Source organism: Dermacentor andersoni, chromosome 5, assembly GCF_023375885.2.
Source record: "Dermacentor andersoni chromosome 5, qqDerAnde1_hic_scaffold, whole genome shotgun sequence".
In the NCBI taxonomy this organism is placed as follows: Eukaryota; Metazoa; Arthropoda; class Arachnida; order Ixodida; family Ixodidae; genus Dermacentor; species Dermacentor andersoni.
Window position 1 is genome coordinate 30,851,660 of NC_092818.1, and position 144,179 is coordinate 30,995,838.

At 45.6% G+C, this 144,179-nt stretch overlaps 2 protein-coding genes, 1 long non-coding RNA gene and 1 pseudogene across 3 annotated transcripts in view; 2 read left to right on the top strand and 2 right to left on the bottom strand.

Annotated features, from left to right (window-relative positions):
- The window catches only part of LOC140218523 (ubiquitin carboxyl-terminal hydrolase 2-like), a 27,723-nt gene extending 24,226 nt beyond the window's left edge, over positions 1 to 3,497 (top strand). The window contains exon 8 of the mRNA XM_072288296.1: positions 3,065 to 3,497. Within this exon, the coding sequence (XP_072144397.1) occupies positions 3,065 to 3,133 (69 nt within the window). The 3' untranslated portion in view covers positions 3,134 to 3,497. The remainder of the gene's footprint in view (positions 1 to 3,064) is intronic.
- A 14,191-nt stretch (positions 3,498 to 17,688) lies between these two features.
- On the top strand, positions 17,689 to 114,649 carry Zwilch (zwilch kinetochore protein). Its single transcript, XM_050177475.3, has 16 exons — positions 17,689 to 17,931; positions 18,013 to 18,058; positions 18,156 to 18,248; positions 18,605 to 18,828; positions 25,405 to 25,568; positions 36,142 to 36,227; positions 47,354 to 47,506; positions 51,254 to 51,325; positions 67,063 to 67,156; positions 72,080 to 72,232; positions 79,037 to 79,116; positions 86,241 to 86,397; positions 92,970 to 93,135; positions 95,315 to 95,413; positions 95,784 to 95,905; positions 105,257 to 114,649. Exons 1-16 carry the CDS (start codon positions 17,888 to 17,890, stop codon positions 105,331 to 105,333), a joined length of 1,830 nt encoding a protein of 609 aa, XP_050033432.2. The 5' UTR covers positions 17,689 to 17,887; the 3' UTR covers positions 105,334 to 114,649.
- On the bottom strand, positions 84,531 to 84,710 carry LOC126530160 (U2 spliceosomal RNA; annotated as a pseudogene).
- Positions 114,650 to 128,351: 13,702 nt separating the features above from the next.
- LOC129384553 (uncharacterized) lies at positions 128,352 to 130,773 on the bottom strand. Its single transcript, XR_008612261.2, has 2 exons — positions 130,599 to 130,773; positions 128,352 to 128,572 (listed from the first exon to the last, which is right to left on the bottom strand). It is a non-coding gene; the product is annotated as an uncharacterized lncRNA (long non-coding RNA).
- Between the last annotated feature and the right edge of the window lie 13,406 nt (positions 130,774 to 144,179).

Genomic DNA, 144,179 nt, shown 5'->3' on the forward strand with positions numbered 1-144,179 from the left:
GTCTCATTAAGTAAACTAGTTTCATTGCAGCCGAGGTGAATGGCTAGAAGTTGACTTGGGCACGTCAGTGCTCTCTCATACAGCGGCAGCTCCTTTGTTGCCACAGGTTGCATGTGTGGGTCGTGAAGAAGTGTAACATTCTTGCCGTTACTGTGCCGTGCAAACTTTTCTCTGTTTGTGCACTTCCTCTCAACTGAGCCTAAGGAAGCAAGCAAAATGTGTTGTGCTAGCTCAGCGCATAGCCAACATCATGACAAGCACTGTCTGCCAGTCATTGTCATAGGCATCAGCTATAGCGGGGTCTTGAAAAAATAACATTAACCCCTGCCTGCTCCATAAATACACGGTGCAAATTTTTAAGTCCTATGGAATTTTTTGAAATAGCCTGTTGCAGATAACATACTTATAGTCCTTGAGCTGGATTATTTGGAGAGGCGGACATTACCTACGTGGGAAATCGAAACATATTCAACTAGTTAATAAAGATCCAGTAATTATTTTTTGAGTTAATTACTTTACAGCACATATTGCAATTTACAAATTGTAGCCGGTGAGTTTGCAGAGCATATCCACTTGTAACGAATTTCCAGAATGATGCCAGTGTGGAGATATATGCGTCATCGAACTTGCCCTAAAAATGCAGTCTTGTTCCACTTACCTTTTTTGACAAAATGCTTTTTTATGCAATGAACCTTAAAGGTAACTGGAGTGCCCATGTATTTCATTCCACTCTTTGGGAAATAATGTCTCGAAACTGGTGTCATCCTGGAAATTAATTGCAAGTGCAGATACATCTTGCGAGCTCACCGGCTAGAATTCGTAAATGTCAATGTGTGCCGTAATTTACTTGAGTAGTTCATTAATAAAGTTTTGTTAATTATTTGAATATGAGTTTAGATTTCTCGTGCTGGTAATGGCTGCCTCGTTGAATAATAAAGCTAGCTAGAGGACTAGAATTATACTATCTGCCACAGGCGATTTAATAAATTCGGTAATACTACTTAGAAATGATCCCCCTGTATAACAGGCTTATTGTCATAGGCAGGTGGACACAGTCGACATGAAGGATATGAACTTTTACTATTCTTTCATATTATCCATCTAACTTGGTGCTTTCTTTGGTGCTCCACCACCAGAGGAAGCTTCGTGTTCGCAATAGCAGCAATGCTCTGTCATACGGCATACTATTGCTTGTAGCTACAGAAGTTTCCTGCAAGAGTGAGCCACAGGCACACATTATGAAAAAAGAAATTTATGTTGGTTATGTCACTGTTAAAGACAAAGCAGTCACTGCTTTCTGTGGAGTTAAAACTTTTCAAAAATGAAAACAAAATGCGTCATTGTCTGTTACATGATGCGTAATAGTGTTCCACGCCGGTGGTGACGACAGGTGCAGTCCGTCAACAGCAACCACATTAAGTGCACTTCCTGTGTGTTTTCACTGCTGAGTTCCATAAATGTGCAAGTTCAGCTGTGCTCATGCACTCCTGTGGCAAAATTTGGATTTCCTTACTCCTGCATGTCACCTTGAATATCCACTCAGATCACAAGAGTGCCTGCGGATCAACTGGTTCTTTCGCTGTAATGCTAGAGCATTCTCAGTTACTTTTTTGATGCTATACGACTCGCTAGCACCACGCCTCAGCGTTGCCTTGACCTCAGCCATTTGGCCACAACCTTTATGACACCCTTGATGGACTTTGTACCAGTTGCAACTGGAGTCGGTGAAATTTTAGTGTGTGGCAGTTTACTACATCCACCCATTCCATTCCATTGTGAGACAGCATGCACTGTTGTTCTGTGACCCGTGCATCATTTAACCCTATGAGGGTTTTTGCCATACATGTACAGCGGCAGTCTTATGTTTGATACCTTATGCATATTCAACACCACTGCTCATTGAGAGGTGCTGCCATCTCTATGGAGTCACCCAAAGACATTTGAAATTGTGTTTGCACTCACTGGAGCGCACAACTCGACTCATTTACTTCCGAGCACTCACTCGCATAATCACGTGCACGTCATCTGCTACTTTCAAGGCGTGCGTGGAGGAGATGCTGTCATTTTCTCACGGCCACTGCTACTGTGTTTACGATAGCTTAGATATAGCCCTGCATGGCTGAAGTTCAGAGCTACTAATAAGTTTTCTTTTGCCTTCGGTTATGGTTCCTCTTTTGGTTGGGATTCGCATAATCCCGTATGCTGGAGCGCACGCATTTGTGATTTCGGTACGGCTGTGGGACTTGTCTCTACTTTCGGTGACTGCTCAATCGTTTCTTCTTGCTTGTTTCTGGTGCGTTTCTTTTTCTTCTGATGAAAGGTGTTTTTGGGACAACAAATTGATAGTCATAAATATTGCTATATATTTTTCTCAATCTCTTACTGTATAGCATATTTGTGTGTTTACTCTACATGCAAGTAAAGCACTTGTGAGATAAAATATTGCTTGCCATATATTTTTGCTGTATTCATTAATGTTCAGTCATTTTCTACTACTGTAAACTCCTATAGTCCTACAGGAGCACGGTTCTTGTAAAAAAATAACTAACCCTCAATGGGTTACCTCGCATAGAACATGAATGCCACATGCAGCATTTTGCCACGACAGGACTTACAAACTCGAAATGGGGTTTGTGTCGTCCATTCCTTTCTGCCATGGCATGTGTCATTGTCATTACCTTGCCATCATCATGATGCCATCATTATCAGTGCTGTCACATGTACCCACATGTCACATGTACCCTTGCACCCAGTTGAAGGAGTCCCCAAGCACCTCCAATTCTAGAGCTGTCTGGAAATAATTTCTGTCTCATTGAGTTCAGCGCTGAAGGAATAGCTGGAGTTTGCTGTTTTTTATCAGCTGAGCAAATTCTTCACAATGATGTAGCTTGTACAACGCATGACAGTTGTGCATAATCACAGTAACATGGTACAAATAGCAAGTGTCACCGACCACTGACTCAGGATGCTGAAGTGTCTTCAACAGCATTCTGTTTCTGATTAAAGTAGCTTTTTGCATTACTTATCACGTGCTCATTTCTCTCTATTCTTTTCTATTTTTCAGAAAAGGAACGCATACATACTTTTCTACACGTCTGTGGATATGCGACATCAGTTCACCTCCCATTCCTAAGGCTTGGCCCTGGCGAGATTAGCATATTGATTAGAATATACGAGAAGTGATATTTGTTGGCAGTACAACAATAAATTTATTTTACGTATAGTATTCTATTTAGGCTATAACGCCACAGAAACAGGTATGCGGAAGTCTTATAAGGCCATTACGACGTAATTAGATGTATATAATGCAGAATTTGTTTTCAGTGTCGCTCCTTGATGCTTCTGTGAGATGTGGCATGCCTTGCTGTACAGAATTAGTTTGTAAAACTGCAAAAGGCGCAGGGTGATCTTGTGTAGATATATAAATAATGTATAATGTTGCTACCGACACAAGCAAACCAACCGTATGTGTAGTAAATAAATACATTTTTAACTTTTCTCCATCTACGCTTCAGTCTCCTGTTTTGCTCTGTGCTAAGTGACTGAGTTCCTTGTGCAAACTAAACTATATTGCTTAAAGCAACATTAAAGGGAAATCAATAGTTAAACTGTATAGTCTAAGCTCAATATAATCAAAATAGATAAACAAATTATAATGTATGCTTCTGTGAAGGCTTTAAGTAACTTTTAAAGATCATCTGTGGCAGATAGCACAATTATAATCCTTGAGCTAGATTGCCCAAACAAGTGGGCATTATTGGGACGAGAAGTCAAAATGCATGATCGACTAATTAACAAAAATTCACTGCTAAAGTGGTTAACTAATACTTTACAACACATATTGCAATTTACAAATTTTATCCTTGGAGTTCACGAGGTAGATAGAATTGGAACGAATTCTCAGGATGATGCCAGTTTCGAGATATGAATTCCTGAAATTTGTGAAGAAATAAATTGGCATTCTAGTTACTTTTGTGGTTGAATGCATAAAATTATGTTTTGTTAAGAAAGTAACTGGAATAAGAGTGCACTTTTTCAGCAAGTTTGATGATCCATATCTCAAAAATTATGTCATCCACAGAATTATGTTCAAGTGGATATGCCTTACACTCTGAGGAGCTACAATTTGTAAATTGTAATGTGGATTGTGCTGATTAGTTGAAAAACTTAATAAGTGATTTTTTGCAAATTAGTAGATTGTGCATTTCAATTTCTGGTACAAGCAATGTCCGCCTCTTTCAGGAAACCAGCCCGAGGACTAAAATTGCGCTGAATGCCACAGGCAGTTTTAATGTCTTCGCAGAAACAGCTGGTATATATATGAAAAAAGGTAAATAGAAAATTTTTACTGATGATATCGGCATGTAATCTGCTTACAACAAATGTCGGATCTTAAGAAGGTATGTCTGTGTCTCATGTGACTTCACTATATAATGAGGCTTGAATCGTTTAGTAATTAGGCTTCTGAAACAGCAAGATGGCCGCTCTTATCACGAGTGCAAGCTTGATAAGCAAAAAAAGATGCAATAACAGAATGCGGGTGGTGACGCTGCCTCGGAAGTTTTCGCACCAGCTTGCTGTGACATCACACGAGCTTTGGAAGCATGTGCTCAGGTCTAGTTCGATGTTTATCAGTAAAGGAGGACTACACTGAATTCCTTAAGGAACAATAGTAGCAGGTTTGTGGAACTTGTCCTGCACTAAAAACATTGCAGACTGATTAAGATGTATTTAAATTCTTCATGTCACCTTGACATGCTGCTTCATTTTGGCAAGTAATTTTACACATAGAAGGGTGTGCCTTCATTTTTTTAGCATAAAATCAGCATTTTGCTGCCAAATAAATTAAAACTGAGGTTTGAAGAAATGCTTTGCCAGCCTGAACTGACTGACTTAAGGTTGCTATTTGAGAAAAGGCAGCAGCCCGGAAAAGACACAGACGAAGACGAGACGACAAGGATCTAGGACTAGCATTGTGTTGACAAGGATCAACGCTCGTCCTAGATCCTTGTCGTCTCGTCTTCGTCTGTGTCTTTTCCGGGCTGCCGCCTTTTCTCAAATAGCAACCTTAAGCGTTGATCCTTGTCAATTCAACGCTCGTCCTCGTCTTTTTTGCACTGCCCACCTTGTCTATACCAACACACCCACTTCACCACATTGCTCTTTGGGGTTTTTCCTAGTAGTGTCACAGCACATATAAACACAAGAAAAACAAGGAGGGACAGGACTGGGTGCTGACCACAGCTCAGAAGTTGCCTAATGTCCTTGGGGAGTGACTCCACCTAGCAAGTGGACGTGGTTTCCTTGAGTGGCGACCTTTCTTGGGAGGTGCTGTCAAGCATTGGAAGTCTCTGCTGCCACAGAGATCCCGTCGTCTGGTTGATGGTTCTTGCAAACGGGTGCCTCTGGCTTGATCCATTCCAAGGCATTGGCTGAAAATGCAGGAGCAGCCACAGCTAGTCCTTATACAAACGGTTTGCTATAGCCATTGTGATAGAACTATTATATATGTTCTGATACCATAACCAAGGAATGTTCGAATGTCTCCGAACAAGGCTGTTCCTGCATCAGGAGGCAACACGTTTTCTAGGGACCCGGAGTGCTTACATCCTGTCCGTGCAAACACTTTAGTGGCAGCAGACACTTCCAGCTCTTCAAAAGCGCATCCCGAAAAAGGCTGCCACTCAAGGAAGCTGTCCACACGCGGGGTGGTGTGTCGCTCCCTGAGGGCATCGCACAACTCCCGAGTTGTGGTCAGCACTCTGTCGTGTTCCTTCTTGGCTTTTCCTGTGTTTAGATGTACTGTGACACTACTATGAAAAATGCATTACCAACAAGCCCACCAGCAAAGATTCTTGGAGTTCTTCGAGGTCCCCTTAAATTGACTAAAGAAAAGAGACACTAAACCAGTTTAGAAGTTTAGACTGATCAAGTGTTCTTTCTTCCAGAACTCTGTCTTCAGTCATTCCAAGGCAAGAGCTTGATTACTACGTCAGGAAATTAACGCCAAGCTGCTATTTTTATCTTCATGCAGAAGCTTCAGTGCTGGTATATCATTCAAAGTATTTTGTTTATTTGGTCTTGTTACGTTTCGCCTACAACGCGCGGTATAGCCGGCGCGGATGCAACGGACGCCGGAGCTTCGTTAAAAGCGGCGGACATTTTGGCCCGTTCGGAGCTCCCGCAGTCTCCCCGCCAAGCGCGTCCAGGCGTGTTTCAGTGCCACGTGTCTTCGTGTGTGCGTGTGTGTGTGTGTGCCCACGCTTGTCAAAGCGCGGCAGCCGGGGAGAGGAGCTCCCCAAGTGTGAAGCGAGGAGGTCTGTCCGGCGCCCGGCCGGCGGTTGAGTCACTACACTCGTCTCAACATGTATCTCAGCTCGTCCGTGCCCGCCGTCACGTGGTCTCCCCCGTGACCTTCCTTCTTGCCCGCGACGCCGAGACTATAAGAGCAGCTGCCCCCGGACGCTAAGAGAGAGGCTCCGATTTCTTCTGTTGAGTTACGTGCTCTCCCGTCTCTCCACTTCGGTCGACCTGACCGCGCGCTCTTTTGCGATGTTAGAATAAACCAGTTGTTCTGTTACCAGTCGACTCATGCTTTGCCGGGACCTTCGGATGCTTCGAGTGCCCCAGGCCGCCAGGCCAACGCTACCCTTGGGGCTTGCGACCCGTTTGCAATAACGGGCGTCAGCACGGAGGTTCCAACAACTCGTGCCAGCGGTACGGATTCCAACAGCTGGTTGGCAGCGGTGAGATCGCGACAACGGAGGCCAGCAGCGAAGAGATGCGGTTGACTGTATGCTGAGCAGCACAACGACCATCCGGGAGCAGTGCAACGAGCCCTGTGTGATGACTGGTTGCCTGCAGCGGAACGACTGCGCTGAATTCTTGGCTGCGAGGTTTGGTGAGTGCGGGACTTTCTTCTTCTGAGTTTTGCCAGGCTTTTGTTAGTGTCAGAAACAGAGCTGGTAATTGTGGTTGTCGTTGCTGCCGGGTTAGTTTGCGGCAAGACAATAGTAGGCAGTAGAGAAAGCAGCATTCGGAGCAGCCATGGATTTGAAGTCGTTGCGCAAACCGAAATTGCTGGAGCTTGCAAGAGAGTTGGGTCTGGATGTCTCAGACAAACTCAGAAAACCAGAACTGCTAAGGGCTATTCTTGAGTTAGAAGCTGAGGATGACGAGCTGTCGGAATGCCTTGAGACCATTGAGGAGAGGGAGACGGCAAAAAGACAGGAGCGCGAACTTAAAGAACAGAAAGAAAGACAGGAGCGCGAACTTAAAGAACAGAAAGAGAGACAGGAGCGTGAACTTAAAGAACAGAAAGAAAAAGAAGAGCGTGACCGTCAACACGCTTTGGAAATGAAGCGTCTCGAGGTAGAGATGGAACGCGCTCGTAATGGAAGTCAGGCACACGGTGCAGGAGAACGAGTATCGTTCAAAATGACTGATTTGATGCGGCCGTTTAAGCTTGGAGAGGACATTGGTTTGTTCCTGGTTAACTTTGAGCGAACGTGCGAGAAGCAGGGGTTCTCTCGGGAAACGTGGCCACAGCGCTTGCTCACTTTGTTACCCGGCGAGGCGGCCGACGTAGTCGCTCGCTTGAATAGAGAGGAGGCAGAGGATTTCGACAAAGTGAAATCGAGTCTGCTGAAAAAGTACAGGCTGTCAGCGGAGGCGTTCCGTCGGAAGTTCCGGGAAAATGAGAAAGGCAGAAGTGAGTCGTATACAGAGTTTGCCTACAGGCTAATGTCAAACATGCAGGAGTGGCTCAAAGAAGAGAAAGCGTTTGGTGACCACGAGAAAGTTCTGCAGTGTTTCGGGCTGGAACAGTTTTATAGTCGGTTACCTGAGAACGTGCGGTACTGGGTCTTGGATAGGCCAGACGTTAGTACGGTGGCTAGAGCCGCTGAGCTAGCCGAAGAGTTTGTGACGCGTCGGGCTCGTGGAGCTAAGGACGGTCAAAAGGGTGAATTTGGCTCCAAGTTTGAGAGGCCGAAGTTCACACCCATGAGAGCAAAGGGGGACACACGTAGTTCGGATGCGAGTGAAAGCAGTCCGACCGAACGTAAAGAGACGGCGGCAGCCGAAGCCGAACGCAGAAAACGGTTCGAGGCGAGGCAAGCGCGCGTTTGTTATACGTGCCAGAAGCCGGGTCACTTTTCGGCGCAGTGTCCAGATACAAAAACAAAAGTCGTGTTTTTGTCATTATGCAGCACTGACGAGAACATGAAGCTTCTCGAGCCTTACATGCGAGACCTCCTCGTGAACGGGAAAGAGTGCCGAGTGCTTCGCGATTCCGCAGCTACAATGGATGTAGTTCACCCCTCCTACGTGGAACCCTATATGTTCACGGGCGAGTGCGCATGGATCAAGCAAGCCGTGGAAGCTCATAGCGTGTGTCTGCCCGTAGCAAAAGTGCTTATTGAAGGACCTTTCGGAGCGCTTGAGACGGAGGCCGCAGTGTCATCTATGCTGCCCCCCCAGTACCCGTACCTATTTTCGAACAGGTCCGATCACCTCCTGCGCGAGAAGGGGCTTTTGTTTGGTGAGGCTAGCGTTCAGGCCTTAACCAGATCGAAGGTTCGGGAGCTCGCTGCAAAGGCGGTAGTTGCGGGACCGACGTTGTCAAACAATGAGAAAGGGTCAGAGGTGCAGCAAGCTGATATTCAGAGCACGCCCGAACTGAATAAAATTGCGCCTGTAGCGTTAAAGGCAGCAGATACTGGAGAGGAAATTCCCGACACGGGAAAGTTAGAAGAGCTATCTGCCGATTTGCTCATCGCGCCTACGTCGGATGGACTTAACAGGTTGCTAAAAGTCAGCCGGTCGGCTTTGATAGCCGAGCAAAAGAAGGATGGCAGCCTAGAAAACATACGCTGCATTGTCAAGGAAGGTATCGCGAAGAAAAATGCTCGCTTTGTGGAAAGAGGTGGGGTCCTGTACCGGAAGTATCTAGACCGCAGAGGAGTGGAGTTCGATCAGCTGATCGTGCCTCAGTGCTACCGTCAGGATCTGTTGCGCTTGTCGCATGGGGGTTCGTGGTCCGGACACCTAGGAGTTAAGAAAACTAAGGACCGTCTCTTGCAGGAGTACTATTGGCCAGGGTGTTTTCGGGACGCAGACCACTTTGTGAAGACATGCGACACCTGTCAGCGGGTGGGCAAACCAGGGGACAAATCGAGGGCGCCGTTGAAGTTGGTACCTATCATTACGGAGCCTTTCAGACGGCTCGTTATTGATACAGTGGGACCTCTGCCGGTAACAGCCACGGGGTACAGACACATTTTGACTGTGATCTGCCCAGCGACAAAGTTCCCTGAAGCAGTGCCGCTTAAAGAACTCAGCTCTGTTGAGATAGTCAATGCACTACTGTCCATATTTGCGCGAGTTGGTTTTCCCGCGGAAATCCGATCAGATCAGGACACAGTGTTTGCTAGCCCTTTGATGACAGCCTTTCTCGAAAGGTGTGGGGTAAAGCTGTTAGACAGCTCAGTGTACCACCCACAGTCGAATTCCGTTGAGAAGCTCCACTCAGTCATTAAGCGCGTGTTGAGAGCATTGTGGTTTGAACAACAAACTGACTGGGAGCTGTGTCTGCCTGGGGTGATGTTTGCATTGAGGACAGAGCCGCATGCGGCTACGGGGTTTTCGCCAGCTGAGCTAGTGTACGGTCGCTCGCTGCGATCTCCGCTTCGCATGCTTCGAGACGGATCACTGCCCTCTCCAAAGGCTGCAGACTATCTCTTCCACAAATGGCCGCCTCCTGCGCTGGAGCCTCGCTTTGCAACAATATTCCTTTGAGGTGCGTTACAAAAAGGGGAGTCTCAACGGTAACGCCGATGGCTTAAGTCGAAGCCCCTAACGTGGGAATCAGCCTCAAAATTGTTTGTTACTGATGTTTTTCTTCCTGAGGCAGGATTTTTAACATATTGCTTTTGTGTAGTGTTTCAAAGTGATGATGTGCTTTCTCGTGCAATTTTCCAATTTGTGGACGTGTTCTGAGTGCTGCTAAACTACTGTAAGGAACTAGGCAGTAGTATAAAAGGGGAAAGAGCCTGGCAGGGCTTAGTGAGGGTTGTGCCGTGCTTGCTGACTGAGCGGTTGACTTTCGGCGTAGTTCTAACGCATGCCGGGAACGAGAACAAAAATGTCAACTCTCCCGAAGTCACTTTGCAGTGTCCTGTGTGAACCTGAACGAGAGAACGAGGCCTTCTCCGTGCGCTGCGCTCAAGAAACGCCGACGGACGCCCGACTTCGGTTATGTGCATCATCGAGCGACATCCCTCCGGACAGCGGATGCAGTCCCCTGACCATCGGGATCTCCTTCCCCCGGCGGGGCGGTCTGTTACGTTTCGCCTACAACGCGCGGTATAGCCGGCGCGGATGCAACGGACGCCGGAGCTTCGTTAAAAGCGGCGGACATTTTGGCCCGTTCGGAGCTCCCGCAGTCTCCCCGCCAAGCGCGTCCAGGCGTGTTTCAGTGCCACGTGTCTTCGTGTGTGCGTGTGTGTGTGTGTGCCCACGCTTGTCAAAGCGCGGCAGCCGGGGAGAGGAGCTCCCGAAGTGTGAAGCGAGGAGGTCTGTCCGGCGCCCGGCCGGCGGTTGAGTCACTACACTCGTCTCAACATGTATCTCAGCTCGTCCGTGCCCGCCGTCACGTGGTCTCCCCCGTGACCTTCCTTCTTGCCCGCGACGCCGAGACTATAAGAGCAGCTGCCCCCGGACGCTAAGAGAGAGGCTCCGATTTCTTCTGTTGAGTTACGTGCTCTCCCGTCTCTCACTTCGGTCGACCTGACCGCGCGCTCTTTTGCGATGTTAGAATAAACCAGTTGTTCTGTTACCAGTCGACTCATGCTTTGCCGGGACCTTCGGATGCTTCCAGTGCCCCAGGCCGCCAGGCCAACGCTACCCTTGGGGCTTGCGACCCGTTTGCAATAACGGGCGTCAGCACGGAGGTTCCAACAACTCGTGCCAGCGGTGCGATGCCAAACAGTCTGTTGTGGTCCAGTAAGAGCTGTCGAAACTAGCTCACTTCAGACATTGGCATCTTTACTATGAGATACAGCCCATCTTTACCAATAAAAAATGAACTAAGCCCAAGCTCAGGATATCTAAATGCCCGGCGTTGCAGCAAGCTGGTGCAGGAACTCCAGGCGGAACTGCTACTCGTCTTCTGCTGTTGCACTTTTTCTGACTCGGCAAGCCTCGTCTTATAGTAATAATGGCTTCTTTTGATTGGTATTGGAGAAAGGTGAATTACTAACATGCAGCTAAACCTATTTTACTCTTTTGTGTTGCTTGAAGTTTGCTTTTCAGCATGGTAGCTGAAACATACAACATATCTACGAACACTTTTCTTTTCCAATACAGGTTGAACGAGTGGCCTAATCAAACTTGTGGCTTTTAATTGATAAAATTTATTTTTTCTGTTTCTGTTAGAAAAATGCAATCCATGTTACTGCAAAAAAGAATCTGGTGATTGACAAAGTCAAGGAGGCCACCATGACATTGCTTTTAAAAATTAAGTAATTTCTGCACAAACTTTCATGGTGGAGGTAGATTCATGAAATGGAAAAGTGACATTCTGCTCCTACACCATAAGGCTACACTTTTAATTTCAATGTCTTAAAAGCATTATTGTTGCATTTTATTACTGCTCTTAATTGGCTTCCATGTTATCCTTCATTTTTCTCGTAGGAAAGAGAACTCACTGGCTGCAATTCGTAAATTGCAATATTATGCTGTACAGTAAATTAAATAGTTAGTGATTTTTGTTAATTAGTTGTTTATGAATTCAAATTTTTCATGCAAGCAATGAACGCCTCTGAGTAATCCAGCTCAAAGACTAGAATTATGCTATCTGCCACAGACGATTTTTAAAAATTCTTTCAGCGTAAAAAAAATGCTCGGTACATCACATTTGCTGCTGCAAGATGTGAAAGCGCAGGCCAAAGAAACAAATATTGCTTAACAAAGCTGCCCTTACAGCTACTGACAATAATGCAGAAAGGGCCATGAAAAATAATTTCCTTATTTCCAGTGGATGAGCATTGATAGATTTTGGAGCAAACAGAAAGGTAAAAGCAAAGGAAAGACAGAACTTTTAACCAGAGGGGCAAGCTTTGCAAAGTTTGCAGGATCTATGCCATATTGTTCTTTTTATGGTGGTAACATAAAGAATAAAAAAAAAGAAACTTGCGTGTTGCTGAAGAAATAAAAGCACACCCCATTAGCTTCAATTGCATATACCCTGATGCTAGAACTGTGTGATTTCATTCATCCATATACACCCTTGCCTCATATGTATGCTGCTGTACGTACTGTTTTCAATTTTTCACTTTACCAATGAAGGCATGCAGCTAACATTCTGATCATTTGCACGCTCCAGAGTTTACTGAATTGTGTTCCTAAAGGCAGATATATATTGAACATTTTACACAATTATCATAAGAAGACAGCATAGAGAGCAAGCAGCTCATAAATATGCTTCATTTGCCAATATGCAAGTATGTAACAAATGTACCTGTACGTAACAAAGAATAAACTGGACATGCGTGCTGTCGTGCCAAACGTTCCAGGGTGGTGTCATGCAGGAGCAGAAAAAAAAAAAAAAGCATTGCAATTATATATATATATATATATATATATATATATATATATATATATATATATATATATATATATATATATATATATATATAAAAATCATGACAATGGCCGGGCCTCCGGCCGAAAAGTCAGTAAGAACAAGAACATATGCCTTAACATTCCTCTCTTTTTTGAATATTATACCTTTGGCTCTGGCGCAAAACCCTTCATCTTGTATGCATATATATATATATATATATATATATATATATATGTGTGTGTATATATATTGCACTTGAACAAACTTCGTGTGACCTCGAAGAATTGAGCACTGAAGTGACGGCATTATATGAGTACAGTATATACAAGACCTCCTAGTAGGAGACAGTTCAATTTCACAGCCCGAGTACTCTCGGCGGTGTAATCTTCTTTTGTGTAATTATTGCATACTTGGCTATCACTAATACTGCTTCGCCTTTCGGGCGAAACTGCAGCCTCTCTTTCTTTCTTTTTTTTTCTATTTCTGTGAGTCCGAGTATAAGTGATGTTGCGCATGACTGCTGTTCATTCTGATTTTGAGTGAATCCAGCTTGGCCTCATTTCGGTTACTGAGTGAATTATACAGTGTTCCCCAACTATCATACACCAAGACTTAAAAAAAGAGCAGTTACATTACTCGTAGAAAACCTAGTGCGTATTGTTTCCAGTACAGTGGAGTAGCCGGCAGTAACTCTTTCGTTACTGAGATTTATTTATTTATTATTTATTTACTTATTTATTTACAGAATACCTGCATCGCCTCGAAGGCATTGTCGCAGGGGGGGACAGTTAGAGAAAGATGTATTAAATCGTTCACTAAGTAAAGAATGTATAAATTAAGGTAACATCAAGGTGGGAGCACACAATAAGTGAACATTTTCAAGCACAACAGAAAATTAAAACAAAATTAAGACAGTAATGCATTGTCACAAACACAGATGGGAATAAAAATTGTGATTATCAGATATTGAAGCACATTCCTCCAGTAACAAGTTCCAGTCTGTCACAGGTTGTGGAAAAAAGGATTTGGCAAAGGTATTACAGCTCTACTCTCGCACCTTCTTTGAGATTTAATTCGGTAACTGCAATTAATTATCTAACTCGAAAAGTACTGTCCTAATTATTAAAGTGTCAATGAGGCATTTGTAGGCACCCCAAATGACACCTAACTGAGGTGTTTTGAGCGACGTACTAATTGCGTACAATTTTTTCCGTTTGGCAAAGAAATCTCACGAAATATGAAAAATACCACGTGACTGGCGCTCCCTCCCAACACATAATAAAGCAGCGCCTTTAAATAACCTGATTAAAAGCAACTGCATTGCCTGTAGCAAACCCGAATAAACAGCCCATCAGCTTGATAATTGCACGGAAGGAGCACCAATAGCAAGTTTCGCTCCTTTGCAGCTATTCCTTCCTCTCATTTCTACGTCAGACTTATAATCCATCTCTCAAGGCCAATCGATCACATTGATAACGAAAGCCCCTTGACACCATGACCTAAGTGCCGCTCTGATCACGCACGAAGCGCAAAAAGCAATGGAATAGGCAAAGAATGTTTCAAAATCCTGGCTTTGCTCGCATCTCATCGACAGGGTGAGCGCGAAGCTATATTTCCCTCCAGAAATTTGCTTTGGACCAAAGTCAAATTGATGTGACCGTTTTATTTTTCATGAAAGTGTATACGTGCTGGAAAAATAGGTTCGTGTCAAAAAAATAAAAGCGAAGTGAACGGACCAGGAAGCGACCAACGTGTAGAGAAAAGGCGAAACCGGCGCTTTCAAAAAAGTAACTAAATGAGCCGAATTGGCAATCACGATGTGTGCACAAAGAAAAAACAAAAAAAAAAACATCAGATTTCAGCATGCCCTTATTATCTTTGAATTTGTAAGCTCTGTTGAACACCAGCTGGTGCCTAGAGGACTTGTTCAAATAGGTCTCCTTTTGCAGATACGCAGTACTGTGTCCGTTCTTATCACATCTTCAGTGGCTTTCTTGATGACCGACACTGGAATTATACGGCAGACATCCGTTATCTATGCCTTGAACTAATCTGACGTCTGTCTCGATCATGTACACATGATCTTTCACATAACCTCAAAGAAAGAAATCAAATAGAGAGAGGACAGGTGACTTAGCCGGCCAATTTACAGGCCTGTCCCTTCCAATCTACTCTGCATGAAAAGTCGCATCCAGCCAGTTTCGTGCTCGGCTGCTGTGGTGTGCTGGCGCCCCATCTTGCTGATACCACATAAGTGGAAGACGTGACAGTGGGACTTCGCTGAGAAACTCATCCACTGCTTCGAGTATTTCGTCCACGTAACTTTATCCAGTCACTGTGTAATTCAAGAAGATGGGACCGATTATAGCACTGGCGAAAATTTCGCACCCACATTGAACCACTGGTACTGTTGCCGAGTCTACATTACCCAGTGTGGATTGGAGTCACTCCAATGGTGTGCATTGTGTTTAATTTACCTGGCCGTTTCTGCAAAAATTGGCTTCATCTGTGCACACGATGTTGCTCAAGAAGTCCGGTGACTCATCAGCTTTTGTGAGGAGCCAATTTGAGAAATCTAGACGATTTTACAGGTCCCTATTTTTCAAGCACTGGTGCTGGTTAACATGGTACGGGTGAAAGCATGTCCTTTAGAATCCTCCAAACTGATGACTTGAAAATTGATGCCTGGGCAGCCACGTCCCGCAAGCTAGCATGAGGGTTTGAGGCCATAAATGCTTTGAACATCCGTGCGTAGGCTAGGACTCAAAGATGGAGTACTCCACCGCTGTTTCTTGAAGCTGCCGGCTTGTCTCAGGTTTTCATAATTTCTTATGATAGTCGATGCATTTGGTCTACCGCCACACTTCCATGACTGATATATATATTTGCGGCCTTCCTCTTGTTGCCATTTGCAGATACGAAGCAAAGGATCATGTTTACCTTCTGCTCATTAGAGAAAGACATGGCGACTGGGACAAAGCAAAACACGCCTTCAAACCTTTGCACTGACGTTGATTCGCTTTTGTGGTGATATGTTTGTGGCAAAAATAAAAAATAAAACATCCGTGCACTTTATCTATGCTAAGACAACAGCTATCGCAGCTTGTTTCCAACTAACACCAAACGCAACATATTACTTCGGCTGTGGTGCGGCACGTAAGGCACTAGCCCTAAAGCCCCTCAATTAGCTCGATCACGATGCTTTTCTTTATTTCCTTTATTTCGTTCTGGATAACTCAGAGGGAGCCTGTTCGAGGGCGCTGCTTTATGATCGGGGTGGGAGCGCAGTCACGTGGTATTCTCCATATTTCTCGGGGTTTACTTATCAGTCGGTAAAAAATGTTCACGCAATTAGTACGTCGCTGAAAATACCACAATTAAATGTCCCTTGGCTGTGCCTTCAAATGCGCCTCATTGGCACTTTGATAATCAGGATAGTATGTCTCGAATTAGATAATTAATTACAATCACCTAATTAAATCTCAGTGACGAAAAATTACTAGCAGCTACCCCACCGTACTGTAAACAATATGCACTAGGTTTTCTTTGAGTAACACATTGTTATTTCTTTTTAATCTTGGTGCACGACAGTTAATTGGGACACCCTATATATATTTATCTCGTTTGCATGCAAGTGACAATGTTTCCATCCATAATAAATATTGTGAATTATTAGAAATGGCTTTTCTTTTTCATGAGTCGTTAGCATTGCTTATTGGAAAGAGAAGCGCTACTGAGACACACAACATTCACTTGCGTTTCACAAGCCATTAATAAGAGTCTGCTGAAAGGGTCACTGAAATAGGTTTCTTCTTTCATGGTCGCAAAAGCATGCCAAGCAATTTGAAGCGTGGTGAACATACAGCAACATAATCATTCTCTTGGCATAGGATCCATACGTTTAGAAAATGCTTTTATTGGCTACCTCCATCTCTTTCAAAAATATAATCAACTTTCTCCTGTATGTACATTTATATATATTGTGTATGTGCATGCATGGCGTTTACAGTGTAAATTTAAAACAAAAATTTGAAATCGCAAAATACGGATGAGGCAGCCGCCGCTAGTACTTCTAATGCGCGTGTCCTCCTATCGTCAGGATTTACAGAAATAAAGCGAAAGTATGAATTAAAAGCCGCGCACGTTTGGGCCAACAATGATGCAGTAAGCCATTAGCCCCGGTAAAATTTCAAGTGAAAAAGTCGAGGAAAGTCAATAGAAACCACAAATGATGTGGGTGACAAAGATATGGTAATGATACTTTAGGTGTTGGGGGAGGGGCTTCGGCATCGCCCGGTGGGGGCTCAGCCCCCCCTTCCTCCCCCCCCCCCCTGAAAACTCCGGAGGGGGCTCGGGCCTGTATGGAAACAAAGCGCGCTGCTCACAGCCTGCTCTACAGCTACATAATCTAATAGAAACCTACATAATCATAATAGAAAATATTGACACTCGAAATGAAAATAAGCTAGAGATATGCGCTCAAATTTCGCATTAGGGACTATCGTAATCGTCGGCGAATTCTTGTCAAGGTGATCACTCAGACCTTCGAATAAAAAAAAACAAGGTGCCAATTTCATTCCGTCGACGCTGTACCTGCATGTGCACGTAGCTTGCTAAATATATTAGGCATCAGACAAGGCTAGCTTCTCTGCACTATGGCGCGTTGTGAAAAAGCCCGCTTTCCCGGACATCCGGACATGGATACATGCAAACTCGTAACCTTGCATATACGAGGACAGTAAGCAAGCCAACTGTACCACTAATACGATTTCTGTAAGTGGGTATTTTAGTTTAGGTTTTTATAAAAAATGCTAGCCAATGTTGGACTACCTAATCCACTTCAAAGCACGCTCCTTCGAGCAAGTTCCGAAACCGAAACTCAAAATGGCACGCTGACATTTGAGCGCATGATTTAAATCGATGCACAAGCATTTGCGTGAAAATACGTTAAAGTACTAACGTACACATTTTAGTCCAAGTGATCTAAGCAGGTCGATTTCATCGTGCTCTACAGCCTAGTCAAGCGCCCACGGCTAACGGCACTAAAATCGGAGCTGTCTTTCGCGCCGTTGACAACGTTGGATCGATTCAAATATGGCTGTTGCGGCTCTCCGCTTCTGCTCGTGATTCCTGCCAATGTCCTTCCCCGCTTGTGTTGTTCCGTGTGCTGTGTCAAAAGTGTCGTGTTGCTTCGCCTAGGTGTTTTTTTTAAAGAAGTCGCCGAAATCAGCGCGTAGGTATTTAGGCTTTTTAAACTTTAGTATGGCTGGAAACAGAGACTACTGCGATAAGGAGGTCCTGAAGAGGTGAGCTCGGTTGTCAAGTCGCCCCTGATTAAACGCATGCCGTCCTGATGCAAAATTTGTTGTGATTGTTACCTTCTTCAGGGTGCTAAACGGATCGTGGGATGGAAGCGCCGTGCAGTTCTTGCAGGTAACGTTAACCGGTCTCTGTGAGGCCGCGTGTTCGCGCCAGCAATGCTGGTGTGCTGAATAGTAGAGAAGTTATAATATATGTTTCTCACTTTCAGAAGTACGAAATTGAACGAACGGCCATGTCAAACCCACTGATACGAAGGCTAGAGATTTCAGACAAGTCCGTCATTCTGGTCCAACGCTATCAGGTGGCGATCAACTCTTCTTATTTTGCCAAACTTTTGTCAACTGTTCGTGCAGGTTAGCGCAAGCTTGTGTGCTGGAAAGGCTACTACCTCTAAGGCATTGCAGCTTAAGTCTGCTTTACTGTGCAGTTGATACTTTATTTCTTTGAAGATTGTCATAATTTTGCCTCTTTGCAATCGACCTAAAACCTAGACATAAGTGTATAGCTACTTTCCAAGACATATCCCAACCAATCTACGGAGCACTAGAAGACAAAAGTATTTGTCAATACATACCTTTGTTGCGGTGACATAGTCTCCATTTTATGATTAGCAAAGGAATCGTTGTGGTTAATTCGTTTGTTAACTTTTATTTGCAGCAATCGCGGAAGATGTCCCGATCCAAGTCGACCTCCTCATCCTTGTTCATCGATGACACATCAGATTCAGAGTGTGAACTGGAACTCACCGGATGTCCTTTAGAGTGGCCGATGGAACCGAAGAGCTTTTCAATGCTTGAATCTCCGTCATACGAAGATTCGAGCAAGAATTCAGGATCCCCATGCAAAAACAAGCTGAGGGCTCTGCCCGCGGATGAAGGAAGGTGAGCGTTTTGTGAACTCAAGGTCAGACCATTTCATTTGCAATGATTTCTGAGGGACTGAGAGGGAGCCAAACCGTTCGGTGCTCGTGGCATCAACATCAGTTAATTTTATGTCCACTGCAGGACGAATGCCTCTTGCAGTGATCTTCAGTTGCTTGTGTCTTGCGTTAGCTGACACCATCTGATGAAGATATGTTTCCTAATCTAATTTCACCACTGCATTTCTTTTCCTTTACCTTAGTACCGATCTTGTAACTCTAATAGACCAGCAGTTATCTACCCTATATGGCGCATTCAACTCCATTTCTTCCTGTATATCAGAATTTATATAGGAAATGATATTCTTCCAGAATATCAGCTACTCCCATTTGCTCTCCAGTCTACACCATTGCCTTCCTGTCCCTTGACGTTACACCCATGATTTCTTTCTTCTGTCGCGCCACACTAAATGTGCAGTAATAGTGCAAATGTGACACAAGACACAGTCTGCTTTCTGTTGTTAAGTTGTGTTATGTGGTTGCATGTTATGAGGCATGCAGGATGTAAATATTGGTTAGAAAACAAACGGGTATAGCTGGTACTCCTGTTGATATTAAAGGGACCCTCACTAGGCCCCATAGCAAATTTTGGTTATACGCTAGAAGTTGTTACGTGTCCTCTAGGGAGCGTTCTGCCGAAAAAAGTTTGCAAGTCGGCTGATTAATAGCCGAGGTAGGAATATTTCAGTGCCGTGAACCCATGATTTCAGCAGGCGGGCTCCACTGCCAAGCAAGACGCTCTCTTTATTCGCCCGGTCTAGCCTACGCAAGCGAAATTCCTTCCCTGCGTTCTCCCACACCGGACCTCGAGGATCGTGCAACGCATACATCACAGGCCCCACCTTAATTTTTTTTTGCTCCTCGCTTTTTTTTTTTTCAGCGCTATGCATTCCTGCCGATGGTGTCGCGTTCGAGCTGTTGTCTTGTTTGCGCACTGCACTATTTTGCGCGCTGTGCACTAGGAAACATGACTAGCGGTATAATTCAGTCCTACATGAGTACTGAGGCAGAAGAAACGGATCGTAGAGCGTGATCACACGCTGGAACATTGTCGAAAATAGCATAGTTTTGGTACCTGCGCACGTGACTGCACGACCATGGGAACAAGCAGACAAAGCGGAAGTACATATTTTTTTGCTTTGGTGCGAAGTAAAACAAAAAACACGCAGACATTCCGTTTGTGTCTTTTATTATTTCTCTAAACTTCAATTCGTCAATTCAAGCAACAGATCGCACATATAACAGATGTTATCTTGAATAATTCCCAAAGTCACATGTCACCATGAGCGATGTCACATTGTGGACACGATTACGTAGGCGCAGGGGCACGATTACGTCACCGTCCGGCTTGGAGCGCGGCGGCCTCAAGTGAAGAGGGAAACGGCGTTCAGATTGAAATTTCAGATCTTTCCGCGGCGTGTAGCGATGTAATACTCTGCAGACACGATTGTTATCACGCAATGTATGCTCTGCGCTTGTCAGCTCAAAATGGCCAGACCTGGTGAGGGGCCCTTTAAGAGATTCAGCATATGCTCATTCATGTCGACGATTGACAGCGCTTGTGTGATGGACTGTGACTGGCGACCAAGGAGTGACCCATGTCAACCGATGTTCACGCCGGCAAGTGTGAGCTGCCTGTCGTCACATCGAAATCGCTTGTGATTGACGCTGTTCATTTCTCCTTATACCACTTCATTACCTAAAATAAGCGTTAGCAGATACAAACTGTAAGGCATATCCACTTGAAAGGAATTGTGTGGATGACACCATTTACAAAACATGCAGCATCAAACTTGTGTAACGATGCACTGTTGTTCCACTTGCTTTTTTAACAAAATGTCGTTTTATGCATTGAAGCACTTAAGTAACGAGAATTCCAATGCATTTCTCCACAAAGTTCGGGAATGACTATCTCAGAACTTGTATCATCCTGAAAATTGGTTCCAAGTGGATCCACCTTGCGGGCACTCCTGCTAGAATTTGTAAATTGCAATATGTGCCACAAGGTAATTAGCTAAAAACTTAATTAGTCTGTTTTTGTTAGTTAGTCAATTATGTATTTCAATCTTTTCTGCAAGTAATGTCCGCTTGTTCGAGTAGACCAGCTCATAAACTAGAAATGTGCTATCTGTCACAGGCAATTAAAAAAAAAATTGAAAGTGTTTGCTGAAACACCCTGTATAGCTGCCCATTGCTGCCACCCTCAACATAACGCAGGAGATTAATGCTAAGTTGCATTTGTAAAATATACCTTTGTGATAACAGGGACATCAGTCTTAGTTATCCAGAACAGATACAAAAAAATAAAAGCAGGCTTGAAGCCTCTGGGGCACGAGCCCTTTGTGACATCACGAGATTTCGGCAGTGTCTGATTGGTACAAGAACATCAGTGTTACATAAATATGAGTGCCATGTCTCTGTGACTCTTTTTCTTAAACTTCTCTCTGATCTACACTCAGCTTTCATGCATTTTAAAGAGATTCAGTTGAATATCACATTTGCAAGCGATGCTAGTTTTTTTTTACTTCTCTTTCTCTGCTTTTGCTTTTATATTTTGCACGGCAAAATATGGTGTTGCAGCTATCTGAAGTTCTGATAGCCGCAACAACTCACCTCTTTATGATTGTACTGCATCAATGGAATGGCTGCATGCACGGCCGCAGGATGGCACCTCCGTACACCCAATTTCTTACCCAATTTATTACCCAGAATTGCTTGCAACAACCTAATCCTGGCTGGTGAGCGAATATGCCAGATCTTTTAAATTCCAAATAGCAGTGGTCAGTATGTGCAACAAGAAAAAACTCTTGAAACAATAGCTGTGCAAAAAAAAAAGAGAAAGGAAGCATTGCTTACTAATTCATGAAAAAAAGAAAAAAGGTTCTGCAGGCAACTGGCATAGCTTTGATTTCAGCCATGCGTTTACATTTAGAGGCAAGGCTCGTGTTGGTGACGCGGTCTCGTGATATTGATCAAGTGTCGAAATGACTGCTGCTGCAGAAAGAGACGTTTAGGGTCGACCACCGCTGAGTCATGGTGCGCAGCAAAGCATCTGGTGCATTGCGCCTCTGAATAGTGGGGATGCCGTGCAAACATTAGTTGCTGTGGTGCTGGATTTCAGGCCACAGCTGTTGCATTCTGATCGAGGTGGAATCCAGAGGCACTTATGTGACCATGCTTTAGGTGCGTGTTAACCCCTTCAGGTAATTCTGTCCATTGAGAATTAACTTTAACCACATTCCTTGCACCTTCAGGATGGGGAAAAGCAAACAGCTTCGGAATAGATAGAGAATTTTAAAATTCTTTAGCGAGCTTTTTTCCAGTTTCGGAAATCTGTGCGCCATGGGGCGAGAACGGTGTACACGAATGTCAGATGTGAGAAAATCGAACTAGTAGTTCATGCCTAGCATGAATTTGAAAGAACCTGTCCAGCCAATGAAACTTTTGCCTGAGGTTAAACATTGTGAGACGCAATTAAAGGAGTGAACCTGCTACATAATGACATACTGGCACTGGGAACAAATTTAGAAAAATTGAAAAATGTGTACCCAAGAAAATCAAGCACATAGGAAAACCCAGTCCATGGGTAACTAGAAACATTATTCATTTAAAATGGTGACTGAATCGTGCATGTAGAAGGATGCCAAGGCAATGTGCAGAAATAGCCAGTCTCAGTATGCAAGTTAGAAAAGAACTAAAAGACGTGAAGGCGGCATTTTTTTCAACAACACTGGTGGATTACTTGCAAAACACGCCTCAAAAATTCTGGAATTACTTATCTGGTTCTACGTGCAACATTAATGAAATTAAGGTAAATGGAAATGTCTGCACTAAACCAGCTTTGATTGCACAGGATTTTAACAGTATGTTTAACTCTGTATTTACACCTGCCAGTAGTAGGCACCCCATAAATGTGAGCGATGATTTGTTGCTGTGTGAAGATAGAAATTACATACATTGTACTTTCTCGAGAAGGCATTCTAGCATTGTTGTTAAAACTGGATACCAAAAAATCTTGTGGCCCCGATGAGATACCCAATGAGTTTTAAGGCGTTATTGTGAATGGATATCACATTTTTTGTCTAGAATCTTTGCAATGTCATTTTGTATCGGAGGTGTGCCAGAAGATTGGCTCCTTGCATGCATCGCACCTATTTTTAAAGCGGGCAATACATTATTGGCGGAAAACTATCGGCCAATTTCCATTACATGCTCCGCGTGTAAAATGTTAGAACACATAATATCGAAACATCTGGTTGAATATATAGAAAATAACAACTTCTACAGTAAGCAGCATGGCTTTCGCCAACGTCTGTCAACAGTGACGCAGCTTTTTGAGGTGTCTCATGCTTTTGGCGTCGCAATTAACAACAACGAACAAATTGATGTTATAGCAATTGATTTTTCAAAGGCTTTTGACCGGGTGTGTCACACAAAACTTATTGAGAAATTGGAGAAATTATAAACTTGGAGTTAATACACAAATTGTGTAATGGATCCATGCGTACCTTACCAATAGAAAGCAATATGTTCAAATAGCAGGCGAAAGATCATCCTCCTTACCTGTTTTATCTGGTGTGCCACAGGGTTCGGTTTTAGGACCAATTCTGTTTCTATTATATGTCAATGACATTGCTAATGACTTGCATCCTAACATTGAACTGTGTCTATTTGCGGATGATTGCCTTATTTACTGCCGCGTTAAGAATGTCCAGGATCAAGTGTTGTTGAACGAATGCTTGCAAAGAATTTATGACTGGTGTGTTACGTGGGACATGAAAATTAATTTCGAAAAATCAGCTTACATGACTGTATCTAACAAGAAAACCCCGTTGCTTTTTTCTTACAGAATAAATAATAGCCCACTTCAACATGTTAGTAAGCTTAAGTATCTTGGGGTCACAATCACGCACAATTTGAATTGGAACGCACACATTGAAAACATTTGTGGTTCTGCTCGACACAAACTCGGTCTGTTAAGGCGAAAGTTGAAAGATGCTACACCCGAGGTAAAGCTCAAGGCGTACAAAACAGTTGTACGGCCCACACTGGAATACGCATGTATAGTCTGGGATCCGCACCAAGTGGGCTTGATAAATAAGCTGGAACGAATTCAAAAACTAGCCGCACGGTTTATCTTTAATGCTTATCAAAGGACGCAGACTGTAACTGCGTTATTATCTAGTGCCGGTTTGCCCGAACTCACAACGCGCAGAAAAATAGCCAGGTTGAAATTCTTGTACCAACTGTATAACAATAAATTCAATTTGGACTCCAGACTATACTTGCGTCCCCCTGGACGAGTGTCCCCATGTACAGGTCATCCTCATGCTGTAATGCCCTATGTGCCGTGCGTTGACGCCTTCAAATTTTCCTTTCTTGTGAAAACTATAGTCGATTGGAACAAACTTGATGCAGATGTATTTATTGAAACACACACAACTGAATCATTTGAGTGTAAACTGTCATGTATTTGCTGAATGCATTGTTTGTTTATTGCGGAACTGGTGTTACGTGTTTGTGAAAAATTAATTTTCCCCCACCCCTGTAATAGCCTGCAAGGGCTAACAGTATCGGAAATAAATAAATAAATAAATAAATTTGCAGCCATCTGCCTTCCTCGTTTTAAAAGCGTGCATTAGAAATGTAATATTCAAGCTTGCTGCACCTGTCCAATCAGAAAGGCATCAAGGTGTATGCAACATGTTTTAAACATCAATATTTTCATCGATGCTATTGCTTTGGCTGCACTATGTCAGAATTATCCTGCAGCTTCCTACTGCTAAGTTATCTTGTAGTCTGTGTGTTGCAGACCTGTCAGTTGCTCTGTTATCCACGCACGCAATTGGCTTTTGGTCTTCAAGCTCGCCAGAGTGTGGTTTAACAGGGCACTGACACTTATTTTTGAACTTGCGAAGGTTCTACCACACGTTAGATATTCATGTTGGGGTGCTAAAGATACGTTAGAAAAATACATGCACACTCACAAAAGTGCTTTGCACATCTGCACTTTTTTTATATGTCTTTTTTTGTGCCCAAAAGCAATGTTAGGCAGACTTGCCCAAGAAGAAGTCATCTACCACATGCTTGTTGCACGTATAATGATGGCACTTACTAAGTGTGAAGGTTGGGAAAGGACTAAAGACATTTTAATATGATGCTAAAGTTGGTCTTCAAAGGTAGTGCTACAGGAAGGTTGACATGTGGACGAGTTGGTACCACTTGTGGTGCGATTTCTTCTCCGTTCTTGTTTTTTCGTTCTACTCTCATTTTACCATGTTCACGAAAAGCCTGACCTAATTATTGACATTACCGTGACGTCATGACGGAGAGCAAGATTAGCAGGTGTATCTAGTGACACCAAACCGAAACATGATGACATTGCTGAAAAAAGAAAAGGAGAGAGAGTGCTGTGCTTGTTCCTCCTGGCTCAACCTTCAGAGTCTGGACCTTCATTTGGCGGAAAAAGAAATATGACTAAGGTGAAAATGTTGTGTCATTACTTCTTTAACGAAGTGGTGTCCAACTATTGTGCCAGGACACTCCTGAATGCGGTAGTGAACATGCTGAGCACCTGTGGCTACAAGACGGAGATGGACCCAGTGTGGGTGGCGTGCGACGGCACCGACCCCCAGTACACAGCCTTCCTGGGTTACCACTGCGGAGGGGGCACCTGCTCCCGAGTCATCGTCTCCTGCCGGGGTGAGTCCACGGTGCAAGCAAGGGGGGTGTGGGAGGTGTGAGTAGACGAACCATAATTGTGGCTGGAACTTGAGCCTGTCAGCACAGCTTCGCAATAGAAAAACAATGAACGGGATCAGAAAAATAGGACGCAGCAGCAACAGCACAAAGAACCATTATGCGTTACACAGCTTGCCCTCGGCTGCGCTGACCATCAGTGCTACAGGAGAAACGGGACAAGAGGGTACAGAACTGCAACTTGTCTTGTCCGCTCTGTATTGTCCCACTTCTCTCTGCTTTTGTGGTGTGAAGCCTGTGCCTACGAGCTCAGATTTGGAATTCATAAGACAGTGGCTTGTTGGGCTAGTTGGTACATGGTTATACTTGGAGAATGCCAGCAAACTCGAAGAAGGGAAAGAATACGAGACGTCGCTTTGTCCATGTCTGCTTCTCGTTTTTTTCCCTTCAAATTTGCTGGCATTCTCCTAGTATAATCAAATTTAGAAGCTTTGGAAAATGCTGTGGTTTATGTACTTGCTAGCAAAAATGGATATTTCAACCCTTTGAGGGTCGATTTTTTTCGCCATATGCGAACGCCCAGGGTTGATTTTTTTTATTGCAGATTTCAGTTCTTCTTAGGGAGTTATTTCGAAAAACATTTACGGTAATTTTTCTAGGGTGACCGTAAAGTGAGATAAAATATTTTGCGTTGGTATATATGTACTCTTCATTCATGAATAACAACAATAAAAAAGGAAATAAACTTATAAGAATTGAAAATTTCGTGCATTGTTATAGCTCGAGGCTTTGAAAATGCACCCAAGAGAATATTTCGCAAGACTCAAATGTTCCTGCTCTTACACAAATATGTACATCCATAGCGTAATCGAACTGCGTAGGGGAGCGCACTCAAGAAAACTGTGTGGTTGTGTGTCCATCAAAAAAAGCAATACGTGTGACAAACGTCTGCTACTCTTCATCTTATTGCTAACCAGAGGCAATTAGATTTCATGAGTCTCCCGCCCCCCCCCCCCTCAAAAAAAAAAAAAAAAGAAGAGGAAACGCATGCACGGCTGCACTCTTCCTGTGCTCATCCCTGTGAGCACTAAACGAGCGAGAAACAAGCGGTCGCCCTTTGAGCGATTAGTAACGAAATATCCATCAGTTTTGCAAGCGCAAGAAGCCGAAATTGCCCGCGGAACAATACCCAAGCTGCCACTCGCCCACGCGCCAATGCGCAAGCAGAACTATATAGACACGCGGGAGTGAACTAGCGCTAAAACAAACCACGCAACGGAAAGTGAGTGTGAGGGAGGCGTGCGAAAAAAATTCCCTGTATTCCCACATAGTGGCAGCACATGACAGGAAAGGAAAAGTTAGGAAATTGCCGCGCTTTTTAAGTTTTTTTGGCGCTGTAAATATACGGCATCGACCATTTTGGAGTTCGTTCGCCGCGCCATATATTTACGTCATTGACCCTCAAAGGGTTAAATAGGGTCTTTGAATTCAAATGTTTAGGCATCCTACTAACACACGATTTGTCATGGTTGGAACACATTGATGTCACCTGTAACAAGGCCCTTAAATGACTGGTGTACTTACATCATACTCTGCGTCTTGCTCCTCAAGAAAGTAAACTTCTTGCAGATAAAACCCTCATTCACCCCATTCTCAAATACGGCTGCGTTGTATAGAAGCCATACAAACACTGTGACGTCAAAAAACTAGAATGGATGCAAAAAAAAGCTGTGCGTTTTGTTAGTAGGAGATATGACAAATAATTTTTGCCGTCTAACTCTCTTTCCCTACTTGGTCTCACTCCTCTTGCAGGGCGTCGCAAACTTGAATGCCTAAAATTCCTTCACACGTTAATGAACTCTCCTCGCCTCTCCTCTCTTGATAACTACGTTACTTTTTTCAAACCCTCATGTACGAGGAGTCACCATGCAGTGTCTCAACCTTTTTTGCCCGCACTGATTCCTTTAAACACAGTTTTTTTCCATCAGCAATTGAAGTCTCAAATTCATTACCAGGCAGCATCCGTTCACTACCACTAAAATAATTCAAACAAGCTTGTTTATAAATGTTTGTATGTTTGTTGTTCATCCCACTCCTGCAATAGCCTCATTGAAGCTGCAGTATGTATGTATGTATGTACGTACGTACGTACATACATGCATACATATGTTCGTTCGTACGAACGAACAAACAAACAAATTAATGGCCAGCCAGCCAGCCAGCAGGTATGGGCCACTTCAAAAGTGCAGGCGAATATCCAAATACTGTAGCTTGTTCTCATGAGGGTATTCAACCGTGAAATTAAGTCCTAGCCCCGATTTTTTATATACTTTCTGAGCGTTGAGAACCCGGCCCCCCAGCTTTCCCCTGTCGACAAATAGCAGGTAGTCATACAGCTATTCTACCCAGGTCGTCACTAATGGCCCTGTCATCTTTTGACAAAAAGATGTTGCTGAGGGTGGGCGCTACTCTGGAGCCAATACAGACCCCCCGACTTCTGAATGAAAAGCTGTCCCCACCAGGAAATGTAGGTGGATGACAAATACAGACACAAAAGTTCCAAGAAAGCTTCCACAGCGATACCACACTGCACAATAAACAGCATCGATGTTGAGGATTTGTTTTATGCAATACCTCAACCAGAACTTATGATTGCTGCAAAGGAGTGCGTTACAGAATAGTATAACGACGAGCAGAAGTTTATTGTGCCGGTTGGAAATAGCTGTATGCAAGTAGCTGTTCACATCTTTCGCTATGTGGATGACTACCTGCTATTTGTCGGCAGGCGAGAGCTGGAGGACCGGGTTCTTGACGCTCGGAAATTATTTTAAAAATTGGGGCTATGACTTAATTTCATGGTTGAACACTCTCATGAGAACGAGCTACAGGATTTGGATATTCGCCTGTGCTTTGAAGTGGCCCATACCTGCTGGCTACTTCATCCCAGATCCGTGAAAGCACCGTTAAGTTTTTTTTCGGTCATTCAAAGACAGCAAAAAACGGCATTGTTGTGTCCAGCATTGGTGCTGCCCTGATGAAATCTTGCAGCCACATAGTGGCGGAGAGTGTTGAACATCAAGTGGTTAGTCTATATACAGCTAGTTATCCGAGTTCTGTGGTAGCAGTTGCTTGCGAAAAATTGATTAAGACAGTAAAGTGCAACGTCACAGCTTCATCTCAAGACAACAACCAGGAGCGTAAGAGACATACTGTGATCCCCTATTAACGTAAGGTGTCGCACAATTTGAAGAATGTGGCGCAACATTATGGGGTGAATGTTGTCTTTTCTGCTCCATTAAAAATAGCCCGTTTGTGTGCACAGGTCCTGATAAAGATTGAAAAGATACCTAGCCATAGCCCTTTCGTTTGCCATGTAAGCCACAGGTCACAGTTTGTTTCCTGCAGGTGCAGTGTGGTTTACGAATTCCCTTTCTCCTGCGGCAGTGTTTATGTCGGTCAGAGCTGACGCTGTATTAATATCCGTTTAAAAGAACATATTAAGAATTGTTCATCTGACGAATATTCCCACGTCGCAAAACATTGCAGGGCTTGTGAAAAAGAGAGAAAAAAGGTGTGCCTTCCGCTTCTAAAAGAAACTAAAATTTTATACTGTCATAGGGATCGTCGTACACGGGAGCCAATCGAGGTGTATGTTATGAAGAAGAAAGCACATGTATGTGTTAGTGATCCTTCCATTGTACTTGCTCATTGTGAGGTGCAATTTCTGTACGCAAGATTGTGATGGCAGCAATTTTGGATGGCCTGTTGGCACGATGACGTCATTTTGATAATTGTATATATATGTCATATCTCACCTAATAATATTCAGTTGTCAGTCTGCGCACGTCCTGTCCGCTTCTACTTCTGTTGTCTGTGTGTTTTATCATGCAGTAACCCCCTTTTTACAAGATTTTAATATCACATGTGAAGTGCCATTCAGCCTGTTTATGCAGATTATCTAAAGATGCGGACATTGCACAATAAATTGTAGTGCACATGTAGGTAATTAAAAAATTATAATTAATATTTTTAATTATTTATACATATAATATAACACGTTGAATTGCAAAACTCAGCAGCAGTGAAGCCATATTTGTAGCATGCCTTTTAACACTAGAGCTCATTTTGACACATCTGTCTACAAAATGTACAGAATGCAACAGAATTTCCGTAAACAGTTTCCCAGATGCCTCGCTATAACAGTTCAGAATTATATTAACTGCAGCACTTGTGCTTATTTTAGCAGAATTTTTGGGGCAGATATCTCAAAAGCTATGCTAGTCTCTGTATTAATGCTAAGCAGATACAGTCGCTAACCAATAATTCAGATTCAATGGGGACTGCCTAAACATCCGAATAGTTGGAACTCCTAAATACCAGATTTGCCCAAAAATGAGTGACTTTACTACACAAGTAAACGAAAAAAGGTGGGCCATATTCTGGGATCATAACTTCAATTTCACTTGACTATAGCGCAAGATGTACTGGCGCTTGGGAGGGAGCAATATCCTCTTTTACGCAGTGACAAGCGCTCTATCTAGTCTCTGTGGAAACGTCGCACGTCAACGCGTCCGGTGCTAGTCATGTGCATGAAAATGGAAGTATTTTTCCAAAGTGATCATTCATGAACACAGCTCAGGTTTGTCAACATGTTTTGCTGTGCACACATACGCTTGCCCTTGGCCTAGACATTCTGTGGCAGTCATTTTCAAGCAGGGCCTATCATTTTCACCCTTTTCGTGCTTCGTCAGTGGTCAGAGCGAAGTTCCGCACGCGTTATGAACGGGATCAGCCGGCCATGAACAGGGGTGACAAGAGTGGCACAGAATCGAGTGGAAGTTGTCGCTACTAAATCACAGCCCATATCTCAACCATCGTCATGCTGTCGCTGCAGATGGGTGAAAGTACAGTAAAGGCATGCACTGAATTCTCATTGACGGCTACTAGATCAACTAGGCTTCGCTAGTTCCAGTTTCGTGGAGCATGGCTGATGACCACGCCGGCGACTTCTCGAAATGAAAATATCGTTATTCTTGCTTGACTCAGTGGCCATATTAGCACATAATTGTGCAGTCAGAGTCCGAATTATCACACGACATGCTGTAAGGTGTCCGAAATTTTGTATGTCCTTGTGCATTAACTCTGTGGGGATAGTGGCGGTGCTACAGGGCTGTCCGAATAATTAGGAATGTCCGAATCATCAGTGTCCAAATAATCTGTCGTTGACTATACTGTGACATCACTGGTTCTTGGTTTCAATTCTGCGATTTCAGCCAGTTAATAATTTTAAAAGTATGAGTGAATTCTTTAATTAGCTTCATCAGAATTTCAATTTCTTGTGTAATGTCAGCCTGGTTGTGTAAATGCCTGATCAGGACAAATTGTATTGTCTTTCACAGATTTCAAAATGATGCATTTAAGTAAACCACATGCGCATGCTTGCAGCCACACACATACCGATCGCAGTGAAATCAGAACATTGTGTGCTGACATACATGCAGATGTACAATCAATAACTGCTAATCTATGGGATTGCTACATTGAGTTGGGAATGGATTTGGTTGAATTGGTTGGATTTGGTTACTCCTGCAACAGGAATAAATTTTATCATGGAATAAATTTATCATCATATTCTCTCAGCCATTGCAACGACTGCATACAGTGAGTGTGTGTGCATTGTATTTTGTGAAGACGCAGCATCCATAAAGTGTTTTCTGCTTTTGGTTTGACCAAGAGCATTTATTTAGCAGTGAAAAACTTCTCTCACATTGAAGGCACTTACAGAAATGTCCAGGAGGTTGCCTGCATGGTGCTGAATGAGGGTTGACATTTGCTCTTGTTGGTATATCATAGTAACAAATTTAATGGCAAAGGCTAAGAAGGAGGACACAACTCGAGCTCTAACTCACAACAGATTTTTGAAACCGATTGGCAACAGATTGGCAATGCCCATACGCTATAACACTATGCCGTGTATAGAGATACGGCCTTCTTTTTGCTTTTGATATGCACACACACACACACAAACGGAACAGCCACACTATCAAATTGCACACTAGGACACGTCCAAAAATGGTAATCCTATCTCTGACAAAGGTAGGGAAAGGAGTGCTCACACAGTCATTGCCTAAACTTGAAATTTTTGCTGCTTCTATTATCAATCCTGTCATTTCGTCTCTGTGTTTAGAGAAAGCAGCGGTCCTTTGAAAAAAAAAGACGCTTTGAACCAGCACATGCTACAATGCAATCGACCAGCCACCCATTGGATGCTTTCCCGCCATTATTGCAGTGCTCTTTTAATCTATAATTCAGGCAGCAACTCGCCTGGCGGACATACTGCTTACCTCAGGAAAGAGATATTTGGTACTGTAGGGGGTCTATGGGGTCTCACAGGAGTACCGACAACCGTGGGTTTGGGCTTAGCCATCACCTAGTGTGCATGCGCGCTCAGGCCTCAAAAGGCGCTACTGAGCGCTACGAGCGCAAGAGAGTATTGCCCCGAGTTGGCGGAAACCGTTTATTGTTTCTGGCGGCACCCAACACTGCACAAACGCCTGGTCCTGGGCTCCTGCGTCAAGGGCGAAAATAGACAGGGGCACCTATAGCACGTCAGTGTGAGAGCAAAGGCTCCCGCGACATGCCGCTGGAAAAAGACCACGTGGTATGCTGCTTGCCCTCGCGGTAACAAATTTATTCAAAATACCTTACAGGCCCGAAGAACGGGCATTAGGTAAAGGGAAAAAAAAATTTCGCGAGATTCCAGGCAGCCTCCCTCTGCTTGGGCCTCCGACAAGTGCAGCTCGGCGCACTTCAACCATGTACGAGTACTATGCACCGCTCTTCGGCTTAGCGTCCGGAAAGGATAAACGCAATGTATGCGCTCACCGTATGAGCAAAGGCACCGCACGTGACCTCAAGTCCGAGACACAAAGAGGCCAGTGGAGCAGAGGAAGGCATATATGTACTCATTGCTGCCCCAGAGGTGAAGTCCCGTACTCCCATCGCTGGCAGCTGCCAGTGGCTCCACCGCGCTGCGAGTGCCCCCACCGCAAACCATCGCGACTGGTGCACCACCTCCTGCAACTGTTGCGAATAGAAAGGGAGGGGCGTAGGGACGACAGAACAGTTTAATGCGCCGCGGCATACCTCAATCCCCACAGTACATAACTCCTGGCAGTTCACAAACCGTGTCCCATGCCATTGCGGTGAAATTGACGGCCAGCAGCCAATCTGTGAGGAGCGTGCCATGTCATACCTCATAGCATGTTGGGGTGGTGCTCCCGGAAGGTGGCACCACTGTGTATGTAGGGCTCAATAAGAAACACACATATAACAAATTAGTGGATATAATCAAGGTATTTTTGTGTTGGATATGACTTTGCCAGAAGAATGTTCAGTTGTATTCTGGAGGCCCTAAGAAATGTTTTGCCGTGCCTTATGTCTGGCAGAGGTGCTTGCCACTGTCTTCTGCCTGCATAAGGCACGTGGGGCCATTAATAATAGTAATACAGTAGAATCTCGATGATACGAATTCCTCGGGAGCACGCGAAATATTCGTATCATCCCGAATTCGTATGAGCCAAAACAAGCCAATCTCGACATGATAATGAACACAAACTTTATTGGCCACAGCTACTTCCGGCCGAAAAAGTCAGTTATGCTCGCTTGCACTTTTTTGCCCTCGAGGTCGTTGACGAGACACGCCTGAAATGCATATAATCGTGCAGCGGTTTCGTCGCTCACGTTGCCGGCACTTACGGTGCGGCGCAGAACATCGAGAGCGTTAAGGCTTTCTGACGTCGACGGCAGTTGATCGCACTCGTCGGCGTCTTCACAATCACTCTCGGTCTCGACTTCATTCACTTCGTCGACCAACTCTTCAATGGATCTTAACCCGCAGGTCGCGACGTTGTCGTCCGCGGTGACGAAGACGTGTGCGGAAGCTTCAGTTTGCAGACTCCCCCAGCCTTCAATTCGAAAGTCCTCATCGGGCTCTTCATTTTCTCCCGTCGGAGCCGCGTCCCGTCCCGTTTTAAACCCACATTTGCGAAAACAGTTCGCGATGGTGTCCGAGGTCACATTATCCCAGGACATCGCCAAAAAATGCAACGCATCGAGCAGGCTGATCCGCAAATTTTCATCTTTGCGATCAATCTTTGCCAGGAGACGCCTTACTAAGAGTCCTTTGAAATGATGCTTTACATTCCGAATTATTCCAGCGTCCAGTGGCTGCAAATGGCTGGTAGTGTTGGCAGGCAGGAACCTTACGGTGACGTTGTTGAAGGTCGTTTCCTTTGGGTGCGCCGAACACTGATCTAAGAAAAGCAAGATCTTTCGGTTTTTTGCAGCCATTTTTCGATCCAGGATCGTGAGGAACTCGCGGAAAAATTCCGCGGTCATCCACGCTTTCTTGTTGCCCTTATAAAAGCAAGGTAAACGTCCTGCCGATCGAAAGCACCTCGGCTGTTTGGACTTGCCTATGACGGTAAGCTGAATTTTCTCCGAGCCGTCGGCATTCACGCAAAAAAGCACGGTGATCCTCTCCTTACTTTTTTGGCCGCCCTGGCAAGCCTGGCCCTTCACACACAAGCTCCTCTCTGGTTGTAAATTGAAAAAGAGGCCCGCCTCGTCAGCATTAAATATGTCGCGCGGTGCATAGTCTAAAATCAGTGCAGGCAGCGTGTTCAGCCAGTCGCTGACGGCTGACTGGTCCACTTTCTTTCCTTCACCGCAAACGACTCTGTAGACAAGTCCATGCCTCTCTTTAAAACGATGCAGCCATCCCCCGGAAGCTTGGAAATTTTCGATTCCCAGGGAAAGCGCAATGTTGTCCGCCTTCTCGCGTAGCACCTTGCCGTCCACGTTGACGCCGGCCGCTGTAACTTCGCCAAACCATGTCAGCAGGACCTCTTCCAGCTTCACGTGTGTAGCCGTCTTCGCCTGTTTGACGTTCACGCCGAAGTGCTGGGCATTCTTCATCACAACGTCTCGCTGCCCAACAATGGTGCACAGCGTCGACGGTGCTATGCCTAGCTCCTTCGCCAACTCGACACGTTTCTTCTTCGGGTTGTCGTCGACCTTCTTGAGTATTTCAATTTTCTCCTTAAACGAAAGGGCCTTCCGTTTTCGCGACATGTCGAACAGCAAACCGGTCTTTCCGCGCGCACTAAACTTCCGCCCGTCAGGTTCAGGTAGTCCACGTTGCAAAACGCACAGGGCAGCAGCAGCAGCAGCGAACACTGAACAGACGCATGCAGCAGCAGCGCGCAGCTTCCTGTGATGGCGATGGCGATTCGGCTTTTCCTTTCAGATCGGGTCGCCCTGCGCGAAAGCGCGGCGTAGCGAAAAAAGAAAGAAGAAAAAGAAGCTAGCGTACGCCGATGGCTGCCAGGAAATGGGCGACGCAGAGTTGTCAGGCACGTGACTCGCCCTGGTTAGGCAGGTTTCGTGCCGAGCCATGTGCCGAGCGCACTTTAAGCCCCAACCACTGGCACGCGCTGGAAAGCTTCGGCGCGCGCCGAAGGGTCAAACTCTACGGCGGCGGCGTGGGCGGCGGCGGCGACGTGGAGGTGAAGGGAGGCGTGTGGAGAGGAGTGCCTGTGGCAGCTGCCGCTCGGCCGGCAGAGGGTGAAGGGAAGCGGGCTTGAAAAGACGTGGAGGTGAAGGGAGACCGGTGTGGAGAGGAGGGCCAGTGGCCGCTCAGCCAGCGCAGACTGGAGGTCAAGGGATGCTGGCGTGGAAAGGGCCAGCTACCGCGCATTAGCCATGGTGGCTACTCTCCCCCTCCGAGACCAGCCGCGTCGCCCCGCTCGCGTGCGCCGGTCATCGGCGCGTTCGTATCATCCGCGAAGGCTTGAGAAACTGTTCGTATAATCCCAAATCATAGCGTATTCTATATAACGTAGACCATCCAAAACACTTTTGAAATTCGTATCATCGCGAAATTCGCATCAACCGTAATCGTATCATCGAGATTCTACTGTAATAATAATAATAATAATGGAAATAATAATAATTCATTCCTTCATTGTATTTTAGCAATGACTTGTAGGGCAGCACCCAGCAACTGAGGACATCACCATTAAGCATTAATTTTATTCAAAACAGAAGTAGACAGAAAGAAAATAATGAACAAAGGCAAAAGAAATTGCAGTATAAAAAGAAGTTATGCGCACATGCTTTTACGCAAAAAGAAAAGTAACCTCTACAAGAACACAATTAAGAAATTACTCGAAGACAAGCAATATGCATTTAGCTTTTTTGCGAATGTGGCAACAAAGTGGTTCCTGCGGCACTTTGTTAAAAAACAGTAGGCACATATCATTTTCTGAAATGTTTCTCAAATCGAGTTCGCACTTCAGGCATAAAAAAGTGCTGACTTGGGTGGAGATCACATCCAAACGCATAAGGGGTGCAGTAATTTTGGAACGATCAATATCTTAAGATGGTTGTTTGTTCAAATAACATGCATGCATGTGTGAAAAAGTAAACAGCCAGAAAATTGCAGGGGCGTCAGATGTGTTACTGAGCCAACGCAAAGTGTTTGAATGTTTCACATATGTGTATGTGCTTCCAGGTCCAATTGAGAGCAAGGAAGACCTGCCAACCTTTGGCTGCATCCAGAGGAAACACTTCTGGGGATTGTCCCAGTCACACACTCATGTGAGTGCCTCTTCCCATCATGCTTCACTGCCCAGTACAAATATACAGCCTGTGCTTGATCGTTTTATTTGTTAATTTCAGTACACTCGGGGCTCGTAGGCATTACAAGAGAGGCTGGGATCAGAACTATGAGAACAAACTGTACTGCAGGAAGAACAATACAAAAGGCAGTCGAATGCCTTTATAACGACATGCTTGGGACCTCCAAAATCCTTCGTAATGCCAGTCAGTTTATTGTAAGGATTTGAGGTCGTACCACTGACTGTAGAAGAGGTGTTTTAGTCAACTGCAAGGTGGTGTGGCCGCCCCTCTTGTGTTCGCATCTTTGGCATATCATGCTTTCTGTCACAGTAAAAGTGGCAGGAAGCACAAAGTGTAATTTGCTAATGCAGCCAACTTCGATTAATTTGGCCCAGACTGGACTGGCAAAACTGATCAAATGATCCGGCGGGTTGAATTAAATAATATGCAGAAAAAACGCCATAACACACCACTGATTAATTTGGCAGTGTTTGCCATATTCTAGCATGCCCCCTGAATCAAACGCACCCACGCTTTCTATGTGTCCAAAGTATAAAAATATTGAGAAATGATATTAAAGCTCTTCAATGCAGAAATCTAATTGGCACTCGATTTTTAGCAAACAAGTGGGCAAAGGTCTAATATGTATTACACAACAGTGGCTGGTTCCCTAAAAGCAACTTCTTCGCATTGAGTTTTAAAGTGAACTTTGCCTCAATACATCCGTGTTATGCGCAAAGTATACAAATGCCGCAAAGGTGGTTTGGTATCCTGTCCGACTGGTCCACACCGGCAATGTTATTGAAAAAATAATAAGTACGTATTAAAATCGTGTAAGTGCAGGTCTGAAAATAGGCGATGCATATTCAATGCATTCACTGTCTCGCTGCCACTAAAAGGGTCTCTATTTGGGTCACCATAGGGGTCAGGCACATGCCTGCTGACTGGTCAAGTTCGAATCATTCGACGATGGTCAATTTTGGGATCGAATTACAGAAGTTTAAGGCCATAGAATTCATGGGCGCCAGTCTGGACCTTTGGCTGGGATCGAATTAACCGAAAATTTCAATTAACCAGAGTCCAATTAACAGAAGTTTACTGTGCAGTTCAACTTGCTGGAACTCTCTTGATTGTCTCTCACAGTGTGGTCTACTGATTGTACATTTTGCTGCTACTCCCATTTAATCATTCATCCATTCCCTTCTTGGCATTGCTTTTGTCAGTAGTGTCTTGAAGCTCTCTTGAAGCTAATGACAAAAAGAAGCAATGGGTGCTTGCCTCCTTCTTTGTGGGCACTTAAAGGATTGCAACGCAGGCACTTGAGGAATTACCTGCCATGATTGCTTAGTGGCTTTGGTGCTGCGCTGCTAAGCACGAGATCATAGGACCCAGTCCCGGCCACGACGGCCGCATTCTGACGGGGGCAAAATGTAAAAATACCCATGTACTTAGATGTAGGTGCATGTTAAAGAACACCACACGGTCAAAATTAGTCCAGAATCCCCCACTACGGCATGCTTCATAATCAGATCAAGGTTTTGACACGTAAAACCCCATAACATAATCTACTTGGGGAATTTTCTGGCAATGAGCACCTTCGGTTTTCATTACTTCTAGCATTATCTGCTAAAGCCTGTTCTGCCTTTGCAGACAACATTTGCTATTTATCTTTTTGTGTACCGTGAAGGTTCCTTTCGTAAATAGCCAATAGCACACTCGTACGTGCTGTCTTTGTCGTGTGTTGCTGTTTGTAGGCGCTTGTTCCTGCATGTTGCGGCGCCTTCTGGGATTACTTTTCTCTTGTAGTATCCCTTCTCATATATCTCACATTTATGCAGTGGTATCTCCTTTTTCTGCCGATAGTGAAGGCGGTCATGATCGCAGTTAGCCAGTGTTCACTTCGTCGGATGTTCGGATGGGTGAATGTTCGTCAAAACTGATGTATTCCAAGTAGGCCATCGATGTTAATGGAGCACACTGATTGAGCAATGGCCAGGCAGTCTATATGACTGTTTATACGTTCAAATATTGCTTTTGTGATCGACACTGTTTTTCATGGGAAGCTTCTCGCTTCATTGCAGACGGTTTGCGAGTGCATTTTCGTGCGCCTTGTGCAGCCTCTGCTCCTGAATTCAGTACAGGGGCCAGAACAGAGGCACCATCAGCCAAAATGAGCATTTTGGCACGAAAGTTTATATGCCTAAGGTACCCTGTGCAGATCCTACTTTTTTGTGTCTTGTCAAATGATGACAGAACGCCAACTCATCAACGGCGGTGGGCTATATGATCAGTGCAAGCAAATATCCTCAAGTGATCACATTCAGCGATACCATCACTTTCAGTGATACCATCACTTTCAGTGATACCATCACTTTCGAAAGATTTTACGTCATTGCACTGGGTGCGTTGGACAGCATTTGTCGTGCTTTGCAAAGATACTGAGCTTGGCACAACATGCATTCATCATCATCATTATCATCGTCATCATCATTTATTATTCCCTTAAGGGCCCCATGTGCAGGGGGGGGGGGGCAAAACAATAATACAAACATCGAAGGAATGGTAATGTACAAAGCAAAAAAAAAAAAAGCAACAACTGAAAAGACAATTCTTTGCCGAGTCGCACAACATCTCGCAAGAGTAATTGTATCCCCAAATGCAATTGCTTAAGAATACTGCTCCGGCTCTTCGGCATATGTTACTACATATTTCTAAGCGAGCAATGCACAAGTGGCTGTTGGTTGCGGCCATGCCAGTAGCATGATTTCTCTTATCCCGGCCGGCTGCCCATGCTTTTGATTGTGCAACCTTCAGACAGCTTTTGGTAGCCTTGGCATCTCAGCTCACGTGACCATGACGTTGTCTCCTATCAGGACTCGCACTAGCTAGGTGCAGTCTGGCTGCTGGAACTCCAAAAATTGGTAGAGGCCTAGTGGTGCTAAAGCTGCCACTCACAAGTGGGATGTTTCTCCTGTGCTGGCAGAACAGCAGAAGCAGGTGAGCACATCCAGCATATCCTGGATAACTCCTAATCCGGTAGAGCACTTCCATTAAAACAGTGTGCTCCAGCTGTGTAGGTTGCGTTCCGATCGCAGAATAGGAGGTGTTTCTGCCAGGCAGGGGTGCCCGCTTATAAAGTCGGTTGGCTGCTCTGGATCATTGGAATTCAGCATAAGCAAATTTGTTGTCTGCTACTTCTGGAACATATGCAAAGTGGTTTGCATTGCTGTTTTTGAGCATCTGTGTGTACCTTCACTGCGAAAAAGATGTGCCACCACCTGCTGTGTTTTCTTTCCCCACATAGGCGAGCCAGCGCATGACAAGAAAGCGCTCTTTTTGACACTACTGTGTCTTGCAAAATATTTGACGACATGGGGAAAGGACTGCAAGAGGTTGTGATGTTGGGTTGATCTTAGAAAGCATGGAAGCAGTGCAAGAACATGGGCACAGACAATAAAAAAAAAAAAAAAATATCAGTGTTGACTAAGATTTTCTTTGTTTATTTGTTGCACAAAAAAGGAGTTCCAGAACTAGAGTTCAGAGCACTTATAACGTAACCACATATAATGCGGGACCTGATGTAATGCAGTCTTTCCTTACTTCTGTTTAGCTTCCCATAAAACCCAATGTATTGGACTCGAGCTCCACCACTGGAAAACCTGGCGCCACCGTCGGCGTGACGTGCTAGGAGGGATCACGTGGGCATAGCAGCTACGTTGGCTGCTTCGGGAGCGCCGAAGCGAGCTGAAAACGAGTTTAAATTCCCTCGTACACTGCGGTCCTCATTTAATGGCGAAATTTTCCCGCTTCGAGTGTCTCCTTTACAACGCTTGAAAGCACTACAATAGGTAGTGGCTGCCTTTGAAGGCGCGCAACATGGTAGGCTACTGCTCGGTGCCGCAGTGCCGGACCTACGCAACGGAGCCCGGTGTCAGCCTTATTCACACGTAGCCGCAGGAGAAGAAGCTGCGTGAAGCTTCGCTCGCGAAACATAAAACCGGCAAACAGTCATCGGATATGCAGCAAGCACAGACGCGAGGAAGATTTCTGCTACGGTGCCCGGTCTGCGATGTTCTGAAAACGCGCACTGAGACGCTCGCCCGAGTCCGCTGCCCGACTAATGTCATGACGGTTTGGTCTATGAACTTGTCGATGCTATAGATACTGGCAAGTTCACTGCAATGTAAAGGTTGCGGTAAGACGCACATTAAACAAAGGCACGGCATATGGTCATGTTTCTACGTGTTATGAATTAATGCACCGGATTTCAAAAAAGAAGCAGCGGGAATCGCACGCTGAGAACACCGATAAACATAGAGCGCGACGCAAGTCGAGAAATAATATGGAAACGTCCAAGAATTTAGAAGAAAAAAAAAAGATTGAATCGTTGCGACGGCACATCACAGTCCCCGTAGGCGTCGAAGTCTCTACAATGAAATTATTTTTGAACAGCTCTGATAGCGCCCACGCAACAATGGTTGCTTGTATACTGTCAAATGCTCATATTCTGCGGCCTAAAGCTCATGGCACGGTGCAAAAACGCGCGCGCGGAGAAAGCGAAACAGTGCGCGGACAGGCATGCAGACGCGCAGTCGGTCGCTGCGAATCTGCGCGATCGCTGCTTTGAGGCTTCGCTCTATTACGCTCCATTTAGTTATACAAACACTATAAGAACATATTTAACATAGTTTGCTCACAACGTTTACCTACCTTTCACGCAAGAAGCCGGTTCGGGAGACTCCATCGCGGCGACCGCGCGCAGTGGCGTTCACTATACGTATTCGGTAAAGAGAGAGCGTCTGTAAACGATTGTGTGCTTTCAGTTTGCCCAAGATTATTATATAGACACTAAAAAACTTCTCTTGTTTCGAAAGTACTTACAGAAATGTCCGGGAGAGCTCACGCGTGGTGTTTTCAGTGAGCGCTGACAGCAAAACCTATGAGAAGCGCGCCGCGTGATCCCTCATACTACGCCAGCGAGGCGCTTCCGATAGATGGCGACTCCGTAACTCCTCGCCGCCAATATGCATACCACTTATAGTGCAGCTGCCCAAGACAAAATACCGGTTATAATGCAGTTGCAGGAAAATCCCGCAGACAAGCAAGGTGGCAAGCGCGCTTCTCAACGAGGCGTGTCAGCCGAGGGGAGAGTGACAAGGGCGATGCGGAGAAGGAGGAGGCGTGAAGCGAGTGAACAAACGTGGAACAGAGGGAAAAAAAAAAAGAAAAATGCCACGGCAGCTCGCTGGCTCCAGCACGGGGGTTGTGCGGGGGTTGCCGAGGTGACGTAGAAGCCTTTTGCTCGGGCCGCTTCTCAGCTGCGCACAGTCTGCACCGAACATGTGTGCTATGCGGCGCTTCAGTTTGCATGTGGAAAGTAAATGCAGTCATCGACTTATTTTTTTCGGGTACGTATGGCGTCGTAAAGATGTCTGCATTGTCGGGCAAGCCAGAAAAACGAATCCCAATGATAAAATCAATTTGTTGTTTTGTTTACAACTCCAGCACCTTGGAAAAATTGGTCCACGGCACGAGTGCATTTCGCATTCATCCATCACGATGCGCATTGCCGCGTAGTGCAGATATTGTGTGTGAGATTTTGACTACGCAATGCTGTCAGTTTAAATGGTGTTCCACAATTTCATCAGTTCGGAGTGTTGTCTACATGCGAGCTTTTGTCTTTGTTACTAGTACGCATGCATACAAGCTTCTGCTATACGCGTTCGTGGTAGTTACCTGCTGATGGGCCGCAAATCCTGCTTCACGGACACTGTGGTCAGTGCAGCCTTTTGCTCATCATCTTGTACCAGATCTCCGTACATTCGTTTATGGGTACGAACATATATCAAGGGCGAGCTTCCCGTGACAGCACGCCGCCCAACACTCCCGCCGGCTAGGCCTAACCAGTGCCATCTCGTTGGTAGTCCTGCTCCCACATACTGCTCCCTCGTGAAATCGAAACTGGCTGTAAAAGAAACTGTTATATCAAATTATTAGCGGCACTCTGGGGCTTGCCACAATGTTTTCTAGGTTTTAGAGGTCTCGCACTTTCACTTAACGCAAGAAATGAATAGTAAAAAATATTTCAGGAACCGTTTAAAGGGCCGCTCACCAGGCGATTTTGAAAAATTTCGGTTATATACTCGAAGTTCTTATGTGCCTTCTAGGGAGCGCTCTACCACAAGAATTTTTCTGTTTGGTTCTTTAATAACTGAGATAGAAATATTTTGCTACCGCGAACCCATGATTTCATTAGACGAGTTTCACTGCCAACAGAGACACACTCTCCACTTGCCCCATCTGCCCTCTGCAAGCAAAATTCCTTCCCTGCGTTTTCCCATACCGGAGATCAAGGATCACGGGGTGCGTATGCCAGGGGCCCCACCTTCCTTTTTTTCCGTTGCTTTTTTGCTGCACGGCGCACTTCCGCTGACGGTGTTGCGCTCAAACTGTTGTTTGTCTCATTTTGCGCAGCACACGATTTTGCACGCTCTGCAGGAGAACACCTGATTAGCGGTTGTTACGATGTGTTTCGGAAAACAGGCTTAATTCTGAGAGTCAGGGATGCCTCCGAGGGCGGCAAGGAAGGAACGGCAACAGTCATAGCACACAAACATATATTCCAACATAAAAAATGCAAATACATGGGCACAGAACATGGGGGCATGCGTGACCAAGTGTCCCTACAAAGCGTTCTGCGAAGCTGGTGTGGTGCATAGTTCGATGAACTGCACAAGCGGAGACGGCAGGCGAGCTCTCGCACGCTCTTGTTCATCGGCTGGTTGATGGGAGTGGAAAACATGTCGTTAAGAGGGCCCCTCGTGCTTTGGCGCTCGACTGGGCCCCTCCGACCGCTGTTGGCCTCCTATGTGTTGACATCCGACCCAAGCCAATTCGCCTTTTTTTGCTCCGCTTCTCGGCTCTATCTGCCTGCTGACGTGGTTGGTCTCTTCGCCTTTCATAGGCTGCTTGAGCGACGCATTACCTGCTGATTTGCTGAGCACTCTTTTGTGGTGCTTGCTTATTCGTTGATGTTCATCTTTATTTTTCTTCACTGCACGTGTGACACTGGTGACCTCGGGCTTCCATGCTCGAGCGCGTGCACAACCACGTGCAAGGTTCGCTCCCACGGGTATCTCGTGACACATGGTCCAGTTTATGGCTCCGACTTGGCAACCGGGCTAGCTATTGCATCACACTGCTTCCATCTCTTCGACGTCAATTCGTCGTCGCTTCACCACAGCAGTATAAGTCTGCCACAATCACAAGCACTGAGGTAGGTGCAAGAGGATGAAAGAGCATAATCGCGTGCTGGAATGCAGTAGAAAATGACTTAATTTCGGTGTCTGCACGTGCGAGTGCACAGCGTGGGAACAAGCAGACGAAACGGAAGTACATCTCTCTAGCTACGACGTGAAGTAAAACAGAAACACACAGACATTCGATTTGTGTGTTCTATTATTTCTCTAAGCTTTAATTGGTCTATTGAAGCCACAGATTACACAAATACAGTAAAAGCTCGTTAATTCACTACTCGATAATTCGAAATTTCGGATAATTCGAATTAGTTGCCGCGGTCCGTCCCACAATGTATTGAAAGCAATATGTAACACATCCCGCTAATTCACACTGAAATCCGCACCGCCACCGATAATTCGAACTTCGCATCATCGTGGATGGGGTGAGTGCTAGTGCGCGGGAGCACGCTGGCGTCGCCGCGCGGGTCGCGCAGCTTTGCTTTTTCGATCAGCGGCAAGGACGATAACACCCTCGCCGCGCGCCATGTTCTTTGCGTACGAGCGTGCGAGGGTGAGCCGGCGGACGCGGCTCAATCTCGCGTGCGCGAGAGGGGAAGGTGGGGCGGAGCGCGCCCTCTCTTGTCGCGCGCGAGGCAGGAGGGTGAGGCGAGGGAAGGACCGGGGGACGATCTTCGGCGGCTGAGGCGGCCGCTGCTTACGGCGCGGCCATGCGGCCGCCGCATCTTGAAAGCGATCTGCGGCGTGGCCAAAGTGCGCGCCCGCGTGGGCCTCGTCTTCAAAGCGATCTGCGACGTTTGCAGAGTGCGCGTATTGCCGGTAGCTTCATATGCGATGTGATTTCTACGTTTCGTTCGCGTTAAAGCGAGGGCTGTACGAACGTCAGTTTGCTCGCTGCTACTGCTGCGTGCCCTCACTCCAGCGTTTTTCAGCGAGTTTCCGCGGTCATCGAGCGAGATGCGTTCATGCTCACCTGAACGCGCGTGACACAGTGCTTGTTAATTTAGTTAATAAGCAAAAGCTTACAAGTTTATACGGCCGATAAAGCTATTATCCTTACTTCGTATAGCTATCTACTAATTTTCTATCGCAATCGATGCTTCGCTTTTCGCGCGAGACGGAGACTTTTTTCTCCGCCCCAGTCAGCGCGACGAACGCGCAGATGGAGCAAGAGCCATCTCGACGTCGGGCGCGTTGGGCCGCGCTGGCCGCGTCCGGTTACGTTGGCTGCGCGAGAGCTTCGAAGTATAGACGTTTTTCACGCCAACGTGACGTAGCGTGTGCGCGCGTGCTCACGCCACGTCAGACTATATACGCGCCTTGACCGAGCGATTTTTTTCTCTGACTTTCATTAGTTCGAATTTTGTATAATTCGAATTTTCATAGCATCCCCGCGGAATTCGAATTAACGAGCTTTTACTGTAACAGATGTTGCCTTGAATAATTCTCGAAGTCACATGCTACTATGACCGACGTCACAGCATCGCCATGTATGTAGGCGTACTTGTGCGTTATCCGTTGACTCTCCAGTTGGAAGCTCGGCGCCCGTGAGGAGAGGGGCAAACAGCGTTTGGTTTGAAATTTCAGCTCTTTGTGTGGTGCGTAAAAATGCAGTACTTAGCACGACATGATTGTTAGTGCGCATTGTATGCACGGTGCTTGTCAGTTTAAAATGGCCAGACCTGGTGAGGGCCCTTTAATGTTTAAAAGTCGGCAAGAGGGCTGTATAGATTAGAGAGCAAATGGATGTAGCTAATCTTATAGTTGACATTAGGAGGAAGAAATGGAGTTGTGCAGATAATGTAGTGCAAAGATGACATAACCAAATATAATGGGTGCCATGGGAAGGAGAACACATTTGGTGATGGCAAATGATAACTTGATGGTGCAGTGAAGTTAGGAACTATGGAGGCAAAGGATGGTGTCACTTGATGCAAGGCGGAGTAATTGGAGACACAGCTGAGACCCGTGATAACGAAAATGCTGTGACAACGAAATATTTTCGTATCTCCGGCGAATGCCCATAGGATTCAATGCCTTTCGTACCTCTCGACAACGAAATGCGGCTGTACTACAATGCCGCATCATCGAAATTTGCTGGAGCGTAACCCCACATATTACGTACTCGTGCAAGGCTATCAGGCTCCAAAGTGTGCTCAAATGCGATTGATTTGCTCTAAAATTGCATAAAATACTGCGACATTACGCTTGCAGAGGCGCCACCATTTTTGTTTACAAAAACAACCAAGTGGCAGAAGCGATCGCGTGCGCTGGAAACACGTCAGGACTGCCACCGTGTTTGTCAATCGCCCGTTTGAAGCGGCATGCATGTTTCTATCGAAGTGTGATGACAGTTTCTGCACACCTAGTGCAGTGCGTGATGTGTGCCTCGGTGAGAAAAATGTAGAAAGAACAAGGCAATCCACGTCCCACTGACGTGGAATCGGTTATGGCGCTTGATAAGGTGGTCACAGCATGGAGTGCCACGCGTCGGTCCTTGACTGAGTGATCGTCAGGGAATATGCATTCCTTGCTTCAAGAACGCTGGTTTTGGTGCCTCCCGACAGGCACCACGTGTGGATTCGGCGCTGAACGTAGATTTGCGCACAAGGGCCTTAATCTCGATCAGTTGCCTTTGGGCGTACGAGATACGATCGCTTTCACGCTCGGCCCCAGACCCGTTGGCGCCAGCCGACAGCGTGCACTGGAGAAATGCTGCTGCATTCATGGAGCGCTGTTACTCTGTGTCTGGTGCCGAGTTATACAATATCTCGCAAAAGTGGTCTTATCTCGGAAAGCAATTGACCATGAACACTGCTCCACGGCAGTGCGGCCACTGCTGATCGAAGCATGTAGGGCACTTTGTATTGTTGGCAGTGTGCGTCTATATCCTCGAGCAAAGCTCGCCAAAGTCGGCTAACGGTATTTTGACAGTAAAGTTTTGTTCTGTGACGCATTACCTATCTGTGCTGTCATATTTCGCAACAACAGAATTCTTACCAAAGCGAATTTTTTCGCGTCCCCCACCGATTTCGTTACTGCGAGGTTCAACTGTAAATGGGAGAGATCATTGCTCTGCAACAACTCTGTGTTGTTGCGCTACTGGTCATGGTGGCCTCATCCTGGTCTCATCCTGTTGGCCCCGTCCTGTTGTGGTCCTGGTCATGGTGATCTCATTTTGATGAGGGCGAAATGCGAAAAACACCAGTGTACTTACTGTTAGGCTCTTTTTAAAGAATCCCAGGCAGTCAAGATTCATCCGGAGCCCTCCACTATGACGTGCCTCATAATCGTACCGTAGTTTTAGCTCGTTAAACACTGGGATTCAATTTTTTTTAATTCTCTGTTGTACAGAGAAAGTGATAATTAACCCCTTTCTATCTTTGTGCATGATAGGCCCTCAATTTTTGCTTGGTAGTTTGCACGAAGGTTTTCTGTCCTCTTGTTTGCTGCTTTCTCAAATTTTTAATATCTACTTGGGCAGAATAAAGTTTTATCGACAGTCAGTGCTTTGTGCATTCCTTTCAGAACTCCGTATAACAAACCTGGATGTAATGAATTTATTTAATCTACAAAGTAAATCTGAAATGTTTCTTGATAATATCAGCACCTAGCAGATTAGTGCTTATACTAACAGATATCAAATATAACGAAAGAGCTTTTTTATGTCGAATACGACTTTGCTATAACGAGGATTGACTGCAACTGCCTTTGCTACCTGCCATGGATATGCATACTGTAGGGTTTTAAAAGGAGCACAATTGTAAACCAATTCAGCTCTTGTCGCATGTGTTCCATTAGCAGTGCTGATCTCGCCGAATCTTCACATTGGGCATGTATTCTGTGCAGACGACGATGCAGGTGAATGCGAAGTACGACATCCTGCGCCACTACGACCCCTCGCAGCAAAGCAGCCGTGAGGACATCATGGTCCTTGAATGCTCCTGGAACAAGGCTGCTGTGTTGCAGCAACCGCCATGCGCCGACGCGCTCTGCCATCTCGTACGTGTGTGCACGTCTTTCCTTCCTCACTTCGCTCACTCAAATTCTGCAGAGGAATAGTACGTCGTGGAGGTCTCAGCCGACCTTTTCTGTGCCCTGCGAAAGAATGCGTTTGGGGAAATGTTAACCGGGAGAGGAATGCGTTTCTACGCACGTATTTAGAACAGCTTTAAATTGGTGCGAGGAGAGCAAGATTTCTAGCAGATGGGAGTGATCTGCATTTGAGGTGGCTTCAACCCTCAAATTGCAGCGATATCACGCTATAGTGAGCTTCTTTGTCACCATTACTTTGTTTTAATTGTCGTCCGTCCTTACAGCCACCACTGCCTACCAACCTCTGGGTGCACCAAAACTAATGCGAGGTCCCCCCCTCCTCCTCCGGCACTGAAGCACCATTGAAGAAATTTAAGAAGAGTGCACGTGTAATGCTGGTGAATTCCCAGGGAGGCATTGGATAAGGCGGATTGTCAATCTGAGAGCTGTGTTGAAAATGAGCATGTGACGCAGCGACAGCTGGAACGGATTGCTTTTTGATTTCATGTGCTTCTTCACATTGCAAAATTAGCTCTGCAATTGTGTTGAGCCTGGGCATGTTCCTGTAAGGTTGGTATCGGACTGATGCCGGGTAGAGCTGTGATTGTGCACGTAGCATCACAGTTAATTCTGTCCAATTGTGCCAACTGTGCCAAAGTCCGCCGTTGAAATTGTGCCTGATATAAAATTCGCGGCTGCAAGACTGCATATACCAGCCGCCGAGCTACGTCAATATGAGCTCCACCGTCCAAAAACGGTACCTCCACCTAGCAGCCAAAGCCAATCACACAAACCTCAAACGGCAGCTGAAAAGGGGGACGTATGGGCTGACTCCTATAGGCAGGGTATTACATCAGCAGTTTGTGGTTGTGTAACATCGCTTGTGGCGGTGGTGCTTGTCTAATGTTGTTTAACATCAGTTGGGGTAGAGGTACTTGTCTAACGTCGATTATGCTTGTCTAGTTGCTGTGACATAGTTACTAGTGCGAACAAGACTAACAGAAAAAAGGTGGGACACAATAGAGCGCTAGATTTCAACTGACAAGCTTTATTCAGAAAAAACATGCAAAGAGGCCATTGTATGCTCATATAATTGTGCAGGCAGACGCGTAAACGAATGTGCCACGTAGGAGACAACCAAATGCGCAGCGAAGCCAATACGCGCCTACAACAAGCCTACAACAATGGCTTGTTGTAAACAGTGCACCCCAATGCACTGTTCGGGGTGCAGACAATGCAGAGCACGTGCACGACCCAGTCTGTGATACAACACAGCTGTGGTAGTGTGTAGAGGTCAGGCAGTATGTATGTAGTTGTAGAGTGTGACAGTAGCGTGCTGACTGACACGGCAGCACAGCTGGTTCTATGTACAGTAGAACCTAGTTGATACAGTCCCGTTTTGTACAATTTCTCGATGCCAACGTTCGTGATCAAGAATGCAAAAAATGACCCAATACACTTACGCTTTCTTTTTTTAATATGTTCCCGGAAAACACGATCTTTCTGTACGGACCAACGCTCAGTACATCACTGAACTGTGACAGTATGACTTGTTTTTTGGCTGTAAAATAAGCGTCAAAAGAAAAAGCAGGAGCCACGCTCGATCTAGAGCAGTAGTCACCCGCCTTGGCAGCTTTCCCGCAGTACTTGCGCCACCCGTGTAATGTGAAAATGCCAGCACGCACTCAGTTTCACCTTCTGGTAGTCTCAGGTCTCCTCGCGGGTCATTGCACGTCACATGCACAGCTATCGCCACCAACCTTATTGCAATAAGCACCTTTACCTATCAATTCCACAACATGTATGCTGTAGTGCCGAATGTACTGCACTCATTTAATGCGTTATAACCTAAACGCACAGCTGTTCCCTGCTGCAGGCTGTGCAATGTGAGCGACATGTTCCGCCCTGGGGGCAACGTATTTCGGTGTTGCCGACAAGTTCAATTTCGTTTCGGTTTCTTGCCGCCGTCTTAAAACGCTACGCAATGGGAAAACGACAGAGCGAGTCTTGAGTCGCTCGGGGCCCCACCAGCCAGACAATGCGTGGGTGCCTTGTGCTGCAACAATTTTTGTTGAGTGGGCACATCAAAACTTTTCACAAAAATGCCTCGCCCAAAGGCAGCTACTGACCCTGGGCGAATTCGAAGAAGACAATTGTAATCTTACCAAGCTGCTTGGGCCCCGCCAGCTTGGTGCATTTCATCGTCACATGCTGCAACGATTTGCGCAATGCTTCGAATTATGGAGATGTCAACTACAGTTGTACAGTTGAGTCTGCCAAATGTTTTAGTGACTTCGGATCGTGCGTTTTCCCGGCTCCTTTTTTTCGCACGTTTTTTGGGGGGGAGGGGGGGTATGTATGAACAAAGTTTTGTATTGCCTGGTGACTGATAGCTCTTGGCAGTTTCGAACTGCTGTATCAGGTGAGTTACTACCGGTGCCACACCCTGTGAGATTTCATCCTCACCAGCTTGAAATAATTGGTAAATGTTTGTTATAAGCTAAGGAAAGGATTAGTATATTCATTTGGTACAATTTTGCTTCATTAACAATGTTATAAATTTGTGAGGTTTTACGGTATTCTCACGGAGAAGTGTGATTAATGATTGCTTCATTATGTTCATTAATTTGATATACCGTATATACTCGTGTAATGGCTACACCCGTGTAAAGGTTGCACCCAGAACTTTGTAAAAGAAATTCCCCCCAAAATATATTTAACAATTACCCGTGTATAAGCCGCACCGTTGATTTTTGAGAAGGTTGGCAGTGTTATCTGTTGTGTGGTACGAGAGTTCTGAACCTTTTTTTTGTGTTTTTTGGAAGCAAAACAAAACAGCCGTGCTGAGTTTTCGGCATCTCCAGGTAGCAAAAGCACAGCCTCAGAGATTTAGTGGCTACCTCCGAGACGCTGCCATCACTGGTCTGTGGGACATCACCATTTATTCCAGCCAGCAGGTGATGTGCTGCAGGAATAGCCAAGAATAGCCAGAGCCAGTACAAGCAAGTACTGTAGTTCATTAAAGGCAAGTACGTACCACTGAAAATATTCACAAAAAGAAAGGTGTATCTTTTTCTGTGTAATGGCAACACCCCGGATTTTCACTCCAAATCTCGGAGAAAAAAAGAACAAAAACATGGCCATTACACGAGTATATATATCGTAATCTGCTTCGGTATAGTGAGGTCTGACTGTACAACATATCCTATAGTACTGGTAACTAAGATGCTGATCAATGAATTTAAGTAGCATATTTATTCATTTGTGATTTTCTCACCGATACTGTTGTGTGTCGCTGCAAATTCTGTGTTGTCCAACCCACACAAACCCATGACCTCTGGTGGGAGTTGAGCCCACGACCTGGTGTTGGGCGCACCTTGTGACAAACACCGTTGTTCACGTTGCGGTGCTCCTGCTGACATGGCCGCTCGAGTCACGTGAAAATGTGTCCGCATGTCTGCTGTGCTGTGTTTATGAATCAGATACGTGTAGTCTTTCCTGGAACGGCCGTTATGTTGGTTATCTACAGTTGCAAAATTCTTGCGCGGTATTTTGCTGCAAAAAATTTGCAAAAAAGATCATTTTTTCTGTGAATAAAGCTCAATACGTAGTAATTGGCATTTGTCCAGCAATTTAATTGCGTAGGCGGCTAATGTGATAAAAACTGATTCTGTTTGCGCTTGTACATGCTTGTAGGTTTTGTTTTTCTTTCAGAACGTCCAGACCTTACCTGGAAATGAGCGCAGTGCCGCACGAGGTGTGTACAAGGAAATGAAGTTTGCCAAGGTGGGGAAAGAAACTTTCTTCTTTTTACTTGCACATATTTTTTTTCACCTGGCTCCTGCTTCTGAGTTTGCGTAACCCATCCTTGCTGCCTTACACTTGTACTGTACACTAGGGCATTCACTGGTATAGTACTGAAGACAGGCTTGCCCCAAGTGCCAATCGTCAGACATTCTCTCTTTGCATGCACATAGTGCACTGAAATTCAAGACAAATTAGTGTAGGACAGGTGGTCTGCAGTCAAGGTTTGTTGGAAGGACAAAGTAACCGCAACACCTTGATTTGGGCGAATTGATTCAGGCTAACGGTATACTGAGTGAGGGCAACATGAGTAATGAAAACGGAAACATGCCATGTTGTGTTCACAGCTGCTCCTCTTCAGCGACAAGATATCGTGTACTTCTTCCTCGCAGGGGCGTCTGCGTCAGCAGGCGTTTGGTGTGTTGCAAAACCACGTACCCGAGCACACGAGGGTTGGACCCTCCCGCGTGTAGCCGTGTGCGGCTTAGCAGTGTCCGGGAAAAGGGGGATCCTGGGGGTTGAGCCGATGCCGGGTGTTCGGACCTTTAAGGCCCCCCGGCGGAGGCAACACACCTCTTTGGCCTCTGCTTCACGTAGACGGCACCCCCGGACTGACCCACCCGGGGGAAATCGGCAGTCGCCTTTTCCTGTCCTCCTCTCTAGTCTTCATCTTTCTCTCTCGCCTTTTTCATCTTTCCTGTCTTCTCATCACTTCTCCTCACTTCCTAGTTTCCCGGCGGCAAGGGTTAACCTTGTGTAGCTAGCCAGCCTTGGTTATGCTGTATTTGGTTATAGCAGCGATGTACGGCTGGCGTTGGCAGAGTTTCTTTAGCAAGAACTCCTGTCACGTCCCCCTGTTGGGCTCCATGGTGGGTGGTCGGCATCACGGCCGAAAACCCTACTGTACTTATGGAAAATGCTTTTCCTAAACTCCCTGATTGCCCTTACAAACGAGGGTGCACCGAAGACCTCTTTCAGTTTTTCGGACGACAAGTCCAGAACTTTCCTAGATACCATATGATTCACTCGGAAAACCCAGACAAACTAGTGCGCAACATTTCACCGTTCCTTGTTTCGAAGTCTTTAACTGAAGTTTTTGGAACAGGATATAAGGCGTCGAGAATGACAAGTGGTGATCTTCGCTTGGAGCTCCACGATCAGAAGCAGTACGAGAAACTGCCGAAACTTGTGTCATTTGGGGAGACCCAAGTAACAGTAACCCCGCACCGTACCATGAACACTACCCGCGGCGTTGTCTCGGACGATGACATGCTAGAGCTCACTGAAGCTGAACTCTTGGAGGGCTTCAGCGAACAGAATGTCATAAATGTTAAGCGAATTAAGATGAGGCGAGATGGTAAAGAGATCAAGACGAAACACCTGATACTCACTTTCGGTTCTAGTGTCCTCCCCGAGTCCATCGAGGCCGGTTATATCAAACTCCGTGTTAGGCCATACGTGCCCAATCCCCTTAGATGCTTTAAGTGCCAAAGGTTCGGCCACAGTTCACAGAACTGTCGAGGCCGGCTGACATGTGCCAAGTGCAGTGACAAAGAACATTCTTCCGAAACGTGCCAGAACACTCCACATTGTGTGAACTGTGAGGGCGAGCATGCCGCATACTCGCGGTCCTGCCCGTCCTGGAAAAGAGAAAAAGAGATTGTGACAGTCAAAGTCAAAGGAAACATATCTTTCAAAGAGGCACGTAGGCGGGTGTCATACCTGTCTAAGAGCAGCTTTGCTGATGTGGCGCGTAAGGGGGCAGCATCACAACGGCCTCCGGCGGCTGTCCGACCCACAGGCAGTGAGTCGGCAGTTACGCCATCTGCCCCCGCGGCGGTTGCAGCTAGCGCTGCTCCGTCAACACAGCAGAGGGGACCATCGACCCCGAAGGTGGGCGCAGCCGAGGCTGCCCCAACATCCCCGGCCCCTTCCAACGCTGGCAACAGCCGGCGCAGCCAAATCCCGCAGGGTGCCCCATCGACCTCCGGGCTGGTGGGCGCAGGGGTCTTGCCCTCCAAGGCGGGACCTTCCCTGGTAACTTCTCGCTCGCAAGAGCATGTGTCCGGCGCCTCACAAGAGGCAATGAACACTACACATGTCCTCAAGGCGCAACAAACGCCTAAGGAGCGGCGAGGCTCCCTCGAACGCTCCAGAAAGGGCAGAACTCCCGTTACAGGGCCTCGAAAGAGCTCTGTAACCTAAGGCATCACCTCCGTTTCCATAAACACAGCACAAATTTTTCTTTAAATATGGATACACAAATCATCCAATGGAACGTCAGAGGTCTTCTCAGGAATCTCGATGATGTGCAAGAACTCATCCATAAGCACAATCCAAAAGTGCTGTGTTTACAGGAAACACACTTAAAACCAAAACACAAGCTTTCTCCGACCGTATGTCAAGTTCCGCAAAGATCGCGATGATGCTGTCGTATCATCAGGCGGTGTTGCCATTTTTATTCATAAAAGTATCTCCTGTCAGCGTTTACAGCTACAAACGCCCCTTGAAGCAGTGGCGGTTCGAGCTGTTCCCCTAAATAAACTCATCACCATTAGCTCTCTTTACATACCCCCACATTACAAATTAACGAAACATGAATTCCAATCCTTTATAGATCAATTGCCGGAACCTTATGTTGTTCTTGGCGATTTCAATGCGCACAGCTCCCTGTGGGGAGACTCTCGCATAGATGCGCGAGGTCGTCTTATTGAACTGTTCCTTTTTTCTTCTGGTGTGTGCCTTCTGAATAAGAAGAAACCCACATATTACTGTCTTGCGAACAACTCCTTTTCTTCAATTGATCTGAGCTTAGTTTCCCCATCCATACTGCCTGAACTCGAATGGGAAGTTACGAATAATCCTTACGGAAGCGACCATTTCCCCATACTATTAAGAACACTTAAAGAAGACGAATATCCACCACAGGCTCCTAGATGGAGGATTGAGACAGCAGACTGGGAGAAATTCCGAAACTTAACTAGTATATCATGGGATGATATGTCCTCGTTAGAAATTGATGCTGCCGTGGAATATTTTACAGCCTTCATAATAGATGCCGCAACTAAATGTATATCACAAGTAAATGGATTGGCATGCAAACGGCGTGTCCTGTGGTGGAACGACGATTGTAGGATCGCTCGTAAGAAACAAAACAAAGTGTGGGGGTTGCTACGCGCCTCCCCCACTGCGGAGAATCTTATCAATTTTAAAAAAGTAAAATCCCAAGGCAGGCAAACCCGCCGACAGGCCAGAAGAGAGAGTTGGCAGAAGTTTTTATCTGGTATCAACTCCTATACAGATGAGGCCAAAGTCTGGAACAGGGTTAATAGGATAAAAGGGCGACAAACATATTCACTTCCTTTGGTTAACACACAAGGTGAAACACTGAAAGATCAGGCAGACTCACTTGGAGAACACTTTGAGAGCGTGTCGAGTTCAAACCATTATTCGCAATCCTTTTTGAAATACAAACAAATAGAAGAATGTAAGCCAATAACACGAAAATCCAGACAGAATGAACCTTATAACCGGCCGTTCAGTATTGCTGAGTTGAGAGCTGCCTTGACCACATGCAAAAGCTCTGCACCTGGACCTGATAGAGTCATGTACGAAATGATCAGAAACTTACACACTGACACCAAACTTACACTGCTCACGCTTTTCAACGCTATTTGGGCTACGGGATACCTCCCATCCACATGGAAAGATGCGATTGTGGTCCCTGTTCTTAAGCAGGGTAAAGACCCTTCCTTGGCGGCAAGTTACCGTCCGATAGCTCTTACAAATTGTCTTTGTAAGCTTTTTGAAAAAATGATTAACTGCAGACTTGTGCATTTCCTTGAACTCAACAATATCCTCGATCCCTTTCAGTGTGGCTTCAGAGAAGGGCGGTCCACAACCGATCACCTTATGCACATTGAGGGAAACATTCGCGACGCCTTTCTACATAAACAATATTTCCTATCCGTATTCCTCGATATGGAGAAGGCGTACGACACTACGTGGCGCTATGGAATCTTGAGAGACTTGTCGGGAATTGGCATCTGTGGCAATATGCTCGTCCTAATAGAAAGCTATTTGTCCAACCGTACATTCCGTGTGAAAATCGGCAATGTATTGTCGCGACCTTTTATACAGGAAACTGGCATACCTCAAGGAGGTGTACTTAGCTGCACGCTCTTCATCGTGAAAATGAACACCCTTCGTGCTTCATTACCGCCAGCCATTTTTTATTCTGTTTACTAGACAACATACAGATAGGCTTCAAATCCTGCAACCTTACTGTATGTGAGAGGCAAGTTCAACAGGGCTTGAACAAAGTGTCCAAATGGGCAGAAGAAAACGGATTTAAAGTTAACCCCAACAAAAGTTCTTGTGTGCTTTTCACAAGAAAGAGAGGGCTCATTGCAGAACCCAGTATCGAAATGTATGGTCAGCGAAGTCCTGTGAACAAAGAACACAAGTTCTTAGGCATCATACTTGATTCGAAATTAACTTTTATTCCACACATAAACTACCTCAAGGTCAAATGCTTAAAAACAATGAACTTACTCAAAGTGTTATCCCACACAACATGGGGCAGCGACAGGAAATGTTTAATGAATCTTTACAAGAGCCTCATCCGATCACGGTTGGACTACGGTGCCGTGATCTATCATTCTACAGCCCCGAGCGCGCTAAAGATGCTAGATCCGGTCCACCATCTAGGAATCCGACTGGCCACTGGAGCTTTCAGAACAAGTCCTATTGAAAGCTTATATGCAGAATCAAATGAGTGGTCACTTCATCTGCAAGGAACATACATCCGCCAAACATATTTTTGGAAAGTCCACTCTAATCCTCAGCATCCGTGTTTTAATACCATTAACGATACGGCATATGCTACACTCTTTCATAATCGTCTCTCCGTAAGACAGCCTTTCTCGCTGCGTGTGAGGGAGCTTAGTGATGAAATGCGTGTCCCAATCCTCGAGCTTCGCCCAATGCATCCAGCCAAGCTGCTACCTCCTTGGAGTGGCAGCTGATACAATGCGATATATCCTTCATGCAAGTTACAAAACACGCTCCAGAGATTGAACAGTTAGAACAAGAACAGTTACGTTCTTGGCCCCCCGTAACAAAATCACGGCGAACAGATGTCCTATTCTGTCGCCTCAGAATAGGACACACGTTTGGCACGCATAACTTTCTACTCACCGGAAATGATCCTCCAACCTGTGGTAGATGCGGGGAGAGGCTGACCGTCCTCCACGTCCTCCTGGAGTGTCGGGCAGCCGAATCTGAAAGAAGGAAACATTTTTCCCTAGCATACCGGCAGCACATCCCCCTACATCCCGTAATGCTACTCGGCCCCGAACTTTTATTTGACGCCAACGCAGTCCTAAGTTTTTTGAGAGATGTTGTCTTGCATGTTTTTAACCCCACATGTTCGTAGCGGATCCTCTCTTCAGAGGATGCCGCTGCGATAGCTCTTTAGTATAGCACATGCCTCTAGGCCCTTGTGTTTCAAGGGCTCTGACGAGGCAGCAGTGCTCCAAGTAATTTTACCATCCTATATATTTCTTATTTTGCATCATTTTCCTACGATGGATTTTAATGTTCATAGTATTCGTCATTAGTCATCACCATAATTTTACAGCACGTAGATTTTACGCACCTTACAGCGACTATTTTTAGGCCCCTTTACAGCCAAGTCACATCTTTCTTCACAGAACTCATCATTCCACTGCTAAATCACTAACACTGTCTTGGCGCTCTTTGACCATATCTGGCCCTTGCGCCACTAAACCACACACATTCATTCATTCATTCATTCATTCATTCGTGTACTTCTTAGTCAAGGTAGTGCATGCATTTCTAGATTAGTTTCACACCAAGAGCGTGAAATGAAGAAGGACAACTGCATCAACTTGATTTGGGCAAGTTGGTTGACCAAGGATAGGATAACAGAAATATACCATGCAGGGTAACGTTGGCCTATTGTCTCTACAACTGTAAAAAGGCAACTTTTGTGTCATGTTTGCCTGCAAGTTGTAGCATACTAATGCGAAAGCATCAAATCATCATCATCATCAGCCTGGTTATGCCCACTGCAGGGCAAAGGCCTCTCCCATATTTCTCCAACTACCCCGGTCATGTACTAATTGTGGCCATGTTGTCCCTGCAAACTTCTTAATCTCATCCGCCCACCTAACTTTCTGCCGCCCTCTGTTACGCTTTCCTTCCCTTGGAATCCATTACGTAACTCTTAATGACCATCGGTTATCTTCCCTCCTCATTACGTGTCCTGCCCATGTCCATTTATTTTTCTTGATTTCAACTAAGATATCATTAACTTGCGTTTGTTCCCTCACCCAATCTGCTCTTTTCTTGTCCCTTAACGTTACACCTATCATTCTTCTTTCCATAGCTCGTTGCGTCGTCCTCAATTTGAGTAGAACCCTTTTCGTAAGCCTCCAGTTTTCTGCCCCGTAGGTGAGTACTGGTAAGACGCAGCTATTATACACTTTCCTCTTGAGGGATAATGGCAACCTGCTGTTCATTATCTGAGAATGCCTGCCAATCGCACCCCAGTCCATTCTTATTCTTCTGATTATTTCCGTCTCATGATCCGGATCCGCCGTCACTACCTGCCCTAAGTAGATGTATTCCCTTACCACTTCCAGTGCCTCGCTACCTATTGTAAATTGCTGTTCTCTTCCGAGACTGTTGAACATTACTTTAGTTTTCTGCAGATTAATTTTTAAACCCCCTCTTCTGCTTTGCCTCTCCAGGTCAGTGAGCATGTATTGCAATTGGTCCCCTGAGTTACTAAGCAAGGCAATATCATCAGCGAATCGCAAGCTGCTGAGGTATTCTCCATTAACTCTTATCCCCAATTCTTCCCAATCCAGGTCTCTGAATACCTCCTGTAAACACGCTGTGAATAGCATCGGAGATATCGTATCTCCCTGCCTGACGCCTTTCTTCATTGGGATTTTGTTGCTTTTTTTATGGAGGACTACGGTGGCTGTGGAGCCGCTATAGATATTGACACGTGTACTTATATTTATCGGGCGACCACGTTTCGCCGCCTAACAAATCTTATCGCACAGCGCGGGACGCGCTTGCATGTATCCGAAGTTTCTGGAAAGTTATCGATGCTTCTATCCACAGTCTGTTGTCGACGAACCTTCTGTTATCTGATTTATTCGCCTGACTCGAATGGTGTAGAACTTTGTGGAAGGCACGCGGGTCCCAACGATTAGTCTGGAACATTCGACGATCCTGTATAAAAGCCGACGCGCTTGACCCGCTGATCAGATTTCTGACGATCGCCGACTGTGTTCGCCGCTTTCGTTGTGCTATAAGTGTAGCCTGTTTTGTGGGCACAAGTTCGCCCAATAAAAGTTAGTTTTCTCGTTCACAGTATTGCTACTGTGTTCTGCTACGTCACCACCACGTGACATCTGGTGGAGGTGCTTTGCGTTCATGTACCGGACGCCCCCACAAAGCCGTGACCCAAGCCCTCACTCGGAAGACACCAACGTCGCCAAGAACCAGCGAGGTAGCCGCAGGCTGCAAGGACTGCCCCCGGAGCACGGACTTTTGCCTGAGACGACTAGGAAGATGGCCACCACGTCAACCCCAATGGCAGCCCCAGCGTCACCCATCGTGCTGCAGCAGCCCAGGGAGCCTCCGACGTTCCGCGGTTCAACTTTCGAGGACCCGGAAAGCTGGCTCGAGACGTACGAGAGAGTCGCTACCTTTAACAACTGGAACAGCGACGACAAACTGCGATATGTCTTCTTCGCTTTGGAAGACGCGGCCAGGACGTGGTTCGAGAACCGAGAAGCCACCTTAACGACCTGGGAACTTTTCCGAAGCGGCTTCCTGCAGACGTTCGCAAGCGTCGTACGCCGAGAACGAGCCCAAGCGCTATTAGAAACCCGGGTGCAGCTACCTAATGAGACGACCGCGATCTACACGGAAGAAATGAGCCGTCTCTTCCGCCACGCCGACCCTGAAATGCCCGAGGAGAAGAAAGTCCGCCTGCTGATGCGTGGTGTGAAGGAGGAACTTTTTGCCGGAATGGTACGAAGCCCACCGAAGACCGTGGACGAGTTTCTTCGCGAGGCCACCAGCATCGAGAAGACACTCGAGATCCGAAACCGGCAATTCGACCGCCGCACAAACTCGACGAACTACGCCGGAGTTCAATCACTGGCCACCGACGACCTGCGCGAGGCTATCCGAGCGGTCGTGCGGGAGGAGCTACAAAAGCTGTTCCCACCATCACAGCCTCAAGTGGCTTCGATTGCCGACGCCGTGCGTGAAGAGCTCCAACAACAACTTGGAGTAGCCCCTGTATCGCCCCAGCCTGAGCCGCAAGCGATGACCTACGCCGCCGTCGCACGCCGTCAAGGTCCCCCTCCGCGACCGCGCCAGGGCCCTGTCACGCCGCAGTTCCGTCGTCCGCCGCCGCCAGCGCCAGCACGACCACCCGTCGCCCAGTGGACCTACGCGAGGAAGACGGACATTTGGCGCGCTCCTGACCACCGCCCGCTCTGCTACCACTGCGGAGAAGCGGGGCACATCTACCGCCGATGCCCATACCGGGAGATGGGACTGCGAGGTTTCGCCGTTAACGCGCCGCGGCCACAGATTGGCGAACGACCTCGCGATATCGCCGACTACCTCGCCGCCACTCAGTGGAGCCCTCGACGAGCTTCCCGTTCGCCGTCACCAGGCCGCTACCTGTCGCCGCAGCGCCGACCATACACTGGCCCAGCCCGGGGCCGGTCCGTCAGCCCATATCCGGAAAACTAAAAGCAGCAACCGATGGAGGTGCGGTTGCTGTTCGTCGAACTGACGAAGATCCTCCGCCGCCGACGAAGACGACGAAGAAACCATCTCGACGACTTCATGACGACACGCCACCGTCCCGAAGAAGTCGGGAAGCCAAGACTACACCGACGAAAGACGACTTGACGACGCGACGTTCCAGCTTCAGATCAACACGACGCAGCCGTGATCCGACGCCAAGACCCAACTGCAACGCCAGACAAAGAACCACCGACCTCGACGTGCTTCTCGACGGCCACGCAGTCACTGCCTTAGTCGACACAGGGGCCGATTACTCCGTAATGAGTGGACACATCGCCGTCCAGTTGAAGAAGGTTAAGACTGCATGGGAAGGCCCTCAAATTCGGACCGCTGGAGGACACCTGATTACGCCGACAGGAATGTGCACGGCAAGAATTACCATTCACGACCGGACTTACCCTGTCACCTTCGTTATCCTCCAACAGTGTTCACGAGACGTCATTCTCGGCATGGACTTCCTCAACCAACACGGCGCAGTCATCGACCTGAAGTCGAAGTCAATAACGCTGTCGGAAGATCATGCAATACCGCCGGAGAGCCCTCGTAGTCACCACGCCTTGAGTGTGCTTGAAGATCAAGTGAGCATCCCGCCTCGCTCCAGCATTGTTATTTTGGTCGGCACCGAAACACCCGCTGACGTAGAAGGCGTCATCGAAGGCGACCAACGTCTACTGCTCGACCGTGAAATTTGCGTCGCAAGAGGGATCGCTCGACTGCACGGAGGAAACACGAAAGTGTTGCTGACAAACTTCAGCAAGGAGTTCAAGCACATCAACAAGGGCACGACAATCGCATACATCGAGGAAATTGTGGAAACCAGCGATGCCTTTGTCCTCTCGGACTCTATCGCATGTACCCCGACTACCGTAGTTCCCGAGCCAGACTTCGACATAAGTCCAAGTCTCCCCGTGATTAAGCAGCAACAGCTCAGAAGTCTGCTTCGACGATACAAAGGCTGCTTTTCGACGTCATCGAGGATTCGACAAACACCAGTCGCAAAGCATCGCATAATAACCGAAGAATGCGCTCGACCACTACGCCAGAGCCCTTACCGAGTTTCGACGCGGGAACGTGAAGCTATAAGAGAACAAGTCGACGAAATGCTGCGCGACGACATCATCCAGCCGTCGAAAAGCCCGTGGGCATCCCCTGTTGTCCTGGTAAAGAAAAAGGACGGAACCCTACGTTTCTGTGTCGATTATCGTCGACTGAACAAGATCACGAAGAAGGATGTATACCCCCTCCCACGGATAGACGACGCATTAGATCGGCTCTGCAACGCTAAATACTTCTCGTCGATGGACCTAAAGTCTGGCTATTGGCAAATTGAAGTCGACGAAAGAGATCGCGAAAAGACCGCCTTCATCACCCCAGACGGCCTCTACGAGTTCAAGGTTATGTCATTTGGACTGTGCTCGGCGCCTGCAACGTTCCAGCGCGTGATGGACACGGTTTTAGCAGGATTGAAGTGGCAGACCTGTCTCGTTTACTTGGATGACGTCGTTGTCTTCGCCGAAAATTTCGACGAACACCTTAGGCGGCTCGCAACAGTACTCGAGGCCATCAAGTCATCAGGGCTCACTCTGAAGCCAGAAAAGTGCCGCTTCGCCTACGATGAGCTTCTGTTCCTAGGCCACGTCATCAGCAAGTCTGGAGTCCGCCCCGACCCGCAGAAGACAGCTGCCATCGCAAAGTTCCCGCAGCCCACCGACAAGAAGGCAGTGCGTAGATTTCTTGGCATGTGTGCCTACTACAGGCGATTTGTCAAGGACTTTTCACGCATCGCTGAGCCGCTGACACAGCTAACTAAATGTGACATCGAGTTCAAGTGGGAAACGCCGCAGGCCGACGCATTTGAAGAACTCAAACGACGCATGCAGTCGCCGCCCGTACTTGCGCACTTCGACGAGCTCGCCGATACCGAAATCCACACTGACGCCAGTAGCCTAGGCCTCGGTGCCGTCCTAGTCCAGAGAAAAGATGGACATGAACACGTGATAGGTTACGCTAGCCGGTCGTTGTCAAAAGCGGAAGGCAATTATTCCACAACAGAAAAGGAATGCCTCGCCATCGTTTGGGCTACAGCGAAATTTCGCCCCTACCTATATGGCAGGCCATTCAGAGTGGTCAGCGACCATCACGCGTTGTGTTGGCTAGCTAACTTAAAGGACCCTTCAGGACGGCTGGCACGGTGGAGCCTCAGACTACAAGAATACGACATCACTGTAACATACAAGTCCGGTCGAAAACACTCAGATGCCGATTGCCTATCACGCGCCCCCATTGACCCGCCGCCGCAAGATAACGAGGACGACGACGCCTTCCTTGGAATAATAAGCGCGGAAGACTTCGCTGATCAACAACGAGGGGACCCGGAGCTAAAAGCCCTTGTCAAGTATTTGGAAGGGCACACCGACGTTGTCCCTAGGGCATTTAAGCGTGGATTATCTTCGTTCACGCTTCAAAACAACCTACTCGTGAAGAAAAACTTTTCACCAGTCCGCGCCAACTACCTTCTTGTTGTTCCGTCGGCGCTGCGTCCAGAAGTACTGCACGCCTTACACGACGATCCCACTGCTGGGCACCTCGGATTCTCCCGGACGCTGTCGAGGATACATGAAAGGTATTACTGGCCGCGTCTTACCGCCGACGTCGCCCGTTACGTCAAGACATGCCGAGACTGTCAACGACGCAAGACACCACCGACAAGGCCAGCAGGGTTACTACAGCCGATTGAACCTCCTCGTCGACCATTCGAGCAGATTGGGATGGATTTGTTGGGGCCGTTTCCGACGTCAACATCCGGGAATAAGTGGATCGTCGTGGCGACGGACTATCTCACCCGATTCGCTGAAACAAAAGCTCTACCGAAAGGCAGCGCAGCCGAGGTGGCGAAATTTTTCGTCGAGAACATCCTGCTGCGACATGGCGCCCCAGAAGTCCTCATCACCGACAGAGGAACGGCTTTTACAGCAGAGCTCACCCAAGCCATTCTGCAATATAGCCAGACAAGCCACAGGAGGACAACTGCATACCATCCGCAAACTAATTCTCTCACGGAGCGCCTGAATAAGACCCTCGCCGACATGCTAGCGATGTACGTCGACGTTGAGCACAAGACGTGGGACGCGGTCCTGCCGTATGTAACCTTCGCTTACAACACGGCGGTGCAAGAAACAACACAGATCACGCCGTTTAAGCTGGTTTACGGCAGGAACCCGACGACGACGCTCGACGCCATGCTGCCCCACGCCATTGACGAAGAGAATGTTGACGTCGCTAGCTATCTCCAGCGCGCCGAAGAAGCCCGACAGCTCGCCCGCCTCCGGATCAAGAGCCAGCAGAGGACCGACAGCCGACACTACAACCTCCGACGACGCTTTATCGAGTACCAGCCCGGTGACCGTGTTTGGGTTTGGACCCCTATACGCCGACGAGGACTGAGCGAGAAGCTCTTGCGTCGCTATTTCGGACCGTACAAGATCATCCGACGTATTGGCGTACTGGACTATGAGGTCGTGCCAGACGGCATTTCGCTGTCACAGTGGCGTCGCTCACGACCTGAAATTGTCCACGTTGTGCGACTCAAGCCGTACCACCAGCGTTGACGAACTTTGGGACTTCGCTTAACTGACTTTTAGACTTGATTTCTTTTCGTTGTTTTGTTACTTATGTTTAATAAGTGTCCTTTTGTGTGTCGCTCTCTTATATTTGTAGCATCGGGACGATGCTTTTTAAGAGGGGGGTATTGACACGTGTACTTATATTTATCGGGCGACCACGTTTCGCCGCCTAACAAATCTTATCGCACAGCGCGGGACGCGCTTGCATGTATCCGAAGTTTCTGGAAAGTTATCGATGCTTCTATCCACAGTCTGTTGTCGACGAACCTTCTGTTATCTGATTTATTCGCCTGACTCGAATGGTGTAGAACTTTGTGGAAGGCACGCGGGTCCCAACGATTAGTCTGGAACATTCGACGATCCTGTATAAAAGCCGACGCGCTTGACCCGCTGATCAGATTTCCGACGATCGCCGACTGTGTTCGCCGCTTTCGTTGTGCTATAAGTGTAGCCTGTTTTGTGGGCACAAGTTCGCCCAATAAAAGTTAGTTTTCTCGTTCACAGTATTGCTACTGTGTTCTGCTACGTCACCACCACGTGACAATATCTTTCAGTATTTTTACATAGGGCTCGCCTACACCTTGATTCCGCAATGCCTCCATGACTGCTGAGGTTTCGATTGAATCAAACGCTTTCTCGTAATCAATGAAAGCTATATATAAAGGTTGGTTATATTCCGCACATTTTTCTATCAGCTGATTGATAGTGTGAATATGGTCTATTGTTGAGTAGCCTTTACGGAATCCTGCGTGGTCCTTGGTCCTTTGGTTGACGGAAGTCTAAGGTGTCCCTGATTCTATTTGCAATTACCTTAGTAAATACTTTGTAGGCAACGGACAGTAAACTGATCGGTCTATAATTTTTCAGGTCTTTGGCGTCCCCTTTCTTATGGATTAGGATTATGTTAGCATTTTTCCAGGATTCCGGTACGCTCGAAGTCATGAGGCATTGCGTATACAGGGTGGCCAGCTTCTCTAGAACAATCTACCCACCATCCTTCAACAAATCTGCTGTTACCTGATCCTCCCCAGCTGCCTTCCTCCTTTGCATAGCTCCCAAGGCTTTCTTTACTTCTTCCGGTATTACCTGTGGGATTTCAAATTCCTCTAGACTATTCTCTCTTCCATTATCGTCGTGGGTGCCACTGGTACTGTATACATCTCTATAGAACTCCTCAGCCACTTGAATTATCTCATCCATATTAGTAATGATATTGCCTGCTTTGTCTCTTAACGCATGCATCTGATTCTTGCCAATTCCTAGTTTCTTCTTCACTGCTTTTAGGCTTCCTCCGTTCCTGAGAGCATGTTCAATTCCATCCATATTATACTTCCTTATGTCAGCTGTCTAACGCTTGTTGAATAACTTCGAAAGTTCTGCCAGTTCTATTCTAGCTGTACGGTTAGAGGATTTCATACAGTGGTGTTTCTTGATCAGATCTTTCGTTTCCTGCGATAGGTTACTGGTATCCTGTCTAACGGGGTTACCACCGACTTCTATAGCACACTCCTTAATGATGCCCACAAGATTGTCGTTCATTGCTTCAACACTAAGGTCCTCTTCCTGAGTCAAAGCCGAATACCTGTTCTGTAGCTTGATCAGGAATTCCTTTATTTTTTCCTCTTACCGCTAACTAATTGATCGGCTTCTTATGCACCAATTTCTTCCGTTCCCTCCTCAGGTCTAGGCTAATTCGACTTCTTACCATTCTGTGGTCACTGCAGCGCACCTTACCGAGCACGTCCACATCTTGTATGATGCCAGGGTTAGCGCAGAGTATGAAGTCTATTTCATTTCTAGTCTCGCCGTTCGGGCTCCTCCACGTCCACTTTCGGCTATCTCGCTTGCGGAAGAAGGTATTCATTATCCGCGTGTTATTCTGTTCCGCAAACTCTACTAATAACTCTCCTCTGCTATTCCTGGTGCCTATGCCATATTCCCACACTGCCTCCAGCCTGCTTCTTGCCTACCTTGGCAATGAAGTCGCCCATCAGTATACTGTATTTTGTTTTGACTTTACCCATTTCCGATTCCACGTCTTCATAGAAGCTTTCGACCTCCTGGTCATCATGACTGGATGTGGGGGCGTAGACCTGTACAACCTTCATTTTGTACCTCTTATTAAGTTTAACAAGAAGACCTGCCACCCTCTCGTTAATGTTATAGAATTCCTGTATGTTACCAACTACGTTCTTATTAATCAGGAATCCGACTCCTAGTTCTCGTCTCTCCGCTAAGCCCCGGTAGCACAGGACGTGCCCGCTTTTTAGCACTGTATATGCTTCTTTTGGCCTCCTAACTTCACTGAGCCCTATTATATCCCATTTACTGCCCTCATTTACTGCATTTACTGCCCATTTACTTTCGCATACTAAGGCGAAAGCATCAAATGGAGCATGAAAAATTCAGTGTTGTCGGCGTGACCACATCATGGTACAAAAAGGCTACGAAGACGACCTTTGCTGGGAGTCGTACCCGTAACCTTTGATGGGAGTCAAACCCTCAACCTGTGGTACTAATGAATATGACTTTAATTAACACATATTTAATTAAGGTATGTTTAATTAAGGCACACAAACCCATGACCTGTGGTGGGAGTTGAACCCACGACCTTGTGTTGTGCACACCTTATGACAAACACCGTTGGTCACGTTGTGGTGCTTCTGCTGACATGACCGCTCGAGTCACGTGACTCTGCCAGTGGTTCCACCAGACGTCGCTGCGCTTCTGCTGACGTGGCCACAATTCTTTCTCGTTCATCCATGTAGGGATAACTAAGTGCCCCTTGAACTTTTTTTATTCAAGAGGGTACATGCATTCTTAGTCTAGCCTCGTAGCGACAGCAAGGAAATGCGTGAGGACCGCCTAGAATTGCATGCAACAGGCAAGCGTCGGTGACCTGATGGTTAGAGTATTGAGCTTATGTGCTTGAGGTATTATATATATACATAGTTACTATCGCCAAAAAAAGAAAGAGCAGAATAAAGCTTCACTTTCTTATGCAGTGCATCTAGCCATGATGTTTAGCGAACTAGCCCGTCACAGCATTACTGGGCAAAATGCTTGCATACTTAACATTATGTTTAGTTGCATGCTAAGGTGGTTAAAATTAATCTGGAGTGCCTCCCGTAGCGTATGCATTGCTTCGGGATCTCGAACCCGGCAATTTTTTTTTCATGGCAACAATTTCGTCATCCCCTGGCTGACTACTGTGCACTTGTGTTTCAGCAACTTGTTGAGTGCCTGACTACGGGAGCAGTTGCGTGGGCGCCGGATCTCGGTGGGCCAACTCTCATTGAGAAGGTGACGGCGCTCCTGCAAGGTCAGTGCACTGCAACTGCCACTTCTCTCTCCAACTGCAGTGTTCTTGTTTTGCCATTGCATTGGTTGCCTTCTTTTCATTGGCTGCATTTCATTGGTTGCACTTCAAGATCATATCATACATGGCTTTGGCACGTAAAACCCACCTAATTTAATTAATTTAACTTTAACCAGCCCAGGCAGCATGTCACACTCTTATGCTGTCTTTCCAACATGTGTCAGCAGTTTCTGGTGCCTAGCTCAGAACCACGAAAAAAAAAAAAAAAAAGGGGGTGACAAAAATGAACCACCTGGCGCCGTGTTCTGAAGCAATCTGCTTCGGTGATAGTATCGACATCAGGCATACCCTGATGATGGTTGAGCAAAATAGGATGACGTAGCTCATCTGATTTTGCTAAAACAGCGAATCGGTGCCCACAAATGGCGAAGGCATGGCCGAGGCGATGGTATCGCCAAAGTGGATCGTCTCAGAGTATGACCCCTGATGCGTTCCATGTTTCTCATTTCTTGTGCTCATGCGAGAGAGAACTGAAAGCAATACTTACAGTCTCACCTTATACAGTTGAATCGCGGCAGTGGGATCACGATCGGTATGAATTTTAGGGTGGTACGAATTTTGAAAACGTCACCTCTAGAATGCACTGGATGGAATACTGCATTCTATTTTAGGATGACTACTATGTTGATGATAGGATGACTACTATGGATGATGATACAAAATTCTGAGCCACTGTGAAGTCTCTGTCAGTCGGGGAGGTGTGGCTGCAGTGCACCTTTGCGATGCGGCTACAGTCTTGTCGATAAGATCCCATTACAATGAAGCCTCGTTAAACCGTAGTTGGCTGGAGCTCGGAAAAAGTACGTACTAAACGGTAGTACTGTTTAACCGAAATAGCATGAGCTTGCCCACTTACCTGTCGAAAACGGAACTCAGAGATAGTGCGATGAAAGGGGAAAAAAGATGCAGTATTTATTCACTTTGCGCGGCAAAAGTGTTACGACGACAATGGTCTCAAACTTACTGAAGATGCGTGCCAGCTTTTCAGCCAGCCCCCTCTTCTTGGCAAACACTCGCATTTCAGATCCCTCGTTAGCATTGTGTATTCTCCGTGCACACGTGCAGTAGTGCTGCAGAAATCCAGGGGCGCCTTTTTCATTGCCGGGTGCCGGAGTTCGGAATACTTTTCGTTTGGAATAGTTGCGTTATCGCGCCCCCGTTCTCGTCGCGACGATTGCATTCATGAGTCTGACGTAACGCGCAGCTTCTGCCACTGCCGGGCCTGAATCGCCTGTGCTGTCGCTTTCCGTGTTGTCCTCATCACTGTCGCTAGGTGACACTTCGGCAACAACAGAGGAAATGATGGTGAAAAGTCGAACCTCATAGCCGACATCTCTTCGCGGTCGCAGCAGCGCTGCCGAGCAACTTCTTCGCATTCCAAATGCCACACACTGTAGTCAACAGTAGACCCATGTCGCGTGCCAGTACCGACTTCTTCATGTCACATTCGATTGCATGGACAATGTCTAATTTTTCTTCTGTGCTGAGCACCCGGCGTCCTTTTTATCTGAGCTTGAGCATGACGTGAGTCCTCGCTTGCACGACGCCACAATGCTCTCTGGCACGGCGTCGAAATGATGTTGATGTTGATGTGACTTCACGCGCAAACGCACAGGGCGCTTGGAGGCCGTTGTTCTGATCTCTGAGGCTTGGTGCCCGTTGGAGACGATGCACTGCTGTATTTGCGCGACTAAAAGTCGAAACACTACGTTTTAACCAATGCATACGCAATAAGCTGGTACGGTTTATGCGGATGCAAAACACATTACGTTCAATGGCCGCTGAGTCGGGGATTTGACTTTACTACTTTTAAAACGAAACTACTGTTTAAGCGGGTGCGGTTTAACGAGGTTTTACTGTACATACGATTTCCCATTCCCAATGTTTTCATATGTTCCTGAAAAATATTCTTTCAGTAGCAATGTTCAGTACATCGGCAAACTGCGATTGTATAATAGGTTTTACAGCTGCTAGATGCCACGTAAACAATAAAATGCGGAAGGTGCGCGCGATCATGAGCAGTAGCTTCCCGTTGCTGCAGCTTTTCCACAATGCTAGCCCGCCTGTCTCGCATGAAAATGCTGGTGCGCACTCAGTTTCTTACTCCAGTACTGGCAGAGCTCCTGCCGGCTCATCGCACGCCAAATCCACAGCTGTCACCACTAACCCTATTGCGATAAGCATCCTCATCTGCCGTCTTTTAAGGCGCAAGGGGTGTGGTGCCATTGGAAGCTCACTGCACACTTTTAGCAGGCGATAATGCAAGTGCGCCACAGTTCCCTGCTGAATCTGGCGTCACCCACCAGCCTTACTTTATTTCAGTTTCCTGTTACAGTCCTAAAACACTACGCAATAGGAAATAAAAAAAACGTGCCTCGAGCCACCGGTTTGATGGGCGTTGGTGTCTCGTGTCACGATTTGCACAATGCTTCAGATTATGCAGATCTCGACTACCACTGAGTCTGTCAAATTTTTTAGTTGATCATACGTTTCCTTCATCAGTATGTCCTTTTCCCACCTCCCTTTTTTTTTTTTCGAAAACGTGTGAACATAGTTCTACTGCATGTAAAACTTTGGTCTCCCATGATCCTGGCATACACCCGTGCACTTTAAAGCAGTCACTGCAGCCTGCAGGGAATTACTGGCAACATTTTTTTAGAAATAACTGTTAAGATTTGCACATTCTGGGAATGGTTTCATTAAATAAAGGAAGAATGGTCCAGAAAGCCACCATTCATTTCAACTGGAAGCAACGATTGTAAATAAATGAGAATCACCATCCTCATCATCATCATCAGCCTGGTTACGCCCACTGCAGGGCAAAGGCCTCTCCCACACTTCTCCAACAGCCCCGGTCATGTACTAATTGTGGCCATGTCGTCCCTGCAAACTTCTTAATCTCATCCGCCCACCTAAGTTTCTGCCGCCCCCTGCTACGCTTCCCTTCCCTTGGAATCCAGTCCGTAACTCTTAGTGACCATCGGTTATCTTCCCTCCTCATTACATGTCCTGCCCATGCCCATTTCTTTTTCTTGATTTCAACTAAGATGTCATTAAGGTGCGTTTGTTCCCTCACCCAATCTGCTCTTTTCTTATCCCTTCATGTTACACCTATCATTCTTTATTCCATAGCTCGTTGCGTCGTCCGCAATTTAAGTAGAACCCTTTTCGTAAGCCTCCAGGTTTCTGCCCCGTACGTGAGTACTGGTAAGACACAGCTATTATACACTTTTCTCTTTGCTGTTCATGATCTGAGAATGCCTGCCAAACGCACCCCAGCCCATTCTTATTCTTCTGATTATTTCCGTCTCATGATCGGGATCCGCCGTCACTACCTGCCCTAAGTAGATGTATTCCCTTACCACTTCCAAAGCTTCGCTACCTATTGTAAATTGCTGTTCTCTTCCGAGACTGTTAAACATTACTTTAGTTTTCTGCAGATTAATTTTTAGACCCACTCTTCTGCTTTGCCTCTCCAGGTCAGTGAGCATGCATTGCAATTGATCCCCTGGTTTACTAAGAAAGGCAATATCATCAGCGAATCGCAAGTTACTAAGGTATTCTCCATTAACTTTTACACCAAATTCTTCCCAATCCAGGTCTCTGAATACCTCCTGTAAACACGCTGTGAATAGCATTGGAGAGATCGTATCTCCCTGCCTGACGCCTTTCTTTATTGGGATTTTGTTGCTTTCTTTATGGAGGACTACAGTGGCTGTGGAGCTGCTATAGATATCTTTCAGTATTTTTTCATACGGCTCGTCTACACCCTGATTCCGTAATGCCTCCATGACTGCTGAGGTTTCGACAGAATCAAACGCTTTCCCGTAATCAATGAAAGCTATATATAAGTGTTGGTTATATTCCACACATTTCTCTATCACCTGATTGATAGTGTGAATATGGTCTATTGTTGAGTAGCCTTTACGGAATCCTGCCTGGTCCTTTGGTTGACAGAAGTCTAAGGCGTTCCTGATTTTATTTGCGATTACCTTAGTAAATACTTCATAGGTAACGGACAGTAAGCTGATCGGTCTATAATTTTTCAAGTCTTTGGCATCCCCTTTCTTATGGATTAGGATTATGTTAGCGTTCTTCCAAGATTCCGGTACGCTCGAGGTCATGAGGCATTGTGTATACAGGGTGGCCAGTTTCTCTAGAACAAAATGCCCACCATCCTTCAACAAATCTGCTGTTACCTGATCCTCCCGAGCTGCCTTCCCCCTTTGTATATCTCCCAAGGCTTTCTTTACTTCTTCCGGCGTTACCTGTGGGATTTCGAATTCCTCTAGACTATTTTCTCTTCCATAATCGTCGTGGGTACCACTTGTACTGTATAAATCTCTATAGAACTCCTCAGCCACTTGAACTATCTCATCCATATTAGTAATGGTATTGCCGGCTTTGTCTCTTAACGCATACATTTGATTCTTGCCTATTCCTAGTCTCTTCTTCACTGTTTTTAGGCTTACTCCGTTTCTGAGAGCATGTTCAATTCTATTCATATTATACTTCATTATGTCAGCTGTCTTATGCTTGTTGATTAACTTCGAAAGTTCTGCCAGTTCTATTCTAGCTGTAGGGTTAGGGGCTTTCATACATTGGCGTGTCTTACCTGAGAATGTCTTACCTTTACTTTAGTTCTATGGTTGTGGCCTGTTAAAGCCATACAAATTTTAGCTGATATGAACACGGCATTTTCCATAATCTTAAGTAATTCGTATCGAAATTCCGCTGTACGGTTTTTTTTTTCTTTTTTTTTGTTCTTCAAGACAAGTCAGTGAAGCCCTACTGGATCTTTCTGTTATGGACTTTCATCACATGTTAACAGTGTTTGTTCTGTCTTTTTTGCATGCCACTGTGCAGGGTCCCGTAAAGGCAGTTATCGAGAAAAGTCGGGGACGCCTTTTGCAGACGTCGGCTGGAACTCAGTGGACTTTGACCTCTACGTTGAGACAGTGGTCATGAGCAAGCGGCAGCCCGTGGATTTCACTGACGAGATGTGGAACGCCATGTCAGGTATGACATCGTGCCAAGCTACTCTCAGGGTTCCAGCCAATGGTTGGCCGCAATCGACCTCTGATAGACTCTCATCCAACTTCATTTAAGTAGAATCTCGGTAATACGAACCCGGCTGATACGAATTTCGGTGTGATACGAATTCGTGAAATTCCCCCGCCCAAAAGCATTGTGTACAATGGGCCGAAATTCGGATGTTCCGAGCACATTTCCGCGTCACACCAGGTGATACGAGCTTCGGTACCGCGACCGGCTGGTTTGGGATTCCGTGGTAGCAGGGAGGCTGACGAGGCAAGTGAAGCTTTCTCTCTCTCTAGTGTTTGGGGGTGGCCTCTTCGCCTTTTTCTTTTTACTTTGTTGTTGCCCGAGGCTAGCGCCGCTGCTTATTGGTCCATTCGCCCTGCGAACCAGCCAACCCAACTGGTCAGGTGCGATTAGTCCTCTGCACATTTCTCGCGGCCCTGCATGCCCGTTCCGCTGGTCTTTCCGCTACAGCCAGCACGCAGAACGTCATGCCAGCAGCAGCTCCCGCTTCTTTGTTCCCTCGTGCGCTACGACTACGGAAGTGCAGCATGTTGTTTGCGTGTGTCGTTTTACGAGCATTGATCGCGTCAGCCCGAAAGGTACTGCAATCAGTACGATGTCGCGAAAGCGGAAGGCGCTGTGCTTGAAGGACAAACTGGATATTCTGAATAAGGTGGATGAAGAGCCCAAGAAAAGGCGCATTGACATGGCCAAGGAATTAGGCCTGCAAATTTCTACGCTGCCTACCATCGTCGGTCAGCGCGACCAAATTAGGCAGAATGTGCAGCAGTTTGGCGTAAACTCCAAAGCGAAGACTGCTCACCATGTAAATTTAGAAAAAGTTCTCCTAACATGGTTTAAAGAGGTCACCGCAGCCGGCGTCAACGTTGACGGAAAATTTCTGCGTGAGAAGGCTGCGGACATCGCACTCACGCTTGGAATTGAATATTTTGAGGCCTCTGGTGGCTCTATTCACCCATTTAAGGCACAGCTTTACCTCTCCTACAAAACCGTTTGCGGCGAAGGGAAAAAGGTTGATGCCACCGTCATTGAAAATTGGATGGCAACCAAGCTGCAGTCTTTCATCGTGGCATATGACGCTCGCGATGTTTTTAACGTTGACGAGGCAGGGCTGTTTTACAACCTTCAGCCCGAAAAGAGTCTCTGCTTCAAGGGTGAAGCCTGCCATGGAGGACAAAAAAGTAAGCAGTGTGTGACGGTTTTGTTTTGCTGCAATGCTGATGGGTCAGAAAAAATGAAACTGACCGTCATTGGAAAATACCAAAAGCCCCGATGCTTCAAGGCAGCCGGTCGTTTGCCCTGCACATATAGAGCCAATAAAAAGGTGTGGATGACCTCGGCTCTGTTCATGGAGTTCGTCACATACTTGGACCATAGGATGTCATGCAAGAACAGAAAGATTGTTTTGCTGCTGGACCAGTGTGCGGCGCATCGAAAGCACATGACGTTACAGAGCATCAAAGTGGTATTCCTGCCCCCGAACGCCACTAGTCATTTGCAGCCACTGGATGCTGGCATTATCAAAAACATAAAGCACCACTTCAAGGGTTCGTTGGTGCGCCGCCTCCTTGCGAAGATTGACCGTAAGGACCCAAATATGCAGATCAGTCATTTGGGTGCTATGCATTTTATTGCAGTGGCCTGGGAGCGCGTCTCCCCTGCAACCATCGCGATTTGTTTCGCAAAGTGTGGGATTTTTAAATCCACAGTGGCCACCACCTCGCAAGTGCCAGATCCAATTCCGGTTGATGTCTGGAACCAGCTTGGCGTTAGCAGCAGTGCCGATGATTTCATCACCGTGGACGACGATCTCGTGCCCTGTGCCCTGCGCACAGTGGAAGATATCGTGGAGGATGTATCGTCGCAGCCTGGAATTTCGACCAGTGACGATGAAGAAGACGAGTGCCAAAATGGTGATGACCAACCACCGTCGGCAGCCGAAACTATGCACGCTCTTGATATTCTGCAGCGTGCTGTGACATCCGAGACTGTGCGTGAGGACACTACAGCGCAGTTCTTTAGCTTCGAAAATTCTCTGCTGGCCGACCTCGCGGAGAAGAAGACTCTGAAGGACATACGTGACTTCTTTCCACGTAAATAAATGTTTTTTTTTTCTTTAATGCGTGTCTCATGGTTTCGGGACGGATTTCGCTAGTTTTTTGGTGATACGAAATTTCGGGTGATACAAATATTTTCGCCTCCCCTTGAAATTCGTATGACCAAGATTCTACTGTATTCATTCAGTCACTTGAATGAATGTAACTGCAACTTCAACAGTTTTCTTTCTTTCTTTATTGTTTGCTCAGACACAGTCTAAGAGGGGGCTGAGGCTAAAGGCGACAGAGCACCTGACAAGGGCCCCGGCCCCCTTGCACAATATACACACACAAAATACATCAACAAAGTTCTGTCAGACAGAGACGTCATAGGTTCAGACATTGGGCAATATTAAAAAGGGGGACTAGTCGCTGCTCGAGTATAAAGTCATCACAGCAAATAATTGGCACAAAATAATTACATATGCAACACAATGTCTGCAACTCAAACACAGAGAACAGCAATTCAGTTACCAGTCAGCTCGTTCAACACCATCATTCATAGCCATGGCACTCATCACAAAAACCACCCGCCGTGGTTGCTCAGTGGCTATGGTGTTAGGCTGCTGAGCACGAGGTCGCGGGATCGAATCTCGGCCACGGCGGCCGCATTTCGATGGGGGCGAAATGCGAAAACACCCGTGTACTTAGATTTAGGTGCATGTTAAAGAACCCCAGGTGGTCGAAATTTCCTGAGTCCTCCACTACGGCGTGCCTCATAATCAGAAAGTGGTTTTGGCACGTAAAACCCCATAATTTAATTTTTTAAATCACAAAAACCAAACACAATTTCACAGTCGTGTATCAATATTGCAGTAGCTTAGAGGAGAATGACAAGGGAGAACAAAGCGCACTTTTTGAGGTAATTTACAGTAATGAAAACATGTCACTGTTCACAAGAAACTTCCTACGGTATTTCCTAAATGTATGTACACCTTTATTGAAGTCTACTTGCGTATCTTTTCTGTTTAGAGCATTGGTTATTTGAAAAGATAATGCTTGCCTTCCATAGTTGGTTCTAACTTGCGGCATTTTTTGTTTTAGGTTTCGGGTACTGCATGAACTTGAGCTGGGTGCTACGGAAATATGTAATCTGTATTTATTGATCCATTGCAATAGCTTAAAGTAGTACACCTGGTCAACCTTCAGCATGTTATATTTGGTAAATAATGGCTGTGTTCTCAATAACTGCTTGTTGCCTTTAAAATTTTCCAGTATGCACAAAATTTGCTTTTGTAATAAATTAATTTTGTAGTGGTTACTAGCTGTTGTTGTTCCCCAAGTCACAAATCCCATAGCTCATTCTAAAGTAAACCAGTGAATAGTATAGTGCCTGCTTTAAACGTTTGGGTATTAGATGTACTTTGTAAATGCACCCAATAGTGCGAGACAGGCTTGATTTTAGTTGAATAACTTGAGTATTCCATGAGAGGTTGTGGTTAAATCAGACACCTAAAAAGTTCAGTAACCTGTTCCAGCAAGCATCCTTCAAATATAATGTTAACTGGGTAGCAGTCACGTTTATTAATTGGCTTAAAAATGACGTACTTTGTTTTATTTATATTTAGACTCAAGCGATTTCTTTCAAGCCAACGCAGATAACTGAAGGAAGTAGTCATTAACAGACGTCTCTAAACATTGCATGGTTTCTCCGGTGAAAAAAACATTAGTATCGTCTGCATACATTATTAATTGCGGGGATAAATATATTGGTATAATATCATTTATATAGATAAGAAAGAGTAGGGGTCCTAGAATAGAGCCCTGGGGAACGCCCTGTTGTACTTCGAGTTTGCTGAAGGACGTACATATTGATAATGTTTCTCTATATAACTCCGGATTAGTTTTAGTGCCACTGCTCTAATACTTCTAATTTTCTTAACAAAATATTATGTTGAACAGTGTCGAAGGCTTTGCTTAAATCTATAAATAAGCCACGAGTGAGCAATTTTTTTTCTATATTTTCAATTACCTTATCCTTTATGTCAACGAGAGCAATCTCTGCTTTGTTTGCTTGAAAGCCGTATTGAGCTTCTGTTATTACTCGGTACTTCTTAAAAAAAACGCTTAGCCTGTGATTGATGACGTATTAAAATACATTTGAAAACAGTCAGAACTGAAATGGGCCTGTAATTATGAATGTTGGTCTCACCACCTTTGTAAACAGGCGTAACTTTTGCGATCTTCAATTCATCTGGAAACTCTCCGCTAAGAAGCATCGGATTTATTAGATGCGATAATATGGGGCTTATCAAGCATACAACATGCTTAATAGGCAAAACTTTTATCCCGTCATCACCACAAGCGACTTGGTTTTTTAGATTTCCCTATTATTGTTTCAATTTCATGAGACGTTGTAGGGGCAAACATGATTGACTCCATCAAGCTATTTATACGTACGCAGTCACTGGAAGTGCCATGCCGTCCTGAATAAACACCTACTTTGACGAAGTGCCGATTCATTGCTTCTACTAAATCGTTCTCAGTTAGAAGCACATTGTCAATGCAGATTTCCTTCACACCACAGTCAGCTTGGTTTCTTGCTAATATGTTGTTTAGTAGCTCCCATGTCTTCTTGCTGTCATTTTGAACGTCCTGGAATTTAGTTCGGAAATAACTAGACTTTGCGTATTTTAGATCCGAGTTCGATTTGTTTCTCAGTTGTTTGAATTCATTCAGTACGCATGGGTCTCGGGTTTTAAGAAACTGTTGAAATTTTCGGTTTTTCTCTTTTATTCTGTACAGCTCAGTAGTAACCCATGGTTTTCTAATCCGTTTACTTTTCTGGGCACTTTCTCGGAGTGGAAAGTCCAAATCGTATCAATGCTGAAATTTCATCAAAAAGACCTGGTAAGCCAGTGTGGCGTTGCGTTGCTTGAACACATCATCCCAGTTCTCTTCCGCTATGTAGTTATGAAACGTCATCAAGGTTTCTTCAGTTATTGCTCGATATGAAATTTTTTCTTGAGGAAAAACATAATTTTTCTCAGAAGGAAAGCCCAAGCAGAACACTGGCAAATGATAGCTGATGTCATATCTGAGAACACCAGCCGTAACATTTGCATCATTTATGTTGGTGTTGTTGGTTGGCAGTGATATCAGATTAGAACAGGCATAGGAATTTAGTACGTCATGAAAGTCTCTTGCACGTGGACTACCTTATATGGTGTCTATATTGTCGTCACCAAAAAGCATAAATGATTTTGTTTGTAAAGTCTGTAAAGTGCGTAGAGCATTGTTGATGAAATCGATAAATTCCATCGATTTGCCTGCGGGTGGTCTGTAGATTGCGTCAACAGTGACGTTCGACAATTTGACAAACAGGCTTTCAATATCTTGATCGCATATAGTCAGGTCGCTCAGCACGTCATACTGTACACTCTCCTTTATAAAAATTGCTATACCACAACCCCTTCTTATATCCCTACTAAGGCTTACGCACTTGTAACCAGGAAGGTGCGGCACCGTGTCTGTGTGTGTTAGCCAAGTTTCTGTGAATACTATTGAAGAAAATTTAATGTTTAGGGACTGAAGAAGTATTTCAGGACTGTCCACTTTGTTTTTTATGCTTCGCATGTTTATATGTATAACTGAAAATTGTCTTTTGTTTGGCCTGTTTTTTTCGTTAAAAGTTTGTCAGTCGTAATACTGGCAAACATTTTGTCCTGCCATCATTTTTCTGAAGTGTGTCGAACTGGTAGGTGCACCATTATCCTTAGTTTACGTTCTCCAGGTCAGACTGTTTAGCAATTCCGATAGCATCCGAGTCCTCGTCTTCTCGAGCAAGGATTTTCCCTCCAGAGCACCACACGAACTTCCACCCTGCAGACTTTTTCTTGGAGATTGCAGTCCTCATAAGCATTTTGTTTAAAATGGTCGAATGTTCATTCACATATACCGGAGAAGCTTCTCCTCTGTAGTCAAGGTCTTTCGTAGTTATCCTTTGTTTTTTGCTTTTTTGCAGGATTGCATTTCGCTTGGTACGCTGGACAAAACGAACCACTACGTCTTTCTCCTCTGAGTTGTGTACAGGGACGCAATGACAAACGTCAGTATCTGTGTCAACGATTGGCTCACCCAAGAAGACGCCAATTTTCTTAGCGACCTCTGTAGCATCTCCTTGTGTTGGCACACCCTTGATTTCCAGATTGTTAGATCTCTGATGCTGTTCCAGCTCTTCAACTCTGTTGCTCAATTTGCATTTCTCGGCTGTAAGTTCTGCATTTCTTTTCCCTAACCCTTGAAATACTTTTCGCAGTTCCTTCAACTCTTGCTTAATACTGTTTACACCGTCACATGCGTCATTGCAGAATTTCACACTTTCAAAGACCTGAGGTCAGCTCGAAGTTTGTGCTTCAAGTCATCAAGGGCCTTAAAAAAATCTTTGGCGTCCTTAGTCATAACTATGTCGAAAGCGGACAGCTAAGACAAGTAGAGAAAGGATACAAGGACAGCGCGCAGTAGGCTCTCGTTCAAAGAGAAACTAGGTGACACTCACGTCGCACGTTGTGTCCGGCAACAGTGCAAGGATAGTAAGGATTTGCTTGAGGATAGCAAGTAGCCTCACCTGCAGTGTAACAGGAAAAGATTAAGTACGTGTTTCCTGTGCACTGGCAGAAGCTTACTTTCCATTTGTGGATTTCACCCTCTCTCCTTATGACAGGCTGTGGGACGTACCAGGAGCTCAAGGAAGGCTTCTGCATGATATTTCACGCTGTGCAAGCTGGGGAAATCAGACCATTGGTAAGTAATGGCCTCACCTTTGTTCTGTCAGAAATAGCAGGAAAACAAAAATTTTGTCTGTTTTGGTATAATGTCCATGCATAAAAATCACGTTTCCGCTCTGATAACTCTCATTGAAAAAAGAATGTTTGAAAAATTCAAAGGGAAACTGAAAGCAGACACAGAGCAATCCGATTTGTCACACCAGCCTTCTAGAAACTGCAACTTGGGATTTATGCCAAGAGATTACTCAGTTGTGGGGAAATGCCAACCAAAGGGTTGTCACATGTACGCATTTTTAGTCGCTCACAGGGAACCGACGTTCTTATGTATTAGTTGAACTAATGGCCTCAATAATCGTGCTCCATCAGGGATTTTGGAGGTTGTACTGGGCCATGGGGTTGCCGCATGATCTTGTGGTGAAAGCCTTGAGATCTCTATGTTTGAAGGTCACGTTGTGAGGTACAGAAAATCGGAGCGCTCGTGCCACTGTTTGTGCATTCGTCGTTGTCTTCTTCCACATTGCTGCCACATTGATGCCACTGATCGTGCCAAAAATGGCACAGTTAATTAAAGTAGCCTTAATTAACTCTTTCCCTACCATGGGGAAAGTGGGTGTTCTTGTAGATTACACCAGATCTTCTTTTCTGAAGGAGCTACTGCACTTTACATTTTATGTAATACATAACCAAAAATCATAATGAATGCACTTTTCACGCATAAAAGCTTTATTAACGAGATATATGTCATAAAAAAGATATAACTTGCTAGAATCAAGATTGCGGGATAACATACAACAATGTTTGTAAAGGCACGCTTGTATCTACTAAGAAAAATGTCTAACAAAAATTGTGAGATATACAAAATGTATTGCCGTCTAATAGGCACTATCTCCAAAAAAATCAAAATTTTTCGTTGAATAGGTATTTCACTACAAAAATTTAACTCCAAGCACTACAGTTAAGCATGTCAGACTGTGGCCGTCGATGTTCCGGGCTGGTCTGTGTCGTCATCGCTCCCAAATTCTAAGTCCGACAAAAAGGCAGCATCCTCAGACTAGGTGCTGCTTGATCCACCGATAAAATGAGCCGTAGATGCAGCGGAATCACGAGATATGCGATCTTTCGAAGCACGCCCGTCGCTCCCAGAGGCAGCCATTTTTGCTTCCAGCTTTGACAATCGTGAAACTTCGTAGCACGTTCAAAAATTACTGCCTATCAGGAACAAATTGACCTGCTTAGAAAACAAAAATATAGTTCTCCTCTTTCACGTTCGATGACGAGGTGTGTTCATGAGCAGCGCAGAAGGTCTCGAAAGCGGCGTTTCAAACATTTCGTAGCGGGCGGCCATTCTTGCTTTCGACTTTGACAATCGTGAAACTTCAAAGCGTGTTAAAAAATCACTGTCTGGCAGGAAAAAAACTAACTGCCTAGAAAATAAAAACATAGTTCTCCTTCACCTCCAATAGCGCAGTGTGCCCGAGAGCGGCGTGGAAGGTCTCGAAAGTGGCATTTAAAATTATCGTTAGCCGACTAACGATGCACAATGGCCGCGGTACAGAAAGAGTTAAGGCACTCGAATCCATAGCCTTTGGTTGGAGAAAACAGTGAGAAATAACGACGCATTCAAATCAGAATTTTAAGTAATTTAATGGATGCCTCTTCAGGGTGCAGGCTTTCACCTTCACCCTCTTTGGCATAAGCTAAAGTGGGTGAAATCTTTGAGTATGAGGCCCCACACATAGAGGGCGCCACGCTATCATGTAAAATGGAGAGCAAACAGCGCTTAGAGGTAGCACCAGTGAGTTCTGCTCCTGCATAATCTACTGCAATTGCGTTGACTGCATTTTATGATATGTTAAAATGAAATGGAATTAACTTTGTTATAATAGCAATGGTTGATTGCAATATTCCAGTTTTAACAGTACATGTTCACATTTGGGCGCTATTGTTTTATCTGGAAACTTCCGAAATTTTTTCATCACCCAACCGTATACATGGTGTGACATCTGAAGATGGCTTCATCTTGTAGGGCACACTTGCAGTGAACCAGATTCCATCTGCTCTACCTCTGCAGTTATGTGCCAGTGGCGACAACTGTGGTAGTAGCTGAAGCTAAAATAAAGGTTTCTCAAGGTGGTCACATATTCCAGTGAGCACATCGGTTTTTCAAAGCAGACGCTGCAATTTCATTACTTTTTGAAGACAGTGTCTGCTTTGGGGAATTGTACCACCGCTTTTGCGTGTATGTGTGTTTTTAGTGTCTGTATCTAACCTCTTTCGTGGACCAATCACGGGGATAGTGTGGTCTAATAATGTGACTGTCTGGTTACCGATGGTTACGATGATGGTGATGATGATGATGATGATGATGGTAGTTGGTGACAGAAATTTGAAAGGCGGTTCAACTGGTAGTTGCTGTCGATGGAATGCGATTGCTCCAGTGCAGCTCTCATAGTAAATCATATGGTTCATACAACCCGTTCTGAGCCCCCAACTCACCCAGGAAAACATTCTTTAGTACTGTATTTATTCAAATCTAGGCCGTTGGTTCTTTTCAAATAATCATATGCCAGACTTTAGGGTCGGCTTAGATTCGAGGATATTAAAAAATTCGCCAGGTTTTAATTTAAAATGATAAATATGGTGCATAGCTAGTGCCATCTAGAAAAGTCAGTATTGCAGCCGCTATTAACTGCACCAGTAGCCAACTGAAGTACACAAGCGACGTCGCTATTTTGACGTATTTTGTATCGGCGTGCGGCGTGGAGGCCATAGCCTGGCATTATTGTAATGGCACAAAACAGTTGATGCCACTATAGTGCCGCCTTCAACCGAAAAGTTGTGCTGGCCGCAGAGGCATCGTCAAACATTCAAGCCGGGCGGGACTTCAGCATCGATGAGAAAAACGTCCATCGTTGGAGGGGGCAACGGAGAATGCTTGTTGTGTGTGCTGCAATGAAGAGATGACAGCAATAAGGAAAATAAGCACGCAATAACAGAGAGGAGCTGTTATCGAGATCGCGCCGTGCTTCGATGCGTGCAAGCCGTGCCGTACTGTCTGCACATGCATGGGCGTGCGGACCCGAGCTTGTGCGTGTCCGCAAGCTTGCGTGTAGGCTAGCAGCGATGAGAATGTAGAGTGAGCACGGCATGTTCATATGAAATAAATGCTGTTTTCATTTTGTGAACGCTGTCCTCACTTTTTGGTCTGCCTACATTCAAGCTAAGTTTTTTCTTTTTTCTGGCTTTGGACATTCGGGGGTCGGCTCAGAATCGGGGCCGGCCTAGGTTCGAAAAAATACGGTATCGACTTCAACTAGAGGTTGAATCGCATCACGACGTTTTGCTCACATATCTGCTGTACCAATGAAATTCTGCCCAAATTTATGAGGGTAAGTACAGGTCCATACATGAGGATATGGAATATTTGTGCACCCACAATGTACCCCATACAATTATTTGCATACCACTGATGATGAGCTTGATCTTCTCACGCAGTGGTGGCAGTGCTTGCATTTGGTGCAATATTCACATTCGGTAGGAGACATTCTTGTCCGTCACTTGCACTTAATGCAACAGCCCTGCTCGTTGCAGTAACTTTGTGGCTGTGGTGTTGTGTTGCTGAGCAGGTTGCGGGTTTGGTGCCCGAACCATGATGGCTACAGCTCAATGGGAATGGATGCAAAAGTGCACGTGCCGAGCCTTGACTGTGCATTAAAGAACCTCGGGTGGTCCAAATAGATCTTACTGCAGTGTCCATCGCAGCTACCGGGCTACTCCGCCAATGAAATGAACTCAATCAGCAGCAGCCAATCACTGATTGCAAACAGTTGATTGGTTCGGCAGAGAAAGCCTTATGAGGTGATTCCACCTCACAAGAAGGGAAAAATGGAGGGAAAATGCATTCAAGTTGAATGTCAACTTTATACATGCAAGCTTTGGTCATGCCGCACATTATGTGAAACAAGACGGTCTGAGACACACGCAATGAAGAGACAGTGAGAATAGTGATGCAGTAGCAGGCACACCACAGATGAATTTTGTTTGTTGGTCAAGCCGTGTGCAGCTGCTGCTGTAAAATTGCTGGGTGAAGTTTTCAGTTCAGTGCAGTTTTGTTTCCTTCAAGGAAAGATTTCTGGACTAAAGATTGCTTATTGAGCCTGATGAAGTCCAGAAATATCATAAGGCAACGTGACATTTCCAGACGTAACATGCAGGATGCTAGATATTTGCACAGAAAAGCAATGTAGTGAAATAAGCACCCTAATATTGTAATACGAACATACAAATGCTGTATCCCTATCATCTGCTCAATAACACTGACGGCAACAATGATGATGTCGAAAGGGCAAGCAGGATCAAGCAAAAAAGATTGAGCTTAACCTGAATCTGCTCTTTGATTGAGAATGATACTGTCTCTTGTAATTAAAATGATGTAGCTATTCCTCTATCATCTTGTCATGAGTGAGAGGCGGGGCACGTGCGTGTGTTGCAAAGACCACGACGCCGATGGTTGGAAAAAAAAAGGAGCAGAAAGAAGAGAGCTGGTGTGGCGACCGGAAAGGAAAAGAAGCGAACAGAGAAGTGGCACGCGACCACAAGGATAAAGTGAAGTAGAAAATGAGAATGTACTGAGTTTAGAGGCTGATTCTTGGCCAATTCCCCATAGTGGGTGTGAGCCACTCTCCGGGGCAAGCAAGCAGACAAGCAAGCAAGTGGCAGGCCAGTGGGTGACGTGGCATTTGGCTAGTGCGGACGTATCCCCGGCCTGCCGTCCCCCTAGAGTGCCACAGGGCATTGGAGTACCTGAGCAGGTTCCCGCTGCAGCTCCAGCCCCGTCCTGTGCCACGAAGGCTCGCCCAGGCTGCAACACGTCGCCACTCGCTGAGCCCCAGCCTGTGCAACGGTGGCTTCCTACTTGATTGTCAGCCCCATGACCTGTGCCTTGGTGATTGCTCCTGGACTGACACAGTTGAGCTGGGACGTCCTAACGGTCAGGACTTTGCAGTAGGACTGTGTACTAGGGCTGTGTAAATATTAGAAAAGTTTGAATGTTATCGGATGTTATGTTTTTAATATTCGTATTCGACTCGAAAAGTAGATATTAAAAATGTTCGAATATTCGGTTGGATACGAATATTCGAATCAAGTCGAATATATTGCTGGGTGTGTGGGAACAAACACGGTTCTTAGCATTTGTTTCTGTCTAATCTAAAAATGTTGGGGCAGTCTTGTGCTGAATTTTGTGACGGTTTCGTGCTGCTAGCGAAATTTCACCTGTAAAGCACACTTATCCCGTAAACGTATAAACTGTGCGGGAAAGCCAGCCTCTCAGTAGCAAGGTGCATGGGTTTCTGGACAGCAAAGGTGCACTTTTTAGAGCGAAGCTGTTTATGGCTACGGTTCCGTGCATTTTTTGTTCTGTGCGAGCAAAAAACCTGGGCCGATCCCGAAAATAGTGCAATACCAGGCCTACCCGCGGCAGTGGTATGGCAGGCTTCAAGCACTTTGCCAACTTGCAAAAATAAGTTTAATATCTTGGGTCCAAATGCAACCCGTATCAGATATTAAGCTGATAAGGACAGATACTACACTTTGACCTGCATCGGCCATGCCTACGTTTGCACTGCCCTCTCTTTGTCAGCGTTCCAAGCGCTTACGTATCCGCTTTCCTTTCCTTCCGCTCTCCCGTAGTGGCGGTCCCACCGAAACATCATGCATGTCTAGTTTTCTCGAACTCCTCGGGGCAGCGGTTTCGTTGTCCACGCGAATGTATATGAAAATCACGGTGAATGAGTTCATACCTTTGTTCGAAATTCTGTGTCAACTCTGTGTCGGGTGCTAAACAGCTTCGCTGGGCATCCACCTTCACAGAGTAAAATGGCTCATGATTTTCCTTGACAGGAAGTGCGATTAATGACAACTGGCACAGGGTCATATGCCTATGAGTTTACGGGCATTTCATGTGTTAGGATAAGGCACAGGCTGGAAAGGACAACTAGTGGGAATTGCTGAATTTCCCAGGTTAACGTAAGCCAAATACACAATCTTTTAGTATAATGGCTCACTAGTCTAGCTTTTTTAACATTGAATTTGCAATTTGCAACATTTAATGTAGCATTAATTGCAATGTTCCAACGTAACAGATTAGTCCAACTTGCTAATGAATGCATGTACATATCATTATTCATATTCGATTCGTATTTCAAAATTTTGATATTCGCTCCCGCCTACTGTATTCATATTGTCTAGGTTTTTGTTGTTAACATTGTTGCAGTGTTTGTTTTATAGTTGCGTTGTATCATGCCTTTTCTTTAATTATGAATGTGTTTCTTGTGCATGCAACTTGTCCCTGTCTGTCTCTAGTTGGCCAGCATTTATGACATATCTCCTGTATTTATCTGCCACGGCAGTTATGTAATACATACAAGCATCTCACTTAGCACATGCCTAAGCTCATAATTCGTACCAAACATTGCACACAGTTAACATATGCTATGGAAAATAAAGGAAGCACATAATTGTTGTATACTTTACTAATAATATTCTCTTGGATGGCCCCAGGGAGGACCCATTATGTGGTATAAAAACTCACACCACAGCCGATGGGTCAGTTGGGCACTGTGTGGAACTAGTTGCGTGTGTGTAATTTTTTCAGGACCACCGACCATGCTCACCATCTCCCTTTGCAAACAGTAAAGTAAGCACACTAAAAGAAAAAAAAAGTCAGCATTTCATATGCATCACATGTTCTGAACAACAGAACCATTACATACTCAAGTTTGCAAAATATTGTAACTGATCGTTCTTTGCAAATTGTTTTGTGTAATTGTTCTTGTTCACCTAGAAGAACTTATAGCTAGGCTAGTTGGTAATCCATCTTGGCGACCACAAGAAAACACTTACTGCACCCTTAATCTTGCAAGAAATTCCCCCCCCCTCGTCCCCCTCACCTTCTCACTCAAGTGCTCATGTAACAAGCAGACATGCTTTCTTGGGTCTTTGTGTGTGTGTCAATGCATTTGCTTGCGCACTTCAGCTGTCGACAGATGCTCTTGTCCAGCTTTTGTGTGTAGAACGTCTTACGTCATGTCATGTGTGAAGAAGAGCGGTGTAACAAAGACCCCCTCCAACTGGATGCAGATTGTTCCAAAGAACGCAACCACGGTGGGCACCTACCTGCGAAACATGAGCCCTCAGTTCCGGCCGGAGGGGACCATGGGGGGGCTGATGCCGGTGCGCATGCTGGCTGAGATCGGGCTCCAGAAACTGCAGCGAGACTTTGTCAATATCTTTGTCGGTAAGTTGCTTGCTCTCTCTTTCTTTCTCGCACAGCCAGCACCACTTCTTTAACTGTTGCAGCAGATAATGTACCAGGAGCGGTAGTTTAGTTCCTAGAATGGCCTTGGGGGAAGCAAACTCTTTTCATATCTAGTGTGGGAATTGAGGAATGCACTGGCTCCATTGTGCGGGCATCCATCTTTTCTGCCGTCCCTACGCATCGCCCCTTTTCCACTCGTGGCGGTTGTCAGTGGTGCTGTTCCACTCGCGATGGTTTGCGGTGGGTGCGTTCATGTCCTAGGCAGTCACTCTCCGCTGCTCGCAGTGGGAGCTCGGCAATTCACCTCTGGGACAGCACTGGGTATGTATGTGTTTTCCTCTCATCCGCCAACACCTTTGTGTCTAGGACTTGAACGTGCGCACGGTGCCCTTGCCCAGGCAGTGAGCGCGTACTTTCTGTTGATCCTTTCTGGACGCTAAGCCGAAGAGGCATGCCTAGTGCTCGCGCGAGGTCGTACTACACCGAGGCGCACTTATGAGAGGCCCAAGCAAAAGGAGATTGCCCAAGCGCTCGTGAGTTGGCCCATTGGTTATCACGAGAGCAAGCAGCATAGCCACTAGAACTTTTCCTAGCGGCATGTCCCAGCTTAAGCCTTTGCTCTTGCAGCAACATGCTAGCAGTCTGTAGTTTTGTCCCGAGTGCGGGAGCCCTTTGATTCACGCACTGCCCACGGGACCGGATGCTTATGCAGTGTTGGATGCCGCTGGAGACAATACATGGTTTCCATAACTCGGGGCAATACTGTGTTCTCTTGCGCGCGTAGAATTCAGTAGGCCCTTGTGTCCTGAGCGTGCCCATAGCGGCATGCTAGAAGTGACGGCTGACAAAGCCCTGTGGCTCTCCCAAGCTTAAACCCATAGTGGTCGGTACTCCTGTGAGACCCTAGGGCACCACAGTAGTATTGCAGCAATTGCCATGATGTTCCTTGCTCTGTCCACTTGCGAAGCAGTAGTCAAACCCAGATGTCGGGTCCTTCAGGGCAGTATTTTGAGTTCAACTAGTTTGTCATCAAGGATAGCGAAAGCACTTGACTGCACTGAGGGCCTGGACGAAATTCCCGTGTTGTTGTATGTGTGTCGTCTGCATCTCTAGCATAGTCAAGTGCTTTCACTTCAAGGCACTAACTTATAACATAACAAGAGCACAAACCACCGTCACTGAGTGATAATTCAGACAGGCTCAATTGTGCGGACTGCTTTGCAACACAGCCACTGGCCACTTGGCCTTAATACATAAGGATGACCAAAATTTCAGACACCTTATGGCACGCTGTTCGATGATTCAGACTCCGTCTGCACGAGACGAGCAGAAATAGCAATATTTTGGCTCTGATATGTCGCCGGCATTGCCGCATCATGGTCGTTGGCCATGTTGCCGGTGCCTCCTTGAAACTGAAACTGGCAAAGCCAAGTTAGTGGAGCATTAACTGCACCCAAACCTCAGGACATGTCAAGCCTGGCAAGCATAATTGTAAAGCTGTATTGTCGTGCAAGTTCTGACTGTGTTAGTTTCGCACATGTGGCATTTGTTCATTCACATGTTACAGTGAAACCTCGTTAATTTATACTAGGGAGTAAGAAGGGATGACTAGAAGCTAAATGGCACAGTAAAACATCGTTAATTCGGAAAATTGTATCAATCGGACTCGTCCTTCGGTCCTGGAAGGTTTCCGCATTATTTAATGCAATCAAAATCTAATTAATTCAGATGTATTTGGCCACACATCGGTTAACTCGGACAACTCTATGAGCTCGGCGAGCGCCACAAATGTGCAAAGCAAAAAACAAGAACGGTGCTACTTTCTAATTGAAACGAAGTGGGGGAGTCAGCATCGCCATAGTCATCAGCGAAAATCGCATGTGAGTGATAGCAACGCGTAACACTTCGTGCCTATATGTGCACTTAAAGCCTTTAGTCTTGCGTTCACCGCCGCACATAACACCGCATTGGCTGCGTGCCTTCGTAATGGCATAGTCGCCATCCATGATCGCGTCAATATCCACCACAGTGTCGTTCACAGCGGTTGCTGCAAACAGTAATTTCAGTTTGAATCAGTGTGCACGTCGGCATGTACTTATTGAGCCAACGCGGTGGCAGCAGACTGTTTTCCTTTCTGCAAGCGATGCACCCTTGAAGCAATCCCATTCAAAGAGGTGGCTGGGAAGGGCAGTGTGTTTGGGTTATCGCCTATGAAAGGGCCGCTCAACAGGTTTGGGTATTGCAAACAAAAAAGAGCGGCACGTAGACAACGTGGTGGTGATCGTGTCTGTAAAGTATGCAACGGGTGTGTGTTGTGAAAACAGTTGAAATTTGAAACACAAGGCTACACCCCCCATTTCCTCTCGAGGAGAAAGAGAGTCAAGATCACGGTGTACAAAAAAAGGTGCTCCTGTAGTACGCCGCCACATTGGAAAGAGGATGCCAAATAAATGCTTACTTCTGCTAGGGGCTGGCACCTGTTTTCTAGTGTGGCCTGTTGCTTTGTTGGTTTTGCTGGGGGCTCAATGAGAAACAGAAGTTTGTGTGCCCATAATGAGCTATAAATTATATGTTACGAGGTTTAATCTTAACAAGTATTATTCACAAGCTTGTATGAAACATGATGCTCACGTGTGAGCATTATTTCTTGTTTGTTTCCTTTGTGGCCAGCCAATTTCTCAGTTGCGGTGGCTTGCACTGTGGGCTCAAGCAGACGGCGTGCAGTCTTCCCTTGCGAATGATTGTCGCGTAACTATTTCTAGCTTCTTAAAGCCTTCTGAATGACATTTTTGTGACATTGGCACAAAAATGCCTTGCTTAAGTGCCTTGCATGGTGGTCTGGTTTGTTATTTGCATGTTTTGTTGACATTTGCATTTTTACACCGAAGCTGTTAAGGGCTAGTTCTCCAAGGATCGTGTCCTTGTGTAGATACAAAACTCCCCATACACGGGTTGATCCTGAAGATAGTGCAATGCCGGGCCGACCCGCGGCGGAGGTGCAGCTCGCCATTATGGGCCCACATGCACAGCTTCGCTGGTCATTTTTCTTCACAGAGTGGAAGGGCACCAAGTTTTTTCTTTCCTTGTGTACCAGCACTGACTTGAATGAACATGGTGCGACTCTCTTCCCCGTGAGGGAGTGCTGTGTGAATAATTGAAGTATTGTTTCTTCCTCATTAAAAAAGTGGCAAGAACGATTGGACAGTTGTTTACTACACTCATCTAAACACATTATGTCTGAGACGACTTCGCACCAATTACCATATTTTCTTGCATATAACCCACGCAAGAATGCAAAAGGTTTAACGCTAAAGTTGAAGTGGAGGTTATATTCAAATGTCACCTTGAGCTGCGGCTTCACAGCAGTGTGCACTGCATACTGCTGTGAAGCCATGTGTCAAGGCAACATTTTCGCTATTCAAAGTTTTGGTATCTCCGAAAAAGCTCCGCCACCCTTTCCCCACCCCTGCACGTTGAAGCTCCCTTCTCCCCTCCTTCATGGTCTTCCATTCTCCTCGTCTTTGCAGGTCGGCATTTTGTGTTTAGTAGTTAGCGAATAGTTCACGTGGCGCTGGCATACTCATATCCCGGTGAACCACGAGTGTTCATAAGATGTCTATAGCATGCTAGGTTTTAGAGATTTGAGATGTCGAGTAGACATCCTGAATTCTCCCAGTAACATTCTACAAATCCATCCAAATCATAAACTTTGTATGTTACAGGGATGTTAAGGGTGGGTGTTATGTACGACTAAGAGATATCTGTCCATGACACACTGACATCCATAAAAATCTCCACAGGATATTTAAGAGCACTATTCCTGGCTCCCAAAAATTATGAAAGAGAGAAATACAAGAAAAAAATTTCATTAGGACTCAGCCAGCCCACTGGTAGTGCAGACTACCAGTAGCTCGCTGAGCTCCTATGAAATTGCTGCAGTGTGAAAGTGAGAAACCTTCAAAGTGTACATGTTGGTGTCTGACTTAACAGGAATAAAATATACACAGCAGTAATGTTCTAAACATGCTGGCATAGAAGCAGCTGCATTGTACTGCCTGCTGTGCTGAACACACAACACAGATCTAAATCTCTTTTTTTTCTTTTATTGAAGAGCCAGAGCAAAGCTATCACACATGGTAATGTGTTGAATATACGTGAAATTTATGACACATTAGGAGATCTAGTGACACTCAAGATGCCACATTATTGCACACATTGGCAACTATGCAGTTAAGTAGCATCATTGAAATTTAGCTATTGACATTCTAAGTTTAGGCTAACATAACAGGCGCTTGTCAGGACGAGGTTATATGCAGAAATAATCTGCTAACATTTTGTTGGGGAGAACGACAACAGTGGGACACTACAAAATGTTTCTTCCATGATAACCATAAAAGACAGGTCAAAACTACCTCATAACTGGCTAAATGACTAGAGGACAAAGTGTTAGTAGATATAGAAACAATGCAGTATCACAAAAAGAACAAGTACACAGACTTGAATTTGAATGCTAAGTAGACTGGATTAAATGAAAATTTTCAAAGCAATACTTGGTTAAGAACGTCAAGCTTGACTGCACCTTAACAGCTAAGTTTTAGGACTTGGTTGTAATTAAAGATTTTACGCTTACGCAAACTTGTGTTTTGCTGCGGAGGATGAGCTATAAGAACATTATAAAGCATTTCACAAATGATAACCATATGGCATGTCGCAAGTATGTTAAAACGGGCTAAATGATCAAAGGACAAAATTATTCATAATTAAACAATGCAGTATGACAAAAATGAACAAGTGCATTAGCTTGAATGCTAAGCAAGTAGACTAGAATAAACATTGAACACTCTAGACTACCAAGTAATACGTCTGCAAGCTGACAGTCCTTCCCGAATGTGGAACATTCATTCTGTATGACTTAAAAGCCTCACAACCTTTCTCACATTGCCAGCCAACTAACTACACGTTCAGTTTTCAAGAATGGGTGTCGCCACAAGAAGGTTGACAACAAGACCTTTACAAACATGCTGCCATCCCAGCTCCTGCAAAGGTAACTTCAGCACACCATGCAGCATGCATTAAGGCGAGTTGTCGAAAACAACCTGACCAATGTACACTGTACCAGTATACAATATAGAATACAATATAGAAACGATTGTTGGATGTTTTACAAAGCAAGAGAATGACATCGCAGCAGCTTCCCCGCAATGCTCGCCCGTCCGTCTTGTGTGAAATCGCTGGTGTGAACTAAGTTTCTTATCCCGATACCAGCAAATCTCCTCCCGAGTCGTCACACACCGCATTCACAGCTGTCACCGCCAGCTCTATTGCGATAAGCATCTTCACTTACCTGTTTCATGACCAGGGGGCCGTAGTGCTGTTGGAAGTGTGCCGTGCACTTTTAATAGGCGATAATGCAAACGCACCACCGTTCCCTGCTGCAGGCAGCGCTAAGGGAGTGTCACATGTTGCCCTGGTGACATTGTAGGCATCGTATTCCGCTGTTGCCCACTGGCTCGATTTCATTTATGTTTTCCGTGGAAATCTTAAAGCACCGCACAATAGGAAAACAACATTGTGTGTCCCAGGACGCTTGGGCCCTATGCATGTCCGTGTCTGTCTCGAGCTGTAATGATTCGCGCTGACTGGGCACATCAAATCTTCCCACCATAATGCCCCTCCAGCCCCTCGAGAACCTGCTGACTCAGGCTGAATTAAGGGAGTACAAAGGTGAGCTTGCACAAGCCCCCCCCCCACAAGGAACGTGCATCTCAGGCTGCTTGAGCCACACCAGCTCGGCTCACGTCAGCCTCTTGTGCTGCAACACTTCGCTTCACATTACGTAGAGGTCAGCTACAGTTGAGTCGGTTAATTTTTTAGGCACTTCCAACCGTGTTTTCTTCTCGTGTTTTTTTTTCCAAAACGTATGAACCAGGTTCTACTTCATATTTGTAGAAACAGCAGGCAGTAAACTTGTGCAGCATAGCTCGTGATGTCTAAAATTTGTAAAGTCACAGCTGCTGGCGTGTAGTGCAGCAGATGATGGAGGAAGCATTCGTTAAGTGACAGAGGAAGATGGCCCTCCCACCGGCAAACTCACCTGAATGATTCACTAGCCAAGAGGAAAAGCGTGAGGGGTTATGTTATCGTAGGATGAATGCAGGTGAAGAGGTGAAGGGGATTGGTCATCTAGGTGGCCCTGCGAGCAAGAGTCGAAGTTTTCAAAGTTAAATCATCAGTGATCAGCAATCAGGATTGGCCTTCCACCATTGCAGATGTCAGTCAATCACCCTTTGCTTGCGTCGCTTGTTCGCTCTCAACATCACTCTTCGCTGATTGTGCTTTGCTAGCTGGTTGTCACTGATTTGTAGATCTTGTTCATGTGTTGCTGAAGTCTTTTTTGACCTGTTGTTTCTGGAACAAGCCTTTTAGTTTGTCAGTCAGCACTGTGCCATGGCCTTCTGGTTTTGCAGTGCTTTTTAAAGCATGGATGCACACCAACCAGTTAAGATTTCAGTGTCAGTGTGTGCCGATGCGAGATGTGTCGTCTGCTGCAGGTCTGGAGCTGGCCAGCCAGGAGCAGCTGGTGCCCTTCCTTGTGTGCCCGACCAAAACGGAGGAGGCCCTCGGTGAGCTGTGGAAGCTGCAGACGGTCCTGGACATGATAATGCTGTGCAAGGCCTACCTGCACCTCCCTATTCACTACCTTAGCGGGTACACCAGGTATAGCACAGCATGCTTCCACCAAACCGACGGATGTGCTATTATTGTGATGGGCAGATGTCTTTGTCGGAGTGCGCCAGTGTTGCTTGCCGGTGTCTTTGTGCTGGTTCCCTTGTTCTCAGCTGCATTTGCTACGTCTTCATCGTAATAACAACTTCTCGTTTACTTTAGCAACATTCTACTGGCCACAGTAGCTGAGTCACTATGGCATTGCGCTGTTGAAGTCATGGGTTCGATTCCTGCTGGATGCAGTGGCCAAATTCTGAACAGGGGCAGAATGCAAAATACTTGTGAGACTTTGGCTGCATTTTTAGAGAAACCAAGGTGGTCAAAATTTATCTGGAGTCCTCCATTGTGGTTTTCCTTATGGCCAGCTGTGCAGTTTTGGAATGTTAATCCTCAAAATTTGTTTAGTAGTGTTCTAGCTTGAAAGCAGATAGCTTCTTGTGTCAATATCGAATTTTGATTACCTGCCAGAGGGGCTCAGTAGCTATGATATTCTGGGCATGATGTCGTGAGTTTGATTGCTTTCATGTGTTGTGCATGTGTTGCTCACTGCTTGCAACAAAAACCAGTAGGCAGTTACATCACTGAGACGTGCTAAACTGCATCAAGCTATGCAATATAAACTGGTAGGTATAACATCAACAGACGGGAAGATGGCTCTGATGAAATAGAAAATGCTGGTAGGCGATGTTCCAGTTCAGAATGTGAGCAGGAAGTGGAGTGAGGCAGGTTATGTGATGCGTACAGTGCATAATCAGTGGCCTATTAGTGAGACAGAATGGCCACTGTAGGAACAGAAACTCAAAGACAGCGGTGTAGCTAAATATCAATTGGAGCAGATATAAATAGACTAATGATGAAAAAAGAAGAAAAAAAAAGACAAGCTTCGCCCGTCAGGCTAAGCATGATTGCGATAGCAAATTATTAGGAAGCTATATGGAGTAGGATTAGTGTTGCCATCAGCTGCATAAACTGCTGTAAACATTCGCTTTCTAATTAAATTAACAAACACATTGTCACTGATGCACTGGCAAACACGAACACAGACTCTCGCTGTCGCAGCGCTGGCATGATGAAGAGCAGCAGCAGTGGCGAGCGAATTCCCTTTTGTGCTGCCTCTTGCTTCAACACGAACTGGGCACACGAGTTTGCAGCACACACAAAGCCATCAGCCATATTGAGCCACCTAGACTTCGAACCTAGCGCAGAGTGCCTCCACGATAGGATGCCTGCAGCTCCGCTCAGCCACTGCAGCTTGAGAGATAAGAGGAGATGCGCACTAACCTGACCCCTTTCCTCCTCCCCCCTGCACACGTGAGAAGATGGCGTGCACACTCCCTGCCTTGCTCCTTTGTGAGTGCATGGAGACAGCACCGCATCAAGCTGCCATACTTCTTGGCTCATTCTTGCAAGCTTTGCTCAGACCTACAGCTTATGATGCACGGCCGCAATATTATTGTACTTGGACTTTATACGGAACATCACGACAGCGCCGGCGGCGACAGAAGAAAATCGGCTAAAGTACATTTGGTTGCTATAGCAATAAAAAAAATTGTCGTCAACCCGACAGTTACAAAAAACTAAGCAAACCAATGAGGGTGTTTATGACAATGTGTGTGCAGAACGAAGATTGCTTGGCATAACGTTGAGAGACAGAAAGAGAGCGGTTTGGATCAGAGAGCAAATGGGTATAGACGGTATTCTAATTGACATCAAGAGGAAAAAATGGAGCTGGGCAGGTCATGTAATGCGCCGGTTAGATATCCGTTGGACCGTTAGGGTTACAGAATGGATACCAAGAGAAAGAAAATGCAATGAAGGACGACAACAGACTAGGTGGAACGATGAAATTAGGAAATTCATGGGCACTAGTTGGAATCGGTTGACACAGGACATGGGTAATTGGAGATCGCAAGGAGAGGCCTTCGTCCTCCAGTGGACATAAAACAGGCTGATGATGATGATGATGATTTTGTGTGCATGCAGGCATGTGAACGTGTGTGTGTTTGTGTATATGCAAATTAGGTTCAAGGGCAAGGGATGTTGGCAGGGGCAACATTAAGTTCCTGCTTCTCCGCATGATGCTAGTGAACCTTTGCTTAGTGCTTGCAACATGCACTGTAAAAACACATGCCGTGCTGAGCTGGTGGCCTTCTGTTCCATATCATTTCAGGGAAGCCCTGAAGTACTTCAGCAACTGTGAACGTGGAAAGTACATCCACAAGTTCAGGTTTCCACTGAAAGTTCCCCTTGTTCGTGTGGTGCTGGAAAAGTGAGCATGTCCTTCTGCTCTGACGCGATGAGATACAGCTCAGCTCGATCTTATTTGTTCATTGTTATTATTTATTTATTTGGTTTCTATTTTTTTTTATAAGCTTGTGAAACACCTTATCACATGCTTTAGAAAAAAGTTACGACAATTCAATCAGCGTATGATGACTTATATACATTATGTAACTTATGTGTACACGAGATCAGCTGTGTCACACATGTGCACGTCTTGTGGAGGCCATGCTGTGCCGACGTGAAAAATTAATTCAATCCAAGGAGTATGTTATGTTACTGTCATGAATTGCTCACTTTCTCAAACCTCCACAAGCTTTTCGCTGTTGCGTCACTTCCACCTTGTCATTCCCATCCAGTATCTCCCCAATGGAGTGGACTGCATCCATCAAGAGCCGACAGGGGAACTATGCTGCACACACCATTGTCCACATCAGCACCACTCCCCCTTTCGATCACCTGCTCACCGAGAAGCAGTGCAGTGAGTCCTCTGTGTCCACTTGGGCTTCTTGTGCCATCCGTCTAGTGCTCGTAACCCCTTTATCGACGAGTGTTGCCTACTGGCAACAAAAAAAAAAAAAATTATTAGTTTTGGTTTTGAGTAAGGAGTTTCTGGCTGAGCATCTCAGGCCAACACTGGATGACGGGCGGCAAGCGTAATTTGTTAGATTAGAGCAGAAACACAGGGCGAGGAAGAAAAAGTTAGGCATGCTAGTTGCTTCCCTCGGCTGCGCTGGTATCGCACGTTTAGTAAAGTAAATGTAATGGACACCAACGTTTCGGATCCCATAAGAACTATCTGTATAAGTCACCAAATGAAGCCATAGGTGGCTTCCGCAGCTCTGCCTGGTGTCGCCCTTTATTCGTAAATTATTTGTTCTTTTTGTGGAACTTGCTCATTTTTGGGGTATTTTTCACATTTCGATTAAAAATACACATTTTCTTGTTTACATTCCTCTTAAAGGACTAGTGTATTGCTATGCATGCATTACTTTATCTTTTGCCAGTGATTATTTTACTGATTCATCACTGTTATCATCATGCTATCGCCCTCGTGAAGAATGTGCCTGCTACAGTACAGACTCGTGTAAGGACCGCAATTTTTTTTCACAATTTTGACGAGATATGGCCTTCGCAAAATACCGAGCCTTTTGGTCAAAATGGCGCCAGCATAGCTGACTATTGCACACCGCGGATGTGCCATTTCATCAGAGGTCTTGCAGCTCTCGCCTTCTAATAGTGGCATGCGGAAGTACACAGCATGCGAAAATTGGCCGATGCACGCTTGGCATCACGGCACCGAATGCGATTGCATCTCCGATGTAACATTTCTTTTTAGAGATTTTGGGCTGTCGAGTTGGGGGTGCGGCCCTTACACGAGTCTGTACGGTATAGTGGAAACTTTGACAGTTAGCAATTTGACAGCAAAGCAGGCCTCTCATATAAGATTGTACACGTGACATGAATAATGAGGTACAGTCAAACCTCGTTAAACCGTACCCGCTTAAACAGTAGTTTCGTTTTAAAAGTAGTTAAGTCAAATCGCCGACTGCGCATCCATTGAAAATAATGTGTTTTGTATCTGCACAAGCCGTACCAGCTTATTGCATACGTATCAGTTAGCATGTAGTGTCCATTTTTCATCGTGCAAACATGGCGGTGCGTCGTCTCCATCGGGCGGCCCGGCAGAACAACAAACCTCGGAGATCAGAACGGCCTCTAAGCGCCCTGTGCGTTTGCGCATGAAGCCACATCAACGTCAACATCATTTCAGCACCTTGCTAGAGAGCGTTGCGGCGTCGTGCAAAGAAGGACTTGCATCATGCCGAAGCTCACATAAAAATGATGCCGAGTGCTCAGCATAGAACAAAAAATTGACGTTGCTCGTGCTATCGAACATGACACGAAGAAGTCGGCGCTGGCACGCGGCAAGGATCTACTGTTGGCTACGGTGTGTAGCATATGGAATGTGAAGAAGTTGTTCGGCAGCACTGCTGCGACCGCGAAGAGGTGTCGGCTATGAGGTGAGACTTTTTGCCATCGTTGCCTCTGTTGCCGAAGTGTCGCCTAGCGACAGTGATGAGGACGACACTGAAAGCGACAGCTCGGACGATTCAGGCTCGTCAGTGGCGGAAGCTGCACGTTACGTCAGCCTCATGAATGCAATCGCTGCGACGAGAACAGCACCCTGCAATTAAAAAGGTGCCCCGCGACTTTTGCTGCGCTACAGCCCGCATGCATGGAGAACATGCAATGCCAACAAGGAATCTGCCATGCTAATGTTTGGCGAGAAGAGGGGACTGGCTGAAAAGCTGGCTCGCAGCTTCAGTAATACTGGTGGACACTTTTGATCATGATCCAGCTCAATCCGGATCGGAATTCTCGACTGCGATTGGCTGCCTTGCGCATCTTGCGCAAATGAGCCAATCATAACCGAGCCAACAACACGCCGCTGTCGTCGCTGCTAGGCCACCACGGCATCAAACGAAAATAACACTTTTGTCGCAAATAAATACTGCATGCTTTTTTTTCTCCTCTCATCGCACTCTCTCCGAGTTCCATTTTTGACACGTAAGTGGGTGATCTCATGCTATTTTGGTTAAGCAGTACTACCGTTTAGTGCGTACTTTTCCAAGCTCTGCCCAACTATGGTTTAACGAGGTTTCACTGTACACTCTCGAATCGACATAAGCACCACTGGTTCCTTTGATATGTATGATGACACATATACAGTGAATTATCATTAAGATGAACCTGGTTAAGCCAAATTCTCGCAATAACGAACATCGGAATGTTTGTTTGGTTTTCCATAGGTTCAATGCAAAAAAAAAAAAAAGAACATTCGCTTAAGACAAACTGCCTCATACATGCTCTTCGGTTAAGACGAACATTCGGAGTGATGGCCACCGTTACCGATCCTGGAGGCTAGGATGCCTTGCCGCACAGCGCCCGGGTGCGCTCACATCAAAGCACCCTACTGGAGGCCTGCTGCACATTGCCCCTGGACAGAGGCGAAAACAAGAGGAGGAAACAAAAAGGGACAATGGTGCTTCACTTCGTGAATGCAGGCGACACGCAAGCATATGTGTGCTATAGCGCATACGAAGCTATCGGCCCTTGGTGGCCTAGACTGTCTGCGTCGCAGATCGTATTCAAGACAGGGCTCGCGCGGCTGCACCATATGCAACAGGCGCCAGAGTCGAATGCCACTTTGTAAATATTAGCTTACTAATTAAATTAACAAGCATAGTGTCTGCGTATGCAGGCAAACATGAACACATCAAACTCGATGACCGCGGATGCTTGCTGTCAAAACGCTGGCGTGAGGAATCGTGACTACAGCAGCGAGCGAAGTGACCTGCGTGCTGTCTATCACTTCAACTTAATCTGAATGGCGAGAACACAGCGCATGCAATGCTACGAGCCATCGACCCACTTAGACTGTGCTCTGAAAGCAGATTGCGTTCAAGATAAAGCCAGTGCAACTGCGTGCGGCTGAAGTCCTCCCTCCCCTCCCTGGTGCCATGCGCACAATAGAAGACTGCGTGCTCCCCCCCTTCCTCTTTTCTGCAAGCAAGATTTAGCCACCATCGTTGGCTCATCGTCGCACACTTTCACTTGCATATGCACCGTATGGTGCGTATGGTCAACCCAGCGCACCTCCTCCTACCTTCCTCCTCCGCAACGCTTCACCTCGTTTCTCCTTCCCCACTTCGCTTGTCACCTAGACTTTTCTCAAGGTTGCGTTGCTTTGCCACACGTGCAGCATGCTTCTTTGTGCTTTCGCTACCTCGAAGCCTGAACCCATGACTTGTCAGGAGACAGATGCCTGCTTTAACTCCCTAGTGAAGTTTTTGCAGCTTCACGAAGGAACAGGAGGATTTTTAAGGTCATTAGGTGAGATGACAGGTTTGTGGCTGCTCGCCGAAGATTCCTCATGGACTGCATGAAACTAAGCAAGAGTACCACTTGAAAACAGTTTTTTATTCAGTTCAGCTACACAAATGCTTTTTGTCATTTTTTGCCCCCATTTTAAGTCTACTTCATCTACAGTTTTAAGTAAGATATTTAGATGCATCTGGTTGTGTTGCCAATTATTCTTCTCATAAAACAAACTTCTGATAAGATGAACAAATTTTCATGGTCCTTTCGAGTTCATCTTAAAGGGAGTCCACTGTATAAATAGCATGCAGTGTGATCTTGTTGGCTGCTGTAGTTCTCACTCGAGTGTTGCTTTGATTTTTGGGGTAATATGATGGGGTGATCAGTTTTGGAGATACTGTCCCAAGATTTGACATGACATTTGCCAGACACAGTGGTATATACAGATTTTCTGGTACTCTGCTGCATCAGTATACTTGGTACTTTGCCAGGAATACTGTCACCTGTAGATGCCAATAGATTCTGTGCTAGTCACGTGAAATCTAGCCAATGTAGGGAATACTCAAATATTCGATGTCAAATTGAATAGGGACCACTCGAATAATTAGATTTGCAAATCGAATATGTTGTCACGTAGTAGTGATGGTGAAGAAAGCAGCAAATGTGGGAGTGACGAAACTAGCGTTTTATTGGGCGAACTTGTGCCCTAAAAAACTGGCTACACTTAAAGAGTGGTGACAGTGGCAAACACAGTCGGTGACCGTCGAAAATCTGATCTGCCGGTCGAGCGCATCGGCTTTCATACAGGAGTCATCGAAGGTTCCAGAGTAACTGGTGGTGCCTGCTTGTCTTCCCGAAAGTTCTGCACAATTCACATTGCACATAGAGTCAGATTACACAAGCTTCGGTGACAACAGAACCATCGATAACATTCCAGAAACTTCCGATACATGCGGGCATCTCCAGCGCTGCGCAATAACATTCATTAGACGGTGGAAAGCACTCACCCGTGAAGGATAAACAAGTCCATGTGTCATGTACTACACTTGAACCTCGTTATAACGAAATAATATATATAACAAAGTAAATGTCATTCCCCTTGAACTTTCCATAGAGATCCATGTATTTAAAACTAAATTTTAATGCAGTAAAATTCTGCCGCCAGTGGATATAATGAACTAGGTTCTTGTCCGAAACCGTAAGTACAGGTGAATCTCGTTAATTCGAACATGCTTAATTTGAACATTCGGTTTATTCGAACTGACGCCGTGGTCCCGTCAAAGTTATGTGTATTTAATGGGCGAAAACTCTCGGTAATTTGAACGCACAAGCATTTGTGACGGCTAATTCGAACATAGTGCGTTCAGTCAATGCTCTCAGCAGCGCACCAAATCACACGGCGGCGCCTTTGACCAGCATTCCTCTGACCCTGCCATAGAGGAAGACCTTAGGAGAGACTCCTCAACGTCGCGTGCGAAGAAAAAAAGAATGTAGCGGAAATTAGTGCGCTGGCATGTGCAGGCATGCATCACCGATTACTTCTGTTAGTAACGGGTTAGTGACTTCTGTTAGTGTTGCGGCACCGCCATGTACCCCATAGAGTTAATGTATAAGAACATGTGAAATTTCGGGCACAAGAAACCTTCGCCGTCCGATTTTTCGGATGTTTTGCCATGACCACATGTCTGAAACGGCATTAATCGAAGCCACCACCACCGCCATTTTGATTATTGCGCCGCCTTGAGCCGGTGCTCTCGCACGCAGATCCATTGGCAGCCGTAGCCACGCCACAGCAACGCTAGGCCTAGCTACTTCGACGTTAGCTACCAAGCTTCGTTCTGTTCGGTGCTGTGTTTTTCATTGGAACAATTTGCTGCCGTTAGCAATAGCACCGACTCCGCCTCTGTAATCCTCGCCAAGGGCTTTGGAGCACGGAAAGCATGGCGCGTTGCATAATGTCAATTCCTGAAAGTCAACTTCGTCCCATTACAGCAGTTTTACGTGCTGAAGCATACCAAAGTTCGAAGGGGCAGTTGTCACTGGACATGGTGTGTCTCCTTTAACTATACATGCGTTCATCTATCGTCTCCTATCACAGTACCAGCACCGATCCGCCTAAAAATGTAAATACATGTGAATAAATCTTGTGGAACTTAGTACTCATGTGTTAGCTCAGTGCACATGGGCCAATGCAGGTAAGTCCTCCATTCAATTAGCTTCCTTAAATTCGAACTTCTCTAATTTGAACAAATTTTCAGGCCCCTCCAAGTTCGAATTATCCAGATTTGACTGTACCAACTGTTGTGCAGCAAGCATATTGCTTTCTGCTAGGTTCCACTCGTTCGGCGTGGCAGTTCAAAGTTCCTGTGTCGAGTACGCTGTCGAGCAACACTTGTCTTTCTCACTGCCACGCGTAGCTGCACACATGGTAGCTGCGCACAAGCAGCACCTCTTTCTTATCTTATCGCACCTCTCTCTTGCTGTGGCACTTAGCTGGCAAAGCTAGGCCACCAGGTGCACCCTCCGAGATCGCAATTCGGAAGCCACACGTAGCTGCCCCGCGACAAGCCGAAAAACCAGATACCTCCACTTCTCTTTCTCTTACTGCGGTGTGCCGCACTGGCTGATGCAGCTAGGCATGACCGCCGAGAATGTATGAAGCCAGCACAAGCCGGCCAAGCCAAGTCGGTGTGCTCAAACAGCACATGTAACTCTGACAGCGATGCTGTGGCAGCCGTGGGGCCACAAAAGTGCGGCAGATCAGATAGTTACACTTTCATGGGCCAAATGTGTCCATCTATACAGACGACCGTGTTTTTGGAAATGTGACAAGCTCTGTCCACCATAAACTTCGACTGGTTAGGGACACCACGCGGATCTGAAACGATCTCCGAAAGTCGTGGAGCTTGCCCGAGAATACCACCCCAGCTACATAGTCGGTGCACCATGTTGTGTGTCACGTGCTGCTCGAACATGATGGACTTCATTCACATCGCAGCGTGCTAGCTGTTCCCATCAACCGCGTCGGTGTTTTAAGGGTTTCATGACAATGTGAGCAAGTCAAGTGAAAAGCCGGAGCATAAGACCACCACATTGGAACATAAGGACGCTATCTTAACGACTGTTGCATCAAGTGCTAAAACGTTATGTATTGGACACACCAGAGAACATTTTGCTGTTTTATTGAATTTTCAACACATACATGGTCACGTAGTGGTTCAGCGGGCCATGGAGCCATAGTCATCCTTGAATGTTTAAAGTTCTGTACCCTACTGAGTATACATTCCAGTATAGGGCAATAGTTGACATAACAAAGCAATATAACAAAGTGACTTTGGGTTCCCCTTCAACTTCGTTATGATGAGATTCGAGTGTATCTTTTTTTTTTTTAATATTTGGTATATTCGGTGAAAGACCCGGCCATGGTCGGTGCCTTGATGTGCGCAGCGTTCCCGTGGTGTGCAATATTTGTCAGTATAAAGTTCATCCAAATCGACGGAACCAATCGAAATGATTAATGCGACGTGGACAGAGGGAACTAGAAAAGCAGCGCGTATGGAAAGCACGAAAGCATGTCTGAAAATTGGTCCAATAAGCCACCTGAAGTCATGCAGGTCATATCAGATATGCCTCTTCGACGGCCGTCAGTCTAACCTGGCCGTACGCACAATGCCGTGGCAAACTACTGATGAGTTACCTGTAGAAATATATTAGCAACAAGCCTTCCACGATGGCTTACGGCCCGTTATCACGCCAACCAGTGGCAAATTTTTGTCACAGCCACACCATTCGCCCCATTGTCTAGCCCGTCAGGCCTAATCTGAGTGGCACGTTGTCAAGTGTCTGCAATTAGAGTTACGGTTTCATATAGAATCAATGCAGATCTATTGACGGCTGTCACACGACATTCAGAAAGCCAACAAATCGCCTGACCAATGAAAAGAGCGAGTGTATGGGATGACAGTTGTGCACAGTTCCTCATATTTGTGAAATATCGCACATCGGCCCCTCATTCCGAACGCCATTCGTAAGCGCACACCGCTCCCTTGTTTATCATATAAGCGACTATCACATTAGCCTTGGCAACCCATCACAAAACTAGCTTTGGATATACAGTAAAACCTCATTAATACGTACCAGCTTAAAAGTAATGCCGTTTCAAATATAGTCGCCAGGAATCCCCTGCCCTGTTGCCATTGAACCTTATATATTGCTGACCATTTAAGCCGTAGTTGCTTAACACATGCCAAACGGTTAGCGCATAGTATTTACTTCATTTTTCTCCACATACAAGTGTGGAATTGGTGAAATGTGCGCGCAGACCACAGACGGGCAGGTGGGGTGAAATTGCAATGCACGGAGCTTTCCCACACTGCAGTCGCCATCAATAGTGACGTCAAAACATGGTACTTAGCCATAACGTGTTTCCTGCTCACATAGCTTCTAGCGCTTCCATGTTGTCATCATGGCTGATTTCGTGAATAGTGGCCTTCTGTATCCGACACGGTTAGCGTGTTGATCATCAGGGCGTTCGCAGAGAAGTGGGGCCCAATGGATAAACTGCGTCGTGGCCTTGCTGAGTTTGAGGATGCTGTTGTCGCTACAAGGCCACTATGGCGGCAAGTCAAAATCACGTATATTTGGTGCCTGCTCACAAACAAAACTTGTCTGCGAGTGAGAATTAACAAGTTTTGTTGGCTGATAAATCTATAGCCTCTCATCTACCGTTGTTGGATAATTAACACATCGCTTATTGCATACTTGATCCACATCCCCTGGCAACTGCATATCAATGAGGTTTTACAGTATATGGCAGGCTCAAAAATGTCGTGACTACTGCACTGGCCTCCCAGCTACGGAGGCCATTTACACAGAGGTAGATGGACGTGAACAGAGGGTGGGGGGGGGGGGGGGGGGGGTGTCCCACAAATTTGCAGTGATCCTCTCAATTTGAGAACCTGTTACAGGCAGCAAACGATGCTGAACCCGAAAGTGAAAAGGCGGCCACTCTTTACCGTTGGCGCAGACCATGGTCGACCGGTGCTGTGCCGATGACCACGCGGAGCTGTGTCAAGTCACGTGATGCACAGTTTCCGCTTTTGTCTCTTGCGCAAATTGTCCTTAATGAGCTGACGATAACTTATAGAGACCACCCGCCATAAAGATGAAAATACGCTTTCATTTTCTTGAAGAAAACTGGAAATTAAGCAACTTTCTAAGCGATAGAAGATTGCCATTAAACACAGTACGATCCACTATTAAACAGAAAGCCTCACAACTTCGTTATTTATTTAGCTTCAGAGGGAAAAAAATCACTTGATTCTATTCAACCGACATTCTATCAATAAAAATATGTTTTCCTGACCTTTGCATGCGCACTGAGTTTGCATCAGTGCAGGCATGCTAATTTGATGTTCCCTTTGATAAACGTAGCCCATACTACACATCTTGATTCCTAGGTACCTAAGTTCCTAATAGCTAGCAACACTTTTGTTATGTAATATGTGTAGATTTGTGAGCATGTGCAGCACCATGTTCCTTTGGACAAAATTTCTAAGCATAAAACTGCATTAAATTTTCTAATGGTCATTATTCGATTCAATTTTTTTTTCCATTATTTGTTTCGATATTCGATTTCAAATCTGCTGTCCGGTATTCACACATTCTAAGCAAAAGTGACAGTATCCTCGAAAGTGATCAGTGGACACTGTAGAGTTTTGCTCGTGTTGTGTACTTCCTCTCGTCCTTTGTCCGAGTTGCGCTGCCCACCCATAGGAACATGAGTTTTAGTGTCTGGTACTTCAGCAAACTTAGCTGGTTTGGATGGATTGTTGGATGGGTGGGGGCGCAAACGTGAGCAGCCGGAGCAGTGCAGCCACCAGGTGGCGCAAAGCTCGCTCTGGTGAGATAGTTGCAGAAAGGCCTTATCTCTGCAACTCGTTCTCTGCAGATGTGCCCCACCACCTGCGGGACTCGGACTACTACTGCACCATCATTTCCAATACGCAAGACAAACTGAGATTGTGAGACAACTGTCGTTCGGATCATGCCCATGATCCGAACAAGTATGACGACAACAGTGACTGTGAGAAAGTTTACGGCGACGAAAGCCTCAGTGCCATGGCAGTCGCGCAGATGCTTCTCTGGAAGCTTCTGAAGCTCGTCATCGAGCATTCCAGGAACCTGGCACAGTTTTGGTAAAAGCCTCACCGTGCCACGGCTGGTGGTTGTAACAGCTGGTGCTTGCATTGTGGTGAACGGTGGACAGGACAGCGCATTCGTTTGCCTCACACACTTAAGGCTCACTTTGACTGAAGGGTACCCATGGCCTTTTTGATTCTTGATTACTTTGATATTTCTTTAGATGTGGTGCACATCTGTGCCACTGACTGTGGAGAGAGTGTGCTGTAATGTAGTTTTGAGACTGCTTGACTCGTGTCTTAATTGCTAATTCAGATTTCGTGCAATGAACTTCACCTGCCCAATGGCAGTGTAGCCAAGATTTAAGTTGGCAGCGCGCATCCAGTTTGCTTTCTGACTTGGAAAGTGTGCAACAGTGAGTATGCATTTCACACTTTATTTGCAAGGTTATCCATTGTTGCCGTTAGGTAAGCAAATTCACAATGGAGTTCTTTTGCAAATTAGGAAAAGATTTACTTGTATTTCTTTCCCAAAAAGTCATTTCAACCGCTCGCTTTAGTTCCACGATGCCATGTTTGTGTGTGCAGCCCTTAAGTTGCCTAATTCATGACACGTGCGCCAATAAAACTGCCTGTATAGTCGTCAGCATGGTTGAACCTGGCAACAGACTTTCCACCCAAACAAGCTGCCAAAACCACTTCAGCACATGTTGAATGAAACCCTGCATGCATCATGCCAGCCATGAGTGCGAAGTTTACAGATCATTTACTATTACGTTTGAAAGTGAGTTTGCTTCGTTGTGAGGGGATGATGACAGCAATTTGTAGTGGACTGCGAAAGCTGTGGGGAGATTGTTCACGTCAACGAATTTTAAGTCCCGTGTATAGCGCACCATAAAGCTGACGAAGATTCATCGTGCAGCACTGAAATTTTCGGTTTGCTACGAGATTGTGTACAGCCTCTTGAGAACATTGCAATACTGTTGCTTACGGTACCATGTCAGCATGTACCTGTGCCCGACACTCGGTATGCTCGTTGAGCATTCTGCGGCAGTTGAAAGCACTCTGAAACTTTTGCTGGCTCTGTGTGGCCTGTAGTTGCTCACCTGAAACTTGCCACTATAACTTTAGTCCATTGTGCTATGGCACACATGTAGCTACTCGTCCAAGATAAACTCGGTGTGTACTGTTCCTGCGATGCAGAGAAGAGCCGTTAAGGGACACCATGAAAGACGAAAAGAGAAATAGAGTCCCTGGAAATTGGATGGACTAATGGCAGCCAGCGTGGAGAGGTATCCATGTCACTATCGTAAAGGGTGTCAGTCTTTGCTTCAGAGCGACCTAGGGCCTTGCGAATTCTGTTTGTACAGTATTTAAACATCTTGTAAATACTCTGTAAATAAGACTCGCGCGCTATTATCGTGCAGTTTTGTGAGTGTTTAGCCCGTGTCTCCCCATTTGCCACTGCAGTATTTTTTTCTTTTTTCATCATGCATGTTGTGCTGTTGCCGGTAGGTGTCACGGTACTGCTGGAGCGACTTTCTGACATTTCACTAGTGTTAGCCATTCGGATGCAGATTACAGCTAGCTTCACACTGAAGCTTTATTTTTGCCGCTTGGCTTTTATATCAGCACGTGGCGACTCACCAGGCTTTGGCACTGCATGCAAACAAGTGTGGCGCGGATATCTCGCTGTGTAGCAATCATGTCTGCAAAGTATTGAGCGTCTGCGTAGCGCAACAAGAGCTGAAAGTTTCCTGCGCGCCCTTCCTGTCGAGAGAGTCCTGCTTCCAGCCAGATTCCAAGTCACACGGACGAACACACTGCCTGCACTGTAAAACGGCACACAACGCCTCTCTTTCAAATGCGAAGCATTTTTGTGTTACTTTCTGTGGTAGCTGGTACGTGTAAGTTCGCATCCTGGTGTTGTGAGCTTGAGCGATTGTAGTGATCACATGTCACTCGAGCATTGACTAAGGGAACGAATGCTTAATTATCTTTCAGGAGTATTATCGGCTATTTAAGTAAATGGATTTGACTGCTTAAGTTCATTTTGGAATAACTGAGAAACCATCTTGTGTTATAACAAAATGCTTTATTCATTGCACATAGGTGTGAGAATTCGCTTCCAGCATACTGTACACTGTTGCCACACAGGCCACAGCACACCGCAACAGCCATGTTATTGTATTTGTGTCGGGACATTGATCCATGTACATAAAGGTGCCCTCGCTTTTTGTGAAAGTGATCCCAAGCTTGTCTTAACGTACCGCATTTGAAAAACATAATGTCAGCTTTCTTTGTGTGTAATTGAATTGAGAAAGCACCTCGAGCTGTATCTGGAATGCTGCTCCTATTATAATGCATTATTAGAATGGTTTATTTTATTTTATTTTTGTACCTTTCTTGTGTTTCAAAGTGTGGCAAGCTCAAATGTCAGGCAACCAAGCATTGCAGTTAAGGCAGCTTCTTGATAAGCTGTTTTAGTGTTTTGTAGTGTTGCCATCCCAGCCAAATGCCAGCTTTGAACATGCAAAACAATCTGTGGAGTTGAGTTTTGCAGCTAAATATAATAATTGTCATCAACCTTGTGTGAATTTCTGTCATTAAGCTGTGTGCCCACTACTCTCCTCTCTCAAATTCTATAGAACGCTTGGATGTTTTTCATGACATTCCTGACAAGAAGGTACTGCAATCATATTGTTGAAAATGGAAAGTGCACAATCATGGGACAAAATTACACCCTGAATGCTGTAATTGTTAAAGCTGTAGAATAGCATTTCAGTGAAGTGGCAGGAGGTATATGAAAGGCATATTTAGGGGTGGGGACGAGTTTTAAAAAGTCGGCTAGCTTAATAGGAAATACCCTTTAAAGTTCATGTGGGGTGTGAATTAGCACATGCAATGCTGCTTCTTTGTAAATTCCAAATACAGCAAAAAAATTACAATTTGTAGGTTTACAATTTTTTTATGCTTTTAGAGTTTTATCTTAGTGTAACATTTATTGTTTTTAACGAGCAGCTTTTTCTGCAATGTAGGGGAGTGTGTATAGGTCTTGTGTAGCCCCAATTTTATGTGGCGTATTTTTAGCTGATATTGACAGGGTGCTCAGCTTCGCTTTTAATGGTTGAAACATTCTTAACCCTTTGAGGGTCAAATATATTTTGAAAAAAACTTTCCCAGGTGGTCAAATTACTTTATTGCGGATCTTGAATGTTCAAGATGTATAAAGTCGGGAATCAATAGTAAAAAAAAAAATTAGGAACAGTATTTTGGTGCCGGCATCACTCAGAACTGCAAAATGTTCAATAGTCTTTCAGAGTGTGGTACTCCTTGAAACACGGGTCTCCGCACAGCGCCTTATCTCAGTCTGCACACCTAAAATGCGTGTATTTTCTTCTCTTGGAGTGACGTGTTGTGTTGCCGCACACATGACATCTTCTCTGCTTGCGGCTGCCTTGGGCAGAGGTCTGAGGCACCCTCTCGCATAAGCGCGTTGCCGCAGAGAGTGAGAATACCTCGTGAGCGGCGATTATAACCAAGCTAAGAGCAGCGTCAATCAAGATATAAATCAACTTCCGTCGCCTCTACCATAGCGTGCCGACAAAGAGAAAAATCGCGTTTCGCGCGCCTCCGTTACAATCACGCGGAAGAACCAAAACCACAAAAGCGTGTTGCCGCTGAGAGCGAGAATACCTCACGAGCGGCGATTATAAACAAGCTAAGAGCAGTGCCAATCAAGATAGAAATCAACTTCCACCGTCTCTGCAAGAGAGTGCCGACAAAGAGAAAAATGACGTTTCGCGCGCCTCCGTTGCGATCACGCGGCGAAACCGAAACCGCAAAAGGGGTGTTGCCGCAGTCTGCCCGACGTGCTGAAGCTAGAAATCAGTTCTGTTTATCTGCCCAAGAAGGTAGCACAAATTTCAAGCGCTTCTTGTAAGTCCTAAGAGGTGGCAGCACCTCCCAGTGAGCACGCATCATCATTATGGCGCGAAATTTCAAACGGAGGGTCGAAACCGTACCCGTACGGCAAAGACCATGTGGGATAGAAAACCGTCGCCGTACATATACGGCAAAAACCTTCAAAGGGTTAAAGTGTTTTGGTACGTCGATGACTTTTTAGTTCTTTTAGAGGTACAAGGTGACCTTACATCTCCTGAAAGTATTTTAGATGTTTTTATACAGGTGGGGCGTGGTTTTAATTTCACTCATGTATTGCCTAGCACTGAAGATTTACAATCCCTGGATCTCAGGCTAAGGTATCGCTCAGACCACGTATGCTGGGAGTACCTCCCGCGGGTCAAGAAGGGTCTTTTGCCTTTTGACTCTGCCCATTCAAAGGTAATGAAAAGGGGCATTGAGTTTCAATGCTTCGATGCTGCGCTACGAAAGTCGTACCAGCATACAATGCAGCATAGCTTTGAAAATCGGATTGGTCGCCTGTTGGCAGCGGGATTTCTCGAGTTGCTTGTTGGTGCAGTGACCAAATTTCTCCTGTAAAAGGTAAAGAACAGAGCCGGAACAGAAAGCGCGGAGACCCAGCGACGGACGGCGAGGCCCTTAGTAATGCCTTATATGCATAAGGTCTCGCACAACCTAAAGAAGGTCGCGAACAGGCATAGTATTCCTGTGGTCTTTACGGCTCCTAATAAGCTTTCCAGGCTCTGCCCTTGGGTTTGCATTGATAGCAAGCGAGGTTGCAAAACCAGACATGCACACTCCCATGTAGGATGTGCGACAGGATTAGTATATTCAGTTCCCTTGAAGTGTGGAAAAGTGTACGTCGGCCAAACCGAACGGTGCATCAATGACCAGCTCAGGGAGCACGCGCTAAAAGTTAAGAAAAAAGAGGACAAATAAGCACATTTGATTGCCCATATCATCGCGTGTGGTTGCGAGGCACTTTTTTCTGAGACTACTATTTTAGGCAAGTCTGCAAACCACACGGCTCGAGTGGCTTTAGGAGCATTCTATATCCACAAAAATTCACCTATCTGTGCGAGCGAAGCATCTATTCTTTTGCACAGTGCTGAACTGGACTTCTTGAATTCTGCTATCTAAAGCAGGCAGCAGTATTGTTCACCGTTTTAGTTTATCACTTTCGCATGGGAAAAGGGCGTGGCACTTGTGCGTGGCTCACTTTATGATATCGGAGGGTGCGTTGATTGGAATACACAGTTGATAGTAGCGCTTCTCCGCGTCTTTCGTGTCCTCTTTATGTGTATGTATAATTCTTGTGCTGTATTTGGAATATACAATGTTAGACCAACTAGCCCAACAGAGGGTCCTTCTGAATGCTGCTTCTACTGGGCCGATCTTGCCAAGCTAAAACGCTCATAACACCCTGTAGAACATACAGACAGGCCTGCATGAGGGATAGCAGTATTGGTCTGCGAGCAGATAGTGAAAAATTAAAACAAGCTTTTGCCAAGGAAGAAATAAGCAGACAGAAAAGGACAATTCAAGTATTTTGTTTGTTTTGTACTTCTATCCTCTTTTTTTTTTGGCGAATGCTTGTTCTTATATGTTGTGTGTCTCTGTTGCCAGGCGTGTTTTCATAGAAGACTCATTTAAGCGAGTGGGCCATCACAATGAGTCAACAGTAAAAGGGTGCGTTAATTTTTGTGGTTGGCCCGATCCATTGCTATACAGTCCAACCCACTTATAACGATACAAGTGTTAACAATCTATCAGATATAACAATGAGCAGCCGATGCAGTGCCAACCTTTGTATGTGTTTCTGTGATAAAATAAAACTACTAACTACAATACTCCCATGACGGGTTATCAGTTGTAACAACTAAATCGGGCTACTGGGTGCATCTGGCAAAAGGAAAGAATGCAAAATTCTGGGGTGCGGGGAGGGAGCATCCGCTTTGTTCGTGTCCATGTCTGTGGGTCAAAATGTGGGCTGATCCCAGAGGTGGTGCCATACCGGGCCGACCCGTGGCGGAAGTGAAACAGGCTTCAAGCACTCGGCAAACCGAAGCGAAAAGTGCATACATTCTGAGAAATCATGTATACGACATACTTAACAGCATGCGTTTCAATAAAGAACAAGCATAAAACAAGTGTCTGAGCCACACAATCGATGATAAGGCACTCCTGATAACAATGCAAAGCGCGTAGCACTCCCCGCATACGTTTACCGGTAAAGATTACTATTGCACAAGCTGCTGCGGTGCAGGTGGCTTGCAATGTGGGGAGTGATGTCACTAGCCTTTCATATATAGCAGAACCGGCCTAGCAACTGAATTCATTGTTGTTGAAGCACAGCTATGGGTAGGCAATGCGTAGTTAGGACTCTCAAGGAGCAGCGTGGTTACGAGGAGCAGCAGAGGGAAAAAGAAACGTCAATATGACCAGTGGCGGTGTGCTCTCAAAATTACAATGACTCCCATTACTACCATTACTCTAAAGCAATAAAGCATTGTTTACCCCCCCCCCCCCTCTCAGCAGTTATAATGTTTTTTAACAACTTCGCTAGACATCCACTTTTGCGAAGCAGGGATGGTGAATTCTTTAGTTAGTTTTTCTTTTCCTGGATTTCACATTCCTTTTCTTTTCGGCGCAGCCACATTTAATTCTTATAGCCAACACTGCAGTGTGGTAACATTGTAGTAAGTGGTTCATCTTGCCATAGAACACATGCAGAAGTTTGCAGTGCAGCAGCTGCTCATTTTTACATCCGAGTATTGTCGAAACCGGTAATGCCATAAGTGGATTTGACTATGCCTCTTTCTCACTTATTAAAATGTTTTCTTGTTTGTCTCCTTGTGTAATCCGGTTATAACAATTATCGGTTACAACAAAGGGATTTTCTTGGCACTTGAACATCGTTATAAGTGGGTTCAACTGTACTGCTCACCTGCGCATCCTTAACTGTGCACATGCCAGCAAGTTTTGTTCAAGAAGGAGACAAATTGCGCTCTACTGCAGAGTGCTACGCTCACTTCATTTCTATTTACTGTTGTGCTAACCCCATTGCTATTGTTGGATTAGGTGACATTTATGTAAACCTAATGTACATCTTTTTCCCCTTGTAAGATATGCATCGAGTTACATGAGGGCTTGCTTTATGGTTTTTCAAATACAGTATTTTCCTGTTTTAACAACTGCTTGTGTGTAGTGTGTCCGGTGGGTGTGACACACTGATTTCTTATGTACGCTTGAAAAGCCTAAGTGTGAATCTCTCGTAGCAAAGTCGCCCCCCTGAGTGCACTTGCTCTTCGAGGCGTTTCATCACATCGTTCATATTCATGTCACACTGTGGGATGCTTTCTGGAAACGAAGTTGGAAAAGGACAGACTGGTGGGCCAGTTGGTACTGCATAACCTGAAGCATAGCGCAACAGGGCACACAGGACGACTGAGGAGACGGGCTCTGTCTTCGTCTCCTCTGTCCGCGTGCTCTGTTGAATTATACCTCAAGTTGTGCTTTCCGGGGTGTGTCGGAACCTTTTTTCTTTCTTGGTACCTTGTCGCAACTGTTTGACCAGCTTTGTTTTTTCACAGCTTCTTTAGCAGTCTTGTTTTTATGCTTTTATCACTTGCTCGTGGACACGTGAAACACAAACAAGTTATAGCTGTACATTATTTGTTTTCTGCTTGTGCCACTTGTGTAATGTCGGCATCATTTTTCCATTGTGCGATTAGTTTGGGGCCTAAGCCATCTTTGCCAACTGGACACTTAGCGGTGTGAAATTGCAGTCGTGGATTAATACTTGTAAGTACCAAGTGGTGGAGTGTGTACTCGTAAGTGGTCATACTTTCCCGTTTGTGTTTCATTTGTTTGTGAAGCTACCTACGTGTAGCAGCCCTGGCTGATGCTGGAATGTCAGCTTTCACTTATAATTTGTCTCATAGTGTCCTTTCATTGAGCCGCATTTTGTTGTATAAGACTGCCTCCTCCCTCTCATAATTTTTTGTTCTTTTACAGACGGTTGGGAAAGTATGATGGGCATGTATGGTCCTATTTTGTGAACTTTGGTTTATCAGTATTTTACCACAACTGTGCTGTACACAGGTTTTAAGCCGCATCTGATTGAATGTTGGGGCTTTTCTCGGCGTCATTTCTTTAGCATAGTGATTCTGGATGTACTATTGCGTGTTGAAACACCAAAACAACCTTTTTCTTTGTAGTGTACAGGTTGCTCATGGCACAGACGATCTCTGTGAACAATGCCCATTGTCAGTATCTTTTTTTTTTCTTTTCGACGGCTGAACAAGCACTGAACAAACTGTAAGCTTTGTGCAGTGGAAGCCGTCAGAAGATGCCTTAAGTCCACTACTATCTCCTTATCGTGTTCAGTGAAATGTTGAAGTTTTTTTCTAGGTCACTTAGCATTAGGGAAGCAGAAAGTTTTCAGGCATTGCTGAATGTTTTCTAATGTTCTATATGCACTTATCATCACCTGCACATTTCTTGCCATATCACATCTTAGTTACGTAGATGTACACTATTGAAAAGCTCATTCAATAGCTCCTAATATTTTGGAATTTCGATATTAAATTAGCCATTTATTTAAAATTTTGTTTACCATTCTTAAAGAAGTAGAACTTGCACCTAGTTTAAGCCAAGTAACTGGGGAATGCTGACATTCATTCTTGCCAAGGTTAATTTGGCAGACATGGTAAGAAATGTTTGCCATCTTGCAAACGCATTGAATTTTTGAACCAGCAGTGAAAGCTGTCGTAGTTCGTGGAATTTTGAACAAAGCATGTATTTTTGCAGCAGCCATGTTTTTTTTTTCCTGAGTACAGGACCATGCTGTGACCTGTATCATTACTTCGACAGTTTCAAATGATTATTCTGATCTTTCTGCTGTACTGTCAAGGCTCAGACATCAACCGAAGGTGCAACATTGCAGTATACTTTGTGTAATAATGTTCGTGGCATCAGTGCATTGTTAGGTGGGTAAAGTAGACAAGTCATGCATATGCAAGAGATCAGTACTCAGACAGTGAATTCATTTGAGTGAGTAGACTGTTGCCATCTGCTGTGAAGAAGACAAAATGAACAACAGTCCATTCAGCTAGTGCATGTTACTTTCCCAAGCACCTGTTTATCAGCTACTGTCGTATCTTTACTGTCGTTTCTTATTTCTTCTGCAGAAATCTAGGTGGCTGTGCGAAATGTTCTGTCGTCAAAAGATGTTGTGGAATGCTATTTCTATGCAAGATTTGAAGGCTACTAGCAAATCAGTAGACTTGAGAGTTTTTCTTCTTTTTTCAGAATTGAAGAAACAAATATACAGGCGATCATATTAGTGCTGTAACTTCATGTGCCATCCATTAACTCTTAGACACATCGTATCTATGCGTCCATCCAGTACAGGTGCTGTGAAATGCACACTATTGTGTAAGCAGAGTCTGTAGTTGTGTTTCCAGTATTGTAGCGCAATAGGCAAGCAGTCGCCGTACAGGAGGCTCACTTGAAGAGCAGGAACCTTGTTGTAGCTTGTTGCTTAAAGTCACATTTGGTACTGAACCATGTATTTCTGCATTGCGAGAGTACGATTGTGCCGTTTTCTTGACTATGCTGGAGGGTCATTCATGAAGTTTGTGCTACTGCCCTGAAAGAACACAAGTTAAGTATTGATCGTTAGGTGAAAGCTGCAGAAGGCATTTATTCTTTAATGAGTCGAGGAGTGAGACCATCCATAGAGACCACCTTCTTTCGTTGAGTGTCCAGATGCTATTTTACAGTCAAACTTGTGGTTTCGATAGAATGAAGTGATGGACGTAATGAAGTAATTTTGCCTCCTCTTCAGCATCATTATAATTAAATTTTGCTCTGTTATTCTCAAGAGCGTTCTCAGTTTAAATAAGTTCTCCTATTAACAAAAAATTTCTAGAAATAATTGACAATAATTGTGAAAACCAGTGTTAGCTTCTTCGAAATTCAGTTAAATTCCATGGAGTAGCATTGTACTTAAACCAGCTAAAGTATGAAAGCAAGGACAAGGGTACAACAGATCTGGGAAGAGAATGGTGTGGTCTGCAGTGACTCACCGCATGATCCTACGACTACAAATTACGTGTCTCCGGGATCATCCCAGTTTTGATTACACCATCTCTGGGATTAACTCGGTCAACTGCGTATTACACTGCCTCTGAAATCGGCCCACTTAACTTGGCAAAAGATTGAGTGAGCAGATGTACCAAACCACAGGGAGGATGGCAAAGAAAGCTTCACAATCCTAAATGAGGTATGTGCTTGAAGGCACATAATTTGATGCACTGAGGACATCTAGGTACCATTTGTTGTTTCTTTATGAAATTCCATAGGAAACAGAGCCGACAACCGGTGCATTTGTTGATGTAGCACAGATGACTATACAGGATGCCCCAGCTAACTTCAACCAGAGTTTAAAAATATGCAAAGGCCCAGTAGCTGGACAGCACAAAGGTAATGTTTGCCGTCACTTGGAGATACTCAATTTTTTTCACTCTGCCTAATCAGATAATCAGTCCTAATTAATTAATCAACTTGAATATTATAATTAGACGAAAGGTGTCAATGAGAAAATTGTAGAGGGACATGAAGAACTCCCGATACAGCTTTCTGTTGCTCAGTACGTGCTCCATAAAAGTGTTTTTGCTTACATGAAATAAGCTCGCAAACGCACGCACAATTGCCACACGACAGGCCGCTCGAGAAACTTTGAGCGTATTCGCGAGCTTCTTTCAAGCTCAAAAAAACTTTTATGTAGCACGTATTCAGGAACAAAAAGCTGTATCGGGAGTTTTTCATGTCGCTCTACAATTTTCTCATTGACACTTTTCATCTAATTATAATATTTGAGAAGTTCGTTAATTAATTAAGACTGATTATTAGGTGGAATGAAAAAGAATAGTTTGAGTATTACCAAGCAACGGCAAAAAGCATTACTTTTGTTCCGTCCAGCGACATGGCACATGCGTATTTTAAAACTCTGGCTAAACTTAGCTGGGATACCCTGCACAGGCTGATTCGTTATATGCGTACCACATCTCGTGTCTCAGTGTTCATAATAAGAAACTAACCTGCGACCCATTGAAGGATCGGACGGTCATAAAGATGACTACTTAATATAATTCTTGGGTCTCAGCATGTTTGTTAAATCTAGGTTGAATGGTACTGTGGAACATTCTTTGTTGCCGTTCTGGCAACTGTTTCCATACATTTATTTCCTGCAGTTAAGAGTTTCACAGAAATATCTGGCCAGGTAAAAATAACCATTTTAACAAATACAAAGGCCGTCACTGACCATTAGTTTTGTAATGCCCACTGTGTCGCTCTTTCCAACTCTTCATCATGTATGACCATATCTGCCAGGGTAGGATGGTAATACTCCCAGGCACACACACAGCATTGCCTTTCTGCTAGCCAGGACCATCTTGGCCTCATTAGGTATTGGTGATCTTGTGTGCTGCCATTCACTTCATCGTGAATTACTCTGGTTTATAGCAATGCAGTCACCCCTATTCCACAGTGGCCAAGTGGATCAGTGAAGCTGTCACTCACTCTTGAACAGCTGTAAAATTTTCTGGTTACTTAAAGGTTTTTCAACATCCCAGGAAAAAGTGTCATCCACCCAAAAGCAGCTCCAAGCTGCTAAGGAAACCCAGAGGGCTTCTTCAGAAGAAAGAATTGTTGCAGTCGATGAGAATATTGTTTTGGTTTGCGGATCTAATGTGGCACCACGATTTATCGTGAAGAGTCGGTTCCTCTAACAGCGTCACTGAACGGAAGGCTAGCATGTGATAAGATGACAATGAATTAACGACTTGAAGGGGTGCCGCAAAATTAAGTGAGCAGGTAGCCTCTGTAAATCTTATGTGTTATGTACGTATGTAGGTTCGTTAGGAGCAAGCAAGCAAGCTCTGCACTGGTGTAGTGTACAAAGCTTCCAGCATGCACAAGCTAAAGGAGCATACATTTGTGCACATGATTCTGGTCTTGGAGGGTGGTAGTATCAGCCTCATGAATGACCTCTGTAAGACTGTTCCGGTTGCTGTTAGTCTGTCCATGGTACATTACTATTACCTGATAGAAGTACTAGATGCTTGAAAAGCATTGCCAGTGTATTTCTTGGCCATACATTTCTTGTAACAACATTGTTTCATAATAATTCCTATGAGTAGCATGAATTGATAGACATGTTAGGAGACAGGATCTGCACTAGCGCTGCACAAATGACATTATCGCAAGAGATGAAGTTTTCTGCTTTCTCAGTCTTTCATGTGTTTTGAGAGAGTGCCAGTCCATTTAGCCATGGCACTTTCTCCTAGCTCCTGTGTTGCCTTTGTCTCAGTGCTTGTGCTGCAGGTCAAAGTACTCCTTCAAGTTCGCTAGCAGCCAGTTCATTGTGGGTAGCAGACTTTTGTAATGGGTCTCAGTGCTCTGATTCACAAGCACAGGCCTGCAATTAATGCAGCATCTACGTCAAAGCACGGGCCCATTATCTCGGCACAGACTGCACAACTGTCGTATCATTTAGAAGTATGGCACCAAGGGCAGCCACTTAAGTGTAGCTAGAATGGTGGATTGTGGTCCAGAAAATGTGTCTGCCTTTGCTCATCACGCAGAGAATATTCAAAGAAAACAGCGACTGAATTGGCATGTTTGTTGAAGAGAGAAAGCTGAGAAAATGGGCAGAGGTGCATGATCGGCGGTGGCGGTTTTGGAGGACGTGTTTTCTATGTGTCACCAACTTCCCTAGCTCAAAGGACTGCACAGAGAGGGCGCCATGCTACCTCCAATATCGCTGACGCAGTGGAGAGAAAGACAGTGACAGTGAGTTAATGCTCTAGGAAAAAGGCAGTAAAATTGGCAAACTGCATTTCTTTCATTACAGTGTAACTGTTGCGTCGATTGGTGATCTTATTTTCAGTGGTTGAGTACCGTACTTGCCATATTAAGTTTTCATACTAAGAGTACTAGAGAATAATTTGGTGCTAGTGTCAGTGTAAACTGCAAGAACAGCAGTACATGGACCTGTCTAAACTTATTTTTTCTTGGCTTTGAGCAACCTTGTGAAATCTTTCATGAACCTTCTTGAAGCTAATTTTTCCTCCCGAGAAAGTGGTATGAGAATAGTAATAGTCCCGGTTAGTCTTTGATCCATTTTGGCCATGTGATCATTTTTGGGACATTACAAACAAAAATAATCGTACAAAATATAAGGAAATAATTGCACATGGCAAATGTTACTAACCGAACAGCATTTAGATTTAGCGACATGGAAAATAGCATGACTCATGTATAATGTGCAGTTCCTGTATTACATGATGAAATGGGTTAGGTCTGAACTCGGGACATTAAATTTCTCGAAAAAGAAACATTGTGAGGACACCAGACAACACAATTGCACCACAAAGACGAATAAAAGGAGTAAAAATTTTTGGGCGAATTGGTTCGTTGCAGTAATTGAGGTCATAGCGCTGAATCGACGCGGACAAGAAAGCCGACAGGAAGTCCGCTATCTTTCTAGCGGCTGATTTTATTTCAAAAGAGCATGGTACTTATACCAACGAAACGAGAAGAAATCATCGCACGTCAAACCAGCATTTTCCAGATAAGCGATTTCTGGTCTGCCCAGAGTGATCGAGGGAGCGCCGATGCAGTTAGCACCCTCTTTTGCAATCAACCTTGCTTCGACAATTTCCCGTGTATCCTTATCCGTATTTCTATACATGATGGAACAATCCTTAAACAGCAGTTCACATCCACAATCGTCACAGTGCGCTGAAACATGCCTATCTTGATAACAGTTAAGTGCTCCCTCATTCTGTCATTAAGGCGTCTACTGGTCTGCCCTATGCGCACTTTGCCATAACACTATATGCACTAGGTACATTTTACACGCCTGTTAGACGGACAAATTCAGTGTCGCCCTAAGGAAGTGTCAATCTAGCGCATGTCTTGTCGTCTTTCTTGTCTACGTCAGTTCAGCACTATGACCTCAGTTACTGCAAGAATAAACGCTGCAAGATGTGCCCTCTCATCAACAAATCCGTGCAAAGAAATCGACAAATCTGAGCATTACCCACACTTCCCATTCTGAAGGACTGCAGCATGTGGTTTCTCTCTAATGATCCTAGTAATGAAAGTCTGTGCTATTTAAGAATTATTATGCAGACATAAGACATCCTGCAGAGCTAGTTCTGCATTTTCATTACAGGTGGTGCCAGTATACTTCCACATTTACATAATTATTCTCCGACTAAGGCTAATTTCCCAATAAAAATAATACTTTGGACATTTTTCATGCCCTAGTCTATCACTTTATCTCGACTTCATGTTTGCCCTTCGTGTTTGTTTCCAAGAAGGGACAGTTGGTGTATTGTACTGGTTTCATTTTCCTAGTCATTTGGCATTATTGCTGCTGCACCTGACACATCTGTAGTGCTCCTTGCTCAAGTTTCTGTAACAGCATCAGCTGCACCTCGGTACAAACAATGATGCCGGGGCTCAGTGGCATTTTTATGTGGTAGTGTTTTTACGGAGATGATAGTCTCCTCCCTAGAGCGGCAAGTGAAACATGTCTTGCATACAGACTGCTTATTCTGAGGCATTTTCTCTAGAAGTGCTTTTTCTTTTGCAAACATTTTATAAACTTGGCTAAAATATTGGCTCTTAACCGTATATTCCACTGTAACTGCCTTTTGCGCAGGCACTCTCATTTTATGTGAGGACGTCAGTGCATTAGAGCAGGTGCTACATGGGTACTGAATATTTGTTTTAATTATTCCATTCTTAAGTACTGCATTGGAGGTCTAAAACACTATCTTTATTAAAGTATGCTTCTGTAATGATTTGAGCATATGTGGGATGATGTTTGACTTCCTTTTTTGTTAGGTAGAGTACTTGTTTATGCTTACAGTAAATTTCCTTACTTCTGCTCAGTAAGTTTTGTGCATTTTGTCGCATTTTCAACAAGTTACCACTCAAGGAAATGTATTTTTTACTGTTTTATTATTATTATTTTTTTAATCATGCCATCCCAAACAAAGCCAATTCATCTCTATAGAACTAGAGTGTAAAACATGTATAGAATATGAATTGTAGTATTTCATGAACACTATTACGGTTACCAGTTATCATGTTGCAGTTTAGCCCACTATCACAGTTTGCCTGTTGGTATACCCGCATCCTAAATGTAGCTCGAGATCTCACCATTAAAGAATCACTCAGTGGCCCGAACTGCACTGGCTGTAATAGCACTGTGTTGTTGGTGTGTGTATTCTTTCTTGCTGGCAGTTCTATCACACCCTTTTTAAACGGGCAAATTCAGTGTAACCCTGAGAAAGTGTCAATCCACATTAGTGTCATTCTGAGGCTGTCACACGAGAAGTCCTCATAACACTACAGTTTCAGAATGCACTCAATAGTTGATTGCATTCAGCAAAGTCACTTCACTTGTCCACATCCTTCAAAAAGTACAATGACAACTATTTTCAGAGAAACAGAAAAAGAAAATAGAGTTTGGTATCTTTGCTCTGTTATCATTCTTACTGTGGTTGTTCCAATTGGTAAAAGAAGCTGGCTTGCAGTTTCAGTGCTCAATTTTGACGCCTCCTGCGATTGTGCCCTCACTCTGCATGCATTACAGTGAATTAGAAAATTGCCCAGGTGTCACATGTGTTGTCGAATGTTAATGCCATTTCAGACGTATGTTATATAATCAAAAACAACAACAATGACCCCTTTCAAATGTTCTACAAGTGTTGCAATTTACCAATCGTCACTGCCCTCAATCCTGGATTGCACTCTGTTTTTCTGTTTTCCTGTCTAGCACCAAGCTGCCTAACTGGCACTTGGTGAAGCAAACTGGGATACACATTGCAAGAACGACACAGGGACAAGCAGGAACACGGGACGAGGGCTCGTCCCATGTTCCTGCTTGTCCCTGTATCGTTCTTGCACTGTGTATCCCAGTTTGTATGTATCCCACCAACACGCCCAAACTTCTTCCCTGCTGAAGCAAACTGCACTTGCTCAAAGGGACACTGAATTTACCCATCTGTCTCAGGTGTATTAGGCATATGTCCTCGTGCTTGTACTTGGTGTGTGCACCTATAAGCGTTGAGTGGCAGGCACTCATACTTTAATACAATTACTTTTGGCGCAATGTGATTAGCCATGTTGGATACCATGAGTAGTGTGCTACTTCTTTAAATATGTTCTCACTCTGTGGGTGGCCCTTAATAGTGTTTCCACGAAAGATGTTTAGGTTGACCTTTTCGAAAACATTCCGTACCTGCAAGAGAACAGAAGTTGCACGATGCATTCTGATGCAATATGTGGAAATGCTGTTCTCTATGGTCCCCACAAGCTTCACTAATTTTGCTTGAAAGTCAGTAGTGCAGCTTAGAATGCAAAGCGTCTACAGTTGACTTGTTATTCACCTAATTTAGATAGTGTTACATTTTGATTCAGTGAAGCATATCCGGTAATAATGGTTCGCTCAGTTTTCAACATATTTTAGAGCCACCAAATTCTAACTGCGGCTTTTCATTTTTATAGGGCAGAGCAGCTCTGGCAAAAAAAGAGTGATGAAAAAGAAAACGTGGTTCAGGATTAATAAAATGTGTCTATGTTTGCTATTCAGACTACTTTATGTGCTAGGTGCTGCTCAAGACGGCACCACTGACCCAGTTGCTGCAAACACACCTGAGTTATATATTGTTCATATGCCATTTCTCGTTCCATATCAAATACAATGTGATTGGATGTGTATATAGTTTATATAGTAACTAATAATTATGCTTTGGACCACTTTTTAGCCATACATTAAATTTCTGTGGTACTTTGGAGTCTGAATTAACATGGGTCGACTGCATTTGACGGCACTTAAATTTAGTGGATGCTCCACTTTTTAGTCTCATTATTTGTTGTCCAGCATAATACAGAAAGAAAGCCGTAACAAAGCTGAAGCAGTCGAGAAACCTGTTATAGCTCCAAATGAATTGAACAAAAACTAAACATCCCTTTTTTTTTTTCTTTGAACAAATAGAAAGCTATATAGTCCCGCAATACCATGCTAGAATGTATATCTGTACATCCATATAAACAAAGAAGTATCTATATTCTAGAAGTGATTACGCCATGTTTTTCATACAAGAGGGGTGCTATTGTGTGAACATAAGCTGCTTCTAATCTCACTAAGTTGAGGATGTGTTACACTGACTATTTGCTGGTTAGGCATGCTCAGATGTGGATTTAAGAATTTTGATGCATGCTGTGACATTTTCTCTCAGTGTCTTGGTGACCACGCAGTGAGCGGTTGTTCTGTGCATCCTGGGCTGTGTTTTTTCTTTTGTTGAAATGTGGGTACTTTGTATTCACAACTTTGTTTGCAAACTCCTTTTTAAGATGGCAGGCTTCCACAGTGCTATGCTTTTTTTGTCTATTATCACTGTCAGGTTTGGATTGTCACAGGAAAGTTGTTGTCGCCACAAGGTTTCCTTAGTTTAGCTGCCGCATGCCATCTAGCACATTTATGTGTGGAAAAAAATCCCTGCACGTGTTGTCATTAGGGGGCATGTGGCTGCTTTGGCAAGGAATAGATGCTCATCTCTAGGCCTACCAAGAATATGGCAAATACAGCTGGCTATCTGCTGTAGCGTAATTGCTGACAGTGCAGCCTCTGAAGTTTACTGTCAAACCGTGTACTTTCTTTCTTTGAAGAGCTATGAGTTGACGCCATATCCCTATTTTGCTCAATCCTACTGGACATTCATTTCTTTGTATCATTCCGAAGCGATCGGTCAGTCAAACGTGTGTTTCCTCTATAATATGACACTCTCTAATATGCATGCTACCCATGTAGGGGTGGAATCGGGCTTTTGCATAAAAGCAAAGTTGTGAACTTTTCTTGATGTTCCTCTTTCAGCTGTGTTTCAATCAATTCAAAAGAACAGACTGGTCGGCTAGTTGGTTCGTAAAGCTAACCAGCATTCTGTAGCACGAGGTCTACTCAGCACTTGAGTAAACACTAAGGAGAGAGAACTTGTGTAGAACCAGCAGATTACACTTATAGAATGTGATAAAGCAAATCTTGTAGCAAGCCGTTGTAGGCTTGTAGGCCAGGATAGGCAAAAACATGAAAAGTACGAGACACCGCCACAGCGAAATTTCTGCACATCTAACCATGATGTCATGAACTTGGACATCATCTGCTTGGTGCTGTTATATGCTTGTAAAAAAAAAAAAGTATTCATTGCATTCAAAAGTATGTAAAAAGTCGGCATGACAACTTTGAAAAAAAATTTCTGCACAAATAGATGACTGTAGTACATACAGAGATTCACGACATCATGCTTTGGTCATGCAAGCTGGAGTCGACACCTAAAATAAAAAGAATAGAAGATGTTTACCATTATCCTGTCAACTAACGTGATGAACATTTTCAGCCTAAGGAATGTAATTGCAAATTTGAAGTATAACTATGCCAGACAAAACTGACTTAGCGTCTTTGGAGTCTAAAGCGTGTGAGATTTTGTGTGATGACACATTGGTCAAGTTATATTCCAAATGACTTGTGCTATTTTCTGTTCAACTCAACCACTGAAAACTTGGTAATTCTGCACTACATTGAGCAACATGCCAAAAGATGAAGATGGAAAAGCATAGAATGCTAACATCCATCTTTTTTCCAATTTGGCCTTTTGGCACACCTACACCTGATGCTGAGAACGTAGAGTTCAAGTTTTATTGCCCACATCTCCACAGCGTTTGCTGTATTCCATGTGCAGGTTGTACGGAAATTCTCTGTAAGCAGTTGTAAGCACTACATGTAACAGATCTTGGCGTGTTCGTGTCTGTGAATTAGTGCGAAGCTCATGACAATATGTGCTTTGGAAAAGTGTCGCCATACGCATTTGCACATTTCAGAAACCAATTACTCACTGTGAAAGTTCAGCTTGCAGGGCATCAATGGAACTTGAGAGGGTGCACAGTGGGAATTGCAGTCTCAGCGATTTTTCGGACACACTTTACTGTTCTTTTTGTTTTTTGTGACCTAGCCTTACCCACCATACAGTCTTGCAAATTTCACGGCCTTGAGTGTGGTTGCTTTCGTCGTTATAAATGTTCTTGTCACAGCCACTGGCCAATCGGGTGTTCTCTTCTTTACCGCTTGGCCTAATTCGAATCAGTGCTTCTACGTTTGCTCAGCACCAGGCAGTAACTTTTGATCACTGAGCCACCGTTTGCGATAGCAAAGCAGCTGATGAAAGAGCAACCAAACGATGCCAACTGGATAGCGAAATCGCTTGGGAGCTTGACTGACAGTATCTGGTTGTATATCTCACCGCCATGTGACATTACAAATGTTTGAGTCGTATTAATTGTTTGCGGATGTAATGAGTGATGGCGATGAAGTTGGAGGTCATAGGTTATGCTTGTGTCAAATAGTGGCACCCTATCAGGCGTGCCATGATGGCCCTGGTGGGCAACCAGCTGGAGCACCTCATCTGCGCTGAAGGCCGTTTCTTTTTTGTAGCGATCCACTCCATGCTTTATCAACACGAGTGGCTGACAACAGTGTGCTGGTGACATTGGAATCATTAGCGAAGCACGAAACTAGTGAAAAGTGAAATGACTTGTTGCAAAATACAACCCCTAGTGATGTGCTCTGACTCCATCGCGTTGAGTAGCGGACCCAGTGGTAATGCGGTGTTCGAGATGGAAACGGAGGATGAATGGAGGAAAAAGAAAGTGAGAAAGGTGAATAGTTATACGACTCCAACTTTGTGTCACTACAGGGAAAAGTCTCGCGTGTTTTGATGCTCTTGACGATCCACAGGACTACACAGTGTAAATTCAACTCTGTTGCCCGGATACACACATGCCATTTGTTACCTGGAAATACCGGGTGCACAGCGTTAAAGGAAGGAAAGGCATGCACAATTGATCTTGACTATTGTTTGGGGAAAAGATAAGCCCCAATGGATGCGAGCTTTTCTTACAGTACCTTTCCGGGGTAAGAGAGCAGAGTAAGATTTTAATCTCTAATCATTCAGATCCCTTCTATAATTTCTGCAGGCCCTTCAGTGTCCGAAGAATCGCTAGACTTGTTTGTGGCATCACTGACACACTGAAAACTAGTGCTCCTGCATTATTGTTTTACAAATTTCGCACGGCAGCACAGTTGTGCTTGCACAGTGTGTATTCCTTGCCATGTGCAGGGCTTGATAAAACCAGTAGCGTGTTGTGCATGGTGCACATGTTGGACCAGGAATGTACAGTGCCAGACCCTCATAGATGTGGCCATGATTTAATGTTTACTGGCCCAAAAACGTTCCATGTTCACCTCAAAGTATTTGTTCTGTACAGTTGTTGCCAGTTTGCGTTCGTCCAGATATATATATATGATGTCAACAGCATGGATGCGCCAATACTGCCTCTATCTTCTTTGTTAAGCATAGCAATAAAGTATGCTTGTTTGTCTATTGGCTGCTGAAGTTCTCACATTTTTCTTTGAAGCATACAATGAGCTATGCTTCAATGTGCAGATGGTATGCATTTCAACACTGGAAAGTGAACATGAGCTGTACAGGTAAAGTATGACAGCTATTTGTTTACTGTCTAACGTCCTGTTTTGACTATAGTTGCTAGAGTTGTTTTCAAGATATGACTGGTGCAGATACACATGCATACTATAGGGGGCAATGTGCCCTCGTTGCCTGCTGAAGAGCTCTAGTTTGTGTCGTAGCATCTACTCTCCCATAGAGCACTGAAATGTCAGGGAAATACAAATATTCTGGAGGTGTCGTACGCTTAGTGATTAGAACAGTGGTCACGACTGATGTCAGCGCTTAGGGCAGCTAGTGGTTTCATGCGTACTCGAGACCGTTTGAGGAATAACTACGAATAATGCGTACAGACTCCTGCTTTCTTCCCTCCAACTTACACTTCATGGCCGTTTACTTTCCCTCCCCTTGCATCTATTTACCTAGTTTTACTTGGGGTTCCTTTAATTCCAAAGTGGCTATATTAGGAGCTAGTTAGACGAATATATACCCTATATTTGCGCGTGTAACTACGGCTTATAATCTCCAAACCCAATTACAAGAGCCCGGAAAAAAAAAAAAAAACATATCCCCCTCGTATTATCCGCGGAAGGAATTGCACACAACACTGCTCAAATCTTTGTGAAAACCGTCTCCACTCGCGCATGCACGACTCGTATACGTGGTATTTTCAGCCAACGGCTCTGTTCCCCCATTTTTCGGCGGTGCTGACAAATCTGGATTCACACACCGGACATTATCGCGGACAAATCAGTCGCATATCTGACGTGAATCGGATCACTTCGCAGCTAGCACTCGCCTGACAGCAAATGACAGCGCAGACGGAGAAGCCCTCGCATCGGCGACGGAGCAAACGCGACCGAGTCGAAAATCCCAGCGGTGATTTGGCTCGCCGCTGTGTCGCGAAGCACTTCGCGCTTACTGAGGGAGCGCCGCGGGAACGGCTCGTAAGGTTTGCTGGCGCCGCTTAGGCTATTCGCGAACTACTAAACGCAAAATGGCGACCTGTAAAGTGAAGGAAAATGGGCGACTGTGAAAGGGGGGAGAAGAGAGCTTCAACACGAAGGGGTGGGTAGGAGGTGGGTTTCCCGAGGAGATAGCGAAAATTTGAATTGCGAACATTGCATGAGGTGTGGCTTCACGGCAGCGCGCGCCGCGCTGCCGTGAAGTGTACCGCGCTGCCCTCTGGTACCAGAAGTGTACCAGAGGGCAGTGGGCTTAGCCGCTTCTCTGACGCAGTTAGCGTCGCTTCCAAGAGGCAATGTTAGGAAAAGTTGTGCGTATCGTCTTAGTCGTTGGGCTCTGCGCTTGCAAGAATACTCGTTTTCCTTAGTGGACCCCACGAAACACGCAAGCAGCTATTTGATGTCTAAAAGATGTCTTGAACGGCTAATTCAAAAGCCTAGTAGCTGTCTTGATCAAGACATTTTGTAGCCATGGACGTCTAGGAGTACTTCAGTAAGCCCTGCTAACGTTACGCTAAAAGTTGGCTAATGGACAGCTTGACGAGAACAAATGAAGACTTTTATTAGACATTCCCTCAAATTTTTGCGGCAGCTGTTACAGTAGCACGACGTTTGCCCACAGTTACAATTTATTTTAAACGAGGCATGGACATCAGAAAAAAAGTTTATGTTGTCGGATAGAGTGATGCACAGGTAGTTTTTCCAGATGTGAACCATGGGAATGGTGTAGTACAGTCTCATTGGTCAATTAGTGCTTTTTAATTAGACCAATCAATTGAATGCCGCCTGTCAGAATTATTTTGCAAATAAAACAAGATCTGTATTGTATGCTGATATCATTCCGATGTTCACCCATTGACCTAAACAAGAACATCTCTGCGTGAAACACGTCATTATTGACAAAACTTCGCCCTGCTGGGTCTCCACCAAATTGAAATAGGTTCTAGCAAAGAAACATTTTGTCAGTGATGCTGCAGTTCAGGCCAAAATTACATCCTGTTTTCAGCTACAGGGGGCACAATAGCCTTACACCAGTATACGAAACAGAACACTGTGCTGCAATGAGTTAAAAAATAATGGATAGTACACATCTGGAAAAACTCTGCGAACCACTCTAACTAGCAATATAAATATATTTTTTCTGATGTCCATGCTTCATTTAAAAGTAAATTGTAACTTACTTTGTGGGTGCCTCTTGTAAGTAACGCCACATGCTTGCACAGCATCACGCAGAAATAATGGCCCGTTCTTCGGCATACCATCCATTAGTGAATTCCTTGTACATTGCATGTTACCAGAACTGAAAGATAAATCATAATATGCTGTTATTTTTTTCATAAACTGTATGATGAGCTTTTCATGCATAAAAGATGATTGCACGCGAAAATGCAGCAAGACATCAACTTCACACCATGTCACATACTCATACTTTATTACCTAATAAATTAGAAAAGATGCAGAAAGTGTAATCAACAAGAGTGACAAATAGCAGCAAAGGTGATCATGGATAAATCTTGAAGATGATTGCCGCCGCTGCCAGAGTAGGCCAGCCTTCGTAGGAGAGCACTTGCTGCCCACAAAAGCTTGCTGTCACAGGCCACGCGTGATGGTTCTTGTAGACATAGGCAAGCAATACCTGCACAGAAGAGGGGAAAAAAGGTGAGGGAGGAAATGGGAATATTGAAATCGGAACTTCAATTAGTAATATGTGCTAAGTAAGAAGTCTGGCTCACAATAAAAATAAATTTAAGCACTCATTTCTCTTGAATTACGGGTATCTTAAGGTATGTATGCGATTATGTTTAAAATGACTAGTGTATTTCCTATCATAAGAAGCCAACAAACACTGACACCAAGGACAACATAGGGGAAATTACTTGTGCTTAATAAATGAAATAAAGAAACGATAAATTAATGAAAACTAAAGTGGATGAAAAAACACCTTGCCGCAGGTGGTAACTGAACCCACAAACTTCGCATTTCGCGTGCTATGCTCTACCAATTGAGCTACAGCGGTGTCGTTTTCCCATCCACTTTCTTGGGTATTTATGTGTTCTAGTAGAACCCTGGGAATGTCAGCCAGCGCCACAACTCGGAGACCTTGTTCCTGGCATATAGTCATTAAGTTGCATAGCAGAGTCAGCCTTTAAATTATTTTATGCTGTTTTGTGGCTAAAAAGCCACTCATCAACCTGTCACACAATTCTGAGAAGCTTCCTGCAAAATATGATCAGTTTAAAACAGTAATTCACTCTGCAGGTAAATGAGATACTAACTTAATTAAAAAGTTAAATAGCGTTTTAAATTGTTGAACTAAAAGCAAGTTTGGCATTTTGCGCTGCCTAGCTGTTGCCTTTCTTTCAAACTTAAACATGACACAGTACACAGTAAGCAGGTAGCATGCAAAGGAGGACTGGTGATAAAGTATTGTTCCAAAGCAACACTCCTAGCTGGATCAATCACTTTTGTTGATATATTTTCATGTGACCCTAATTGGATTAGGGCAATACCTCACACAAATGATGCAACACCTTGGATGATGCGTCATACAAAATTGAAAGTATCTCATGATGTGATCAAACGATAACATTGCCCACTGTCTTGGAAGTGTTAACATGCTGTTTGCGCAAGAAAGTGTAAAGTTATTCATATAGGTAGCAAATTCATCAGTGCATCTATAGCCTCAGGTAATTCTGAGAATCTATGTTGACTCGCAATTGAGAAGCCACTGCACACAAAAAGGTGTATTCAAGTAATGGTCCATGCTGAATAATTTCCCACCTAGTGAAAAGGCAAATGTGGCAGGCTAATGGGCTAGGGCAAATAGATTGCTGAATTCTGATAACACCTCCAATGATATTATTGAAATAGGTGATAAAAAACAGCACAGGTAAAATTGCCGTTATGAAAAAATTTTAAAAGCACCTCAGCAAACTGCTGGAACCCTCAGCATCATGCCTGTTCTACATGCACATATGTTGCAGCGCAATCTACATCTCAGACGCAGGCGCCTCCACACATCACTTTGTGATCTCCTCACAATAAGGTTAAAACAGTCTGGCACAAGCTACCTGATGTGATTCATTTTGCAAGCGCCAGCCAAGTGCTGATGGTGGTAGAGCGAAATTGAAGTTTGTCCTTGTATGGAAGCCTCGGCCCATGTTTTATCAATTCTAGCGGCAAAGCACACCTTTTACAGCACACATAAATCTTAAATTAGACTGCTTGCTGATGCTGTACAGTAAATTCCCGTAAAGAAACTAAATCACACAGAAAACATTTAGAATACCAATCTAATCAAATACTGGCTTGAATACATTTGTGCATTAGGGAAGCAAGGTGTAATGTACACTGCTGTAGCAAATTTTTACTTATGTATGGTATACTTGTATGACACAGCAGACTTAATTTTTGAGTTCTTACATAGCAATGACTACCTACAGGTACATTTTGTAAGGCTTAGGGAAACTAATTATTACTAGAACTGCGTATGTACACTGGCACTGAGAAATTGGTTATAATAGTGGCAGTTTATAACGGACCAATGCAAAAAAAAAAAAAAATGCCCATTTGTGAGACACCAACTAGCTATTTTACCACGAAGCGCTACCTGGCCTTAACCCATATAGAAAGCACTGGGAGGACCAGAGAGGGTACAGTACATTGGCTTATCATGATGAGGTCCCGTCATCCAGCTAGCGCGAAGGTACAAGAAGGATGTCCAGCCGTCTATAGAGTGAAAGGAACAAAATAAGATAGCATCAAGTCAGTTGAAAGGCAGATTTGCAATTACAAATAAGGTGACCCAGTCACAGTCATTCATTAATAAATGCCAAGTTGTCGTGTTTTCACTCCCAGATGAAGCACCTATTAGGTTAAAGGTTTTGCTGCTTATTTAGAACCCAAGTGAAATTTGTACATCAGCAGACGATTTAATTTGGAATTGTATAGATGAAGTAAACATTGCAGTTATATTTTTGTTTTGCTATAAAGTGGGAACGCTACAAACTGCAGTCACTGACACACACGCGCGCACACGCAAGAACAAAAGGACACAAAATAGGGCGAGTTCAGTCTGGTTCAGCATTACAGCCAGCGCGTCGTCTTCGAATGCACTCCTTTCGGTTGGTTCGTGCTACGTTAACCACAAAGACTAACAAGCAGGGCAAAGTTCTGACTGGTGTTGCGAAAGTCGTGGAGCGCGGTAGTGCTGAACGGCTGAACACAAGCAGAACCCTCGTATAAAAGTAATGACGAAAACTCGCAGGGCAGTAGAGCTCATATATCAAGAATTGTCGCGGGTAACACCTAAAAATATTCACATTGTTGACAAAAAACGAAGTGCAATGTATTTCACTTACCGGAAAAAGTGTCCGAACGTGCGACGTATACAAAGACGCACCGAGACACGAAGGCGGCGAACGCAGATCACGCCATTGTGGTAGTAAGCCGTCGGCGAAAACACGCAATACAGCCGATGTCACGAAGCACTGATGCAAAACACACGGCAAGCAGAATCAGCACAGCTAAATGACTCCAATATCCAGTATAAATGTACAGAACGGCTTTGAATGACGCACAAGTGGCATAACGAACCCACGACCGAGACATTGGGGGCGGCAGTGGCCGTTTTTTCATGGATGGATGGATGGATGGATGGTGGCTATACCCTTTGTAACGGGCGGCGGCTGGCGCCACCTAGCCTTTTTCTCCCCTTCCTATTTTATTATTATTATTCTCTTTCCCCTTTCTTTATATCCTCTTTTCCTTAACCTAGTTTTCACTCCCCTCCTCCCCCCAATATAACTATCTAACACAGTAGAAGAAACATTATCTCCCCGATTTATGGTGTTATCTATCCCTTGACTTCCTCCACCAATCCTCTAGCCTCCCCTTCGTTACTGCCACTCTTTTCTCGTCTATTTGCCCTCGTTCCCCGGGAAAACCTAATGCCCCTTCCATATCTGCCACTGTTCCCTCTGCCAGGGTTGGGCGAAGGTCTGTGCATCTCAGCACTATATGCTCAGTGGTCTCCATTTCGGTTCCGCATGCTGTGCACCGAAGGTCCACGTCTTCAAATTTAGCCCTGTATGTTTTCGTTCTCAAAACCCCCGTCCTAGCTTCGAATAATAGTGAGCTGCCCCGCGAGTTATCAAATAAGAGCTCTCTCTTAATCTCCTGTTTTTGTGACCTATACATTGATAGCGCTGGCTTTCCGAGCATTCTTTCTTCCCACATTTTTCTTTCCGTCTCCTTCACCTCCTTTCCCACACTAGAACCACGTTGGACCCCCTCCCTCGGCTGTAGGTATCTATTCCTCAGCTTCCTCGTTCTGAGTGTCCACTTTGTGTTCAAACTTTTCATGTACAGATATTTGTACACTTTTCCTGCCCACCTTTTTTCCTCCAGTGCTGGGAGTCTCTGTTCAAATTTTAGTTTACTTATTGCCTCTCTACCTTCGAATGACGTCCATCCCATGTCCCCCTGCACTCCCTCATTAGGGGTGTTCCCGTGTGCTCCTAAGGCCAACCTGCCTACACTTCTCTGTCTCGTTTCCATGCATGCCTGAACTTCCGATTTCATGCACAGTACTGAATTTCCGAATGTGAGGCCAGGTACCATAACCCCTTTCCATACGCCCCTAACCACCTCGTACCTATTATAGTTCCAAAGTGCCTTATGTTTCATTACAGCTGAGTTCCTTTTCGCTTTTTCAATCATAATTTTTTCCTGTTCTTCCAAGTACTTTTTGCCCTCGTTTAGCCATATGCCCAAATACTTGTATTTTTCAACATGATCAATCTTAGTGCTTTGTATTTCCAATGGTTCCCCCCTTTCTTCATTGTATACTATTATCCCAGACTTCTCTCTACTGAATTGCAGTCTCAATTTTTCTCCCTCCTCTCCACATATGTTCATTAGTTCCTGTAGCTCTACTCGGGTGTCAGCAAGCAGTACAATATCATCTGCATACATCAGTCCGGCTAGTACTTGAGCTACCTTCTGCCCTTCCAGCATATAGCTTATGTCAGTTCCTATTGTGCTCTGTTCTAGTCTCTTTTCCATTTGGCTCATGTAAATCATAAAAAGCAGAGGCGACAATGGGCAGCCCTGCCTGAGACCTCTTCTTATTTTAGCTGGCTTTGTAGTTTCCCCCTCCCATGTTATCTCTACCTCATTATCTGTATAAACTTGTTGTAGGAACTCAATCATCTTTCTATCTAGACGATATTCCCTCAACTGGCTCCATAACTTTTCTGGGTTTACATTATCATAGGCTCCTCTAATGTCTAAAAAAGCTATCCATAGCGGTTTCTGCCTGGCTGTCGCTATCTCTATGCACTGTGTTATAACAAATAAATTATCATCTAGCCGTCTGTTCCTTCTAAATCCATTCTGCAGTTCTCCCAAGATCTCTTCACGTTCTGCCCATTCCTCCATTCTCTCTTTCACCATCTGCATTGCTACTCTGTATATGACTGATGTGATAGTTATTGGCCTGTAGGATTTAATGTTGTCCTTGCTTCCCTTACCTTTGTAAACTAATATCATTCTGCTTGATTTCCAGTCCTGTGGAACATCTCCCCCTACTACTATTTGTTCAATAAGTTGTCGTAATTTTAATTTACTTTTCTGGCCTAATATGCTTATCAATTTCATAGGTATGCCATCAGGTCCTGTCGCTGTTCCCACGGGGACCTTGTGTTCAATTTTGTCCCATTCCTTACTTGTCATCCTTCTGTACTCCTCCTCTAATTCTGTCCTGCTGTTGTCATTGTTCTCCATTTCGCTACCCACTGGCTCTGCAAATGTTGCCTCTATTGTTAACCTAATATATTCCTGAGCTTCCTCTCCCTCTACCTTTGTTCCTTCTGGTGTGGTCAGTGAGTGCTGAACCACCTCTGTCTTCTTACTCTGTTGCCTTATGTGTTCCCAAAATTTCTTAGAGGCATTTCTGTCTTTTTTCCGTATCTCTAACATCCACTGTACTCCAACTTTTGCTATCTTGGCTTGAATTAATGCCAATGCTTCTCTTTTCATTGCAAGGTAATCCTCCCATTTTGTCTCCACCTCTTCTGGTGTGGCTCCCCTTTTCTTCGCTGCTCTGTGTTTTCTGCACGCATCTTTGCATTGCTCTATGGCCTCCTTAACTTCTCGGTCCCACCAGCTTTTCGGTTTATATTTTCCCTGCTTACTTCCTAGTTTCCTAATCTGTCCCTTCTCTAGCTCTAGTTTAAAAATACCTATTAACTCGTCGTATGTCCATGCCCTTTGCGGTTGCTTGGATACCATGCTTTCAATGTTTTTCGCCACTTCTTGTAGCTGCCTGTCATTCAATTTGCTCATACCTTTCCTTTCTTTAGTTTCTACCAATGGTACTGTCCTTCCAAAACTGATTTTGATTCGTTTGTGATCACTCCCCAGGCTTTTTGTACCTTCCTCATCAATTTCCATCCATCCCATCCGTTCATACAGCTTGTGGGACATTAGGCAGTAGTCTATTGTCGAGTGGGTACTATTTCTTTCCCATGTTATTTTCCCGTCGCATTTAATTTCAGTATTAACTATCACCAAATCATGAGCCTCACAAAATTCTACTAACATCTGCCCAGTTGCATCTGTCGCCCCGTCAAAGTATTCCAAATGTGCATTCATGTCCCCTAGGATGATTATCTCCCGTTTCATAGCTAACTCCCTGATGTCCTTGGCCATACATTTGAAATGTTTTGCATTCTCCTCTTTCGACTCATTCCCCGTTTTTAGATACACAACTCCCAGGATTGTCTCAACATTCCCTACGGTGCCCTTGAGCCACATGTGCTCACTGCAGCTCTCCCTTACCCTTTCCCAGTCCTGTCCCTTCACTAGCGCCCCAAGGCCTCCTCCTCTGCGTTCTTTCCTTTTTCTATTGCACCCAACCCAGGTGTATCCCGCAATGAATGGTGGCTCTTCCTCATCTCTTAAATGGGTTTCGGCAACTCCATATACCTGAAAATTTTCCGTTTGTAACTGTTCTTCTATTTCGTCCCACTTAATGCGATTTCTTCCCCCCTGCATGTTGATGAACCCCACATTTACTGCCTTCTTCTTCCTCTTCCTCCTCCGTGCTCCTGTCCTGCCCCCCCTCCCCTGTCCTTCGTCTTTTACGTTTTGGCTTGCAGGGTCGCCCTGCGTGCCTGCAAAAAAGCCTGAGCCCTACGACCCACCCTCGTTCCTACCTGCCATCCCGCTGGTGTAGTGTAGTGAATGCCATCCGGGCCGAAAGGGGGGAAGTTTTTCCCCCCAATCATTCTGTTCATCTCCACCACATCACACCTGAGGGCTCGCCCCAACTCCCTAATCACTACATTTGCCGCCACAACCTGTTCTTCAATGAAAGGGCCCTGTCCCCTGACCTCTGGGACCGTACACAGGGCAATGTGCACCGCCTCAGAGGTCGCCCTTAATTTCGCCACTCCCTCTTGAATCTGTCTGCCCAGCATTCGCCCCCTATTCTGCAGGACGTCATTCACCCCGGCGTGCAAAATTACCAGGTTTCTTCCCTCTCTGTTTTCACTCAGTTTGCTTTTGGCTCTCTCCGCCACAGCTTCGAATCGAGCCCCCGGCATGCATTCGACCTTCACTCGTCTGTCATACTGCACTGTTCTGAGGAGTGCTGTTTGCATTCTCGATACGTTGGAGCTTCCAACGACCCAGACCTTTCTGTCTTCCAGCAAATCTTGTGTCCCTCCTGTCTCTGTCGGCTGGGTCTTCCCTGCCTCCTCGCCTTCTCTGCCTCCTGTCGTCGCATCCCTCTGTACCTGTGTCTCCCGCGGTCCCCACGTTAACGTGTCCGCCCCCAATTCTGCTCCACTGGGTGATCCTCCTGCTTCCTTTTCCTTCAGTTCCTGCTGTGCTTCCCTCTCAGCTTCTCTCTCTCTCATCTCTTTCAATTGTTTTTCCAATTGCTGCCTTTTCTCTCGCTCCTCACTCCATTTCCGTTCTACAGCCTCCATTCTTGAGGCCCACTCCCTCTCGACCCTTTCCTCAAACTCTGCGCGTTTCGTTTTTTCTTTCTCAAGTTCCTCCTTTGTCCTCGCCATTTCACTCTTCAGCTGCTTCTCCAAATTCTCAATCACCTTACACAGCCTGCACACGAAGCCGTTCCCTTCCGCCTCCGCCACGGTTTTGAATGTCGTTTCATCCAAATAACACCATCGTTCACACCTCTCACACTGGACGAGGTCCCCACCTTCCTCCTTGGCTTTTCTAGCCGGTCGTCCCATGAATTCTCTTGTCCTACTGTTATTTAACAGTCTAAAAGCGAGGAAAAAAATTAACTATAATAAACTTCCTGCCTCCCAGTGTTTCCAGCACAGAATCAGATGTCCGACAAATTTGGATTGTGTCGCCGAAGTGATCGCAGCGCGGTGGCTCTGTGACACCGCTGTGCAACGCCGGCGTTTCGCTCCTGCTGCTATCAGTATACCTGTTGCGCGAGCATAGAATGGCTTCCTGGCGTCGTGTGCGCGCCCCGTATGGAAAACAATAACACTCCCTTGATTGTTGAAGTTCTGATGTGAAATTATTTAATATCAAAGCCAATTAACTTATGTTGCTTCCAACGAGTTCGATTTGTCTGTGGCGTCTTTTATTCGCTAACGCCGACGGCCGACGGTAACCGCACTTTTAACACGTCGTTTGGCATTTTATGCACTTTTAGACAAAAAGATCTAGAAAAGTTCTTGAGTTACACATTCTGAATGTGTTTACCAAAACACACTCTAGTGACACCAGTAGTGGGTTTTGCCGCAGATAGAATATATACTAGCATATTCCAAGTGCGGAGGTTATGTTTAGAAGAAATTCTATCTTCAGTCTTGTCATAGACCAAGACGTCTATAGCCGTTTGTAGCCGTTTCAATAAGTTTTTAAGAGGTTCTGTGTTTCGTGGGACAAGTCCAGTCAACTTCATCAAGATGCCGAATTGCCTGTCACGGCATCCCGTGGATTTCCCTGATGTCACCGTGCAGGACACCTACGCCTGCGCCTTGTCTATCTCGGACCCTGTAAATATACGCGGCGAACAACGCAACGACTCGGCTTTATGTTGTATCGTCAACAGTCTTAGGTATGCCACACCGGACCCTTAACTCACTTTTCCGACGGCACCGTATACGGTGAACTCTCACTTGTCCTCCGCCAGCTGTCCTCCGCCAGCTTCACGGTGAGTCCACTGCTGGTCACCCGCACTTATGATCGCGTCAGGCGCCATTTCTTCTGGCCTGGTCTCTGCCGCTCCGGGCAACCTCCCTCTGCATTGGTCGCAGCTAGCGTACGCTCGCTAGCTGCGACCAATGCCAACGCCGCAAGCGGCCAGCCAGGTGGCCAGCTGGTCTGCTTCATCCTATCGACATTCCCGCGCCGAACCGTTCTTTCGTGTTTGGCGCGACCTTGTTGGTGCCTTTCCAACCTCAACTTCGGGCAACAATTAGGTCGCTGTCGCGACCGATTACGCGACGTGATGCGCCATTACCCAAACAGTTGCGCACTTCCGTCTTCATGACATTTTGCATCATGGTGCTCCTCGACAGCTGCTGACAGATCGAGGTCGGTACTCTTTGTCTCGCATCATCGAGGACATCCTTTGTTCATTTTCTATGCGCCACAAGCTCGTAACAGCTTATCACCCACAAACGAAAGGACTAGCAGAGCGCCTGAACGGAACTCTGACCGATATGCTAAATTCATTGTACGTCTCCGCTGACCACTGCGACTGGAACGCTATTTTGCCCTATGTTACTTTCGTCTATAACTCGTCCAGGCATGGCACCACTGGCTATTCACTATTTTATCTTCCGTATGGACGCGAACCATCTCTGCGTCTCAATACTTCGCATTGCTCTAAACTCATCCACTATACGTACGTTCGCGATACCATAACGCGCGCCAACACAACACGCCAGATCGCTCATGAACGGTTCAGAGTGTCCCCGGCTTCCCAAAAGGCCCTGTATAACAGTCGCCACAAAGGCTTGAAGAAAAAACAGCGCTACAAAGACGCGCACAAAAAGACGCGGTCTTTTACTCTTTGTAGCGCAATTTTTTCTTAAAACATATGTGTTGCACCAAATCGTCAACATCCAGCTCCTGCTGCCACAGAGACGTTTTTTGGTCCCCATTAATTGTTACGTCTCAACACGACTACCGTGGGAACGGTTTCGACCTCGGATTCCCCGATTGCTACGCGCTTGCTAAACATGCGGGGGCGAAGGTACAACATCGGAGGCGGAGTTCGGCCGAATGTTGCGGTATCATTGGCAGGATATTGCAACCGATTCGACGATTGTGATTGGCCGCGATACAGTCATCAGATTCTCTAGTCTAGTCACCTGGGGAAGGCGACTGCATTAAAAGCGGGGACCTTTGGTGCACTGAGGAGATGTTGATGTGTCCTTATGTGAACTCATACGTCAACATGCTCCTACATGGAGTGGGCTTCCGTATGTGGAGACAGTGTAAATAATCTAAAATGAACCATTTTCCCATCATTTTTACTACCGGACGTATTCGTCGATGGGCTTGGTAGATTTCTGGCCCCAAACGCCGCCTCGAGCCGCAACAAACTGGTGGCAGTGGCGGGATTAAAGGGACCCTGAAACGATTTTGACGATTTTCTACAAACGTACTGAGTCGTTAGAGTAGGTCCTTCTGATCATTAATTGACACATCTATGTGCTCCGCGTAAAGCGTGTAATTTATTATAAGGCTTTAAAAATGCACATCGCTGCAGATCGGAGCACGCTGCTCGGCGGAATTTTAAGCCGCCCCTACCCATATGACGAAAATCACCCATATGACGTCAGTGGGGCGAGCTATCCGATTGGCTGACCAGGGCGCGTGATCAATAATTTTTCCAACTTTATGGTAAACAAATGATCTTCGTAATAGTTGGAATGTTAGTTCATTTGTTTTTATAAACAGAAAGTAACATAAAGAGAATGCACAAGAACGATATTTCAATACAATTAAGCACTTCCGGCACACAGCAAGTGTCGTCTGCTTGTGTTACAACGTACTCCATTTTGACGAGAGCTCCGCGGTCAGAGTCGGTCTCAGTCTTTTCGCGAGCACTATGATTCGACTTTGTTGCTTTGTGGACTGCAAACGTAGGGACTGGCAATATGTCAAGCTGCGACACCGTGTCCCTCTGCAAGGCAGCATACGAGCGAGCTGGCTGCTGCGCATCGGACTGCCGCTATCCGATCGGCGCCAGGGTTTGCGCGTTTGTGGCCGTCACTTTACACCGGAAGATTACTAACGCAATAGCGTTTCGCGAGTCCGGTATTAGGGCAAATGCAAGCGCAAGGGGACAGGGTCCGGCCGCTTGACTGTGCCGTACCGGGATGAGCAGAATCGCAAATGCGAATGGTCTGCGCGGTGCTGCCACCTGGTGGCACAGAGCTCAACCATACACAGTAGCAGTAACGAAGTATATTCTTCTTTGGCTGCTGCTGGTGTGTATTTTTCGCAGGAGTGTAATCATCAACACTTTGTTTTTATAAATGTTTAAAATGTTTTACATTTGGTTAGAGCAATATTAGCGCTTTGTTTGGCTGGTTAAGCGCTGCGCCAACAAGTGGCTGGACATGCAGACCGATCAGGCCGCACGTACGTCTACGCTAAAGTTCCTTCATCAGCTTGAGTTTATGCCTCCAGTCATTTGCCGAAATGACCAGCTTGCCTGTGGTTACCGGAATACCAGACACGTTCGGCGCTACGACAGAATGCTCGCAACGCACGCTGCTTCGATAGCTCTCGCTTGGGGTCGACGGCCAAGCGGCTAGCGGAGTGGTTTCACGCGGGCGGGGGCGGGCTCCAAAACAACCGGAAGTTTCGCATCGTGACGCGAAACCAGTGAAGGTGGAGCTTAGCCCCGATCGCTCGGCGAACGAGTTGAGGAGGAAAAGCATGACTAGGGAGGAGGGTAACTTCTAATCGCTTGTAGCTCCATTAATACGTAACGCTTCACTTAAATTGTGGTGTGAATGTTCTACTTAAGCTGTACCCTACGCGTCTACAAAATTTGTCCGAACCGTTTCAGGGGCCCTTTAAGAAAGCAATCCTCGCGATCTGGTATCGGCAGACCTGTGGGAACATTCGCAAGCGCGAGGTAAACTGCGGACGGAAGAGCGAGTTCTGTGGATCCGGGATCAGCAGAGCTCCTCTACGTGGCTCGGGGAGGCACGGCCGTCGCAGAAACGGCATGGAGTCTTGGACGTCTCGAGGAAACTTGAAGAAAAGACAGCAGAAGGCAGTTCCACGACCTGGGATCGGCGGACCTGGGAACGTGACTCCGCGAGACACGACCTTAATTCGCAAGCTCGGGTTGTGAAGTGCTAGAGCGACTACGTTTTGCCGTACGATCAAGACAGGGTTCAATCGGGCAATTAGCTGTAGTCAGCTATCGGAAAAGCATTGATATCGCAGTGTTCAAAAAAGAGGATCTGTTGCTGCTGGCAGGAGACCTCGGGATGGATGTTAACCATAAGTTGAGGAAACCAGAAGTTCGTACGGCGATTGATGAAGTGGGTTTCGATGAAGGCGAGCTCGCGGATGCCTGGGAAAATATATGTCGCGAGAGGAAACAAAGCGGAAGAGAAGGATCGCGAGGAGGGAGAGAAGAAGCGTTAGAGCGAACAAAGGCAGAAATTGAGCTCGAGAAAATAAAAGTAGAGCAAATGAGATTAGTGCGCAGTGCGGATGCGGCGCCGCCAGAAACTGAAAGTGTGAAAACGACAAGTTTTCAACAACCACACAAAACAGGCGATGACATCGGTCTCTATCTGATTAATTTTGAACGGATTTGTGAGAAGCAATAATTTCACCAAGACCGGAGCGGTTGCTTGAGTTACTGCCGGGTGAACCCTCGCAAGTCTGTAGCCCGACTGAGCGTAGCCGAAGCAGGCACGTACAGTTCAATGCACATAGGAATTTCGGACGTTTCGGCAGGAAAGAAAAGAAAGCCGAATGAAAGTGTTGTTGAATTTGCATGTAGCCTGAAGGATAATCTGAAGGATAATCTTGCAGAGTAGATGATAGGAGCAGGGGCGGATAACGTCGATAAACGTCCCAGATTCTGCGGTGTCAGTGTGCGCAAAGAAATCGCACGTACAATAGGGGACATGTGTCCGACTGCACGGCTGTCTGGGACGACATTGTCTCCTACGCGACAAGTGTTTGCCGCAGATGAGCACCAAAAAGCATGCCTACGAAGTGGAGCTCATCGCTAATTATAACGCTCCGGTCGCTAATGACATCATTTGCTGGCCCATGAACCATGCAGCGTTCTTTAGGCACACACACTTGCCGTGTTTCTTTATAGGAGGTTGAGGGAGCGCCGTCGTGCCTGCGAATGCATGGTTCGTACAAGCGCGGCCACGTGAGAAGCCAGCGATGGTAAAGCTTGCAAACCAGCACGATATGAGCTTGAGAAAAACGGCACATATATATAGGACTCCGGCAATAATTAAGGGTTGATTGTTTTTATGCTTGCGTCTTACGACTGTCTGCATAGCATGCAGTTCACATGCTCCCTCGTTAAACAAGCAGAGCGTTTCGATGATTTCACGGGAGCACGCTAGTCAGATATCGGCAGACGCTCAGTAATGTGGAAAGTTGGGCTAGTTGGTGATTAATCATCATACCTTGCTGGTGAAGCACAGTGTCGTGTTTTCTTGTGTGTCTTCACTGTGTCCGTGTCAGTGCGCTGCTCCACCAGCAAGGTATGATGATTGGTAGACGCCATAGCTGAAAATTTGCCACCCAGGTCAGTCAAGAGCATATATTGCTTTTATGTTTTATGTTATTATTTAGTGTCACCACCATTTTTACTGGTATCACCCTCGCACCAAATACAGAATTAAACCGCATGTTGTATCGCCTGTTGTAGTACCCCGAGTCTGAATAGCCAACTGTTACGTTTCGCCTACAACGCGCGGTATAGCCGGCGCGGATGCAACGGACGCCGGGGCTTCGTTCAAAGCGGCGGACATTTTGGCCCGTTCAGCGCCGCCGATACGCCTCCCCGCCAAGCGCATCCAGGCATGTTTCAATGCCACGTGTCTTCAAGTGTGCGTGTGTGTGTGTGTGTGCATGTTGGTGCCCACGCTTGTCAAAGCGCGGCAGCCGGGGAGAGGAGCTCCCCAAGTGTGAAGCGAGGAGGTCTGACCGGCGCCGGCCCGGCGGATGCGTCACTACACTCGTCCCAACGTGTCTCTCAGCCTGTCCGTGCCGCGCATCACGTGCGCCTCTGACGAGGCGTTCCTTCTTCCCCTCGACTCCGAGAGTATAAGAGCAGCTGCTCCCGGACGCCGAGAGAGGCTCCGATTTCTTCTGTCGAGTAACGTGCTCTCCCGTCTCTCCACTTCGGTCGACCTGACCGCCCGCTCTTTTGCGATGCTAGAATAAGCAAGTTGTTCTGTTACCAGTCGACTCATGCTTTGCCGGGACCTTCAGATGCTTCCAGTTGTGCCCCAGGCCGCCAGGCCAACGCTACCCTTGGGGCTTGCGACCCAGTTGCAACAACTCGTGCCAGCGGTCCATTTGCAACAACGGGTGTCAGCGCTGAGATTCCAACAAATCGTGCCAGCGGTGAGATTGCAACAACGGGTGTCAGCGCTGAGATTACAACAACTGGCTGGTAGCATTGAGATCGCGACAACGGAGGCCAGCAGCGAAGATATGCAGTTGACTGTATGCTGAGCAGCACAACGACCATCCGGGAGCAGTGCAACGAGCCCTGTGTGATGACTGGTTGCCTGCAGCGGAACGACTGCGCTGAATTCTTGGCTGCGAGGTTTGGTGAGTGCGGGACTTTCTTCTTCTGAGTTTTGCCAGGCTTTTGTTAGTGTCAGAAACAGAGCTGGTAATTGTGGTTGTCGTTGCTGCCGGGTTAGTTTGCGGCAAGACAATAGTAGGCAGTTGAGAAAGCAGCATTCAGAGCAGTCATGGATTTGAAGTCGTTGCGCAAACCAATATTGCTGGAGCTTGCAAGAGAGTTGGGTCTGGATGTCTCAGACAAACTCAGAAAACCAGAACTGCTAAGGGCTATTCTTGAGTTAGAAGCTGAGGATGACGAGCTGTCGGAATGCCTTGAGACCATTGAGGAGAGGGCAAAAAGACATGAGCGCGAACTTAAAGAACAAAAAGAGAGACAGGAGCGCGAACTTAGAGAGCAAAAAGAGAGACAGGAGCGCGAACTTAGAGAGCAAAAGAGCAACAGGAGCGCGAACTTAGAGAGCAAAAAGAGAAACAGGAGCGCGAACTTAAAGAGCAGAAAGAAAAAGAAGAGCGCGACAGTCAACACGCTTTGGAAATGAAGCGTCTCGAGGTAGAGATGGAACGCGCTCGTAATGGAAGCGAGGCACACGGTGCAGGAGAACGAGTATCGTTCAAAATGACTGACCTGATGCGGCCGTTTAAGCTTGGAGAGGACAAATCTTTGTTCCTGGTTAACTTTGAGCGAACGTGCGAGAAGCAGGGGTTCTCTCGGGAAACGTGGCCACAGCGCTTGCTCACTTTTTTACCCGGCGAGGCGGCCGACGTAGTAGCTCGCTTGAAGAGAGAGGAGGCAGAGGATTTCGACAAAGTGAAATCGAGTCTGCTAAAAAAGTACAGGCTGTCAGCGGAGGCGTTCCGTCGGAAGTTTCGGGAAAATGAGAAAGGCAGAAGTGAGTCATATACAGAGTTTGCCTACTGGCTAATGTCAAACATGCAGGAGTGGCTCAAAGAAGAGAAAGCCTTTGGTGACCACGAGAAAGTTCTGCAGTGTTTCGGGCTGGAACAGTTTTATAGTCGGTTACCTGAGAACGTGCGGTACTGGGCCTTGGATAGGCCAGACGTTAGTACGGTGGCTAGAGCCGCTGAGCTAGCCGAGGAGTTTGTGACGCGTCGGGCTCGCGGAGCTAAGGACGGTCAAAACGGTGAATTTGGCTCCAAGTTTGAGAGGCCGAAGTTCACACCCATGAGAGCAAGGGGGAACACACGTAGTGCGGATGTGAGTGAAAGCAGTCCGACCGAACGAAAGGATACGGCGGCAGCCGAAGCCGAACGCAGAAAGCGGTTCGAGACGAGGCAAGCGCGCGTGTGTTATACGTGCCAGAAGCCGGGTCACTTTTCGGCGCAGTGTCCGGCCGAACGTGAGGAGACGGCGGCAGCCGAAGCCGAACGCAGAAAGCGGTTCGAGACGAGGCAAGCGCGCG

Excerpts from the sequence above, each read along its gene's own strand:
- Zwilch (XM_050177475.3), top strand. The coding sequence starts at position 17,888 with ATGGCTGGAAACAGAGACTACTGCGATAAGGAGGTCCTGAAGAG. Across the intron at positions 17,932-18,012 it reads GATAAGGAGGTCCTGAAGAG|GGTGCTAAACGGATCGTGGG; the intron begins GTGAGCTCGGTT and ends TACCTTCTTCAG. Across the intron at positions 72,233-79,036 it reads GATGTGGAACGCCATGTCAG|GCTGTGGGACGTACCAGGAG; the intron begins GTATGACATCGT and ends TCCTTATGACAG.